Here is a 144179-nt window from a genome sequence, read left to right as displayed (position 1 = left end):
TTCAATGGAATTGTAACGAAGGCTCATTTATTCTTTGATTTTCAAAAACTGGTATTACAGGACCTATAGTTACTGGTACAGTTACAGCTTCTATATTTTTAGTGAGTTCTTGATTTTTTTCAGCTAATTTATTTGTTGATCGCATTAATTCAGAAGTACTAGGATCTTCAACTGGTTTTAACTCTTGTTTCTCTGAACTACTTCTTACTTCAGAATATGGTTTTGGTGTTCCTGTCAATCTAGTCTCCATTGGTGGTGCATTTGGTGTCACTAATGCAGAAATTGACTGACACGGAGGTGGTCTTCTATTTAGAATCTCCTCCAGCACCTCATCTTCGGTGTCACTGATCCCACTACTTCTTTTCTCTATTTCTCTATTTCTTTTTTTTCGGTACATTTCCTCCCTTCTGTCTCATCAACTGTTCTCATCGGATACATTCCATCCCACCTATCTGCATTTCTTCATCTTCTCATTCTACTCTCATGAGTCGTTTCCCATAAACCTCTCATGAGTCGTTTCCCATAAACCTTTCAGACTACATCGCTTTTCCTTTGCATTATCAAATCTCTCTCTTTCCAATTCATGCATCTCATCTTCCCATTCCGTCAAAGCTTCAAATTGTGTCGGCCTAGGTCTTGGTTCAAGTCTCGTCATCTTTTCTCCTAAATTTCGTAATACTGCTAGTCTAAATGAACCTAATTCTGGAAACGCCAATACTCCATCGTTTTTTTGTATACTTTACCCAATTCTCTAGCCAAATACAAGTATGATAGCCATATTTCGTCATCATATATGATGCAGGCGTTTTCGGTGGAGGAAGTATTTTTCCCTCTCTAGTGACTATTTCCTTATCTTTTACAACAGGTTTTTAAGTTTCTTAAACCACGAAGGTTTCTCTCTATCTTGTTCTTAATAATAATCAATTTTTCCACAGATTTCCTTCCTTCAAAACAACCGTACTCCCTGTTTCAAACTGCTCCGATATGCTGACCTATCCCAGCGCGATTCACACTAACGCACCAATCAGAATAGAACACGTCACAATCACTTCGACCTATGCTTGCGCAGTTCTTGCTAAAGCACCAATCAGCACTCAAAACATCTTAGCCACGTGGACCTATCCCAGTCCGACTCTTGCTGATGTCAGCTCTGCTCCAGCTTCTGCTGACCCCTCCTTTACAAAATTTATTGGCACAATATTTTACACAACTTAAATCAGTTAGTAACAACACTAAACATTTCCATTGCCTGTTTCACTAAAACCAAAGTGATAGTTTATTCAAACTTGCAAGAATTCTGTATTTCCAGTAGACAGCGCTTACCTCTTCTCTACCACAGAATTTAGTTTCACCGATAAAGCAGCACTTCCCTCTACTTTACCCTTCTAACAAGCTTAGGTAACAAATTCACCTGTCTCCCAGGACTAAGTTTTAGTCAGAGAACATTTGACTCCTGTTCTTAGAGCCGAGATTTTACAGGTGTCCTTTTCTATACTTTACCACTTTCGCACAGAAAATGTCCTTAATTGATAACACATGACAATGTTACCACTTTGAAATCAGACAACATAATCTGCGACTTCACTTGCCACACGTTCCTCTGCCTTCAAACAGAGTGACCAACTTCCTACTTCCCAGAAGCTTTAAAATTCCAACTACACATGACGTAATGCAAACTCAACATAAAGTGTTAGTCATAAAGCTTGAATATACATTTTATATACACCTAACTGGTCAAACTATACATTACTAATCCAAACTAACCTATAGCAAACAGACCTCTGCTACCAAGAAATCTGATCCAGCGCGGCTCTCAAACGACCCTCCCAATTTATCTCACTTAGCCCAAGAGCTGACTTATTTTACTCATCGGTGGGGCCAATAGCACCGTGAGTCACCCATCAACACACCACACTGTTCCTAGGATCAGTGAAAACCAGAAGGCTAGCTGCTGGACAGCGGAGCACCCTATTAACCTAAATCTAAATTTGATACATTATGTACATTTGCATATAGAAACGGTTTTTCTAGAATTTTAGGAAATAACATCAAGGCACCCCGCTGTTTCGGTCGATGGACCAGCTAGTAAAAGTCAGTTAATGGAAATTAAGACCAGCTTAATTGAATTTTCCCATTAATCTTTATTTTTCTACCTTGTCATGACTTTAATTAAACACATAACTCATATTCTTTTATTGAAAACATTTATCTAAGTTTAGTCAAGAAATAAAATAGCATTTTAATTCAAAACTTAAACATTTATTGGTACATTCAAGAAATATAAATGTAAAAAATATATTACCAGTCTGCAACAGACGATGACAGGATTAAAACGAAACAGGTTCCCAAGCTGACTGTCTTTCTAGCCTCCTCGATGCCTACCTCCAATCAGGACTCCGCATTCAGTTGTTTGCCCAATCAAAATTTAAAGTCCCAAAATAATTCAAAGTCTTTCCGCACCAAAAATTGTTCTGCCCGACAGCATGTTGTGGTGCGTCATAAATTCAGGAACCAAAAACAACCCTTCTTGCGTACAGGCTCTTTTATACCCTTTTCCCCTAACTATCTTAATCAAATTTGAAACTTTAGGGTCCATTCTCAATTTTCATTGGTCCATAAGAGGGGTGGTGAAATCACCTCTTGTCCTCTAAGTCCAAACTGGTTTGCTTTTTCGCTATGTCATCCTTGCATATTCCCACACAGTCAAATTTGTCCATTTTGCAATCTGTAATCCTGTCCTTGTATCTTTTATACATCATGTAGTTACAGCATGCAAGTTTCTCAGGCACTCAAATTCAAGCATCCTTTGGCACAACTCTGGTGTCCTAGGCCACGCTGACCTTGACATCTCTAATCTGAACACAGGCAGTCAAAGCATCTCTGGCACAGTCGCGCAGAGCCATACTTCTCGGAGTCTCGCATAAACAGCCATTTTCGAAATATGTAGCACGGGCGTCAACGGAAACTAATATGAAAATAAACACAACAAACGTTAGATTTTAGAATTTTAGCCCTTCTGTTTAGCTCCCACCATTCTAATTTTTCCCTGTTAGAGGTTATCTAGCCAAATGCGACACATATGCATCATTTACTTACCAAATGTATTTGTTTTGCCATACAAATACTCCTAAAAGCACAAATACAAACCTTCTTTATTTATTAAAAAATATTATGGCACTATATTAGTATGACATCTTCACAGTATTAGTACATTAATTTTTGCAAATAAGCAAGTTCGTTTTTCCCACGTGTAACTTAATTCTGTGTTTGCTTTTGGTTGATTAGTTATCATGCTCCACACGATTAATACATATTATTGTTATGAGGTTTCAACTTTGCAAGGGGAACACAAACCTTTTGTCTTCTTCCCTGCTCCATGTTGCTAAGTGGAAGGGTGCCAGTCAATCAGTGGGAAGTAAAGTGAACATCTCCACCCTTGTCCCAGCCAGGATACGCTGGTAAAGTGTGAGCCTCGTCTGTGATTACGTAGTCCATTTTTACATTTCCTGAGTACAGAAATAATGCCATTACACATTGCTGCTGATTTTTGCATGTGGCTGCATTTTTTTATGATTCACTTACTGTAACGGGAATAAGCATCTGCCTGCTTGATAAAAGCATCGCTGCAATTTGTAAAAGTGTACAACACGGTTCAATGAATGCAACTCCGTTGGGAATATTCGTTTATTCGATAAAATGCATCATGTTTCCTTGGCTTAAACAAAGCTGGAGCCCTGCCAGAGCTTGCCAATCTACAGTGTCTCTTCAGGTAGTTTTGAGACTAACTTTATTTTATACAGTGGCGTAATGGAAATATATACCCCTCCCCCTTGCAAAGTGTGATGAGGGGACCCTGAATCTTCCATATGCCAAGAAGGAGGTAAGTGAGAAGAAGAGGGATGGAGAAAGTTTTTTTATAGTAGAGGGGAACATTATATGTCCCCTGTCAAAAAGTAGGGAATCAGGTATGGCTGTTGTTGCAAAAAGCCTCATGCCATTATTCCGGCCATCATTACCATATGAAAAATGTATTGGAATTTACTCTGAATCAGACAGAGTAAATTCCAAACAGTAATTTCACACCACCTGAATCAGAATTGGTTCCTAAGTAATAGTTCCTAGTAATAGTAAGACTTGTTATTTACACCATTTAAAATTGCCAGAAGTACTGTATAATCAACAACAAAAATTGCTAGTGTGGCATGTCCCATTTCCTTCATCTGACACAAATTGTGTTGGTATTCATTGCATCATTGGTGAGGTTCATGCATTTTGACACAAATTGTTGTACTATGAGTGAGGCAGTGCGGCTCACTCCTTTCGAGTTCTCTGTCGCTTGAAATTATTCCTACTTAAGACAAAGGGCAGTGAGTATCATGGATCTGCTGTGACAGGTTCTGAACAAGGCAACTCCTTGGCAAGGAACTCAAAATTATTCAGATTTGATATCCCAGAGGCCTCTGTATCTCTCCACCATTATAGTCCTTCTACCTGTGAGATTAACTTACCGTATAGACTCACTATAACTGTGCCATTGAATAGAAATCCCAGCCTGCAATTTATGCAAGAATTTGAGACATGTTTTTTCTACATACAGAAGATGTGAACGTATCGTCCTCGACATTCAGCAAAAAAAATCCTTTGGTGCAAGCTGAAAGATTTTCTTTTTAAACAATAATGGAACGTGAGAGAAGAGCTTCCCTCGCCTCCAATTATTTTGTATCTGTCAGTGTGATCCGCAATGCACACCGTGCCCTGATGTCATACTGATTTAAAGTGAAGCCAGTCTTGTTTCACTTTGATCAGTGCTGTGGAGAAGTGTGGCTCAATGGTTAGAGCGGCAGACCCTGATGCAGAGGTGTGGCCCGGGACCAGGGTTCAATGGGTCTTGGGCTCAATTTCCTCGGACCTGACAATTCTTGCCTCGTGCCTATTCTAATCATGGGTCCCACTCTGCAACTCTGGGCAATAGCTTGCTTAATCTCCACAACGGCCCCAACAGCGCTGGGTGCCTGGCTTCACCTTGGGGGTGCCCAGGAGGGGGCATTTCACAGGGAAAAGCCAGGAAGGGTTCGACAGCGGTATGCGCACAGCGCCAAGATGCCTCAGGGTATAAGTGTGCTATACAAGTACGAATTCATATCTCAGTCCCTCATGAACCCGATCCAAGCTGAACCTCTCCTTAGTGGATCCTTTCTTGGGAATTGCAGCGGGACTGCGATTGCCATCTATGGATCCTCCAAGTAGTGATCACAGAGACCAGCAATTTGCTGAAAGCCATCAAGTACCTCAACAGCTACACTGACACCCTGGATCCCCTCAAGCCAACAGCCCAGCCCAGGCCAGCTGGTACACAGAGAAACTCAGGCTGACAAAACACCACTGTAAGCAACTAGAGTGCAAATGGAGAACAAGTCAAGACACCACAGATAAAGACATCTTCAAATCAGCCCTAACATGCTACCAATAGCAGATACAGAACACCAAGTGCTCAGCCCTTGGAGATTGTATTGTATTGTAATTGCATTTATATAGCGCTTACTACCCCTGACGAGGCGAAGTGCTTTTTCGGTGAGTAGAACACTACTCCGGAACCCATAAAGGATTAGTGTTGAGTTAGTATAGTGAAATATGAAAGTAATTTGAATGGTGGATAGGTTAGTCAGTTATTTGGATTGCATCAACACCAGCACTAACAGATCATCAAAGATTTCGCAGTGCCTCCTGCCACCTCCAGCAACATCCCTCCCTCATCACACCTTGGCAACAAGCTCTCAGAATTCTTCAGTAATAAAATCACCTCCAGATATATAGCAACTTTGACCCTCAAGCCGACCCCGTCACAACTCAACTACCCATCATGACTGAGGAACAAACACAGACCTAATATCCCACCCTCACCACTGTCAAAATAACAGCTACCATGAAGGCCATCCACTCAAGGGCCCTGTCTGACTCTTGCGCCCATCACCCCTTCACCAGTGGACTCCTACCTATCGGTTAAGGACTAATACACATCCTAAATACCTCCAATGAATCGGCCACATTCCAAGACTCCTTTAAACACGCCACCAACCCGCCCCTGCTCAAGAAAGCATTTGCTGACCCAGCCACATTTTCCAAATTAAGAGCCATCTTTTTCCTACCATGCTTGGCAAAAGTCTTAGAGAAACTGACCAACCGACGGCTCACCACCTCAGTAACTGCTAGCTCCTCAATGCCATGCGATCCGGATTCAGGCCCAACTACAGGAACAGCATTCATCTTCAATGCAGACCGCATCCACAAGATTCTTGACAGAGGAGACCTGACAGCACTCTTTCTCTCTGACCTCTCTACAGCATTTTACACAGTCTCACACCAATCCCAACTAGGCGTCTCCATGAGATTGGCAACCATGGACCCGCTTTCTGTAGGATCTGAGGCTTCTTAACAGATAGAACACAAGTTGTCAGCCTGGCACTTTACTCCTCAAAGTATGCAAACTATTCTGCATACTGCCTCAAGATTCATTGCTCAGCCACACCCTCTTCAACGCATACATGATTACTTTGCCAAACATCATCCGTGCACATGACATTGACATCGTCTCCTACACCAAGAAATTCAACTAATACTCTCTCTCTTAGACAAGACCCTCAACACAAGAAACAAGTTAACCTGCATGATCGAAGTCCCTAACTAGATGGAAGCCAGCTATTTCCAGCTCAAAACCGACAAGACAGAAGTAGTAATCTTCAGCAAGAACGCCTCACCATGAAACTCCAACCAGTGGGCAGCACAGCTTAGACCCTATTAGGAATTGGGCCTCTGGATGGCAGAGGTATGCACTCTGTCCAAGTAGGGACCACAATCCTAGTTAGGGTAAGGGTAAGTCACAACACAATCCTAATTTATCATGTGCTTACCCTCTGGTAGCTTTGCACAGAGCAGGCAGGCGTAACCTAGAGGCCGCTCACAATCTGTCAGCATGGGGCCCTATCGCTCCACCTCGAGGGTACTCACTAAGGGGGTGCCACAGGGCTCATGCCTAAGCCCCACATTATTTAATGTGTATGTGGCCCCCCTTGCAGAGATTGTGAGAAAGTTTGGGTTCACACCAGTGTCATATGCTGATGACACTCAGCTGCTTTTTCCTTTTAACTCCCTTACGCCCGACGTGAAGAACAATTTTGCCGAGGGTATGAGAGCAGTTTCCAACTGGATGGCTACCAACTGCCTCCAGTGTAACGTCGGGAAGACAGAGGTAATGCTCTTTGGGAAAGCGAGCATGCTCTGGTCCCCCGACTGGTGGCCTTTAGATCTTGGCCCCGTCCCATGCCCAAAGCCAACTGTTAAGAACTTGGGGGTGAAATTGGATCAGAACTTGAGCTTAAAGGAGCATGCTAACCATGTCACAGGAGCCTGCTTTAGAACAATTGGCCAGTTAAGGCGAATTTTCCCTATGCTGCCTGACAATCACAGGAAGACTCTTGTACAGGCCCTGGTGATAAGTCGCCTTGACTACTGCAACGGCCTCCTCATTTCAGCCAATGAGGAGGCGTTAAATCGTTTGCAGGTGGTCCAAAACACGGCGGCCAGACTAATTCTAAATGCTCCCGCAAGGACCCCGTCAAAACCCCTGTTAACACACCTTCATTGGCTGCCCATACGACAACGTGTCACGTTTAAAATCTGCTGTCTAGTGCACAAATGCCTTTATGGGCAAGGCCCTAGATATTTGGCACAAAAATTTCAGACATACAAACCTGAACGTCTATTGCGGTCCAGCAACCAATGTTTATTGGAAATCCCCACAATAAAAAAAAACAGACAAGGTGGACGTGCCCTATCATTCATAGGCCCAACCATGTGGAACAAACTTCCATCTGACCTAAGACACAACGACAACCATCTATGTTTTAGGAAGGCCTTAAAAACTTTGCTGTTTCAGGTAGCATAATTTTCCTGTTGTTCCACAGAGTCAACATATTCCAGAACCTTTTGCGAGCAAAGCGCGGAGATACCTCTGAGGTCGATTCTGGCGCGATATAAGCTATTAAATAAATAAATAAAATAAATAAATGTGTAAAGAACTCATGCAAATACTCACACAACTTTTTTTTTAAAGCAACAATGGTCCCATGCAAAATTCAGTTCACAATCAATAAATATAGACGAAATCAAATCTATATTTTAGAATGACATGTCCAGCCGGACAGAGGTCCTTCACGTTTACTAAATAAACACAATTCAAAAATAGAACAAGGATACCATCCACAATGCCCCTGTGAGGTACACAAGCCTGTGCCCAACACTAGCGGGGTGATTACAGTTGAAGAAGATAGGAAAGGTTTTAAGGCAAACAAGCGTTTTTCTGTTTACATATACATTGCACAGAAAATATCAAGTAGCACCATTACATCAGTTTCAACAACCAAATATATATGTATAAGGTGCATGAGCAAGTCGACGGCGTTTCGGTTCCCCTAAAGGGTCATGGGAACCATCATCAGGACAAACAAATAATTGCCTTATTTCACTAAACCTCAAAATGCCTAAGGAAAAATAAGGGAAAATAAGAAAGGAACAAACTTTAAGAACAAGGCATAAAAGTTTAAAATTACAATAGAGAGACTCTTGGTGCAAAGTGCAAAACAAACTCGATATTCCGGGTTAAGATATCGCATTATCCCTGCACGTGAAGAGGTGAGTCTAATTGGGCTAGGATTGTATGTTCAACCATGCTAGACAGTGCCTCTTATCGATATTATTTCAGGGCAGAAGGCAGTAAATACGCGAGCAGGCACACAGATCAATACTCACACAACAACACAGTAAATACAAAAAAAAGACTCCTCAAAAGTTTAGAAAAATAGAGAATATTTGTCAGAGTAAAATAAGACTAAAACAACAGAAATCCACTAGGTAGAAGTTGAGATACAAGCAAGTAGCGCTAAAAAGGTTAGTTTAGGTTGCGCTGGATGCGGGAAAAGTCAAAGTTCGGGCCAACCTCATGGAAGTGCAGACCAGCTACAGCACCCACACAGGCACAGGTGAACAAAGTACCTTTCCTGGTTGTAAACAATAAAATGCATCAATCTTCTCCATGTAGTGAAGGCAATGTGTTGTTCCGATCGACGCATGCGGGTCAATGCATCGCAATTAAGCCTCACGGTCGGAAACTCAGATCAGGGCTGTGTCGTCGAACCTTGCAAACAGGTCAATGTGCTGAACTGGAGCATCCAATGGGGACCTCCGATTGGCGCTGCGTAGTCGTCGAACTTTGCAGCTGCTTTGATGTGCCAAAGTTAAGGCTCACGGTCGGACCTTGGATCAGCGTTGCATCATCTTTGAACCTCTCAATCAGAGCCAATGTCATCGTCAAGCCATGCAGGGCTCGGCACTGTGTCATTTCCGATGGGTGCCGTGCTGACAATTTGTCAATTTTGTAGTAAAACAATTGCAGGCCTCACTTCCAAGACCCAGAATTTGGAGGGGGCACTGCAAGCAAGGATGCGTGTTACAGAAGGGCAGAGTCCAACCGCATCAGCAGGACTGCAGGAAGGATTTTGCGTACCTGAATCTTTAGCAAACAGGAGGCAACCCAACAAACCCTTGGAGATCGCTGAGAAGGAAGGCAGAGTCCAGCTCTCCTTCAGTAGAGTCAGCGAGCAGCTGGCAGCAAGGCAACAAACTGAAAACTGTACTTCCAGAAAAGCAGTCCAGCCCTTTGAGCAGCCCAGCAGTCCTTCTGACAGAGGTTCAGTTCTTAATCCAGAAGTGTCTGATTTGTGTGGGTAGGTGACATCAAAGGCTGGCCTCTGAAGTGTACACAAACCCTTACATCCCAGTCCTGTCTGCCAAGCTAGCTCTGGGGGAGTATACCAGTGCTTTGTGTGTAGACAGGACACTACCTATTGAAATGTCAGCCCCTCTGTAGGAAAGTTTCAGTCAGTCAGTCAAATTAACTTTATTCGATTTAGTTAAAAATCATACAAAGGACATAAAAAACATATTATATACAAGTAAAATGCAATTAAACAATTTCATTTCAATTGAATTAATGTGACAGGGTGTTACAGTAAAAACAGAGTTTAAAAATCAATAAAAGCAGTTTATACAGAGGAAATTACTAAATTCTTGCGTCTTCTTAATCTAGCCGCCGCCACTAGGAAATTTGCCATGCAAAATGTAATGCGAATATTTTCCAATGATTGTGGGTAAAACATGGCTGGTCTCACCTGGGAGAAACCAGCTTCCCTTAAAACAGGTAACAAATGTTTTTTTCTCTGTTCAGAGAAAAAATCGCAAAACATAATAAAGTGCATGGTGTCTTGTACAGAAAAATTATCACAGGTGCAGGGTGATGCTAGCTCTGGTTTTGTCCAAGTATTAAAACTGCCCAAATAAAAATGAATAGGGTTAAACGTAAATTTCGTTAAAAGAAACCTGTGAAATGAATTGGTGACAAAACATAAATAAGGTTCGAGTGCAGGTGAATGAACTAACAAATAATGGCGTCTGACTGTGGGCTTTAACAATTCAGTTTCTTCTCGACCCAATCTTGCCCTTAGCATAAATTGTTTTTTAATAATATCCACATCCTGATTTGTTATGCCAGAGGTGTCAGTAAATAAATCTGGCCGTCCCAGGTCCATAAACGTTTTTTTTAGATAGGCCAGCCATGGGATTGTACTACTGTGCTCCAGACATATGACATCTTTCATGATCAGGTGGTTAAGGGTTAATTCTGTATTTATAAACAAGAAAAAAGAGGGAGATCCCCTATATGCCAATATGGGACAGGGTGGAGTAATATTAAAACACAAAAAAGTCCCTAGTTGTCAGGAAATACCCTCTGTCACAGCCCCTTGTTCCCAAAGGACCTAGCGTGGCTTCAACACAATTGTTGTGTCACACCTAGTCCTGTTATTGTAACAGGACTAGGTGTGACACAACAATTGTGTTGAAGCCACGCTAGGTCCTTTGGGAACAAGGGGCTGTGACAGAGGGTATTTCCTGACAACTAGGGACTTTTTTGTGTTTTAATAATTCTGTATTTAACCATGTCTTGAGCCAGTATGTTAAGGGCGCCAGTTTTAGCCTATCCTGGACATAGTCCATTACTACCTCCGCGTGAATGGAAAAGTCGGTGACGATTGAGGAAGGCACAAAAGAGAACGTAAGAATCTATTTTCTGCCTTCTGGATTTTTTCCAAACATACGTAACCCCATAAAGGCGCGCCATATAGTGCCACAGGGAAGCATTTACTGTTATACACCTTTAAGATGGCTTCCATCGGTCTGTGGCCCAACCTTTTGGCAAAACCCAAGATGGCCGTTGATGTCCTTATCACCGCTAGGCTTTTGGCCCTTACCTGTGGTCCCCAGGTACCCTTATTGTCAAAAAGCATGCCAAGGTAGGGGAAGACGGGAACTCTGGAGACTACCTCTCCTTTACACCAAAATGTTTTCACCATGGCCCTTTTCTTTTTCGGTCCAACGACCATAGTGTGAGATTTAGTAGAATTAACCTTCAAGTCAAGCCGGTCCATAAAGGAACCAAAAGCATCCAAAAGCTGTTGGAGACAGACTCCAGTACGGGCTATAAGTACTGTGTCGTCCACGTATAGGAGAGCAGGGATCTTAACTTCTCCTACACGCGGAACGTCTCTCGCAGCCCCCTCTAAGTGGTTTCATAGGCCGTTGATGTAAATTGTGAATAGCAGGGGTGCTAATATGCAACCCTGCCTGACACCCCGCTTCGAATTAAAGCGGGACGTACATCTGTCTTCTTTTGTGACCCTCACTACAGCAAAAAGCTCTTGGTGGAGTGAGGCCATGAACCTAACCAGGGCCTCATCAATCCCCATCCTCAGAAGGGTTTCCCATAACTTGGACCTGTTGACCAAATCGAAGGCCGAGGAGAGGTCCATGAACGCTAGGTACAGTGACCCCTCCTTGGCCACCATGTACTTAGAGATCAACAGGTGTAAGTTTGAGCACTGTTCAATCGTACCTCTTTTCTCTCTAAAGCCGTACTGGATGTCGGCCAAACCACCACAACCTTCCAGACTATCCCTTAGCCTAGCCAAAAGGACTCTGCCCAAGATCTTTATTGCAGAGTCCAAAAGGGTTATAGGCCGGTAGCACCCCGGGTCGTCCCTTTGCCCCTTTTTAAATATGGGGACTATTGTGGAGGTCACCCATGTGGTTGGGGGAGGGGTGCTGTTTGCCGCTATAAATACATTCGCCAGAATACCAGCCCATAATTCCGGTGAATGTATGTAAAAGTCAGCCGGTACCCCATACGGGCCAGGGGCTTTAATCCTGGTGGTGGCGCGGATTGCTTTCTCAACCTCGGCCCTGTTAAAGTGCAAAGGAGTAGCCCCAAGGAGGGACATGTTAAGTGGATGGGTGGTGGTACCACTAACTCCATAAACGGAACTAAAATGTGCCAACCACTTGTCATCTGGGATGACACAGTCCGTGTCTAAATTGGGTGACTCAGAGAAGTAAGGGTGGTTAATTACAGCCCAGAATTGCCTACTATCCCGCAAGATGTCAGTAGAGATTAAATTTTCCCAAGCCTCGTGTTTGATATTATCCTGTCTGATCTTAATGGCTTTCCTATAATCTTTTCTTTGAGTTGCAATCAATGCCCTGTCCCTAGGGTTTGCTTTAAGAGCCAATTTTAGGGATTTGAGGGCTTTAGAACAGGGGGCATCAACCATCGGCAGTGTTTAATTTCTCCCTTCCTCAGTTGGACCGTGAGGTTAGAAGAAACTTTACAGCATATCAACTGAAAGGCATCCATGATGTCATGACCTTGCGAGGATGGGTTTTGGCAAATCGTGATCTGGTCGTTTATCTGCGGACCAATGTCAGCATAAAAATCACCAGGGACCACGTTCGCCCACTTCAGCCGTCTACCCTGGTCAATTAAGCGTAAAGCAGGTCCAGGGCTGACCTGTCCCAGCTTAGGGCCCATAGAATCTCCCCATGCCGCCACCAAGAGGACAGGGTTATGATCACTAAAGGGAGAACGGACTGTGCAATAGGAAATAGTTCGATTAAGGATGACAGGGGTCACAAAAATATAATCAATAATTGTTCCAGGCATTGTCCCCTTGAACGTGGGTATTCTAGATTCCCCCTCCCTCATCCCTAATTCAAAGAGGTTGAAATTGGCCAAGAGTTCTTCCAATTCCTCCCCTGCTTTAGTGTGCTCAAAGTGAGGTCCCTCCAATCCCATTGTATCCGTACGATCGATTGGGCCACAACCAAAAATCACAGGGATGAATATTAAAATCACCCATTAACACATATTCATAGTTAGTATGAGTGTTTTGACTGACTGAGTTTAAAAACAAGTCCAATCTGGCAATATTGTCCCCACCATAGTCCTTATTTCCGGAATTATAAAAATTAATGAACCGGGTGCTCTTAGAAGGACTAATTTCCCTTTCTACGATTAAACAATTCGGGGAGTCATATTTAATCTGTTTCAGTGACCCTTTAAGATCAAGTGAAAAAAGAGTCAGAAGGCCCCCCTCGCTCTGCCTACGTTACTAGGACTTGCAGCCACAGCAAACCCTACAAAACCGTCCAACCAGAAGCGGGACGTAGTGTCCCAGGTTTCCTGCAGAGCAATGACATTAAAATCTGAAATAAAGCTAACCCAAGCAGTGTCGCTCATTTTAGAACTAATACCTGCGACATTCCAGCTAAGAATTTTACATTCTACTACTCCAATTGTCTTGCTTTCGTCAGTAATCGATGTTGACTCTGCATTTGGTAGTCAGTCTGTATCGTCCATGCCAGACAGAGGGGCGTAATGGTTACTCAAGCTCAGCCCGCCCTCCTCTATTAAATCCTGGGGGTCCTGTTGGCGCGTTATCAAAGGGGCATTGGGGGCTATTGCTTATTGTATCTTTGGGCCAACATTAGCATTTCTGCATGCCACCACTGCCCTCATACCCTGCCATCTGGCTTGGTATTTAATTTTGGGTATAGAGTGGACTGAGGGTTGATAAAAAAAGCCTAGGGGAACGGGTCTCAAGTGGTCCCTAGTCGAAATCGCCGATCCGTCCCAGAACAGCCTGTCAGCCACATTAGCCCTACAAAAATTTATAACCACGCAATCACCATGTATAGTTTTCGGTTGTTTGCCAATCCAGCCCACCCTCCTTGCATGGATGATCGTATCTGCAATGTTCTCCCCACAGCATTTCTCAGCACACCATGTTTTCACTTTGGCCATAAGGTCCCTGGTTGATTCCCTCTCCCCTTCCATAAGAGGGTCTACCCCAATAAACACTGCTACCAGAGGAAACGCCTCTGGGGGGAGGTTACGTTTATATGAACTTGGAGTGGCCCTCCTCTGGGGGGGTAGGAACTTCTGGGCCGATGGCTGGGCTCCCAAAATGGGAGCGTTGACCAACGCCTGGGGAGGAACTGGTATTAAGACCGGGGGCCTGGCGTCTTTATGTATGGTGCTACTAGTGGGGAGTATATTTAACATGTTGCCTGTTGGTTCCAAGACCCCACCTGCTTCCCCAGGTAAACCTTTGCTTATTAGAGCGATGTTAGAAGGTAGCGAGTTTACAATTCTATCAATAAGGGAACATTTCTTTAACCCCTTCCAGGCTCATGATGAGCTGGGCTCGTCATGAAGTAGCCTGCTGCTACACTGATGACGAGCCCAGCTCGTCATAAAGAATGGCATTTACGATTTCTCAGCACAGCAGGGGAATATCATGAGCAGCCATGGGGTTAAGAGGCCTTCCAGGACGTATTTAGAGTGTCCACAATGTCTTTGGCAATGCCCAGCAGAAGGGGTTCAATCCTAGCCACAAAAAGTTCCTCAAGTTTGTCCTCCAAACTGTCCGCTATATCAACAATAGGTGGCGTTGTGTTGACTTTTTTCCCTTTTTTGCGTTTGTTTGTTTGAGGGACCAGTGGGGGGGGACGCGCTTGGGGGTATAACAGATGAGGTAGGCACGGTGTCATTGCTCGTTTGGGCCAGAGGGGGGATTTACAATGGTAACAAGAGGTTCCAGGGGGAGACAGGATGTGTTAGTAGAATCGGGTGCAACAACCTCCGTTGATTGAGATGGTACTGTTATTCGGGGGGAGGTCGGAGCGATGCCCAGTTCTTGCTCAGCATTGGCAATCTCCTTTGTTAGTGCCCCCACAGCAGAGGAAAGGTATGACATGATAGAATTAGAATGCCTAGGTACCTTAGCGTTTTTACCCCCCTCCTCCATAGTGAAAATTTTCTTCCTCTTACCCATTTGCAGTGGAAGATGTTAACGGGGTGGCCCAGCCCAGCCTCCTTCGGCCCCTGACGGCCACAGACGGCCCGCCCTTTGCCCGGGCTTAGCCCGGCACCGCCCGCGTGCATCCCGCGGGGCGGTAGAGAGTTCTTCCTTAATAGGAAGTGACGATATGGGAGCGGAGCCTCCGCAGCGGTGTTGGCCCTGCGGTCTCCTGGGCCTCAATGCTCAGCCTGGGTGATCTTGTCTGCCCCACCAGCGTTGCGCCCTTCCTCACGGGCGATGCGACTCCCGCGAAGCGGGAGGCGCGAGCAGTTTAAATGTCCCTGGTGAAAAGGGGGCGGAGCCTCCGCAGCGGTGTTGGCCCTGCGGTCTCCTGGGCCTCAATGCTCAGCCTGGGTGATCTTGTCTGCCCCACCAGCGTTGCGCCCTTCCTCACTGGCGATGCGTCTCCCACGAAGCGGGAGGCGCGAGCAGTTTAAATGTCCCCGGTGAAAAGGGGGCGGAGCCTCCACAGCGGTGTTGGCCCTGCGGTCTCCTGGGCCTCAATGCTCAGCCTGGGTGATCTTGTCTGCCCCACCAGCGTTGCGCCCTTCCTCACGGGCGATGCGTCTCCCGCGAAGCGGGAGTCGCGAGCAGTTTAAATGTCCCCGGTGAAAAGGGGGCGTAGCCTCCGCAGCTGTGTTGGCCCTGCGGTCTCCTGGGCCTCAATGCTCAGCCTGGGTGATCTTGTCTGCCCCACCAGCGTTGCGCCCTTCCTCACGGGTGATGCGTCTCCCGCGAAGCGGGAGGCGCAAGCAGTTTAAATGTCCCCGGTGAAAAGGGGGCGGAGCCTCCACAGCGGTGTTGGCCCTGCGGTCTCCTGGGCCTCAATGCTCAGCCTGGGTGATCTTGTCTGCCCCACCAGCGTTGCGCCCTTCCTCACGGGCGATGCGTCTCCCGCGAAGCGGGAGGTGCGAGCAGTTTAAATGTCCCCGGTGAAAAGGGGGCGGAGACTCCGCAGCGGTGTTGGCCCTGCAGTCTCCTGGGCCTCAATGCTCAGCCTGGGTGATCTTGTCTGCCCCACCAGCGTTGCGCCCTTCCTTACGGGCGATGCGTCTCTGAAGTGTACACAAACCCTTACATCCCAGTCCTGTCTGCCAAGCTAGCTCTGGGGGGGTATATCAGTGCTTTGTGTGTAGACAGGACACTACCTATTGAAATGTCAGCCCCTCTGTAGGAAAGTGTCCATTTGGCATGGTTATCCTCAACTTTTTGCCTGGTATTTCATGCAATTTTGACTGAAAGTGTACTGTGTTCCTGTTCCTCTTAACCATGTCCCCAGTACCAGGGTTCTTTATCTAAACTGTACGATTGTTCCACAAGTGGCACCCCTTTAGGATCCTTGTAAGTGCATAGTAGGTGGTACCCCTGGTACATAGGACCTTGGAACTAAAGAGAGCCCCTAATCGCTGCAGCACAAATAGTGCCATCCTAAGGGACTCCTCACCAAGCTCATGCAAACTGCCATTGCAACCTGCGTGCATGTGTTGGTGCAGAGAAAATCAAAGAGTCGACATTGCACACATCCCTGTGTGCCATGCCTGGCGGCACTACATGATGCATAGGTAAGCGACCCTTATGGCAAGCCTCACAGCCCAAAGGCAGAGTGCACTAAACCCAGGTGTGGGCATATCTGCCTGAGCAGATGTGTCCCTGTGGCATTTAAGTTCAACAAGTACATTGGCTGGATACTCGTGATAAACGAGTACCCCAGCTACATGATGGCTTCACTGAACCCCAAGGTGTTTTGTACAAAACATCTCATCTTAATAAACCCACACTGATGCCAGTGCTGGATCTATTAATAAAATCCCCCTGAGGGACCCTTAGAGGTACTTCCTCAAACCTAACGACTACTAGTGTGTTGACTGACCGGTATCGCCAAGCTGGCCACCATAGACAGGTTTCGGACCTGCTGAGATGATCTCTTTCACTCTCTGAGGCCAAGAACAAAGCCTGATCTGGGCAGAGATGTTCACACCTCCTCAGCGCAGGAAATGCATCCCACGGCGGGAAGCTTCAAAGCCCCTGCCACCTTTGCTATGCAACCACACCCCTCTTCAGATAATGGGAATGACAATGCACCTGTCCTGACCCCACTTTTTGGCAACAGGTGGGAAAATATTAAGATTAGGAGGTGTGCCACATTCAGCCAGCACCACCCCTAGGGTGGGCCAGCTGATGCGGACCACACCTTCCAAATTTCTCCAGCTTGTTTTGGAATGAATTAACATTCTATGGTTAATGCTATGCCAACTTCCCATAGGACATAGTCATATAGAGGGTGTAGAGACCCTAAATGTAGGTAGGCCTTTGGCTACTACCTGTCACTCCCCTTAATGATCCGAAATTGTGTATTTAGATGACACTCATGAACCCAAGAACTCAGATTTGATGGATCAAGAGAAGAAGGACACAGAAGAGTCACTTCCTGGTGAGACCTGTAGCTGACCTGTGGACTTTGGCACGAAACCCTGCCCATCCCCAGCCCTCTCACAGTGATCACGACAGAGTGACTCATCCTGTGAGCTGCAGAACTACCAATGCCTTGGTAGCGTGCCAGCACTTCATAAATCGCCTACAGTCTCCCTTAGAGTAGAGGTGCTACTCCCATGCAGGAACTGACAAGCAGAGTCCCGTCCACTGCCTTACATCTACTCAGCCGGGCCGATGCTGCAGATGACCAAGAGAAGGAACTTGTGCACTGCAAGGTCAGATTTTTCTGCCCGCTGAGTCTGAAGACACAAGGATCAACCAGAACCATGAAGCACCAACCCCTCGGGTACCGGACGCCCTGCACCAAACACAGTGAGTGTCAAGTCCAGATTCTCACAGCACCAGAACACCAGGACCAAGCAGCCGTAAAAGGATGTCAGGATCACTGAGACCAATTTAGAGAGTGGCCCAGCTGCCTTGATTTCTCCTCTGCCAGGTTGTCCCCGACAGTGAGGTGCATCTTTGCACCCCGCCCAGCTGACCTAACCACTCTGTACTGGATCGGTCTGGCACAGCACCCAAGGAACTTGCTGTGCACCCCCCACTCTGAGACCCCATGCGACCCAAGCCCCCATTTGGGAGCTGTTGGACTTGCCCACAATTCCCCCTGTGCAGCCTATTTTTGGGTGGCCCCTCTTCACCATAGTGCAACAACTACCAGTCTCACCAGAACCCTGCTCCCAATCGAACTTGGGTTTAAAACATCTATAAAAAGAAGATTTATTTATCTAATTTGATCTCGAATTTATTCTTTGAGTGTGTGTCTCTTTATTGCCTCTGTGAGTACAACAAATGCTTAGCACTACTCTTCGATAAGCCTAACTGCTCACCCACACTACTACAAAAGAGAGCATTAGTATTATCTACTTTTGCCTCTGTCAATCAATTGGGGATCCACTGGACTCTCTGAACAGTGTACTTCGTTTTAGTGCACTATATAGAGAGCCAGCTTCCTACATTGGTGGGTCAGCAGTGGGGTCTACAGCTTTGCGTTTGCTGATACAACTTGGTCAATAACTGACTACACAAGTAAATCCAAAAATTGCCTTTAGTTAAAATTGCATTTTTTCTTGGTTGGTTTTTTTTTTTCTAAATTCTTAATATTAACTTTTAGGGCCTTGGTCGCTGAAGTTAAAAACTGTTTAGAATTTAAACACTTACTTTAGGTAGGTCTGAAAAACATGTGTTAGGATTATTCCTAGCTCCAAAAAGGTCTCAACTGTAGTGTGATAATGAGTAACCCAGAGAAAGTAGCTAATAAGCTTGACCATACCCCTTTCCTGAAGCTGAAATATGCTCAGTTAAGGACCCTCTGTAAAGAGGACAAAATAAAAACTTTATCGCACCCTACAACTGCAGTGCTTCAGAAGCTGTTGGTAGAGTATGAGCTGGCCTTTCCTTCAGATGAGGACGACAACCCTGAGAACCAGGGTGGAATGAGTGAGGAGGAAGACCTAGATATGCCCCCACTTTCAGGAGAGGTTTCAGCACCTCTACCTCATGACCAACCACAGAACCAAGAGCCTCTGCCTCCAGTGAGGATGGTTCAGGTCGCTCAAGGTACACTGAAGAACCCTCAGAGGAGGAGGTTCTTCTGGAAAAATTGTCCCACAGAATAGCCCTGAAGGACTGGATACTGGCCATAGAAAGGAAAAGGGCAGACATAGGTTTATAACCCATGAATGGTGACAGCAACATAATACTTAGGGACAGAGAGGAAGCCTTCAACCCTAAAATCCCCAAAGGGATTGTTCCAAAAATGTGGATGTGATTACATTACAAAATGGTTTGCAGCTTTCAACAGAGCTTGTAGCATGAGGAAGGTCAGCCAGAAACATCTGGGCTCTCTTCTTTGGGAACTGTTCTCCGGTAAGTGCAGGAAGACACTCCTGACTCTAAACGAGGCAGAGTCTGAGTCTTATGGTCACATGATGGGTACCGCTGATTGAGGGCTTTGGACTCACCACTGAAGAATATAGGATTGAGCTCAGGGTGACTAAGAAAACCTTTAAAAAGCCTGGGATGATTTCGTGGATTTTTCAGTAAAGACACTAAGTGGTTGGTTACAAGGAAGCCAGGTGCATGACTGTGATGGGCTGTATAATTTGATTATAAAATAACATCTTTTAAGTAACTTTGCTTCTGAAAAGTTGCACCAATACTTCAGAGACCTAGGTCCAACTCCTCCCCAAGAATTGGGAAAGAAGAAAGCCCAATGGGTCAAGACTAGGTAGACCAAAACAGCCACTGTTGAGGTGACCAAAAGAAAGGGGTTGCAAAACCTCCCTAGGGGAAAGATTGTCAACACCCTAAGGATAAAAGTAAAGAGTCTTCTAAAGGCCCCCAAGAATCTGCTAAGGAGGATGGGCCCCAATACTCTTCACAACCAAAAACTGGGTACCAAGGTAAAAATTGGGATCCCAAAAAGGCATGGTGTCACAACTCTCAAAAGATTGGAACCAAATTGGAGACCCTGCCTGTCCCAAAAAGTCTCCAAGTGGGATCCCTTGTGTGCCCCGAACAAATCAGAGTGCACACAGAAGCTACACTAGTCTGTGAGAGTGGGGTGGACTTTGCAGCCTTAGCTGTTTGGTCTACTAATATGGAAAAATACAAACAGCAGCCCTTGATGAATGGAATTAGGATAGAAGCTCTGAGAGAGACCGGGGCCAGTGTCACCATGGAAACAGAAAAAATGGTTTCTTCAGGACAGTACCTAACTGGACAGACTCATCCAGTCACCAACGCTGATAATGTCACTAAGGTGCATCCTATGGCAATGGTGACCTTAGAATGGGGAGGGGCTACTGGTCTGAAACAGGTGGTAGTGTCTTCTGCAATCCCGGTTGAATGTCTGCTAGGGAAAAATCTGGAGTCCTCAGCTTAGGTCACATGCAACAATGCTGGGAATTCATGAATGGGTGTGCATAAAAACACAAGCACAGAGCAAGGCCCAGGATGAACAAGAGATGTTGGAGCCTGAAATGATGGACCAACCCTTCAAGAGAAAATGTAAGAAGACTTGAAAACCGGCTTCTGAACAAGCTCAGGTCCCCTCTCCCCAGGGAGAAGACCTGTCAGCCCCCGAGGGAACAGAGCCCCAGCAACTTGAGCCTTATATGGCAGAGCTCCTAGGCCCAGGGGGACCCTCTAGGCAAGAGCTGTGACACGGGCAGAGGTCCTGTCATATTCTTAAAAGTCTGAGACAGCAAGCTGCTGCACAGGAACAGGGAGATGTCAGTGGCTCCCATAGGACCTATTGGGAGGAAGGGTTCCTGTTCACTGAGACCAGAGACCTCAAGCTGGTGCCACCAGGAGAATGGTGGTACCTCAGCATTTCAGAGAGTTTCCCCCACATTGGCAGATGCCATCCCCCTAGCTGGGAATCTTTGCCAGAGTAAACCTTGGAGCAGGCTTGTCGGCCACTTCTACTGGCCAAACATGTCCCAGAAGGTGAAGGAGTTTTGCAACTACTGTGCCAGCTGCCAAGCCAGTGGTGAATCAGGTACCCACCCAAAGGCCACTTGAATTTCACTTCCGGTGGTTGGGGTGCCCTTTGAAAGGGTAGGGATTGACATTGGCAGTCCCTTTTACCCTCCAACTGCATCAGGAAACCGATTCATGCTGGTAGTGGTGGATCACACTACCAGATATCCTGAGGCAATTCCTATTAGGACTACCACTGCTCCTGCAGTGGCTAGGACCTTCATTGGTGTGTACACCACAGTGGATTTTCCATGGAGGTTATGTCAGACAGAGGGGCAAACTTCGTTTTTTACTACCTAAACACATGTGGACTGAATGTGGAGTAACTTACAAGTTCACTACCTGATATTACACACAAAGTAATGGCCTGGTTGAGTGATTCAACAAGACCATTAAAGGCATGATCATGTGACTTCCTGAAAAACTCAGAAAGAGATGGGACATCCTTTTGCCATGTCTGCTTTTTGCTTACAGAGAAGTGCCACAGAAGGGAGTGGGATTTTCCCCCTTTGAGATTCTGTTTGGCCATCCTGTGAGAGGACCACTTTGTCTTGTTAAGGAAGGCTGAGAGAGACCTTGCAAAGAGCCTAAGCAAGCTATTGGGGACTATTTACTAGGCCTGCGTTCCAGGAAGACAGAGTACATGGATAAAGCAAACAAAAACCTCGAGGCCAGCCAAGATCTTCAAAAACTCTGGTATGACCAAGGGGCTGTAATGGTAGCTTTCCAACCAAGGCACAAGGCATGGGTGTTGGAGCTTGTGGTTCCTAGGTCCCTCCAGGACAAATGGAGTGGTCCCTACCCTATTCTTAAAAAGAAAGGTTAGGTCACCTATTTGGTTGGCCTTGGCACTAGCAGTAGCCCAATAGGGTCATCCTTGTTAACGCCTTAAACTTTCCTGTGATAGGGCTGAAGTGACTATGCTTATTGTCACTGATGAGGATCAGGAAGCAGAGAGTGAACCTCACCCTGGCCTCCTCTCCAGCAGGCCAAAAGATGGGTAAGGAGATGGCATGGCCTATTCAGACACCCTCTATGCGCAACATTAAGCTAACTGCAGGCAAATCCTGGAGCAGTATGCTGGGCTCTTCTCATTAACCCCTGAACAGACACACTTGTGTCTCCATTATGTGGACACTGGAGACAGCTTGCCTGTCAAAAACAAGATCTATAGACAGTTTGACCATGTTAAGGAGGCTGAAGTCACCAAGATGTTGGTATTAGAGGTCATTGAACCCTCAGACAGCCCCTGGGCTAGCCCAGTGGTCTTAGTCCCCAAGTCTCACTCCAAGGGTGAGAAGCCTGAAATGAGGTTTTATGTGGACATCAGAGGTCTCAATGCTGTCACTAAGACAGATTCTCATCACATACCCAAAGCTGATGAGTTGATAGACACATTTGAAGCAGCCACATTTTGCAGCACCTTTGATCTGACATCAGGCTACTGGCAGATTGGCATGGCTCCAGAAGCAAAAGAAAAGACAGAATTCTATACTCCAGATTGGATTCATCAGTTTAAAGTTATGTCCTTTGGCTTAAGGAATACCATTGCCAGCTTCCAACGGTTGGCGAACCAAGTCCTTGCTGGGCTGAACAGTGGAACACAGACCTGGGACTGACCAACTGGGGATCCACTGGACTCCTTGCACAGTTTGTTTTAGTTTTGTTTTCGTGCCCTACATAGATTCCTACACCATAACGTTCCTCCCTGCCCAGGAAGACCCATCAAAATGCAGATGAATGCAGATGAGTGCTCAGAATGCAGATGAGCCTCACCTTCCTGTGTTTGTGGCTGTCTAGAAGGAATGCACAAAGTGTAGCTGTCACCCAACCCAGACGTGTTTTGGAAATAGGCTGTAAGGCATAAAAGGGAGAAGAGCAGAGGGTTGAGCGAGAACAGTAGGGCGAACTATCCCAGCAACTGGTAACAATCACTTTGCTTCTCTACTCTGGTGTCAGGGTAACCCCCTCCACTGAACCATCGTATTCCTGTGCAGAAATGAGGTCAGGGAGAGGTTCCCTCTCCTCTTCCACTCCTTCATCTGTCACTAGGAGCAAGCTCACTTCACACATCTCAAAGTGAGGTTTTAACCTTTTCACATGGAGTGCCCTTAGGGGGTTCTGATGTGTCTGGGGTCCACCAGGTAGGTGGTCTCCCTCTTCCACTCCTTGACCTCAGGTGGGCCAGTTCGGCAGTACTGGAGAGCTCTGGCTCTACTGGTTCCATGACCCATACCTTTTGGTTTGGCCAGGCTGAAACTCTACCAGTGTGGCCTTCTGGCCATACCAGAGTTTTATCACCTCTTGGCTGGCCTCTAGGTTTCTTTGAGCCTTCTTCCAGTAGCGGTGCCTCTGGTTCAGCAGGGTCAGCATATGCCTGACAACATCCTGCGGGGATTCCTGCAAACTTGCTCCCACCCCTCCTTGACAAGGCTTAGAGGTCCCCTAACAGGGTATCTATAGAGGAATTCAAAGGGGTTGAACCATACTCCTTTCTATGGCATCTCCCTGTAGACAAAGAGAATCCATGACAAGAGGATGTCCCACCAAGGACCTCCAAGGGTCAGGAAGGCCCATAATCATGCCCTTCAAGGTCTTTTTGAATCTTACAATCAGACCATTGGTTTGGGGGTGAAAGGGTATGTGAACTTGTACGTTACACCACACTCATCGCACATGGACTTCGTGTACACTGATATGAAGTTAGTGCCTCCTCCTGACACTACCTCCTTGGGGAAAGCAGCTCAGGTAAAGATCCCTATCAGATCTCTTGAAACCACAGGTGCAGTCACTATACCCAGAGCTATGACCTCTGTGTAGTGGGTGGCATGGTCCACCAGGATAAACTTGTTTCTTAGTCTCTCTTAGGGCCCAAAGGTCCAATGAGGTTGATACCCAAACTTTCAAAGCTTGTGCTTTTTCCCTGATATCTCACTGGCCCGGCAGGTGGGACAGGTCCTGCAGAATGTATCTGAGGCTATCTTCATTCAGGCCAATAAAAGTGAAAGACAAGCCTGGCAAATACCTTGTCTTGCCGCAAATGTCCTGCCATGGGGATGTCATGAGCCAAGCCCAGTAGGAAGTAATGGTAATACTGAGGGACCACCAGCAGATGGGCTGCCTCAGCACCAGGAATTTGAATCTTCCAGCTGGCAAGCTCAGGTTGTTCCTAGGGTGGCAGTGTGATCCCTGGTTAGCTCGAGGGCCTTCTCCTACAAGACCCAGTGAACCTCCACTGCGAGAACTTCAGGGATCCCTTTCCTGCATCCCTTGTCCCTCTATTTGGCAGCTGTCTGGGCCATTGTTCCAGGCTCCAAACTCCCTTTATTCTCTTTCCGGGTAGCCTTGGCTAGTATGGTCACCCGGAACCACTCGGACAGTCAAATCATCTCCAAGTGAGTTCTGAGCTCTAGCTCCCTCCAGTCAGGATCCTCCAGGCCATTGCCTAGCAGACAATCTACAGACATGGCAGGGCTTACAGCAACTTTCAGAGAACCTGAGACCCTCCCCCTTTCTCAAAAGGAACCATGGCCATCGGTAGCTGGCTCCCACGATTGTCGTCGACTATGACTTCATTGAATGTGTTCAGTAAGACCTGCTCTGCTGACACCAATTGACACTTGACGGTTGTCATGCTTGCTCCTGTGTCACGCAGAGCCTCCACCTGTTGGCCATTAATCTTGACCTTCTGCCTAAACTTGAAGATATTGGAAGACATGTGGTTTTTATGGCACAGTTTCTACTGTCATCTCTGTCTGTCCCCCCAAAATGAATGGGAATATCTCCTCCCCAAGCGCTACACTCGCCAACCCTGGTGTCAGCCCACGAATGGGGGGCTGTTCCCTCTTGGGACACTAAGAGTCACCCTTTATGTGCCCATACTTGTAGCACTCTGTACATTGGGGTACTAACATCCCTGTCTTATGGAGTACGAGCCCCTTCTTTTTAGAATCAGACTGAGGCTGATTAGGACTATTCCCTTGAGAATTATTTTTGGGGCCTTTTGAGAATTCCTTGTTTTTACGTTTTCATCCCCTCATTCTTTGTTGGGAGCTCTGGCCACTTTTGTGGGTGTTCCCCCAGATACCTTTTTGGACACTTTGGTGCTAGCCAACAGGACCCCTTCCTCTGCAACCTTTCTGGGATCAGTCAGCTTAATGTCAACCAAGTGCTGGTACAACTATATAAAACAGATACTGAGCATGTGCTCTCTCATTAATAAATGATGCAACCCATTATAATCACTAACTTTGCTGCTCTTCACCTAGACATTCAGTGCCTTACTGGAGTAAACAATCAAATCTACCTGGCAATGGGAGATTCTGGCTGTCCCAGGCTATTTTTTAATACTTTTCATGAGTCATCCCAAATTTACCAATCAAAATAGCCTTCATATGAGTGTACAAATAGCCTTCATAGGAGTGTACTTGGTTTATTCCCCAACGCCTAATGCCAGAAGTGTGTCCCTTTCAAATGTAGGCAAGTGTTTCCACAGACCATCCCTCCAGTGTTCCTCAGGAACCTTGTGTACCTCGAGTGCAACCTCATAAGCGGGAAAACTATTTACCAACGTCATCCCCCACCTCGTGATTGGGCACAAGATCCTGGGGTATACAGCCCCTTTTTCTCAATCAGGTACTGCATGTATGCTGCCACTATCACTGCTGGACTCAAACTGCCTGGCCTTGATCTCCTGCTCTTTCAGACTCAGTTCATAAGCCAACAAATGTGTCTTCTCTGCTAAGGCTCCATCAGCCTCAGCCTTTCTCTCCTCAACTTCCATCTTTAATTTTAACATCTACAGCTTGAATTATCTCTCCTCCCTCCTCTCAGCCATCTCCTCTGGAGATAGGCCATGGGACCCTGCTTCTTGCTTTCCCAGGAGGCTAAAGTTCAGGGGTTTCCCCCTCAACTGATGTAGGTAGCATCTCAGAAGAGCCCATCTCAGCCTCTTCCAATCCATCATTCTCATACAAGTGGGATTCTGCCCAGGCCCTCAACGCCATTTGAAACAACACCTTGTTGATGACTCCTCATTCAGGTACCCCCATCTTCTTGCAGAAGCTTTTCAACTAGTTTACTGTATAATACTCCAGCTTGGCCATTTCAAACTCAATGGCTCCACTTGCAAATCAGCCAGAGACATGACTTATAGGTTGGATCAAAGATGCAAAAAGAAGGAAAAATGAAGAAACATTCGAAGTGCTCTTAGATATCGATTTGTAGTGTACATATAGCTATTGTATGACACTGCACAAACACAAGTCCTATCCTTACTGCTGATCACCAATGTTAGAAATTGGATCTCTAGTTGGCAGAAATATGTACCCTGTCTACGAAGAGACCACAATCCTAGCCAGGGTAAGTCACAACACAATCCAAAATTATCTCGTGCTCACCCTCTAGTAGCTTGACACAGAGCAGGCAGGCTTAACTTAGAAGACAATGTGTAAAGCGTTTGTGCAATCACAACAACAAAGAAAATACACCACAAAAAGACCTCACAACAGTTTAGAAAAATAGATAATATTTATCTGAGTAAAATAAGACCAAAATGACAAACATCCAATGGATAGAAGTTTAGATATTGAATTTTGAAGAAATAAATTCAGTAAAGCAAATAGAAGCAAGTATCTCTAAAGCATTACGTTAGATTTCGCTGGACAAGGGCAAAGTCAAAGTTCGGGCTGACCTCATGGAAGGGCAGGACGGCTACAGGACCCATTAAGGCCCCAATGAACAACGACCATTCCTGGTCGCAAGCAACGAAATGCATTGATCTTTACCATGCAGTGAGGGCAGTGCACCTTGTTTCGATCCACACGGGGGGGTGATGCATCACAGTCAAGCCTCATGGTCAGGACCTTGGATCGGCGCTGCTTCATCATCGAACCTTGCAATCATATCCCACATTGTTGCTGCAGGGCTGTCTACCGATCGGCACTGACTCAGCATCAAAAAGCACTGAATTAGTTTCCGATCAGCGCAGTGGTGACGGTGTATCGATTTTGGAGTAAAACAGCTGAAGAACCCACATCTGAGGCCCAGAACTTGGAGAGGGCACCTCAGGCAAGGGTAGGACACACAGAAGGTAGAGTCAAGCTGCACCAGAAGGATTTGTTTTGTGTCCCTAAGACTTCAGAAAACAGGAAGCAAGCCAGCAAGCCCTTGGAGATCACTTGGACAGAAGGCAGCGTCCAGCTCTCCTTCCTCGGAGTCAGCGAGCAGCTGGCAGCAGGGCAACAAGCAGATAAACATTCCTTCCAGAAAAGCAGTCCAGTTGAGTCCTTTAAGCAGCACAACAGTACTTCTAACAGAGGTTCAGTTTAAGATCCAGAAGTGTCTGATTTGTGAGTGTCAAAGACCCAGTGCTTATACCCAAAAGTGCCTTTGAAGTGGAGGTAACATCAAAGACTGGTCTCTGAAGTGCACACAATTCCTGTCAACCCAGTCCTGTTGCCCAGGCTAACTCTGAGGGGTAAGTCAGTACTTTGTGTGTGGACAGGACACTACCAATTGAAGTGTCAGCCCCTCCCCTTCCTCCCTGCCCTGGAAGACCCATTGGAATGCAGATTAATGCAAATGAGTGCTCAGAATGCTGATGAGCCTCACTTTCCTTTGTTTGTGGCTGTCTAGATGGAATACACAAAGGGTAGCTCATGCAACCCAGATGTGTATCGGAGACAGGCTTTAACGCACAAAAGAGCTAAGAGCAGAGAAATGTCCACTCTCTAAAAGTGGCATTTCTAAAACAGTAATGTTAAATCCAACTTCACCAGTAAAGAGGATTTATCAAGACCATTCCAAACATATGAAACATGAAAACGCTGCTCCTCTCTGATCAGGAATTACAGCTTAATAGTGTATTAAGAAATTGCCAATGTCAGCCTATGAGAGTAGAAGGCCTCACAATACTGAAAACAAAATAGGCTGTTTGTCATCACCAGGACACATAAAACATAAACGTGCATGTCTTACCTTTAATTTATATAATACTGTGCCCTTTGGGTTATCAACGGCCTTCATTAGGGGTGTCTTTAATGTAATGAAAGGGGAGTATAAAGCTTGGCAAGTACTTTTAAATGCCAAGTCGAAATGGCAGTAAACTGTACACATAGGCCCTGCAATGGTAGGCCTGAGACAGTTTTGAAAGATTACTTGTGTGGGTGGCACAATCAGTGTTGCAGGCCCACTAGTATGATTTAATTTACGGGCTTTGGGTAAATTAAATATCCCAGGTATAACAAGTGGTTTTTCCCCTGTGTTCTTGCCTTTGCCTCCTGTGTTGTTCCTCTGTGCTGGATTTGTTTTTGCTGGTCTAGATGCTTCGGGCACTTTACCACTGCTGATCAGTGCCAAAGTGCAAGTGCTCCCTCTGTAAATGATTCTTATGGATTGATGTTTCTATGATTGGCTTATTTGACTAACTGCTAAGTCCCTGGTACAGTGCACTGTGTGTGCCCTTGACCTGTAAGTCAAATGCTGCTAGTGGCCCTACAGCACTAATTGTGTCACCCACACATGCAGCTTTTCAAAAGGGGCCTCAGACCTGCGACCGCTGTGTCTGTGTGCAGTTTTTACTGCCATGTTGACTTTGCACGGGCACCCACTTGCCAGGCCCTAACCTTCCCTTTTCTTATACTTGAGTCGCCCCTAAGGTTGGCCCAAGGTACCCCTGTGGGCAGGGTGCAGTGTATGTGAAAGGTAGGACATGTCCTCATATGCGTAACATGTCCTGATGGTGAACTACAGTGAATTTCGTTTTTCACTATTGAAAGGCTATCTGCCCCATAGGATAGAATGGGAGATTATTTATAAAATCTTATAAATATAACTTCCATTGGGACAAGATGGGAAGGTAAAGTTTAGTGTGCCTGGCCTCAGAATATAAAGATGCATCTTTTAGTAAGGATGATTTTTACATTCTGTGTTTGAAAATACCAGTTTTAGAAAGTAGTTGTTTTCTTGCTTAGCCATCTGCTGGTTTGTGTATTGACTGTCAGGCTTTGGAATGACAGGGGATGGGATGCACATTCACTGTAGACAGCAACTGGGCATGGCGGTTGAGGTGTGTCCTGCCTTTCCAGGATGAGTCAGGGCTGGGCTGAATAGACCTGGGCTGAATTTAGATTAGGAGGAGGATTTCCTTTCACCTGAATAGACTTGGTCTACCTTACACAATGCTGTCTCCACCTCCTGCCGGGAAGCATCACCAGAGAGGATAGAACTGGTTTGGACTGAGCACAGAGCCTTTCTGACATCAGCGAAAAAAGCGAAATGGACTATAAATGTTGGGGACCAGAACCTTAGATCACTTCTGGAATTCAAGAGGAACCTTTGCAAGGAGAAGAGTTGGAGAAACTGACGGATAGTACTGCCCCTATGCTGTGTGCTAATTGGGGTTGGCCTGCAGTGACTGTTTCTACCAAGGAGAGGATAAAGACTTTGCTGTGTGCACTGTCTCCTGCTTGAGGAAGATCTCCAAGTGCTTGAAGTAGAGCTTGTCTCCTGCTTTGAAGTCTCAGGGATACAAAGACTTCCCTACCAGCTCCCCTGAACTTCCTTACTGGGAGTTCGGCCCTGCTAGGAGGTGCCGGTTGCTGAATTGGGCCTCTGGAGGTTGTTCCTGCTGTTGGGAGCTGAAAAAGAGACGCAACTCCATGAAGTGCGACGCATCTGCCCCTGTTTCTGACGCATCGCTGAAGAAACCGATGCAGCGCCTGCCCACAACTGGGGAAATTGCCCTGCGCTGCATCGAGTGCACGATCTGCAAAGTCCGAGATCACCGCACCAATTCCGTTGTAGGCCGTGCTGTGCGGCTGCAAAAACTAACGCATCGTGGGACCGTGGGTGGAGAGACCAACCCAGTGCTGTTGCCGCTCCCTCATCGAGAACCGACGCATTCCCAATCACCACGCATCACACCGGGATGCCAAATCTACAAGGACACTAGGACCGCAGTAAGAAACGGATGCATCACCTCCCCGCACAGTAAGAAACCAATGTATCACCTCCTCTTCAGTAAGGAACCAACGCATTATATCCCCTGCATGGCAGTAAGGAACCAACACATCATCTCCCCTGGAGTAAGGAACAAACTCATCATCTTCCCTGCGTACAAGGAACCGACGCATCGCGTTCCCTGCGACAGTTTATGGTTATGATTTTGACCCATCCAAAGTACTTTGTGTTGAAAGTGTTGCATCTATAGTTTGCTGTGGACAGACCTGTTTTTGCCTTCCAAGAAATACATTTGGATTACTGTACTGTGGATTTTTGTCGTTTTGGTCTTGTTTGGTTTAGATGAAGATTTGTTTTTTAAATTGATGTGGTGTCCATTTATAGTGTTTTCACTGTATTACAGTATGTGAACACAAATGCACTACCTCTGAGATAAGCCTGTCTGTTCGTGCCAAGCTAGCAAGGGAGTGAGCAGGGGTTATTTTAGAAGTGTATCCCCCTTACCCTGACTAGGATGAAGGGTCCTTACTTGTACAAAGGTGCAAACCATTGTCAACTAGTCACCCTCATTTTAACAGTCTGCAACAGGACATTTCCCAGCCCTAAAGCCCAAACAGTCTTTCTGCCCACTTGCCCTAAGGGGAAGACTGGAGGACTTACACCCAATCTGTCACAATGAGCAGATAAACATTAGATTCTAGAAATATTTTTCCAGCCTGTTCTGACATCAGGTCTCATCCCCACACCTATAGCCCAACAGTCTTTCCTGCCCCCCCGCCCCTCCCCGGGCCTAAGGCATCTCTACTCTGGCAGGCGAGAGGAAATTCTGATTCTTTTGAGTGCAGTTTGGCATATTGACCGACAGAGAGGGGGTAAATCCTAATTTTGGCTCACTCACCATGGCAAATGGCCATACTAATTGGGACTCTGAGTCAGCAGGAAACCTGGCGAAACTTATATACCATGGCATTTAATGAATCCCCCACTAGAGTCCCAGGCAAATCCAGGGTGGTGTGGCATGAGTGGCTACCACTACGTTGTCTTACCAAGAATGCTCTGCAAATGTCAAACTTTGACTACAATCACACATTTCCCTTAGATTTCTGTAAGGAAAACTACCCCTAACAGACACAACATCTGTGGCTTCGATCTGGGAGAAGCATCTCCAGTCTGTTCAAACCCAAATTAAAGAATCCATAAAAAACATGCTTCTGCAACAGGTGTTAGTGAGCAATTGGTCATTGTCTTTACAATTAGCTGTCATATGTTGAGTCAGAGTGTTTTTGGGCTGTTTCAAAATGTCCCAAATATTGTTTTCTGTAATTGACCTTTTAATGGATGAGTTTGAGAGGGAGATTGACTCTGTGATCAGTTGATGCGTAGAGTGCTGTCAGTTCACAGAAGTGAGTGCCTGGTCCAGTTGATCTGCCCCGTTCTGACATCTTGGGGATTTTGGGGTGTCTGCTTTGGAGTTGATTGTGGTAAGGACTGTCCAGATTTTGGTTGTTGGTAGTGGAGGGATACTAGTCTGTTATTTTACAAAATCACAGGCAATCACCAACTAATAGCCAAAGCCAAGGTTCTGATATGCAAATTAAACATTTTAAAGGCAATATCTAGCATAACCTCATGTGCATGCACAGATATGACTTGTGTTGAGTCTCACCAGGCGCACTAGCAAGCCTAGGAGGCGTTCATGTTTGGCGATGCCCCTCTGATGAACATATTTTGTAAGTTAAAATGAATGTATGTATTATGTGTGTGCCATTGATATTGGAAAGCCTGCCTTGGGGATGGATCAGATTCTGAATGTAAGGGTGTGAAGCCACGCCGAGTCGCTAGGGAGAAGCTGCCATAATATTATGGTGTGACACTTGGTGGAGGGTGTGCGAGGGCAGATGAGACATTGTCAGTAAAAATTCTAGGTAGGGCATGCACAGCTGGGGAACACCTATCGGGATGAATCAGCCCAGCCTGTACACTCATTGATGCGTTAATGACTTCATAGTTATCGACTGAGCGTGGGCTAGAAATGCCCTCCATTCAAGATTCTGATCAGGAAAATAGAACTGCTCTTGGAGGCTGCACCTCCGGGTCTGTGCGAGCGCTGCTTGAGAGTATTTATGTGCATTCGGAAAATTAATTAAGTGATGCTTATCTTGACGCTGATGAGCTCTAATTAGCAAGAGTGGCCGATTTCTCGGATGTTTATGTCCCTGTTTGCATGTATGTGCGAAGATGTCTGCCAGAACTCGCACATCTGGCTGTCAGGAATAAAAGGGAAAGGAAGGCAGGTGAAGGAGTTCTGTGGCGATATGTTCCTGTACCGACTCGTGGCCATTGCTGTGAGTGGCAGGCCTAGGAAGGAAGCTTCCCTTGCGCGTGATTGGACACCCGCGCCCACCACTGCACCCACTGGCATTGCGTGATTTCACTCCGCAGTGAGGTCGGGCCAAGGCTTCAGGGCAGGGTTGCTATAATACGATCCTGTTCTCCCGCCACTATGGGGCAGAAAACTAACACTCGGGTTCTTGGCTTGCATCCATACTGTTGGTTCACCCTTCAGGCGCCTCCCTGAAGTACAGTATGGTGGGGTATTTTATGACACTTAACGGCAATCAGACAAAAGTTAAGTGTTTGCCACTTCTCGTTTTGATACTCTTCTTTCGGATATTTCTACGGTATATCGAGTTTGAAATATCGTCTTACAAAAAGACTGCTCTTTGGGGGTCCACCCACTGTGGCCTGGGGTAAGGTGTCCCCTCCTCCCTTATGTGTCCTTTTACGTTTTTTGTTCAGGACAGGGAAAGTTTTGAATTTCTGGATCTAATCCTAAATGGCCCATGTGTACAAAAGTGGTAACCCTATAAAGCCCACTGCAACATTTTAAAATTCTTATATCTCTAAAATTACTGAATGGATTTACACCAAACCAAGAAATGCACACTTTCTGCGTAAAGTCCTACTTTTATGCAATGTTTCGTGTAAATCTGTTCAAAATTTTGGCCTATGGTCCCAATCAAATATTTCTAGGGGATCTAAAATGGTAAGAACCTTATGTTTTTCACCCCTTCTTCACTTTTTTACCCTTTCAGGATCCGTATAAAAATGAGCATGCCTGACCAAAGCTGACTACGCCAAGTGATTGCCAAATTCATCCTCGATGTCAAAATCTATGGGCAAATCACGAAAATGCCTTTTCAGTGAAAAGTACAGCTGAACCATAACTAGAAAGTTGTTGTGCCAACTCTTACAGGCAGTGCCATCTTTGGCCAATAATTGTATGAGCGTGTGTCTAAGGATTCCAAATTAGCAATGTGCTGTACCCAACTGAAGAAGTTGGGGCATGCAGGGGAAGCATTCTACACTGCAGTGACTAAAGAATCTAAGCTTCACAAACACAAAACCACCAAATTCACAGAATTAAATTAGGCGACCACAATAAAGTGGCCATGTTGGCTGGTGATGGAACATCATCAACCTCAGCATGATACATGTCTTAAACCCGCCTTGAAACACAGAATTACATACATGTACAGTACATATATCAGCGAGTGCCATTGGAAGACAAAGTCTATAAGTCATTTCTAAAAACAAGAAAGTTACAAGGGCAGTGCTACACACCTCAGTGAACACATATTGCAATGAACCTTTCATAGTCCACCCCCAATTTTCTTTTGAACTTGGAGGCAAGGGTAGCTAACACACACCCCGTGTCTGATACCTCACCCACCCTTGGTCCTGCTAAAGGTTTGAGAGAGCGCAATTTGAGAAAAATGTATAAGTGCACCATATTTACAAGTTAGATGCACAAATTTAGTTAAAGCATTTAGAAGTGTCGAAAATATATAGAAATACATATACTCATGAGTGTTTATTCAATATAGAAGGCATATTTTAGAGTGTGAAACTAATGTAGTAGTGTTTAGAAATGTTAGAGTGCTATTAGATTCGATGTTATATAGCCGCTGCAGAAGGAGATGTGATGCTGTTAAACGTAGAAATGTGCAGGCCTCATGGCAATGTATGAAGAACGAAAACGTGCCTTTGCAGATCACATAAGGTGGATTATTTGCTACTGATATTATATAGAATATTATTGATTTTGCGTTAGAAATCATGTTTGTAGAAGAGTTACATATAATCAGAGTGTATTAAGAAGAACCTGTTTTAGTTTTAAGAAATAAAGGTTCACAGAGTGCAGGCCTCTTGCAAAGTAATTTAGTAGGCCTGGAAAGATAAAGTTGCTTCTTTGTTCTGCACGTGTTAGTTAAAATTGAGTCTCGTTAGGCATAAATTGTCGTCTATGTTCGAAGTTTTACGACCTGAATAGATAACTGGAGGTCGGAATTTGGGGCCCAATTCATGGGTGTCTGTTTGCAGGTGCGAGGGGGTTCCAATCAAGAGAGTGATGAATAGAGCTCTGTCCGGGGAGACAGGCACAGGCCTGGAGGAGGTTCCAGGAATTTAATGGGGGGTACCGGCGAGCGGAGAAGAAGCCTGGGAAGCAAGGTCAACGCTAACAAAAGGCCCAGAGGAGTATCAGTATGGAAAAAGCCAGAACCGAAACCACGTGAGATGTGTACGTGAGGGGCGTCTCTGAGGGGCGTTTCAACTGTACTTGTGGTTTTGTATTAGGGACAGCACCCTGGGGTGGAGTTAGAGCAGATGGCCTGAGGACCCTTAGAGAGTGGAAGGGTAGGCAGAGAGGGCACGACTGCAATGCACAGATTTACATCAGAGACTAAGGGAAAGTGAGTGAACTTCTTTGGAAGTCACCACGGCTGACACCTTTTTAGCTTAAGATTCTGTTAAGTAGGGATGTCACTTAGTCTAGTGTAGGGACAGTCTAACCTGATTCCTTTCTTTCTTTGTAAATGACGCTTAAATTACAACTTGTGTCTATTCTTGTAAACCTGTTGATTTTCGAGCTGGTTTTAGTGATATTTTTCTGTCGCCTAAGATCATTCAGAGAATTTATGTTTGTTTTGGTGCCAGTATACCTGATGAACCTTTTATTGAGATGCTTGTATCTCCAGTTAACTTTTGCTTTATAATAAAACTTTAAAACTGATTCGTGGTAAGTGGTTCTTCAGAGTCGTGCCAATTATTGGTTTGCTTAACCTAGTAGTGGATTGCTTTTTACTCTATGACAGGCAACAAAGATTCAGTCGACCTAAGTGGGGATTTAGATCTAGAGTAATCAAATGCAAGATCAAAAATCCCGCCTTCCCAGTTGGTAGCAGAGGATGGTTGCCTTCTAGAGGAAGGTGATCTAGACTAGGTTAAGATGACCCCGAGGTCCCTAGAGATCGAGAGATGACCAGCAGAAGAATCACCTGCCGAAGAAGGTGTTGATGGTGCGAGAGAAAAGCAGCAGAGTCGGTCGAGAGTGAGTATAATAAAGGTCATGCGTTGTCAGATTGCGGTGTTTTGTGTTGTATTTGTGTTGTAATGTCATGCGGAGTTGAATGCCTGTAGTGTGATTGAGGCAGGGTTGTGAGCGAACGCAACCTGGTGAAAATCTTAAGTTCAGCGAAGAGCTTAAGTGGTTCGGGTGTATCGGACATCCAGAGTAATTGTCCCGCAGGACTGTGATAGGGGGAATGAAAGAGTGAGTGTATGAGTAACGGACGCTGGTCGGAAGTTACTGTGTGTAAGTAACCTATCAGTTAAGGCGATTGTCTGGACGTTTACGGAAAGACATTTAGTCAGTTGAGGTGACAATTACAGTTAGACTGTGGGCGTACAGTCAAGAAAAGTGATCGCTTGGTCGGAAGTAATCATTTTTCAGAGTATGAATGGGACGCATGCATGACCGGGATATGAGCTGAGAAAGGAGGGGAACTGCTGCGAAGGGGAGACGAGTGACGTCAGAAAGAGCCGCGCTGTGATAGGCCGGTTGGTGTAAGACCGCGCTGGGATAGGTCGGTTGTCAAGAGCCGCGCTGTGAAGGGCCAGTTAGCAAGAACCGCGCTAGGATTGGTGGATTGTCATCGGGAAGTAAACAAACGCAGCGAATTAGGAAAAAAATTGTAGATTTGATCATGAAGTGTTTTAAGCGCTTGAGAGCGATCTTTAAGAGAGAAAAGAGAGAATCGGTTGACGGGGAAGAGGCCCCGCCAGAGGGTACACCAGCTCATTATATGGCTACGAATGTTGGGGTTGCACACTATACTGTGGATTTCTGAGTGGAGTAAGATTACAGAGGGGAACGAGGAACTGACGTTTCCGAAATACGGAACTTTTAGATTGGAAGCATTGCACCAATTAAAAGCAGTTATGACCTCAACGAGACCTCTGCCTAGACCAACACAGTTTGAAGCCCTTAATGCGTGGATTAGGGCGGCGCACGACAGGAACCAGAACAGGCGTCAAGAAAGAGTGAGACGATTGGTAAGAGCAGTGCAGGATGCCAAATGGGATGAGGAAGCTAAAAAGTGGAGAGTGCAGACTATTGAAGTAGATAAACTGTACCCAGTGATAGAAGTGGCAGGAGACAAGAGACCACCAGAGGAGGATGATGAGAGCGAGACAGAGGACAGTCTGATAAATAGGTTGTTGATAGACAGACCGCCTCCGTACAATAGAGGGATGGAAGGTGCCGAGCTCCAAAGGGGGGATGGGGCTGGTACAGGGGAGTATAGACCACCTCCTATAGCAGATAGAGAATACGCCAAAGGTGAGGAAACATCTCAGCCTAGTCCAGTACAGAGGGTAGTCGGAAGGTTCGTGGTACAAAAGGTGCCAGAAATGGAGCGTGCTAAGTCCTACCAATTGCCAGACGCTCTCCAAGTACCTGTTACTATAGGGCCTATAGTATTGATTTATGACCCAGAGAAAGCACGAGAAGAGGAACAGGTACGGCTAGACAGGGAGAGAGCAGAAATGGAAAACAGGAACAATATGATTAATTCTCAAAGGCAGTTGTCAGGACCAAGAGATTGGAGCACCCCATTAAATCAAGCATGGGATCCCATAATAGATCAGGGGGGTCCGAGAGGACCAATGGATCTGAGGGGACCACGGCCGAAGTCCTTTAAGGAATTGAGGGCTGACTTGAGAGAGTGGGATGCTGTAGGAAGGGGGAGGCTCTAGTTGGCGCAGTGCAACACTAGCGACAAGCAGGGACTCTCTCTTCCTCGTCAGGGCTGGGGGTTACCTTCCAGACAACCTCTGCTTACCCTCTAGGTAGTGTGGCTTAAGCAGTCGTAGGCTAATCTTTGGGGCACATAGGGTTAAACACTTGCAACAGTACACCTTCACAACCAACCCACCACACAACGAGACCAGACTGTATTCTTGTAAAAATATATATCTTTATATAGATTTTAAGCAGGCTTGGGAATACAGTCAATAACTTTATGAAAACGGTTGCAGGTTACTCAATTCGGGTTACCACAGTTCTTATGCAGTTCTCTTGAGGCCCGTAGGCCGGTGTTACTCAAAGTTCTTGTGGAGCCGGCGGCTTCCAAGGGATCTGTCCCACGTCGCGTTGCCTTCCCGGAGTCGCTGATCGTTGCGGCTCTTCAGCCGTGCAGGTCACTGGTCATCCGGGGCAGCGGGGTTCTGTGGCGGCAGGGTCCTTTCCTCGTCGTCCGCTCCGGCCCTGGAGGCGGCGGCTGTGCGGTGGTGACAAGTGGCAGTACGGTCCCCAAGTGCAGGACGTACCCAGCCAAATGTCGGTGCAGCTGTGGCTCACAGCTGGGCTGTCGGGCAGGCTACCGACCTTGCGGATTCTCGTAGGGCAACTGTCCGTCTTTGCAGGTGAGTGGCTGCTCGTTATGCAGTCACTTCGAGAGCTCGGACCGGACGGGTCCTCCTTTGCTTTGCTCTCGGGCTCCCGGTGCAGTTGCGGTCACGGTGTTCGGGCCAGCGGCGGCTGGTCCTTACTTTGCTTCCGCTGTTGCTTTGGGCCCCGGTCACGGTGGTCGGGAGGTCGTTGCCTTGGGGGAGATTCCTCCGTCGGTGCTGCGGCGATGGTCAGCACCCGCAGTCGCTTTCTTCCAAGGGGGTAGCGTCCACTGGTCCTGGGACGCTGGTCAGGGGGCAAGTTCAGTTGCAAGCCCTTGGAGATCTCTTTAGCAGAATGTGGCACAAGTAGCACAAAAGTCTTTTCGTAGTCTTTTTGTCTTCCTCTCCTTCAGCAGCAAGGCACCAGACACAGGCAAGAGTCAGCACCCTTCCTTGTCTCTCACGGTCCTTCTCGTAGGGCAGAGTCTTTCTGTGGCCCAAACCGGATCTAATTTTCAAGGAGCAGGGCTCCATCTTTTATAGGCCAATTCTTTTGTTCTCGCAGGCCAGGGGGGCCTTTGCATAGCCACTCTCAGTTCTGGAGTACCCCGGCGGGTGTACTCCGGCTTCTGCTTTCAGTGTGAGGGGCAGGCGCATCAGACGCCCCACAGGAGGTGGAGCCAGCATTGTCCGGACAGGGGTGGCCAGAGTACCTTGTTGATGGGGGCTTCGCCCTTCCTGGGCCAGGTGCCGGCAGAGTCATCCGCCGCTCCCCAGGAGGGTGGAGCCAGCATTGTGGTGGCCGAGCACAGTGACAGTTCGAGTCAAGAGGCACTCCTACCTCCCACTAAGGTGTAATCTGCGCATTCACCATCTGTCATCCCTCCAGCCCTGTCACTCACACGTCCCAGACAGTCAGATACACATACCAGCAGAGGCGGGCTGAAATGGTTAAGCAAGCAAATGCTAACTTTCTAAAAGTAGCATTTGCAAACCCAGGATATTAAAATAAACTTGACTACAAGACATGTCTTATCATCCTGAGTTCAGGCATACTAAACATGACTCGCTACCATGCTCCTTGAGCCTGCGGGGATTACAGGGTGTAATAATCCTCGCAGCTCAGTCTGGCCTAATGGAGCAGGTAGCCTTCAATAGTGAAATACGGTCTTCGTTGTAAGTCACTACTAGGACATGCCACGCATCTCAGGGCTTGTCCTACCTTGCACCTACAACGCACCCTGCCCGCAGGCCTACCATAGGGGTGACTAATATGTAGTCAAGGGAAGGGTCGGTGCTGGCAAGTGGGGACACTTGCCCAGCTAGCGTGACAGTACGAGACCGCACGCGGGTTCTGCGGTCGCAGTTCCCAGACACATCTTTACGGCTGCTTCGGTGGGTGGCGCAACCAGCGCTGCAGGCCCACCAGCAGTATTGGCATCTACAAGCCCTGGCACTCTCTCGTGCACTTTACTAGGGGCTAACAGTAAATCCAATGCACCAATCATGGATACCAATCGTATGTACAATTTACAGTAGGGAGCACTTGCACTGCGGCACGGATCAGCCGTGGCGCAGTGCCCTGAGTATCGGAAAACCAGCAAAACATCGGAGGCACATCAGCAAAAAGTGGAAGGGAGACTCACGCCAAGGTGCCAGGTCTAACAGATGCTAACACGGGAACCCAGAGTAATGGGTCAGGAGCGGAAGCCGAATGGGGAAGTCGAGGTGATGGAACATTGTCTCACTGCGGGGCTAGCGAAAGCGGCCAGGAGTGCGACGGCAAAAGTCAGGAGAATTGGGGAGCTACACATCATTTCCTTAATGGAAATGGACAGGAGCAAGAGGATAGAAGTGCAGATTGTGGAAGGGTGTCTCGTCTCATTCACAGCGAGGGAGACCGAAGGACACAAGAGTACAGAGATAGTTTTAAGTGCACTCACCATGCACCTGGCGATAGTAGACAACACTGGGATCACGGGAACATGGGGAGTTGCGAAGGGTCTTACCATGTGTTGAGTGATACTAGACAGCAAGGGAACTGCAAAAGCAGGGGGAACAATGGAGGGTCTCATCATGCATTTAGGGAGACCGAACAGAATAGACAGAGTGAGACTGTGGGAAATAGAGTATCATTTCATCATATGCCAAGAGGGGACGGAACAGCATGGGACCTCGAAAGATGGGAACACGGGAGGACTCCCCATAACTTGCCTGAGCCCAGGCGTAGGGCTCGGAGCTGGGATGGGAGAGATGTCAATGGACCCTCTAAAAATCACTCATTGACAGCCGAGATAAAAGCCAGAAGGCTGGATGTGACCAGTTTAAAATCTGACTTGGATGAGATAATAAATGGTACGTTACCTTTAGAGAGGATTGACATGTACGAGCAAGATGAGGTACTGTTCATAGCAAAGGATATCACTCGGAAAGCGAGAGCAGTACATGAGAAATTATCTGAATTAGCAGACAAGTACATGGTAGACTTGTCGAGAACAAAGACATTACAGGGTAACCATAGGTTGCATTATTCAGATCAGGATCTCGAAGAGAGGAGAACAATTGGATTGAAAACACACATAAGAGAACTGATCACAGGAATAAGGACATGGAGAGACCTTGACAAGTGGGAAGAAAGGTGGTCCAAGAAAGGGACTGTCAGGCGGAGCACAATTGTGATGTCCCCAGAGGGAGGGCTACAGAGAATGGAAGCATACCCTTTGCGGGAAATAGCGAATGGGAGCTATGTGCATGTGCCATGGAGTAGAGGAGATTTAGCTGCATTTACCAATTCCTTTCCTAAATTGAGAGAGAACACCGTGGAGTGGCACAAACAGGTAGAGAGGTTTGTAAAAATCTCTAAAGTACTGTGGATTGATTTGAACACCCTATTTGATATCGTAGTTCCAGGAGACTTATGGACTGCATGCAAGGTTAGTGTAGAATGGCCCACATCTGAACCAGAGAGAGATGCTCAGACCAATGGACCGTCTGAAAGAGTCATGGAGAAATACGAAAGGGTAATGACATGGCTGAAAGATAAGGTGCCACCACAGGACATAGATTGGGTGAAAATAGATCGAACTAGGCAGGAACCCAAGGAGACAGTCCATGAATATTATGACAGACTATTGAAAACATTCAAACAGTACAGTGGACTGGATGTAATGGATCCCAAAGACATAGGGCAGTTTGTGTCAAAATTTGTCTTGGGATTGAGACCTGATTGTGAGAAGGTGGCCTGATATGCAGTGCTCACTATTCTAGTGAACACTATGTATCAGTCCAGCAACCCTTATTGATGATTGGTTGTAAGTCAACCTTATAGACCAGCTATCCTAGTGAGGTTCCGTGACGATTTGAACCTGTGTTTTCAATATTGTCGGAAATACATAATATCGGTATCAGCGAACCGCAAATGATCCATTTAGTATATCCTGGTGTTTTCGCTACGCTACGATCAAGAGCACTCCTTTTATAAACACATTTCTTATCTACCCACGGCATCCATCTTAGATCATGGCCGCCATTTTGTGTTTCTTGCCCTCACATACGCAATAACCTCTGATCACTTCATTTCGATTAAGGACATGTAGCCTTAGCCGGAGATTCACCTCTTTCATGACACGTGCACCTTAAACCAGATCACGCTGTAGCTGCATGACTCGACAAAGACTGCCTCCTCTGCCCGAGGCCAGTCCTGCTAAACTGGTCTTCGTGTCCATTGTCCTGATCACGATTAGGCGGCCGAAGCCGGTAGCCTTGCCCATTTACAACCCACAAACATCCCTTATCCTGCTTTTCTATCTTCTGCACCTGGCTCTGCTCCTTTCCTTCTGGGCCTTTATTAGGGGGAGGTAACGAAATTTACGATGAGGCGGTCCGGGTCTTGAATGAAAAGTTGACATGGGATTATGATGGATAAGTGGGAACCCCTCGTTCGTAATGTTTTGACATCAGATATTGTCGACGATTCCTGTGTACGCCAAATATTTATTGTTTATGACACAAAGGTTTGGGAATGTACTAACATGTGAAGAATTCGCCTAAAGGCCAAAATTTAGTATATAAGGAGCAACCCTCTTTGTACAATTCGAACAGGCTCCTAGTTACTGCCCATGCGTAGTTTCTGTGACTTCTGTGTCCCTGCAGTAATAAACCTTTGGTCTTTGACGCCACCATCGAGAAGCCCGTGTTTCTGTTCATTTGTGCACCAAGGCAGGTGAAACTCCGGGGTCTTTGGGTGTTGTTCCCTGACACCTCTGGACGGAACCAAAAAGTCCAGAACTCCAATTGGCGCCCAACGTGGGGCGACGTCATTCGGTACCGGTCCAAAAGCCTGAAGAGTTCGAGAAGCTTCGTGTGAAGATTCCTGAGGGAGGCGCCCCACTTCATCGATCCCGGCATATCGCAAAAGTGGCCCGACGTTCTCTTCCACGAGGGTTCCCGTTCAGGACGGCTGCAGTGGGCCGTTGCCTTGACCGTCGCCCTGTCTTGGACCCGAGGTGCAGTCCTTAGTACAGCGAAACGTGACGGGTTTCTCCGTGGTGACGTCTTCAGTGCCTCAGTTAAGTATTTAGTGATAGCTAGCTGGTTACTTTGTGAGGGTTGTTGAAATCCTTTTTGGTTCTTGGTTTGGTTTGGTCTCGTAAGATTATCACTGGTTGTTCTAGTTACGATAATCTATTTGGTTTAGTTTGGGTATCGATACATCAGTTCGTTTTGGTAGGCCTAAGTTCTTGGTTCGAGTGCACATATCTGTTTCGTGTTTTGTTTGTTTTGTGTTCCGGACTGAAAATGGTAAGTCGGAAAAACTGTATGTTGTCTTGTTTTGGTTGCAACAGCGACTCACGATTGGAGGACTCATGTCTGGTTCCTCCGATTGGAACTCCCCTATATGACTTGTATTATAAATATGGTGTGGGTCCTATATCTTATAATGAGGTGTGGGTCCGTTACACTGAGAAGGATGGTGTCCTTAGTTGGCCACTGCATGGTAGTTTTGAACCCGAAATTCTCGACAATTTAGAAGCGAAATTGTTTAGGAAGAAAGCCCGGCCGGCAATGTTTGATTCTTTCCGTTACTGGCGAAAAGAATCCAAACAGAGAGAAATGAAAAGGTTAAAGAAAGAACAAAAAGAGCCAGAAGAGTTGACTCTGGAGCAAGCGGCTAAGCAGCTGCAAGTTAACGAGTGTGAGAAAGCCATAGAGGTGGCCATTAGAGAGCACAATTTAGCGATTGACAAGTGCTATCCTGCCTTGCCATCGAAAACAGCTAAGATACTGGAGGATTCCGAAAACGATCCTCTGCTATCTTATTTGTTACGGTCACCTCCACCGTGTGCACAAGGTGCTACGGCTCCACCTTTACCGAATGTACAATTGCCGGTTGCTGGACAACTTGGTGTTCCTGCTCCTGTCCCTCAGAATCAGGTTCCTGTACCTCCTGTGGTCAATGTAAATGTTCCTACGGCTCCTCCTCCTCCTCCTGGATTGCCGACTTCTATACCTGTATCTGTCTCGCTTACACCTACTGTTCCACAAACCATCTTCCTCGATACTTCTACTGTTCCGTTATCTGTTCCTACCTCTACTGTGTTCTCTGCATCTGCGAGTGTGTTGACTCCACTTTCTGTTCGTCGGAGAATCACTGATTCTGTGTCTAACATGCTGTCTCCTTTCTATAAAACTTTAATTAAGACTCCTACTTCCGACTCTGTTCAGAGACGTAGTCAGCTTCCGAGTACTGAGGAACGGGGAATTTTAGATTCCACGGCTCTCAGATGGATTTCGAAGAGTAGGAGATATAGTACGAGAGATGTGCTAGATACGTTTATGCAGTGGAAAGAACCAACGCAACGGTATGTCTTTGACGAGATGTGCTCGTTGTTACGTGACGAGATAGAAGAAGACGATGTTGAATCAAATTTAGAAGACTTAATTAAGGTTCAGAAAGAGTTTGCTGCAGGAATGATAGTGGGTGATAATATAGAAGAAGCGATGGAACTGATTTTAAGTTATAGGAATGATCCATCACTTCGTTCACCGAGAGATTTAGAGAAAAGCAAGACGAAATTAAGTCGCCAATATCCAATGAGGGAGGTTCCTCCAATTTGGCGCGAAGCTGTGCAAGCTGATCATAATAATGGTATTGTAGCCGCTCCGGCGCAATTCCAAAGAGTGTGGATACACATTCCGTGGAAGCGAGCTGAAGTGTTAGCAGTGAAGCAGGCCTTGCCAGATCCACGTAAGAATCCTGCTGGATACTATAAGGAATTAACACAGACAGTTGAGGCTTGTATAATGAACTTAGCAGACATCGATATGTTATTTGGCAACGTAGTTCCACAACCAGTGTGGGCTAAAATTCGTAGAGAGGATCATCAAGTTGCCTTAGGAGGTGACTGGGCAGCTATCACTGCAGCGGATGGTCAGCAAGTAGGTGGTGCAAAACCCGAACCCCTAATTGCTAACCTTCCAGGTAGAATAATTGATCTAATGAAGACTCTGATGCCCGCATTGCGTGTTAATTGGGACAAGTTATCAGCATGCAGGCAGAAGAAAGACGAAAGTGTCTCCGACTTCTTCACGAGGTTCGAAGAGACTTTTGTAGATCATAGTGGTCAGGACATGAGCACAGAAGGAGGGCAAAGACTGTTTGTCGATAAATTTGTGCATAATTTGTTACCTGAATTATGCAATAAATTAAAGGATTCAGAGAGTGCGTGGGCTGTATCCACAACTGCACAAATACTTGCGACTGCACAGTACTACGAAAACAGGGATAAAGAGGAAAAGGAGAAATCAGATAAGAAAACGAAGGATTTAAAGACTAAAGTTCTTTTGCAGCAGGCGTATCCGCCTCGCACGAATCAGACTAATATGCAACAGGGTCCGTATCAAAGAACAGATTATAGTACATCGAGACCTCAATATCAGTGGAACCAATGTGCGTACTGTAAGAAAGAGGGTCACTACAAAAATGAATGTCCGATCTTAGCGCAAAATAATGCAGCAGCAGCTCAGAGAGGTCGTGGTGGTTTTGTGCAAAATTCTAGAGGTCGAGGGCGAGGTGCTATGCCTCCACAAACGAATGATCGTCCTTCAAATCACTTTGATCAACGAAATGGACAGTCTACTCAGCAAAATAGATCTCAACAATATCTTGTTGAAGATTATTGTGAAGTGGATGAGGGATTTCAGCAAAATGGGTACTAGGACAGCCATGGACAGAGAGAGGGAGTAGTATCAGTTCCAGTGGATCAGAGTGGGCCTTATGTCGCAGTAGCAACATCAGGTGTAGTCGAACCGTTTCTGTTGGATACTGGTGCCGCAAAAAGTTCTATCATTCATGCGAAACTCCCTGGCGCACCTTTGTCCGGCTTAACAAATGTTTCTGTAGGTTTTTCAGGCGCCCCTGTTTACAACCCGATATCTGGTCCTTTGTCTATTTCTGTTGGACCGTGTCACTTGAAAGCACCTCTGATTTTGACGACAGGTTGTAATGAAAATCTGCTTGGTTTAGATTTGTTAAAACGACTATATGCGACATTGTACTGTTCTCCGGAAGGAGTACAGCTTACGTTGGGTAAAAATATCACTTCTCCGATGTACTTGTCAATGGATGCACTCCCGCCAGAGCTACGCTCACTCCCTGATTCTCTTTGGGCGACTGGTCCTAACGATGTAGGCCTTTTAGAAATACCACCATATGTAGTAACTTTAAAAGCAAATGTAAAATTTCCAAGAATTCCTCAATATAAAATATCTAGTGAAGGTGAGCGTGCACTTTTATTGATTGTGCAAGATTTGATTAAGAAAGGTGTGGTTGAAGAAACGAGAGGAAATGTTTGTAACAGTCCTGTACTACCGATTTTGAAACGAACTGATCCTACAAAGCCTCCAGTTTATAGGTTTGTTATCGACCTTAGAGAAGTTAATAAGATTGTAGTCCCGCAGTTTCCTGTAGTCCCAGACATTACTGCCTTGTTAACACTGATTCCTGCTACAGCCACTTGGTTCTCAGTCATCGACTTAAAAAATGCCTTTTTCAGCATTCCGATAGCCGAGGAAAGCAGAGATATTTTCGGCTTCTGTCTAGGAGGTCGAAGTTTCAGATTTAAACGCGCTCCACAAGGCTATTGTGAAAGCCCATCTATTTACAGTCAAGCATTAAAAAGCCAGTTAGATTCCTTTGTCCTTCCTCCAGGTTCTGCTCTAGTACAGTATGTAGACGATCTTCTAGTGGCTGCCGATGACAAGGAAACTTGCAAAGCAGCTACAATTTCGTTATTGCATCATTTGTCTAATTTGAATCACAAGGTGTCACCTTCGAAAATGCAATATTGCTGCCAAGAAGTGACCTACCTAGGTCATCTCTTGTCAAAGGAGGGAAGGAAGTTGACCCCAGAGAGAATAAAAGCAATTACGCAGATGAGTGTTCCACGCACACAGAGAGAAGTACGTGCCTTCCTAGGTATTACCTCTTACTGTAGGCAGTGGATCCCAAATTTTTCTCTTTTAGCAAAACCGTTGGTAGCTTTGACTGGGAAAAATGTTCCGAGTCCGGTGCCATGGTCTGATGAATGTCAAGAAAGTTTTTCTGAATTACGAAAAGCATTGTGTTCAGCTCCTGTATTGGGTACACCTGATTACAGTAAGCCATTCACGCTCTATGTGCATGAGAGAGAAGGTTGCGCGTTGAGTGTTCTGACACAGAAGTTTGGTGATAAACAACGCCCTTGTGCGTATTTTTCATCAACATTAGATCCGGTAGCTAGAGCGTTGCCTAGTTGTTTGAGAGCTACAGCGGCAGCTGCGGCTTCCATTCGACAATCTGCTGGTTTGGTGATGAACAACATGCTAGTGGTCATGGTTCCTCATGCGGTGGATACACTCATGAATCGAACGAAGACACAACACCTTACCAGTGCGAGACTATCTGGTTACGAGCTGACATTACTAGCGAGTCATATTCAGATCAAAAGATGTAATGTATTGAATCCAGCACCGCTGTTGCCGACTGATCAAGAGTCGAGTGATTCCGAGCCACATGATTGTTGTTTTAAAACGGAGGAAGAGACAAAAGGACGCATTGACTTAAAGGATACTCCGTTATCCGATCCAGATGGTACGCTGTATGTGGACGGGTCATGTTTTAAATTGGAGAATGGTGATGTGACTGCTGCTTACGCAGTAACGACTTTGAAGCCGATTGTGGAGACTGCAAGAGTGAGTCAGAATTCTGCCCAAGCTGCAGAATTAATAGCTCTAACAAGAGCGTGTGTTTTAGCTAAGGGAAAGAGAGTGAATGTCTTTACAGATAGTCAGTACGCATTTGGCGTGGCCCATAGTTTTGGCCGTTTGTGGAGAGAAAGAGGTTTCATTACGTCCCATGGGACCAAGATCCAACATGGTCAGCTAGTTAACGACTTGTTAGAATCTCTAACCTTGCCGACTGAAGTTGCGATTGTAAAGTGCAGTGCTCATAAAGCAATCACGGATGATGTTGGTCGTGGGAATGCTTTTGCTGATGAAATTGCTAAACAGACAGCTAGAGACACGATGAGCAGAATGTATGTTGCTACATCTGCAAGATGGATTGCTGACTCTGGAATGTGTGAGGATACTATGGAAAGTGTGAAAGAGATTCAGAAAGAAGCAACTGAGGAAGAAAAACGTGTATGGAGAGAAAGTACGGGCAAGTTGGATTCGAATGGGTGTTGGATTGATTTGACAGAACAGCAGCGCTGGATGTTGCCTGATGCGTATGTGCTTGCAGTGGTGACAATGGCGCATGGAGTAGCGCATATAAGTTCTAAAGGAATCTGTAAGATGTTGGCTCCGGTCTGGAAGAATGATGGGATCAGTAAGTGTGCAGAGAGAGTGGTGAAAAATTGTATGGTATGCCTGATGCATAATCCTGGCAAGGGAACTCCAACTCCAGCTGGTCATTTCGCCCCTCCTTCCTGCCCCTTTGAAGTGATTCAGTTAGACTTCATTCACATGGATCGCTGTAATAATTTGTAATATGTCCTGGTGGTAGTTTGTGCTTTTTCCAGGTGGATGGAAGCATATCCACTAAAGGACAATACTGCCCTATCAACCGCCAAGATTCTTCTCAAAGAATATTTCCCTAGGTATGGAATGCCACGGATTGTATGGTCAGATAACGGAAGTGAGTTTATAGGGAAAGTTATGCAGAGTGTGTGTGCCGGTCTAGGTCTGAAACAAAAGTTCCACAGTGCGAACCATCCCCAGTCTGCTGGTTTAGTGGAGGGTTACAATGGCACCCTTAAGCTGAAACTAGCTAAAATACAAGCATCCACAGGTTTAGCCTGGCCAGACGCACTTCCTTTGGCTTTGTTATCAACGAGAGCAACTGTACATTCTAGAGTGGGGCTTAGCCCCTACGAAATAGTTTTTGGCCGCCCGGCAAATATTTGGGGTGTGCCGAGGCCTAAAAAGTTTTGTTCTCTAGAATATCCTATGTTGATAGACTACCTTTACGACTTGACTGCTAAATTGAGTCTTATTCACCAACAGGTTTTCGATGCTTTGCCAAAGCCTCCGGAGAGTCCAGGGCATCAGCTGAAACCAGGCGAGTTTGTGGTTATCAGAAATTTCGCGAGGACGAAGAACCTTCAGCCGAGATTTGTCGGCCCCTTCCAAGTCCTACTTGCAACGAGAACAGCGGTTCGTGTGGCTGGACGCAAACATTGGGTGCATGCATCCCATGTAAAGCGTGTACCTTTGCCACTTCCTTACGACGACTGGGTGAAGAAGGGAATTGGTTCCTCCGAATTTGAAAGCACGCCAAAATTCATCCCTTTCAGCGATGCCGAATTGATCACTGACACTTCAAGCTCTGACTCTCCTCCAGAAAAGACTCTTTTGAACACTGAACATTTGTCCCCTGCATCAGAAAGAACTTTGTCATCTGCGAACTTGAACACTGCAACAGCTACCAGTGAAACGCTATTTGCCGATCAGACAGTACCTGCGAAGCAAAGATATAATTTACGAAACCGTAAAATGGACAAATAAAGCAGGCAACTGCCTATTGTGATATTTTGAAATTTTGAACTTTTGCCTTCAGCCAGGAAGTTTGCTATTGTTTTATTGTTTTTAAAATTGCCTTGCCGTCTGGGTAGCCGTAGGGTCGTGGCTGTGTGCCTAGTTGAATTTGCAGGGGTCTGACACAAGGTCGATCTTTCTGTTGGTTTTGGGAACTCCCAGGGCCGATAGAGGCATTTTCATCTACGTACACATCATCAGTGGTCGCGAGCGGATTGTAGAAGATGGAGCTTCCTGCGCTGCAACGAGAGAATGTGATTTATGTTCGCAGAAACAGACTTTATAGAATTCTTCACAGCAAATGCTTTTTGATGCAATGTGCCATTACATTCTTGATTGTTTTGATAACGTTGGTGGGTGGAATCGTCTTCAGTATAAATTTGATTTTTGTGCCAGTTACTACAGTACCTCCCCTTGATCTTGTTACTTCTACTGTTTCTTCTATACACTCTTTTCATTCGTTTCCCGAACATGAGCAAGCCCGACGCTCAGAGTTCATTAATAACACTTTTGTACAGCTCTTGCATCAACACCAACTGGTAGTTAACACTACAGACTGCTGGGTGTGTGGCTTGATACCCCACACTATGGATAAAGGTATTCCCTATCTGGTTTTGCCTTTCAGCTACAATGGATCATTTCAGGCCCTTCAAACCATCTTTGCTTATGCCCTTGAAACCTATCCTCCACGTCCACCACGTTCCACTAAATATAACTCTGCCAACAAAGCTTTAGTCCAGGGAATTATTGACATGATCAAGGACGTCAATAATACTCCATCATACCCTAGAGACGAATTGCGAGTGTATTTAAGTTGGAATACTTCAGAGTATCGCCTTAATTTAGGAGAAAGCAAGCGTAAAAGCTCAACTCCAATCTGGGTCGTACCTCACCGAGGTCAGGTCTGTTTGCAAGGGAATGGGAGAAATCCGAGAGCTCAGCTAGGGAGGAGTGAGTGCGTAGAGACTTATGTGTTTCCGGCTAACTCTTCCCCTGCCTTTCTTACTGCTAGGGGTACCTACTTCATCTGTCGAGATAGAGCTTATACATGGTTGCCTGCCGACTTTTCAGGATCATGCTATATTGCTCGATTGTTGCCTCCGACATACACTGCTTCATCTGATTACCACAGAACCAGAGTAGCGAGAGGTGTCTTCAGCAAGGAAGATACTGCTGGTCAGGAAGCTGGAGACTTCTTCAAAGGCTTCCTTCCGTTCTGGGGGCCTATGGCCAATAGTAGAAACATACGTCAGCTAACACGGGTAGTTGAATCTACTATTACCGAAACTGCTGGTGCCCTTAGCAATTTGACAGCTGAGCTTCAGGCGGATAGACTCATGACGTTGCAGAACCGTATGGTTCTAGACGTTATCCTTGCAGATCGAGGTGGGGTATGCAGAATGATCCAATCGAGCTGCTGTGTCTTTATTCCTAATAATGCTCCAACAGTCTATGAGGCGATCTCTAAGCTACACAAGATTTCCGACTCTATTCACGTAGACAAGGGAAACTGGTCCTTTATGGAGTGGTTTTGGACTCTGATCTCAGCATGGGGATGGAAGGTTCTAATGGTCATTGGTGTCATCTTAGTATTCCTATTCTCATGTTGCCTGATTATCCAGTGTGGTCCTGCTCTGTGTAGTCTTTGTGCTGCAACTTGTTTTAGGAAACCACCTGCGTTTGAAGAAAAGGCACGAGAAAGGATGATGATACAACAGCATGTCACTGACCTGATGAGCATAGAATTAGACTCTGACGTAGACTGAGTAATTGCCTATGTAAGGGCAAAAGGAGGGTCTGAGGTTCCGTGACGATTTGAACCCGTGTTTTCAATATTGTCGGAAATACATAATATCGGTATCAGCGAACCGCAAATGATCCATTTAGTATATCCTGGTGTTTTCGCTACGCTACGAGCAAGAGCACTCCTTTTATAAACACATTTCTGATCTACCCACGGCATCCATCTTAGATCATGGCCGCCATTTTGTGTTTCTTGCCCTCACATACGCAATAACCTCTGATCACTTCATTTCGATTAAGGACATGTAGCCTTAGCCGGAGATTCACCTCTTTCATGACACGTGCACCTTAAACCAGATCACGCTGTAGCTGCATGACTCGACAAAGACTGCCTCCTCTGCCCGAGGCCAGTCCTGCTAAACTGGTCTTCGTGTCCATTGTCCTGATCACGATTAGGCGGCCGAAGCCGGTAGCCTTGCCCATTTACAACCCACAAACATCCCTTATCCTGCTTTTCTATCTTCTGCACCTGGCTCTGCTCCTTTCCTTCTGGGCCTTTATTAGGGGGAGGTAACGAAATTTACGATGAGGCGGTCCGGGTCTTGAATGAAAAGTTGACATGGGATTATGATGGAAAAGTGGGAACCCCTCGTTCGTAATGTTTTGACATCAGATATTGTCGACGATTCCTGTGTACGCCAAATATTTATTGTTTATGACACAAAGGTTTGGGAATGTACTAACATGTGAAGAATTCGCCTAAAGGCCAAAATTTAGTATATAAGGAGCAACCCTCTTTGTACAATTCGAACAGGCTCCTAGTTACTGCCCATGCGTAGTTTCTGTGACTTCTGTGTCCCTGCAGTAATAAACCTTTGGTCTTTGACGCCACCATCGAGAAGCCCGTGTTTCTGTTCATTTGTGCACCAAGGCAGGTGGAACTCCGGGGTCTTTGGGTGTTGTTCCCTGACACCTCTGGACGGAACCAAAAAGTCCAGAACTCCACTAGTAGCGTGGATACGAGCAGTCTAAGGCTAAAAATTCGAGAGGGCGTGTTAAGCCAGCTGTTATACCACACATATACCCCTTGAATACCAAGTGAAAGGACACCACACAAGTGTTATGAAAATAAACAAGATATTTATTAAGAATCACAACAGCCCTGTACTCTTTATGAGGACAGGGTACTAAGCACAAAACAAAACTCTTACGAAAATACTTAAGTTAGCACAGTATATACAAATGCCCGAGGGGCACGGAAAACCATATACTCTGAAAGTGGAATGCGAAATTACTAGCAGGTAAGTACAGTACTAATAGGCTTTGGAATCGCTAGGTCTTGACTATAGAATCTTCAGATTACTTCTAGGAGGCCTAGGGGACTCGGGTGCAGAGTGTGCACTCTCACGCGGGATGCGGGACAAAGTCTATGGTAGCTAGATTTCACAGAGTTAGTGTTCTCGGGCGAACCCGACCCGGTAGGAGGAAAACGAAAGTGGATTCTGACCCTTGGATAGTGAGGCTATGCTGGGGCACCGAAATGCCGAAGTTACCTAGCCCAGGGGCTGCAGCTGCATAGGTCTCAAAAGACGTCGGGAATCCTCGTAGACGGACCAGGAGCCTGGAAGAAAGAAGTTGCTGGCAGGCGACCAGTGAAGAAAGTTCGATGGATCCAAGCCTGGATCGAAGAGAGAGGACACCTGAAAGCAGAGGGGACCAAGTTCGAGACTACTAGCCAGTAGTCAGGTGGCACCAGGAGGGCACCGGATGGTAGTCACCTCGACTAGGTGAGTGGGTGACGCTGTGCTCTGCAGATCTCATGGACCAGGAGGCGTTGTCGGTGACCAGGATGGAGGAGCGAGCTGTCCCACGATGGATGAAGCTGTCGGCGTCGCTGGACCCAGGATTGGGCAACAAAGCCTTGGCAAATTCAAGCCCACGCGGTGGACTCAAAATGGCGTCTGGAGTGGACCAGGAGGGTCCGGGGTGCTTCTCTGTTGCAAGGAAGCAAGGGCCAGTCTGGAGCAACCAGACCAGCAGCAGTGATGTCGTCGGGCGTCGTGAAGAAGGCCACAAGCCAGCCGGCTAGTAGCCACACAGCGCGGTGAGCAGGCAAGAGCAGAAGGGCCCCACGCAGATCGTGGAGATGCTGGAGGGCTGATCTTCTGTGCTGGAGCTGCTCAGGGTGGGGGCTTCTCGGACCCCAAAGCACTCACCAGTGGAGCACACGGTGGGCTTGTTGCAAAGAAGTCGTGCAGTCTTGGCGATCGTCGGTCCCTCGAGGTCTCGTCGCACTCACAGTTCTCAGCTTGGCTGTAGAGGTGAGTAGAGGTCAGAGGTGCCAGGGAAGCCGGGTCTCGTCGAACTGGGCAGTCGGATTCCGGAGGAAGGACTTGCAGCAGACCGCAGTGTTCTTAGGATGGTGCCCGCTTGATGCAGGGTGACTACTCCTTAGCCACAAGGGAGAATCTTGAAGAAGAAATCTTGATGTCCTTTCGCAGAAAGTCGTGTCTTGATTCCAAAGATGATCTAATTTTAACAGGGGGCCCGCTCCTATCTTTATACTAAAAAAGGGGCTGACCCGGTGACTAGGTCCTGACTATGGGTGGGACTAGGAGGGGGGTGGTTACACCCCTCTCCCATGCCGGACTTTCCCCAGGCCAGGGGCTGGTGTGCCCCTGGAACTGGTTCTGACTGGCCTATGCGTAGTGAGCACCGGGGTGCCACTCAGCAGTCACCTTCCTGTAAAGCCCTGCCTACCCAGGATACACAAAACCCTGTCTGGGACGGTGCTAGCACCGCCCTCAACAGGAAACCCTTTGTCCAGGCTCCCCTCGCTGGAAGGACTCCCAGCTGCAGGGGGTCAGACTCGTGTCTGTGGTGGCAGCATCCATTTTGTGGAGCTGAGGCTTCGTTTAACTTTAACCGGGGTTCACAGTTACATACATGTCGTGTCCCTCTAGAAGGGTGGAATGCTAACCCCGTCGCCAGAATTGGCGAGGGGTTAGTATTCCAATTCGTATGACACCTTACTCGACGTGTTTTGATAAAGCAATACCAAAGATAGCATTTAACCGCGAGGATTATAATGCACTTAAGAGTATATGGTATGCGATATCATGGAACAGCTATTAGGACTTGATTCCGCAAGCTGCAGACAGGCTCAGCTCATGCCAGAGCACCATCTCACACGATCCCAAGCACTCTGCCTTCAGGATTGTTAAGGCCTGCCATAGGAGTGACTGATAGGAATCTGTGTGTCCATTTTAGGGTTAGATATAGGTATACTATATCTACAGCAAAGGGTGATTACACGACTTTGCCCCAGCTGTCATGCAGCCAGTTGTGTCAAATTTAGGAGGCCAGCCAGGGGTGGCATAATACATGCTGCAGCCCCTGGCAGCCCTGGGTACACCCATGCCCTGAGTTACAGGGTCTGATAGGGTGGCCCAGTACCAATTGGAAATGCACCTAGGGTACATGGAATCCATTTTACAGAGAGAGCAGTAGGCCTGGGGTCCTGATTGGCAGGGCCCCAGGCCAACTATGTCAAAAACCAGCTAAAACACAGGGCAAAAAGTTGGGGGCAACCATAGTCAGGAGGTACCTTCCTACACAACCCCCCCCAAACGAAAGGAGATAAGGCTATCCTTGTCCAGGTAAGCCTCTATTACCTAAGTGGCCATATAAGGAAGGACCAGCTCTGGCTTGGTTTCCCCCTGTGTCATGGTCCACTAGGCAACCCCTCACCCTAAGGGTATCTGAGGGTCTCCACCATAGGGAATCTCTGTCTCTGGTGTGTCTTGGGAAAGTAAAAGGCTGATGCTGGGATGGAGTACTGAAGTGAGGCTCCTCTACCTTTGGGCTCAACTTCTTCCAATCACCATTCATCATGTGTGCCTTTCTTTCTTTAGCTGAGATGCACTGAGCTCTCAGGGTCAGCCTCTGGCTACCTAAAGCTGGAGGCTGAGTCCCTCTGTTTGGCTTACTGGAGGGACAGGTCAGGTCTGGGGTTTTTAGGCCCCATGTTTGGCTGTGCCCAACAGTGTCCAGCTGTGGGAGGTCCCTAACTACTTTTAAGGGGGATCCCTCAGGAGTCTGATTTATTCTCACTTGGCTAGGTTTACCAGCTTCAGTGATCCTAATCTGTTGATTAAGGAGTTCTGTTGGACAGGGGGTCCCTTGGGGTCCACCACTGGCCTCCCTGACCTCTTCAGCCCTGGGCTGACTGAGGCAGGGTAGAGAGGTGCAGGTTACCTGCTCCAGACTCGGTCCCACCTGGGAAGGGTCCACTGCCATCAGGGGATCTGCCAGGCTAGGCCTGACTACCTCTGGGGCAGTTCCTTCAACAGGGGTAGAGTCAGTTCCCTGAGGAGGCTGGCTCTCACCTAGTGTCTGGGAGGGGGAAGACTCTTCTTCCTCCTCAATGCTCTCTGTTTGAGTGGAGTGATCCATTGTTTCAGGCTTCACAACACTACCTGTTTGAGTGGAGGCTGAGACCATTACAGCCTTGCCAACCTTTTCAGGAGGGCACTCAGTTTGTGTTTGGGCTGTGACTGTCACAGCCCTCCTATCCTGTTCTGGAAAGTCTGTCTGAGCCTGGGCAGTGGCTACCACTGCCCTTCCAACCTTTTCAGGGAGGAATGGTGCTTGGACTGGGGCTGTAGCTATTACTGCCCCACTAACCTTTCTGGGTAGGCCTATCATTCTGGAGTGAGTTTCTTGCTCCACCTCAGCCCATGCTGAGATTTCCAGGTCATTCCCCAGTAAGCAATCTACAGGTAGGTTGTCTGTCACTGCCACTCTCATGGGCCCTGTGACATTACCCCAACTGAGCTCGACTACTGCCATGTGATGCCTTCTCTTCACTCCATGAACGTCTGTCACCTGGTAAAGGAAACCAGGGGTCAGTTGAGCGGAGGGGACCAGATGGTCAATCACCATGGTGATACTGGCCCCTGTGTCTCTGTATGCCTCAACTTTCTGACCATTGATCAAGGGCTCTTGTCTATACTTTCCCAAAATGTGGGAACCAGTAGTGAAGTTGGCAAACCCCAAGCCAGTCTCACAGACAAGAGTGTTGTTAGGGGACCTGGCTAGGCCATAGTCCTCCTGGTTTCCCAAAGTAATGCCCACCACATTCTTGGGGGCACTCCCACCACCTGGGGGATTACCACTAGTGGTAACAGGAGGTCTGGGAGTGTTACTTGGGGGTATGTTTTCCTTATTGCTATTTTTAGGGCACTTGGCATCACTTTTGTAATGGCCCACCTGTTTACAGGTATGGCAATAAGGTTTCTTCTGTTCTGAAGGAGTGTTCTGGGACCCACCACCCTTGCTGGAGTTTTGGGGCCCTTGGGAAGTCTTCTCTGTGGATTTATCCCCACCCTTCTCTTGAGGCTTGGTTGATTCCTTCTTTTGGTCACCACCTGGTTCTTAGGCCTGACCCTGGTTCTGACCCATTTGTCTGCCCTCTTACCCAATTCCTGTGGAGAGGTCACATCAGAGTCTACCAGGTGCTGGTGTAATAACTGGTTCTGACAATTACTTAAGATTTGCTCCCTCATAATTAGATTGTACAATCCTTTAAAATCAGTAACCTTACTACCCAGTAGCCAGCCTTCAAAAGCCTTAGTGGCACAATCAACAAAGTCAGTCCAATCCTGAGACTGAGTTTTCTGGGTGTCTCTGAACAGCATCCTGTACTGTTCAGTGGTTAAACCAAACCCATCAACCAGTGTATTCTTCAGGACTTGGTAATTGTTAGCATCCTCAACTCTAGTAGTGAGGAGCTTATCTCTACCTTTACCTTCAAAGGAGAGCCACAAGATAGCTGCCCACTGACTTTGGGGAACACCCTGCACAGTGCAGGCCCTCTCCAAAGCAGTTATCCATTTGTGGATGTCATCCCCTTGTTTAAAGGGGGGCACTATCTTATTCAGGTGCTTTGTATCAAAACTCCTTTCCCTATTGCTAGGTATATTGCTGCCACCAGTGGGGACTACCCCACTTAACTGTTGCTCTCTAGCAAAGGCAAGCCTCTCTTTGGCCAGGGCAAGTTCTTCCCTTTCAATCCTCAGTTTGACTGCCCTTTCTTCAGCTTCATACACTCTCCTCTGAGGGGATGTCACCCCTCTGTGAAAAGTGTTGTGAGAGCCATTGGTTCGAAGGGATCTGTTAGAGCCTCTTGATAGAGACCTAACTCGTCCATTCCCAATGTTAAGCTGGCCTGAGAGAGGTCCCAGGGGTCCCCTAGTACCATTCTCATGCCTGCTTAAGTTGGACCTGGTTAGTCTGCTGACTTCTACCTGTCCCTTGTCTGCCTCATCCCCTGATAACTCATCCTCATCCTCAGCCTCAGCATCATCTGCCTCCTGGAGGGGATGGTCATGGTCATCAAAGGGACCCTGTAAGGAGGGCATACTCCCATCTGGATTAGAAGGGTCTGGGTTACCAGCCCTCCTGGCATCATAAGTCTCTAAGAGACCAATCAGAAAGGAAGTTGTGGGGTTAGACCCCTGTTTTATCTTCCTGGAGGTACACACTTGTCTCATCTCCTGGAAGCTAAGAGCAGCATATCTGGAAGTGGGGACCTGTTGAGGGTCCACTGACACAAGGGGAGACTCAGAGTTTCCTCCTTTGTCTGACATGCTGATTCTAGTGTGGTGTAAGTGATGCACCTACCTACACTATGTGTTTGCCTACTGATCCCTTGCTAAGAGTTGCAGCCAATGTGTGCTAAGCCTTGAGGAGCTACAACAGCTGGTTCAGTAGAACTCAGAGTATTCTAAGCTAAGTTGTATGTACCTGAAGTACTTATGTGATCTTTCAACAAGATATTCTTAGGATACGTGTGGTAAAACAACAGCAAGCTCAAATCCCAACCGCTGCTCACCAATGTGAGAAGGTGGCCTGATATGCAGTGCTCACTATTCTAGTGAACACTATGTATCAGTCCAGCAACCCTTATTGATGATTGGTTGTAAGTCAACCTTATAGACCAGCTATCCTAGTAGCGTGGATACGAGCAGTCTAAGGCTAAAGACTCGAGAGGGCGTGTTAAGCCAGCTGTTATACCACACATATACCCCTTGAATACCAAGTGAAAGGACACCACACAAGTGTTATGAAAATAAACAAGATATTTATTAAGAATCACAACAGCCCTGTACTCTTTATGAGGACAGGGTACTAAGCACAAAACAAAACTCTTACGAAAATACTTAAGTTAGCACAGTATATACAAATGCCCGAGGGGCACGGAAAACCATATACTCTGAAAGTGGAATGCGAAATTACTAGCAGGTAAGTACAGTACTAATAGGCTTTGGAATCGCTAGGTCTTGACTATAGAATCTTCAGATTACTTCTAGGAGGCCTAGGGGACTCGGGTGCAGAGTGTGCACTCTCACGCGGGATGCGGGACAAAGTCTATGGTAGCTAGATTTCACAGAGTTAGTGTTCTCGGGCGAACCCGACCTGGTAGGAGGAAAACGAAAGTGGATTCTGACCCTTGGATAGTGAGGCTATGCTGGGGCACCGAAATGCCGAAGTTACCTAGCCCAGGGGCTGCAGCTGCATAGGTCTCAAAAGACGTCGGGAATCCTCGTAGACGGACCAGGAGCCTGGAAGAAAGAAGTTGCTGGCAGGCGACCAGTGAAGAAAGTTCGATGGATCCAAGCCTGGATCGAAGAGAGATGACACCTGAAAGCAGAGGGGACCAAGTTCGAGACTACTAGCCAGTAGTCAGGTGGCACCAGGAGGGCACCGGATGGTAGTCACCTCGACTAGGTGAGTGGGTGACGCTGTGCTCTGCAGATCTCACGGACCAGGAGGCGTTGTCGGCGACCAGGATGGAGGAGCGAGCTGTCCCACGATGGATGAAGCTGTCGGCGTCGCTGGACCCAGGATTGGGCAACTAAGCCTTGGCAAATTCAAGCCCACGCGGTGGACTCAAAATGGCGTCTGGAGTGGACCAGGAGGGTCCGGGGTGCTTCTCTGTTGCAAGGAAGCAAGGGCCAGTCTGGAGCAACCAGACCAGCAGCAGTGATGTCGTCGGGCGTCGTGAAGAAGGCCACAAGCCAGCCGGCTAGTAGCCACACAGCGCGGTGAGCAGGCAAGAGCAGAAGGGCCCCACGCAGATCGTGGAGATGCTGGAGGGCTGATCTTCGGTGCTGGAGCTGCTCAGGGTGGGGGCTTCTCGGACCCCAAAGCACTCACCAGTGGAGCACACGGTGGGCTTGTTGCAAAGAAGTCGTGCAGTCTTGGCGATCGTCGGTCCCTCAAGGTCTCGTCGCACTCACAGTTCTCAGCTTGGCTGTAGAGGTGAGTAGAGGTCAGAGGTGCCAGGGAAGCCGGGTCTCATCGAGCTGGACAGTCGGATTCCGGAGGAAGGACTTGCAGCAGACCGCAGTGTTCTTAGGATGGTGCCCGCTTGATGCAGGGTGACTACTCCTTAGCCACAAGGGAGAATCTTGAAGAAGAAATCTTGATGTCCTTTCGCAGAAAGTCGTGTCTTTATTCCAAAGATGATCTAATTTTAACAGGGGGCCCGCTCCTATCTTTATACTAGAAAAGGGGCTGACCCGGTGACTAGGTCCTGACTATGGGTGGGACTAGGAGGGGGGTGGTTACACCCCTCTCCCATGCCGGACTTTCCCCAGGCCAGGGGCTGGTGTGCCCCTGGAACTGGTTCTGACTGGCCTATGCGTAGTGAGCACCGGGGTGCCACTCAGCAGTCACCTTCCTGTAAAGCCCTGCCTACCCAGGATGCACAAAACCCTGTCTGGTACGGTGCTAGCACCGCCCTCGACAGGAAACCCTTTGTCCAGGCTCCCCTCGCTGGAAGGACTCCCAGCTGCAGGGGGTCAGACTCGTGTCTGTGGTGGCAGCATCCATTTTGTGGAGCTGAGGCTTCGTTTAACTTTAACCGGGGTTCACAGTTACATACATATCGTGTCCCTCTAGAAGGGTGGAATGCTAACCCCGTCGCCAGAATTGGCGAGGGGTTAGTATTCCAATTCGTATGACACCTTACTCGACATGTTTTGATAAAGCAATACCAAAGATAGCATTTAACCGCAAGGATTATAATGCACTTAAGAGTATATGGTATGCGATATCATGGAACAGCTATTAGGACTTGGTTCCGCAAGCTGCAGACAGGCTCAGCTCATGCCAGAGCACCATCTCACACGATCCCAAGCACTCTGCCTTCAGGATTGTTAAGGCCTGCCATAGGAGTGACTGATAGGAATCTGTGTGTCCATTTTAGGGTTAGATATAGGTATACTATATCTACAGCAAAGGGTGATTACACGACTTTGCCCCAGCTGTCATGCAGCCAGTTGTGTCAAATTTAGGAGGCCAGCCAGGGGTGGCATAATACATGCTGCAGCCCCTGGCAGCCCTGGGTACACCCATGCCCTGAGTTACAGGGTCTGATAGGGTGGCCCAGTACCAATTGGAAATGCACCTAGGGTACATGGAATCCATTTTACAGAGAGAGCAGTAGGCCTGGGGTCCTGATTGGCAGGGCCCCAGGCCGACTATGTCAAAAACCAGCTAAAACACAGGGCAAAAAGTTGGGGGCAACCATAGTCAGGAGTACCCTCCTACACTGATATTTGCTTGATGATACAGCAACATTTAATTTGTTGGCAAAATAAACCGTTGGATGAAATTTTGAGATATGCAAGGTATTGTAGTGACAAAATTGATTCTAAAGCAAAAAAACTTAAGGAAAAGCTGATGTTGGTTCAGATGCAGTCGGCTGGAAAGGGTGGACAGCAGCCAAAGGGAACAGGGACCATGAGAAGGAGGTCGAATAATCAGAGCAGGGACAATGAGGAAAATCCTAGACCTAGAGTAGACCTGGCTACCTTGAAAAAGACGACAAAGTGTCACCAGTGTCACCAGGTGGGACATTGGAAACGCGAGTGTCCCTATAACCCTGAAAATGGAGAATTAGAACTAGAGGACGAGGAAGCTCAGAGTAGCACAGTGAAAGGGACAACAATACCCAAGGGAAAGGTGGTCAAAGGGGGGACGTCAGCTCCCCGAGCCCAGTTCCCTCAACCACCCAGAATAGCGAAAGGGGGAAAGACCTATAGACAGATGCCACTGTTTGTTGGAGGAGAAGAGTGCTACTATGTTGATCCATTAATTGGACAGCGCGTGAGTAGAATGGAGGACTGTACCCTCGGGGCAGTCCTAGAGGTGGACCAAAGGGGACCATATGTAGAGGCAGAAGTAGCAGGGTGTCCTACGACCTTCTTGGTGGACACGGGGGCCACTCGATCCACTCTGAGATCAGCAGTGGTTCCGGGCCTGCCAATGTCAGGGGAAACCATTCAAGTGGTAGGAGTCGCAAATCGAAGAATGACTAGTCCTTTGACGGAGCCAGTACTAGTGCGAATAGGAAAATACAGTGATGAACATCGGTTTGTAGTATGCGAATCTAGCCCTGTGTGTCTGTTAGACTTGCTCTGTAAATTAAATTGCACAATATACTGCACGCCTAGGGAGTGGAAGTACAGACTAACGACGATGATGCCACCTTTAAGGTTGCAAATTCAAAGGTATGCATAGAGATGTATCCTACCTTAACGGTGGAAGAGCTCCCTTGGGACTTAAGAGATACGGTGTCATCTGAAGTGTGGGATTTCACTGGGGAAGAGATAGGACTGATCAAAGGAGTGGATCCAGTGAAAATCATGATAAAACCAAATGTTGAATATCCAAGAACTCCTCAATATAAATTGACCCCGGAGACGATTGCAGGAATAAAGCCCGTGATTGACTCCATGATTAGACAGGGAATATTGAAAGAAATCGTGGGTAGTCCATGTAACTCCCCGATTATGGGTTTGCAGAAACCTAGTGGGAAATTCAGAATAGTGCAGGACCTCCGAAAGATCAATAACATAGTTGTTTCATGTTGTCCAGTGGTACCGAATCCATCAGTGATATTGTTTCAGATACCATTCCTAGCTGAGTGGTTCACAGTGATAGACCTCTGCGAGGCCTTCTTTTCGATCCCATTAGATGAAGAGAGCCAATTTCTTTTCGCATTTAAGCTGGAAAATCGCGTATTAACATGGTGTCGTATCCCACAGGGGTATACAGAAAGCCCATCGATTTTTAACCAGCTGCTGAAGAAAAATCTTGAAAGTCTAGTACTGCCACAGAACTCGGTTCTAGTCCAGTACATCGACGACCTACTTGTTGCGTCAGAAACCGAGGAAGCTTGTAAAATAGACACCATCACCTTGCTGAATCACTTAGCTGAGAACGGACACAAGGTGTCACCGAGCAAGTTACAGTACTGTCTGACGGAAGTACAGTACTTGGGTCACAGAATTGAAAAAGGGAAACGGAAGGTGTCACCAGACAGGATAGAGGCGATCATGAAAATGAATTCGCCAACGACACAAAGAGAGGTCAGGATGTTTCTAGGAATGGTTGGGTATTGCCGACAGTGGATAGCTAACTTTTCCCTGAAAGCAAAACCCTTACAAAAACTGACGCACAAGGAGGTGAGTGATCCGGTACCATGGGACAAGGACTGTTTGATGACATTCTTGCAGTTGAGAGAGGACTTGTGTCGTGCTCCTGCTCTGGGAATGCCGGATTACGAAAAACCGTTCTTACTTTACTGCTGTGAAAGAGAAGGTTGTGCTTTGTCGGTTCTAGCCCAAATCCATGGAAATGCCCATAGACCAGTTGCATACTTCTCGGCTACTTTAGATCCAGTAGCCGCAGCGTTGCCCGGATGTCTCAAATCCGTTGCTGCAACGGGTAACAGCATTGAAAGGTGTGAGAGTATAGTCATGGGACACCAGTTAGTGGTGTATGTACCTCATTCTGTGGAACTGTTAATGACCAGGACCAAGACACAGCATCTGACAAATAACAGGCTCACACGCTACGAGCAAGTCATTCTTGCTGCGGAGAACGTGACCCTTAAGAGATGCTCTGTTTTGAATCCTGCCACCTTGATGCCACTTCCAAATGATATAGAAGATGAAGAATGTGAAGATCACGATTGCCTTGATGTGACTGAACTATGCACCAAACCAAGACCAGATATTGTAGATGAGCCGTTGACCAACCCTGATGAAATTTTCTTTGTTGATGGCTCATGTGTAAGAGACAATATCGGTCAGTTGAGAGCAGCTTATGCTGTTTGCACCATTACTGGAGTTGTGGAAGCCGCTTGCCTGGAAGGAGTACACTCCGCTCAGGTAGCTGAAATCATTGCATTGACCCACGCCTGTATAGCAGGCAGCAAAATTCGAGTCACCATTTACACCGACAGCCAATATGGTTTCGGGGTAGTTCATGACTATGGGCAATTGTGGTCTCAAAGAGGTTACATGACTTCTTCAGGATCACCTATTCGAAATGGGGAATTTGTACGACTATTGTTAGAAGCATTGCAAGGTCCGGCAGCTGTTGCCGTTGTTAAATGTGCAGCTCATACCAAAGGTGCTGATTTTGTGTCCCAGGGAAACAGATACGCAGATGAGGTAGCACGTTATTGTGCAGAGCAAGGATACTCTTTTACAGAGGTAGAAGTAGGAGGGACACAGGAAAAGACAGAGTTAACTATGATGTTGGAAACTGTAGACACCTAGGACGATTTAAAGGGCATACAAGAGAATGCAACAGATTTTGAGAAAAAGACATGGGAAACTGCAGGTTGTGTAAAAAGTGAAATGGACTTTTGGGGTTCAGCAGATGGAAGGGCAGTGTTACCAAATGAGTTAGTGAGTCCCATGGCAAGACAGATACATGGCCCGGTACATCTAGGCAGAGATGCTATGCTTCGGGTATTTAGACAGACATGGTATAATCCCAAGTTTAGAGTAGCCGCAGAAGCAGTGTGTCAGCGATGTGTGACCTGCCAACAGCTGAATGTGGGAAAGAGAACACCAGTCACATTGAGTCACATAGGGAGGTCTGGGGGTCCGTTCAATCGGATGCAACTAGACTTCATTGAAATGCCAAAATGTAACCGCCTTCAATACGTTCTGGTGGTTGTCTGTATATTTTCCAGATGGGTCGAGGCTTACCCTACACGCAGGTGTGACACACTCACAGTAGCAAAATTATTGCTTAGGGAGTTAATACCGCGGTTCGGGTGCCGGCCTCTTTAGAATCAGATAGGGGAACACATTTCAACAGCGAAATTGTGAAGATGCTCTGCTTAGCATTGAATATTGATCAGAAGCTGCACTGTAGCTATCGACCAGAAGCTTCAGGAATTGTGGAGGAGATCAATGGGACGATAAAGTCCCGAATTGCCAAAGTGTGTTCATCGACATCTCTAAACTGGCCTGATGCACTGCCATTAGTACTTATGAGCATACGTAGCACACCAGACAGGAGAACAGGCCTTTCTCCACATGAAGTTTTAATGGGGAGGGCTATGAGACTGCCATCAGTTCCAACTGCAGCTTTATTGAATATCACAGATGATCTGATCCTGGATTATTGCAAGGGACTTTCTGATGCCATTCATTCTGTGTCTCTTCAGGTGCAGGCTGCTGAAATCCCATCGTCCCAAGACCTGTGCCACGACCTGTGCCCTGGTGATTGGGTCGTGGTGACGAAGCACGTCAGAAAGAATTGCTTAGACGTGCGTTGGCGAGGACCCTACCAGATAATTTTAACATCGAATACTGCTGTTAAGGTCGGAGGGCTGCCCAATTGGATACACGCCTCCCATACGCGGAGAGTTCCAGCACCCCTGGAAGAGACAGCTCCTCTCTCGGATGAAAATCCAGCTGTGGACGAAGAATCGATAGAGGGGACCAGCCAAGCTGTGGGGGTGTCGGAAGAAGCTGGGAACGTGTCAGATCCAGTGGAAGAAGGACAGGACGACAGTGAAACTGACGTTGCCACAGAAAGAGAAAGTAGCTGTGAGTACGAAACAGACACTGATCAAGCTGCAAGTGATCAAGAGTCGGGTGTGAGGACAAGAAGCAGGAGAACAAGGCTTGGAGAGACCAGTTGGCTTGAAAGAAGAAGGAGGCCGAGCCTAAAGTCAACTCCAGAGAGAACCCTTGCTCCTATATCCGAAGACTCAGACCTGGACGAAGGTGCACAGACTCCAGAAGCGGAGGGTCCAAGGAGATCAAGGAGGGTGCGTGTGCCCTGCAGAAGATACGCCACCCCTGAGTGGACCTACCTAGCAGCAGATGTCGTGTGCACAGAGATCCGGGAGGGTGAGGGAAGTGACAGTGATCAGCACTGATCCCATCATAAAGCTAGAAGTGGCGTTGTTGGTGCCTGGAGTTGAAGCTGAAGGGTTACCAACACTCACTATTCCCAATCCTCCTTACCTGAGCCGAATAAGAGAACTGGTTTTAAACAGAGTTGAATTTCCGACTTTTGGTACAACAGTATCAGCACTCGAGGAGACCATTCTTCGCTTAGAAATATTAGAATACGCTATTAGAGCCGCTGAAACACGCACAATCGTAGACACCTAAAGACTTTGTAAATAAACAAGATTGAGAAGATAACCTAGCGCCAAGTGGAAGAAGAGAAAATTTAGGGACTTTTCCATTTAGTTGACGGAGAAGGGCTAGGGTTGTCTGTTGTTACGGTTCAAAAGACTGATTTCAAAAAGAGATTGCCAGCTTCCCGAGGTGTAATTCAAGAAAGACTGAATGAACAAAAAGAGACTGTTGAAGAGATAAAAAGAAAGGACTTTGCATTGGAAAAGAGACTAAAAGCTACACTGTCTGGAGAACATGGAGGCCGGCAACTCGAACCGCAAGGCGAAATGTATAATAGGTACACTTTTAGCGGGAGTAATTTTTCTTATAGTTTTAGTAGTTACTGTATCATATATAGTGGGACATGAAAACGAAACGAAAGCTACAGAAGCAAAGGTTGTGGTAACATCAAAACCTACTACTGCTGGTAAAAAGGAGGACAATGCAATACAGGAGAAGGCTTTACTAGCAGCAGAAGCTCGTAGGTTACATGTAGATGAGTCGCAGGGAACCTTTAAGTCAAACGCTTATGCCAAACTGTTGTATGAATACATTGACGTTATGGAGGTGAAAGACTGCTACGTCTGTATGCAGTTACCTGCTTCCATAGATGAAGGTATTAGGTATCATCATCTCCCATTGACTTATGGGATTACATGTAGTTTATTGCTTAGTATATTTTATGGACGAGATAGCTTTGAATATTATTTTTCAAATTTTGATGCAGTATTACCAGAAGTCCCAGCTTACAAGCACATGAATAAATGGGACTATTATAAGAGTGAGGATCGATTAGGGAAATTTTTCATTCCTTGGAGAACTTTAGATACTTCACATGCCCGAAGAAATAATTTGACCTGCAAGGTATCAGAAATTGAGAAAAAGTTTATAGGGCAGGTGGATGATCGATACAGGAGGCAGAAGATTCTAAAGGCTTCGGGCCAATGGAAAACAGATTGGACGGAGGAGGAAAAGTCACACAAAAGGAAGGGTAGTAACGGTCCAATAGCGTTAGATCGGACACAAAAAGGGAAGTTATGTATACATAGGGGCAAGACCTACTATGAAAATGTATTCGTGGGAGAAGTAAGTTGTGAACATGCCTTCCAATTAGAATACTACACGAAGGATTTCTTAAAGGGGATGCAAGTGATCCCAAATGTGTATTTTGTCTGTGGAAGAAATGCCTATGTGAAACTGCCAGACAATTGGTACGGTTCATGTTATTTGGCAATTGTCTTCCCCAAAATATATCATGCTAAGGATTTGGAGATCATTGAGGGAAAAACTCAAGCCAGAGGGAGAAGGGATGTAGGCGATGCTGAGGTAGTTGGAGATGTATTCGGCGCTATGTTCCCTCTTCTGGGGTTGATACTGAATGATGTCAAGATCAGGAGATTGGCAACAGTTGTAGATAGATTATCTGCCAGTACTGCTAGATCTTTAATGCTGGTGGAAGGAGAGATGCAATCGATAAGGGCAATGGTTCTTCAAAACCGACTTCCTCTAGACGTTCTGTTAGCCAAAGAGGGCGGGGTCTGTAAGGCTTTGAAGGTCCAGGAATGCTGCACTTACATTCCAGACAATTCAAAACCTCTTGAGAAATACATATGAAATATTACTGAGATACACCATGAAATAGAAGATCTGACAAGAGTAAATGTGTGGGAAAAAGTGGGTCATGGAATGGGTAAAGTTGGAGGTTGGTTCGCCAACCTAGGGAAAAGCTTTATATGGTACATTTTAAAGCCTATCATCATAATAGTGATCTGTGTAATCATATTGTGGGGGTTAGTGAGGCTGTACCAATGGTATAGAGCAAATAGGTTGCAAAGATCCATGAGAGAACAGGAGCAGAGACTAGCTGCAATGCAGGACAACCAGTACAGGAGTCTGAGGGCTCTAGAAATGATAAAACGAGGGAGCATTGCAACAAGTTCTGTCTGATTCAATTCAATGATGGTGTTGTGATGATGATGATCCCTAAAGGTCATCAAAGGGGGGAACTGAGAGAGCGCAATTTGAGAAAAATGTATAAGTGCACCATATTTACAAGTTAGATGCACGAATTTAGTTAAAGCATTTAGAAGTGTCGAAAATATATAGAAATACATATACTCATGAGTGTTTAATCAATATAGAAGGCATATTTTAGAGTGTGAAACTAATGTAGTAGTGTTTAGAAATGTTAGAGTGCTATTAGATTCTATGTTATGTAGCCGCTGCAGAAGGAGATGTGATGCTGTTAAACGTAGAAATGTGCAGGCCTCATGGCAATGTATGAAGAACGAAAACGTGCCTTTGCAGATCACATAAGGTGGATTATTTGCTACTGATATTATATAGAATATTATTGATTTTGCGTTAGAAATCATGTTTGTAGAAGAGTTACATATAATCAGAGTGTATTAGGAAGAACTTGTTTTAGTTTTAAGAAATAAAGGTTCACAGAGTGCAAGCCTCTTGCAAAGTAATTTATTAGGCCTGGAAAGATAAAGTTGCTTCTTTGATCTGCACGTGTTAGTTAAAATTGAGTCTCGTTAGGCATAAATTGTCGTCTATCTTCGAAGTTTTACGACCTGAATAGATAACTGGAGGTCGGAATTTGGGGCCCAATTCATGGGTGTCTGTTTGCAGATGCGAGGGGGTACCAATCAAGAGAGTGATGAATAGAGCTCTGTCCGGGGAGACAGGCACAGGCCTGGAGGAGGTTCCAGGAATTTAATGGGGGGGTACCGGCGAGCGGAGAAGAAGCCTGGGAAGCAAGGTCAACGCTAACAAAAGGCCCAGAGGAGTATCAGTATGGAAAAAGCCAGAACCGAAACCACGTGAGATGTGTACGTGAGGGGCGTCTCTGAGGGGCGTTTCAACTGTACTTGTGGTTTTGTATTAGGGACAGCACCCTGGGGTGGAGTTAGAGCAGATGGCCTGAGGACCCTTAGAGAGCGGAAGGGTAGGCAGAGAGGGCACGACTGCAATGCACAGATTTACATCAGAGACTAAGGGAAAGTGAGTGAACTTCTTTGGAAGTCACCACGGCTGACACCTTTTTAGCTTAAGATTCTGTTAAGTAGGGATGTCACTTAGTCTAGTGTAGGGACAGTCTAACCTGATTCTTTTCTCTCTTTGTAAATGACGCTTAAATTACAACTTGTGTCTATTCTTGTAAACCTGTTGATTTTCGAGCTGGTTTTAGTGATATTTTTCTGTCGCCTAAGATCATTCAGAGAATTTATGTTTGTTTTGGTGCCAGTATACCTGATGAACCTTTTATTGAGATGCTTGTATCTCCAGTTAACTTTGGCTTCATAATAAAACTTTAAAACTGATTCGTGGTAAGTGGTTCTTCAGAGTCGTGCCAATTATTGGTTTGCTTAACCTAGTAGTGGATTGCTTTTTACTCTATGACATGCAACAAAGATTCAGTCGACCTAAGTGGGGATTTAGATCTAGAGTAATCAAATGCAAGGTCAAAAATCCCGCCTTCCCGGGTTAATATCTTGCCGACTGCACACCTTACAAGACTGTTGTGTAGGAAGCACTGCGTCTATGAATCTGGCTCTTACCTGCCTGCTACTGGCAGCCTTTTGTAGTGTGTGGAGTGAATACATGGAAAGACCCAGCCTAGAACAATGGGCCAGTGCATTTCTGTTGCTGGTAGAGCCCCTGTCTAATGTCTCATGTGTTATATGTTAGAAATGTATAAGAAGCAAACAAATGAGAGTGCCAAAAAAGCCAACCAATGGTAAGCAATGGGCAGCTTCTAAGCCCTCTGTGAGATAACATGAGTTCGCACAAGAGGCAGCGCATATAATGGTTTACGTGAGATCTAAAAACTACAAGGCCCAGGAAGCAAAGTGTTATAGGTTGAAATGTCAAGAGTATCTGAAGACCTTGCAGATGGTATGAAGTCACTTTGCAGATCTGCTATTGTGTAAAATTATTTTTGATTGCATAAAATGAATACCCTATGCATGACTTAAATAAGTTAGAGTCATGTGCAATGTAATGTGCGTCAAACTGCCAATAAAGAAATATGCCCCCCAAAAAAGTAAGAGACAAGGTAATGTAATATTTTAACAATTACTTTTTCTTGTAGCAAATGTTTCTGTAGCTATACTTCATACAGTCTGTTCAGAAACTGGTTCTAAAAATACCTGTTGCTTAAACTGGCAGTAAGTGCCTCAACTGGGGCCTATATATTGTATTGCATTGTAATTGCATTTATATAGTGCTTACTGACAAGTTGTCGAAGCACTTTTTCGGCGAGTAGCACACTACTCCGGGACCCATAAAGGATTAGTGTTGAATTAGTGTAGTGAAATATGAAAGTAATTAAAGTGGTGGATAGGTTAGTCAGTTATTTGGATTTGGAAGGATAGCGAAAGGATAGAAGAGAAAAAAAGGTTTGTATTTATGTTGCTCTTGTTACCCTTGATGGGCAGTAGCATGCTACTCCAGAACCCCATAAAGGATTACTGTTGAATTAGTATGGTGAAATATGAAAGTAATTTGAGTGATGGATATTAGTCAGTTATTTGGAGTGAGAAGGATAGCAGAGGGATAGAAGGGGGAGAAAGGTTTGCATTCCTACAGTGCTTGTTACCCCTGAAGGGGCGTTGAAGCACTTTTCTGGTGAGTAGCATGCTACTCCAGAACCCATAAAACGAAGGAAAATGTTGAAAATTAGTATAGCGAAATATGAAGTAATTTGAGTGGTGGACATGTAATTCAGTTATTTGGATAGAGAAGGGTAGGGTCAGGATAGAAGAGGGTAAGAGGTTTGTATTTATATAGTGCTTGCTACCCCTGATGGATTTTGAAGCACTTGTTTTTTTTTGTGAGTAGCATGCTACTCTGGAACCCATAAGAATTATTAATATATATTATAATTAGAAATATGAAAGTAATTTGATTGGTGGGTATGTTAGTCAGGTATTTGGATTGAGAAGGGTTGGGAAGGCATAGAAAGGGAAAAGGTTTGCCTCTATATAAGGCTTGTAACCCTGAAGGGTTGTTGAAGCGTTTTATTGGTGAGTAGCACGCTACTACGGAACCCATAAAGGATTAGTGTTGAAAATTAGCATAGTGAAATATGAAAGTAGTTTGAGTGGTGGATGTGTTAGTCAGTTGGATAGAGAAAGGTAGCGGAGGGATAGAAGAGGGAAAAAGGTTTGCATTTATATAATGCTTGTTTACCTCTGATAAGGTGTTGAAGCTCTTTTTTGGCAAGTAGCACGCTACTCTGGGACCCATACAGGATTAGTGGTGAATTAGTATAGTGGAATATGAAAATTGAGAAGTGAACATGTTAGTCTGTTATTTTGATTGAAAATGTTAGTGGAGGGATAGGAGAGTGAAAGATTTTTTTGGAGGTCATAGCAGAAGGAGGAGGCTTTTGGATGAGTAAAAAGGGGTTGTGGAGGGGAAGAGTCAGAGGGGAGAGTCTAGAAAGGGTTATTCTGGGGATCACAGTAGTAGTATGGGGTTTGGGATAAATGAGAGAGTGGGTATAGAGGATATATTGATAGACGTATAGGGTCAGAAATAGGGTAGTGCATTGGAAAGAGTAATAGAAAGAAGTTTGAGATGAGTCAGAAAGTTGGGTTGGAAGATATATTGAGAGAAGTATAGGGTGAGAAATAGGGTAGTGCATTGGATATGCTGAATTAGAAGAAAGTGATAAATATATAGATCCATAAGTACATTGAACGTATATAGATGTATAAAGGGGATAGGTATATGTAGATTTAAGATATTGATAGAGGTATAGGATAAGAAATCAGGTAGTGTATTAGATATGCTTTTCACGAGGAAAGTGACAAACACACAGATCCAAGTACATGGAAGGTACATAGATGCACAATGGAAGAAGTATATGTAGACCAAAGATGCACCAGATAAACTTCGGTTTTCGTGTTTTATTGTACTTTAATTTTTTTATCTCTTTTAACATAATTATTCTACATGTTTATACAAAGCAATACACAAAGATAGGTACATATTTATAGTACAAATAAATGATTATATACAGAGGGATATGCTGTAATTTTCTGTTTGCGTATGGTGCTTATGTGGGGGAAGAGCCAATTCTTGAGCAGTTTTCTGAAGATAAGGTGGCTGTCCATGGATCTTTTGTTGGGGGGTAAAGAGTTCCATAGTGTGGCTGCTTGAACAGAGAAGGATGTGCCACTCATGTTTTTTTTCTTGTATCTTGGGATTTTGAGGCGAAGTGCCATTTTATTTATTATTATTGGACATTTATAAAGCGCCTGGTTACGCGCACCGGCGTGTCCCCGCGCTATGATAAGTGGAAGCAGCCGCCCAACCCACCCTTAGAGACGTCTACCTACTGTATAAATAGGTTTTGAGTTTTTTCCTGAACGTGGTCTCAGATGGTTCCAGGCGCAATTCCAGAGGCAAAGCATTCCAACACCTGGGAGCCAGGTATCTGAAAGACCTCCCTCCCATACGGGCCTTCCTTACTCTTGGAACCTTCAGTAGCCCAGTACGGGAGGAGCGAAGATTGCACGTAGGCTCGTACCAGGTCACCAGACTCTGAAGCGGAACCGGAGCTTTGCCGCTCAAAATGCGGTGACATGTGGAAAGAGCTTTAAACTCCACCCTTTTCCCTTCAGGGAGCCAATGCAGTGCCTGAAGCGCTGCTTTAGAGGGAGATCTCTTAGGTAGCCTTAGAACTAAATGCGCCGCTGGGTTTTGCAGCACTTGGAGGCGGCCCACGACCTTGCCCGTGGCCCCCAGATACAACAAATTCCCATAATCTAAGCGCGATGTGACAAGGGCGTGTACCAGCGTCCTGCGAGCCGCAATAGGGAGGAGATCTAATACCTTCCTTAATGTTCTCAGAACGCTGAAGCACACCCCTGCCACCCGGCCAATCTGGGGGCCAAAGGCCAGATCCGCATCCAGCCACATTCCAAGGTTCCTTGCCTCCTGACAAGGGACTGGAACTTCTCCCAGGCAGGGGGGCCACCATGCCGACGACCAAGCAGACGGACCTCCCCCCACCATGAGCACCTCGGTCTTGCTACCGTTCAACTTCAAACAGTTTGCGGACATCCAGGTTGCCAGTTCTTGCATGCAATCCCTGAAGATGTCCGCCGCAAGACCGGGTGCACGCAAGAGGGAGATGACCAGCTGTGTGTCGTCGGCATAGGACACCAAGCGCAGACCGTATCGTCCTACAATTGTCGCTAAAGGTGAAACATAGAGATTGAATAGGGTCGGGCTCAGGGACGAGCCCTGAGGCACGCCCTGGCCCAGCCCAATCTCCTTCGAATAGCAGTCACCCAAGCAAACCTGAAAACACCTGTCTGACAGGAAGGATCGAATCCAGCCAAGCGCTGCTCCTGATACCCCTCCTTCATTCAGACACTATAACAGGGTAGAATGTGCTACAGTGTCGAATGCTGCGCTTAGGTCTAGTAGGATCAAGGCCATAGTTTGGCCTTCATCCACACCCTGTCGTAAGGCTTCTACCGCCATAAGAAGTGCTGACTCCGTCGAATGACGGGGGCGGAAGCCAAACTGAGAGTCATGGAGCAGGGAGGCCTCCTCCACAAACTTCATTAGTTGTAAGTTCGCTATTTTTTCCGCAACCTTAGCCATATGTTATGTTATGTTATGTTAACTATTTTTTATATAGCGCACGGATGCCGCAGCCAAGAGGCGTCCCGGCGCTTTGGAGATCTGAAAAACACAACACGATTAAAATAGCTGGACAAGAAGCGGACTAAACTGTGGAGAAAAGGAAGGTCTTCAAGGTCTTCCTAAAAAGAAGCAGATCTGAGATTGAGCGGAGAGGAGCTGGAAGAGAATTCCAAAGAGCAGCCGCCAGCACTGAAAACGAGCGACCACCCACTCTAGCCCTTTTAAAACGAGGCACTATGGCAAGGTTAAGACTAGCAGAGCGAAGAGCTCTGGTAGGAGCATAGTGCAGAATAGTCTGCGCAAGGATCGGGGGAGAGGCTAGGTTAAGGACTTTAAAAGTTAAGCAGAGGGCTTTAAACTTAACTCTTTGCTCAATCGGGAGCCAATGAAGATTGTGGATGGTTTGGCGAGCTGAGACAAATTTCGGGAGGCCGACAAGCATCCTGGCCGCCGCGTTCTGAACCCTCTGGAGACGGGACAGTTCGGCCTGGTTTAAGCCCAAAAACAGAGAGTTGGCATAGTCCAGTCTGGTAAGAACCAGAGCCTGGACCATGATCTGTCTTGTCTCAGCATCGAAAAATTTAAAAATGGGTCTCAGACCATGCAAAGTACCAAAACATACGCCAGCCACGCGTTTGGTATGGGAAATAAACGAAAGCTTGTCGTCAAACCACACCCCAAGGTTTCTGACTTCACTCACAGGGGTAGGCACAGGGCCAAGATCAGTAGGCCACCATTGATCTCCCCATAGACCACTTTCCTTACCGAAAATAATGACCTCGGTCTTAGAGGCATTTAGTTGTAGTCGGTTGTCCGCCATCCAGCCAGCAACCGCTTTTAACGCTGACTGGAAGGTGGGGGCGTCCATGCTGGAGTCTCCATTCAGTGCCACCGCCAGCTGCGTGTCATCGGCGTATGACACTAAGGAAAGACCAAAACTATGGGCAACCTCCGCCAAAGGCTGAACATACAAATTAAATAAAGTGGGACTAAGAGCCGAACCTTGGGGAACACCCTGAAGAATAGAACGTGACGCGGAAACAAAAGGGGGGGTGGACACTTTAAAACCTCGATCCTTAAGAAAAGAGCGAAACCACTCAAGTGCCGTCTCTCCGACTCCAGCCTCCATCAGACGATGTAATAAAATCTGATGGGACACCGTGTCGAAAGCGGCACTGAGGTCTAAAAGAATCAGCGCCGCCGTCTGACCCTGATCCAGCATCTTCCTTATGTGTTCCACCACAGCCAAGAGAGCTGTTTCAGTGCTATGACCTGCACGGAATCCATTCTGGGAATTATCCAGTAGATTCGTTTCATGCAGGTGAGCAGATAAAATGCGGTTAGCATGAGCTTCCGCTAACTTGGCTGGCCAAGGAAGAAGGGAAATGGGCCGGTAGTGTTCTGATTTGGTCGGATCGAGGGTAGGTTTCTTAAGGATCGGAATGACCGTGGCCTGTTTCCAGGCCTTGGGAACACTGCCGGAGCTGAAAGATATGTTGATAAGATCATGAAGAGCAGGATAGCAACATTCAGCAAGTTCCCGAAATTGAGCGGGTCGCAAAGGATCATCCGGAGAGCCGGATTTAACTTTTGTTGTCAGAGCTAAAAACTCTTCCCTGGTCGGACTAGGGATGGTTAGCAATGATTTAGGGGCCGTAGAAGTGGGCATTTCCTCCCTGATGGGAAGCTGAGAAAATGACCTATAGATGGCCTCCACCTTTTCAACAAAAAACGAGGCTAGATCCTCGCAATGTGCCAAGGAGGGCTCAATAGTAACAGTGTCCGTCCTCTTGCTGGTAAGGTCCTTACATACCCTGAAGATGACCTTGGAGGGGTTAGTACTATTTTTTATCTCCTGAGCGTAAAAAGCAGCCCTAGCAGTGCAAATGGCCCGATGATACACTCTAGTGCAAGCCCTATAGGCCGCCTTGAGGTCAGTATCATACGCTTTACGCCAAGCGCGTTCTGCTTTTTTACAGGAGACTTTAAGAGCTTTCAATGATTCATCATACCAAGGGCTTGAAGGGCTCGATTTGGTCTTACACCACTTGGCCGGAATGAGTTTATCTAAAGATTGATTGAGCCATTCACAGAAAGTGTCATAGCCCTGGGAGACTTCAGTAGGAGGTGAAGGATGGTGTTTCATCAGTAGCTGATGGAAGTGCTCCAGATTCAAATTTCTCCAGGGACGTCTGAAACAGGCTGGAATCTTCTTTACCGGGAAAGAAGAAGTAGTGGCAATAAGGATCTCAATCAAATGGTGATCAGTCCATGCCATTGGTCTAGGAGGCTGCACTGAAATATTGGTAACCAGGTTCGTTATAACGGGATCTAGTATGTGGCCACCCGTATGGGTCGGTAGTTGGACCAGTTGAGTCATTTGGAGCGCTTCCAGATCCTCCAATAGGGTATGTACCGAGTTGGAGAGTGGAGCGTCCATATGGAGGTTAAGGTCACCTAGGATTGTAAAATTCGCCGATTTCAGAGCTAGGGAGGAGATCACCTCCGGGAGGCTTTGGCGAAAGGCACCATCGGGACCAGGGGGCCGATATATCAGAAGTCCCGTAAACGTAAAGTGGGGATTAACTGAGATGTTACAAAGGGCACTCTCACATCCTGGCACTGAGATGGGTTTCCAAATGCAGGGGTAGCATGATTTCACCGCAACTGCTATACCTCCGCCTCTGGCGTTACGGGGAAGGGAGTGCATAGTGTATCCCACAGGCAAGGCTAGGTTCATAACCGCCATAGACTGGTCATGCAGCCAAGTTTCCGTAAAAAAAAAGATATCCGGAGCCTCGTCCGTTATCAAGGTAAAAACTTCAAGGGCGTGGCAAGATAATGATCTGACGTTTAGCTGAAAGACTTTGAGAGAAAATGGAGTTGACGGAACTACAGCAGTGTCCAGTTTACTAACAGTTGCCGGCCTAACTTGCAGACTCTTAATAGGCAGCGGTAGAGGTAGTTTAAAAAGACAAGAGGGGCACTGATAAGGCCCACTAAGAGGATCCAGTGTGCCATGAGGGCAGGGAATTACCTGACTCCGCAGTAGGCGGATAGTCTCAGCGGAAATCATCGTGAACGGGCCAGAGTCCCCTGCCCTAGCCCTGCCTTAGCGCTGACGGGCGCAGACGGGCAGGACTCTGGCTTGACTCCGGCGAGAGTCCGGCGCTCCCGCTGCGCGTCACCGCTGCGCGCAGGAGGCGAGCTTTAAGTAGGGCTCACCTGAGATGTAAATGAGCGCTAGAGCGCTCCCACAAGTGGCACACTCGCTCCACACCACACCCAAGATGGCGCCCGGCGCCAAAAACGAAGGCTGAGAAGAAAGTGAAATAGCTCCGCTAAAAGCGCGGTGGGGGGCACAATTTAGGGTGCAAGTGAGAGGGCACACAAAGGTCGTCCTAATAACGAGGTCAGTACAATTTAAAACGCTAAATGCAGAAAGCGGAATTTTTTAAAATTTACAGCAGCGCTGTGATGGCAAATTCAACAGAATAGCGCGCGTGCGTGCTACTCCCTACCTCCAGGTCGAGCTACCACCTAGCTCGCCTTAAGTAGGGCTCACCTGAGATGTAAATGAGCGCTAGAGCGCTCCCACAAGTGGCACACTCGCTCCACACCACACCCAAGATGGCGCCCGGCGCCAAAAACGAAGGCTGAGAAGAAAGTGAAATAGCTCCGCTAAAAGCGCGGTGGGGGGCACAATTTAGGGTGCAAGTGAGAGGGCACACAAAGGTCGTCCTAATAACGAGGTCAGTACAATTTAAAACGCTAAATGCAGAAAGCGGAATTTTTTAAAATTTACAGCAGCGCTGTGATGGCAAATTCAACAGAATAGCGCGCGTGCGTGCTACTCCCTACCTCCAGGCAGGAGAGAAATGGGGCGGAGATTTTCTAGTTTTTCAAAGCTGACATTAGCTTTTTTCTGCAGAGGGAGTACGATTGCTTGTTTCCAAGCAATAGGAACAGTCTGAGTCTCAAAAGAGGTATCTAATAGATGGCGGAAATAGGGTTCCAGTACTTGCAAACTACCCATCAGCCGTCTAGGAGTAGTAGGGTCCCTCGGGGAACCAGATTTTATGGACCCGCAAATGCGGATAAGTTCCTCAGTTGGCGGGGTAGAAAAAATGGTCAACCGCTGTTTCCCTCTTACCTTGGTGGTTTCCATGAGCTTAGGACTGTTACCAGCCTGCTGGGAGAAGGCGGTGTATATCATCGCCACCTTGTTTGCAAAGAACTCTGCTATGCGGTCACAGCCCTCCGCCGAGCAAAGCTCCTTGGGCACCACTGCAGGCTTCCCTACCGAGAGTGATTTGTAGATTGAAAATAATTCTTTTGTGGAATGTTCTGCTCCTTCAATCCTATTGCCAAAGTACACCGTTTTGGCCTTCCTGATCAATATGTGGTAGATACGCCTGTTAGCTATGTACCCTGCTTTAGCATGGGCAGTGAGGGCTATCCTCCATTGCCTCTCTGCACGTTTGCATGCTACTTTGGCCGCTCGCACCTCCTCATTGTACCATGGTGCCGTTCTCTGAACACAGCCCCCCACCCTTGTCACACCAAGTGGGGCCACCAGGTCCAGAGCTTCCGTGATTCGCTGGGCCAGGTTTGTGTTAATTTCCTCCACTCCCACTCGCCCAGGGTTGCCCTTCACAGTGAGCGCCTGATTGAATTTAGTTTGAGAGAAGGCCGCCCATCTCCGCCTGGGGTGTTTATCAGCAGATGGTTCTACCGGCCGTGCTCCCTGCAAACGGATAATAAAGGGTATGAGATGGTGATCCGACCAAGGGATGGGTACCGGCTTCTGAGCTTCCACTTGTACCCAATTCGCAAAAATAGGGTCCAAAAGGTTGCCCAGTTGGTGAGTGGGGCTCTTAACTTTTTTGCTCAAACTGAAGTCCTGCCATCACTTGACAGAAATCCCTAGCCACCTTTTCAGTTGGGTCATCTAAATGTAGGTTGAGGTCACCCAATACTAAATATTTATCGGCTCGTAATGCAGCCTCAGTGATGCCTTCAACTAGGCTCTCACTAAATCTCGCTGCCGTGCCAGGTGGTCGATAAATCAGAAGGCCATTCAGAGTATAATTTCCATTGACCGGGATAGAAAATGTGCCAGCTTCGCTGCCCTCAATACAAGTTGCAAATCACAAATACGCCGGTAGCGAGTCTGTTAAAAGCGGTAGGGACACTGCCACTGCCCACTTACCACGAGGAGATCCAGGATCCAATGCCTTATATCCCCCCCAGCGTCCCAACAACTAGAGCGCTGCAGGTAGCTGCCGGAAGTATCTGGCTCGGACCCTCCACGCCCTCTGCTCGAACGGTGCTAATCACCGGCGTCAGAACGAGGCGGGAGAGAGGGACGAGTCCAGCACTTCTTTGATATGTTGCTGCAACTGCCTGTCTGCTTCCAATGGACTCAGCAGAACAGAATGCAGATTTCCCAGGTAAAAAGACTCACCAGCTGCGCGAGTACAAACAATGCACAAGTAGCGTGCACGCTCTGGCTCACAACAGTGCCCAAGTGATTTCAAATAATTAAAAGAGCTCACGCGCTATTACAGCATACAAGTTGCAAATCACAAATACGCCGGTAGCGCGTCTGCTAAAAGCGGTAGGGACACTGCCACTGCCCACTTACCACGAGGAGATCCAGGATCCAATGCCTTATATCCCCCCCCCAGCGTCCCAACAACTAGAGCGCTGCAGGCAGCTGCCGGAAGTATCTGGCTCGGACCCTCCACGCCCGCTGCTCGAACGGTGCTAATCACCGGCGTCAGAATGAGGCGGGAGGGAGGGACGAGTCCAGCACTTCTTTGATACGTTGCTGCAACTGCCTGTCTGCTTCCAATGGACTCGGCAGAACAGAATGCAGATTTCCCAGGTAAAAAGACTCACCAGCTGCGCGAGTACAAACAATGCACAAGTAGCGTGCACGCTCTGGCTCACAACAGTGCCCAAGTGATTTAAAATATTAAAAGAGCTCACGCGCTATTACAGCATACAAGTTGCAAATCACAAATACGCCGGTAGCGCGTCTGTTAAAAGCGGTAGGGACACTGCCACTGCCCACTTTAGAGTGGAGGTTCCTTTGTTGAATGTGTTTGGTGTTTTTATTTCTGATGAAGAGTAATCCGATTCCATGCATTGCTTAGTGTGTGATACAAAGCAACTTGAATGTTGATCTTTTGGCAACCGGTAACCAATCCAGGGCTTTCAAGGCAGGTGAGATGTGGTCTTGCTGTTTGATTTGCAAGAGTAGTCTGGCAGCCGAGTTCTCAATCAATTGTAGTCTTTTCATGGTTGTTAAAGGTGATCTGTTGTAGAGGCTATTGGCATAATTGTGTTTGGACAGAACAAGGGAGATGGTAGCTTGGACCTTATGTGGAAATCCCAAATGAGGGAAAATTCGTCGCAGTGTTTTTATAGTGACAAAGCTTGATCTTGCTAGTTTGTCCACTTGGGCATTGATCGACAGCTTGGAGTCCATGGTCATTCTGAGGTTTCTTACTTCCTTCGATACTTTAGGTGGTGATCCCAGTTCATCCGGCCAGGAGGCAAGCAGGTCATATTATTTCCAATCACCACACATGAGTATTTCCATTTTGGAAGCATTCAATTTGAGGTGGCTCCAAGTCATCCACTGATCCACGGCTTTGAGACAACTGGAAATTGGGGAGTTTGCAATATCTTTGGGGCATTCCAGTTGAAGGAGTAGTTAGATGTCATCTGCATAGTTATAGCACGTTAGGTGACACTGATTGATCAGTACCGGTAATTACTTCATGCAGATGTTGAAAAGCATGGGCGAGATGATAGAGCCTTGAAGGGCCCCTGCTTTTGTGGAGTACGGTTTGGATGAGAAATGTGGGGTATGGATGACATTAGTTCTGTTTTGAACGTAGGACTCGATCCCGTTTAGAGGAGTCCCCTCTATGCCAGCTTCATAGAGTCTTTGTTTCAGAGTGTCATGGTCATCCATGTCAAAGGCAGCCGACAGGTCCAAGAGGAGAAGCGCAGCAACCCCGTTGTGATCTACTGTGTTCTTCAGGTCATCCCAGCGGCAAGGAGGGCAGATTCTGTGCCTCTTCCCTGGCGGTAACCTGTTTGGAAGTCTGAAAGTATGTCATTCTCTTCAATGAATTGTGACATCTGGGTGAACCCTGCTCTTTCTATCAGTTTGCCCAGGAAAGGTCCATTTGTAATGGGTCTGTAGTTGTCAGGGTTCAGCGGGTCCAAGTTTGTTTTCTTCAGTAAAGGGCGAATGTATGACTTTCTGAGTTCTTCTGGAAATATTCCGGTAGTTAAGGAATCGTTGATGATTCTTCTTACTGGAGTGGCAGCAGAGGTTGTTAAAAGAATTGTCTTGAAAGTTTGTGGTGGAAATGGGTCAGAAGGGCTGCCGGCAGGCCTGCTTGCTTTGACCGGGGCCATAAATTCATTGTGTGAGATGTGTTTGAAGGAACGGCGAGGTTGGGTTAGAGTATTCTTGGATTGTTTTTTTGGCACAGGGTTAGTGCTTGTGCTTTGTCTCTGTTTTAAATACAAGTCCAACGTGTCTGCTTTGTCAGTGTAATGATTTGCCAGTTTGTCTGTGAAATCTTGAGTAACAGGATAAGTTCCTTCTAGGCAATTTGGTTTGCGAAATTCATTGAGTATTTGATAGAATTCTTTATTTGCAAATTTAGCATTTTGAATTCTGTCTGAATAGTACCTTTTCTTAGCTTTTTGATAGCTGACTCGTATAATCTGTAAATTTTCTCTAGGTGAAGTTTGTCTTCTTTGGCGTTTCTGAAATGCAGTTCTAAGGTACCACAATTGCATAGGTTGGTGAATGTGAAAAAGAGATGGAGAACAGCAACTTTTTTTCATATGTGGATTAAGCAGCTTAAGTAAATTAAATATTCACCTCTGACCAGTCAAGTCCTTCCTGGTGAGCTGCGGCCCTATCTGAGCCTTTGTCGTGGAGACAGAACTCTTCATTCGGTCCTAGGAACACCGATTATTTACAATACTTCACAACGAGGTGCAACACATTATATTATAAAAATTGTGTTTCCAAGTCCTTAATGTATTGGGTATTTCTCTACTGAAGGGTCCACTATTGCCCTGCATTGTAGCGTGACAAACAACTCCTTGCAATATTTGAAAGCTGCCATAACACCAGAAACATGCACTATTTGAGGAGTCACTTATGATTGCTAACTTTGTTTCTCTATGGCCACCATACACCACTGCATAAATGACTGGGTGTGACTCTGTTGATACTGGTGTGACAAGTCGGGTCAATGTAGCCTGCCAGCATGCAATTTTAAATCAGACCACCCTCCACCCCTCTGGCATACCATGCTGGCCCCATATAAAACCCCCTGTGTGCCCGATGGTGGTAAGGAAATCTGGGGCCTTGTGCTGTAGAGAGTCATGTACAATTTAGGGGCCGATTACAATGCCATTGGGAAAGGCTCTGACCCTTGTTTGGAGCCATTCCAACAGCACCATAATTTCCTGTTCGGACTTAGCCAGGCGAATACTAACATTGTAGTGTTTCCTGGCTACACCAATCGTAGCTCTATCCCTACTTCTAATTGCTCTACCTAGTTCTAATCTAGCTGCCCTACACTGTTTATTAAACCATCTAGCCAGTTTAGGTGGAGCTTTCCTATTTGCCTTAAACGATCTCATGAAATGTGGTTTTATAAGGGAGAAAAACTTGTCATGTATGGCTGTTGTTACACTGGACCCAGGAATTACGGGGCTTGCAATCTCCATGGCGGCGATTGCTGTATCCACCTCTGCACTTATATAGTCCATAGATACTACATTCGCCAGCACATTTGGCCATTTGACTCTGCGCATGTCATTGGCCATAACAGGTAATACTCCACCACGAGGTTGCGAACATCCTGGCATGGCCGTCCACCAACCTGTTCGGACTAATTTCCAACCAACCCATTTCGATTGAGTCAGTCAGAAATTCATCCAAACAGGAATTTCGAATTGCTTACGAAGGACTCAGATAGCCTGTCTGCCATTTGGAAAGGGGCCTGTAATTCTGAGGGCGGCTCTTTCCAACCAAGGGATTACGATGGCAAATTCTCACAGCCTTTCTGTGCCGGCCTTTCTGACACAGACAGGCTGTGGGAATTCGACTTTGCCCGCCCCCAGGAGGGCCCCCAAGGGTGCAATGCCTCCAGATGGTGGCATAGGGGGCACCTTTGGTGCCCCCTGTTGATTTCTGCACCCGGTGGCAGGCCCCTTGAGGTGCCTGCACCCGGTGCAGGGATAAATTGCACCTCAGCTCTTTACAATTAGAGCATGGATTCCATTCGGAATGCATGCTCCCATTGTAAAGTATATAATTGCGCCCAGTCCCGTCCTAATTGCTGATTTGGGACTGCCGACAGGAGGCTGGTCCCACTTCCAGATCGATGTCGGAAAGACTCAGGTCCATCCGACATCGTAGTTGGCCCCTTAGTGTTGGTCTTGAATGCCACAAGGTGCACGCGCTGCAACAATATGCAGACCTGATTTGGAGTCTTTCCTCTGAAGCCCCACACATAACACTGTGCACGACTCTTCTGCTGTTTGTCTTGTGCATCAACGGTGTCAACCCACCGGTGTGCAAGTTAAGTCAAACAAGCACTGCTGTTGCCCTTTTAGAGAGTTGCACACAGCCTGCTGTCATTGCCAGCACTGTCGGTCACTTTCCTGCAGAATACTACAAGGTGGTAATGTGACTATAACACACAATCAAGAGGGCCACACAAGGTAGTGGTGGTTAAACTGTTGCACTTCAATGAAAGGTTGTCAGACACTGGTATATTTGGAGGATATGTCACATAGGTGTACATAAAAGTCTAATAGGTGCCAATCAGGGTAAGAACCCCACTACCCAGAATTTCACTAGACACAAGACACAACAGTGACTTGGTCAAAGCATACAAACAATGAGAAACCGCGGCATTCTAACCATTCATAAGTACAATTTTTATGTATACAATTTTTTAAAGCAAGAGAACACCATACTGTTGAGAGAAGTTTTCAGTCCCAGGAATCATATGGGAGAACAGATTTGATCCATTTGTTGCAATCATTTATTTGCTAATAAATAACAAAAGAGTGATTCTTGGCTCAATAATGCTACAACCAATGTCATATCATTCACAAAGGATGGATTCTGTGATGTACTTAAAATCCCAGTTCTTTGTCATATGGAATGAAAACAGCCAACGCTCGTTTCGTTACCACCGTGACTTCCTCAAGGCTTAAATTTTGTTGACAATGAGCCCATCAACGAACTTTGTGCTGGTGCTTCAAATGCGCCAGCGCAATCGGTATTATAGAAGGGGACGCTCTCTTCTACAATACCAAAGTGCCCCGGGGAGGGCGCAAAGCAGTTTCAAACACCTGTTGCGCTCCTGGGACACCGTCTGTAATACCGCCCCTGATAGGTAAATATATTAGGAAGCTGTTGCACCTAAAATATCCCCAGAAAATGCACTTCTGTGTGTATTCATGCCAACATTTTGATGTGGAAAATACTAGTTCAACGGTTCTTGAGTAGAAATGCTATTCACCACATTTTTGGGCTCAAAATAGATTTTAGCATTATACATATTACCATAGTGTCTTACTAAGGGTGAAGCTGTTTGGATTAGCGGGGTAGGGGCATGAAGAGCATAGACTCAGGGTCAGTCTAAGCCTCAGCAGGTTTTCAGTTTTAGCTCCGTTCATGCAGAGGTAATACCTGTTTTACCCAATATGGTAACGTGGTCCAGGCCCGCAGTGATATTAGTTTATTGTTTACGCTGTTTTCCAGTCTGAAGTATATTTTGGTGTAATCGAAAATGATACATTTTGATATTCACATTATATAGCTCACGTTACTGTCAGTGATTCAGGGCTGAAAGTGGGATGAAAAAAGTGTTCGGGGGGGGGGGTCTCAAAGGGGCGTGGTCTGTATAATTAAGGACGTGGCTAAAACACATAAGCTAAAAATCTGTGCTTAGCATAGTGTGCCACCCGACTGGCATTTTGCTGTTTAAGTCATTGCATCCAGATATATAATACAGCAAGTGACATTATATCTACAAGCTAGGACTATTGGCATTCTCAGTGGTTGTTCGCTGCATAAGATAATTAGGCAACAACAATGGCTTTGTTATATAGAACTTTTAAAAGGCTTCAGTTTGGAAATCATGAGACTGTGAAAGAACTATAAAGATTCTCTTTGAAGTTACCTCAAAAGCAGTGAAGAGTGGTACTGCTCCAGAGTTAAGATTTGTATTTCTTCGCAAGGGTGAGGGCAAAAATGGAGAGCCCGGCAGGACCCGGCCCACTTAAAGTCCTGCAGTGCTTAAATAATACTAACACAATGCGTGCCAGTGCCCAAACCACTGCTCGCAAGATGGCGGCTGATACTACAAAATGTCCTCGTGCCCAATACATAGGCAGTAGTTCTGAATCCACCTCATGCCTCTTAAATCCACAGCAAGACACCCCCTGCCCTTTATCCCACTATTGTATTCTCCAGCTTTCTCCTTTGTTGGTGGTTTTTACCCCTTCTCTTTATTCTTCTTTCCCGTTTTTGTGTTTTCGCCTCTCTTGCCCTCTGCGAAATTCTGGTAAGAAAAACTAAGTGCCGATGGGCCCCACCAGCAACCTCCAGCTCAAATTAAGCGCTGGTACTGTGGCAGAATGTCCATTCCCATTTTGGGGTGTGGGGAGCAGGTGGTGACATATGGCTGTTTTCATAGTTCTGCTAATATACTAAGTCAGGTGGTTACTATGTCAACTATGGAGCTTGCGTTTCTTAAGCAGTCTGCGACAGATGAAAGGAAAACAGTTATTTGGAGATTAGAATCACACCAATTAGTAATAAATCACACGAATACTTGTTATCCAACAAAAAATAGGAAATGTATTATTGGCATCAATGTTCCTTTACTGATTGGACACCCACATTACAAGGTGATTCTGCCGCCCTGACGTACATTTCCAGTGACTCGTTCTAATTGCGTACTTCTCTCAAAAAAGGAAACTAAACGGCAGCCTAATGTTTGTAACAGAACAAATTGGCAAGCCTGTCGATAAAAAAGATGGTTCAAATTGCTAAGCAACCAAAATAAGACAGGTTGTCAAAGTCAAAGTCAAAAAGCTTTATTTCGATAAAATTTCATTATCATAAAAGCAAGTTTACAAAAATTGTTAGTCTAAAAATAGATATCACATATATCCAGTTGATAACAACAAGCATAACATTTGTTAAAAGAATTTTTTTTTTTTTTAAAAAAGATTAAACAGTGTTATTAAGCTTTCTGGCTCGAATAGCCCAGGCCCAGAAAAGAAATTTTGCTAAGGCACAGGCATAGGGTACATAGCAGTCTGAAACAAGTATCCTGATTGCCTCATCATGGCTCCTGGTACCCAGTTGTCGGCACAAGTTCTTCAGCCAGGCCCTTCTTGGCTTGGCATATTCGTCACAAACAAACAGGAAATGGGCCAATGTCTCTGGGTAGCCTAAACACGAAGGGCATAATTCAGTTTTATGTAGACAGGAGTTCCATTTCTTGGTGAAAGTATTCAAAGGCAAAGTACCCGTTCTAAATTTAAAATATAAGGATCGAGCAAATGGTTTCCCAATTATATCAAGATAGGGTTCACGCCTAGGAGTGTCTTTGAACTTCAAGAAGTCCTCGGAAAGCCTTCCAATAGAAACCCCGGAGTGCCTTTGGGAGCAAATCCAGTCACGAAATAATTTTTTGAGTACTTGTTTTGGGGGAGAGGATTTGCTGAGCCAATAGTCCAGCAGGCCCAAATTCGACAGTGTGGATTTCATATCAGTTAGCCACTTAATTCTTGCCCAATGTGGTGACTCCATTATTTCTTTCAGTCCTCTGGCATAAGCGCTCAGTTCTTCTACTCGCCAAATACGAGCCCATAGCAGCAAAGGGCGAAAATTCGCAATTTCACTAATCTGCGTACAGCCAAAGTCCAAAAATAAAGGTAAAAGTGGGGTGCTTTGGGGAAGTAACATTAATTGTCTGCAGAAGTTGTTCTCGGATTTTTGGAGAGCTTTTGTAGATGCGAAGCCCCAGAGTTCAGCTCCATAGAGTGCAGAGCTGACCCCCTTGGCGGCATAGATCTCAAGGATTGTTCCTATTGGTTTGAATGAACTGGAACGTTGCTCCCTCAATAGGGCACCTGTGATCCTTTTATGATTCAACAGCATCTTATCCAAATGAGGAGACCAGTCCATTTTGTCAGAGATGCGTATCCCTAAGTAATCAAATACTTTCACCCTTTCCAGGGGCTCGGTGTTTAAAATAGGTGGACGCACATGCTGTTTGGGGGGGTTGAGAACAAGATATTTAGTTTTGTTGGTATTTATAATCAAACCCCGATCAGTACAAAAGGACTGGAAATTATCCAAGAGTTGCTGCAGACCCATAGGCGTTTTGGAAATTAAGAGCGTGTCATCCGCGAAGAGGAGGGTCGGTACCCGTACCCCCGCCAGCGATGGTTCATCAGATGGAGTTTTAAGTAAGTGCTCAACCACCCCGTTAATATACAAAGAAAAAAGGGTGGGAGCCAGCACACACCCCTGGCGGACCCCTCTCTCCACGGGAATGCGAGCCGTTTTCTCCCCGCCAGGACCCCACCTAATTTGGGCAAAACTATCCTGGTGGAGCCTAACCAATAAGGAGAGCAAATACAATGGGAGCCCCATATTGGCCAGGACCTTCCACAAAAGGTCCCGAGGGACAAGGTCAAAGGCAGTCTTTAAGTCGATGAATGCGAGATAAAGACTGCCCTTGCCTATCACTACCACCTTCCAGTAAATCATCATAAGCCTAAATGCCTGCTCTATTGTTCCAGTGCCTTCTCTGAAGCCGGCCTGGAAATCGGTAAGTATTTTATTTTCATCCACCCAGTTAAGAATCCTGAGTAGAATAACTTTACCGATAACTTTTTGGGTTATATCTAGCAGGCTAATTGGCCTATAGTTGGACGGATCATCCCTTGGGCCTTTCTTGTAAATGGGAACCACCTCTGCCCCCTTCCATGAGGCGGGGATGGGGGCTCCCTTGCAGATGGCAAGAAGAAGGGAGTGGATTATCTTTCCCCATGTAGCCCCATCAGATTTCAACAGGTCCCCAGGGATGCCGTCTGGTCCTGGAGCTTTTAGTGGTGTGATAGAGTTAATAGCATATTCTACCTCCTTATGAGTAAACACGGGGTCAGTGGATAGAAAAATATAATTAGCGAGCAGAGAAGATTGGACAGGACCTCTCGCATTCAAATCATTATGGCAAGAATAAAGTTTAGCAAAATGGTCCTCCCATACCTGCCCCGGAATGTTGCAGGTTACAAGGTCGCTGTCTGGTTTATTCCGTACCCTTATTGCATCCCAGAAAGATTTAGCGTCTTTCTTCATACTGGCTTCCTTAAGGGTTAGCCAAAAAGTATCCTCCCACTCCCTCTTAGCTACCTGTAGGACCCTTTTATAGTCTTTTCTAGCAGATTGGATTACTAAGGGGGACTTTCCTTTGACAGCCTCTATCAGGCGAGTTTTGGCCTTCCTGCACGTTGCCGAGTACCAATCATGTTTGCCTTTTGTTTTTAGTAGGGATTTTTGTTTACCTACAGGCAATTGGACCCAGAAAAGATCACCTATGGTTTTGACGGCAGCTTCGAATATAACAGTAGCCTTATCTGCTGCAATAGATAAATCAATTGAGCCGATTTCAGCTTGCATATTCTTAGTCACTTCATCCATTGCCGTTAGTTTATCAGTATTTAACATTATCTTGCTCCACTTTAGGCGTCTGCCGCAAGTGGCGACAGTGATCCCCTGTTGGCGACTTGGAGAGACTGGGGATTTGTCAGCGGGCCAGGGGTCTTTTAGAGACAAGGAGAGTGGATTGTGGTCGCTCTCTGTAGTGTTTAAGATAACCATGTCGAGGACATGGCTCCAGAGTCCCCTATCCAGCAGAATATAGTCGATTCGTGTGCTTTGACCAACTCTGTTGAATGTGGGAGCACCATGGGAATCCGACCGCGTGCGGCCATTTACAGCTCTTAGGCCGAACTCCAGGGTAAGTGCATTTAGGTGGATTGCACTACGAGTCCAGCGTTTGATGGGTGGAATGGAAAGAGTGGGGATACCCCATCTATTGTCCTCTTCTGCTAGATCCAAATCTCCTTCTATGGGGAGGGGTTCATAAGTACAATTAAAATCCCCTGCTACTAGAATATGCCCAGGTCCGTGCCCGTGCCGCTCTCCTAGCTGAGCCTCAAGCTCTTCCGTTGTGGGTGAGATACCCCCATTTTTTGTTCCTCTAATATATACATTAAAGAGGTCAATATTCATACTGCCCTGTAGGCCTAATAGAGAAACACTAAGAATGTCAGGAGTTCTTGACTTCTTGGTGATTATCCTGCAATTAAGGAGTGCACTTATCCATATAATAAGCCCTCCTGATGGACGGCCCTTCCCTGTTTTAGGTTTAGCAGCTGGTGAAAAAAAGGTAATATACCCCACCCGGTGTAGTGGTTCGGTAGCCCAGGTTTCTTGAAATATACAAATTGTATGGTCATCGACCAGGGCATTCCATTCGGGAAGTCCTAATTTCCTTGATATCCCAGCAAGGTTCCAGCTGAGGATTTTAAAGTTGCCATTTGCTAGGATTCCATCTGGAGACACAGGGCATTGGTGATTACAAGCTTCGGCACTGTCCCTAGTCAGAGAGGGTAATACCATCTCTGAAATAGTAGGGAGAGATGCACCAAGCACTGGGTCATGTGTGCTGTTATTATCACTATGGAGGTCAGTATCTAAACCTCCATTTTGAGGAAGTCAATCAACCTCATCCAAAACACAGTACCTGTTTGGGTGGGCAAACTGTGCGTAGGAAGGGTTGAAAGATGAAGGTAGAGATGGATCCTGCCATGGCTGCTGCCATTGCTGCTGCCATTGCTGGTTACTGGGTGGAGGCTGAGGTGGTCGTTGCCACTGCTGGGTGGGTTGGAAGAAAGGGGGGGGTAGGGGGGGAAGAGGTTGCTGCCACTGTAGCCCAGCATGAGGCGGGACTAAAGATGGAAAGTTAAACGGTTGCTGCCAATGGATAGGGGCATAATGGGGGGGACGTACAGGCCCTTGGTTACCTGGGCGATGGGAATTGGGTCTAGTTGGAATGGGGAGGAAATAAGATAAAGGGAGTGGTTTGATCTGGGTGGCAGGACCGCTGTTGGATGCATTACAAATAAAGGTCGCAGCTCCCACATCTCTGAAATTAACCGTAATTACATCCCCAGATATATTTTTCTTGCTTCTTCCCACCCAATCCCCTCTTCGGACAGTAAGGATTTCCCCACACATCCCACTAGGTAACGGTCTATGCACTTGAAGCCACTGGGCACATTTATTCCTTAGCTCTACATGGGTTTCTCTGACTCCTTCCTTCAGTGGAGGAACAGCAGTCAGTACCACCACGAAGGGAGAAACTTCTGGCGGCAGACTAATAGACTTAAAGCGGGTCTGTCTAGGTTTGGAGACTACAGGGTTTTTGGTCGAATCAAGGCCTGAAGCATTCGTGGGATTCCCTTTGGGGTCCGCGACTTGGGGAGTTAAGGATTTCGGGCCAGCCGCTAGCTGCTGGATCGATGAGATATTTTTCCCTGCTTTTGGTGATAAATGCGGAGGGTTATTCCCTGAGTGAGAAGGATGTGACCTAGTTTGCTCTTTAGGGGGCTGAGGGGTTTTTACCTTGCCAGAAGTGGATTTAGTAGCCTTTGCTAGTGGATGGGGGTTGGATAGTGGTTCACTGTGCCCTTGTTTCTGAACATGCCCAGACTCATTGGACCTATTGGGCAATTTGATATTAATAAGGGATATTAGTTTGTCTAATTTGGAAATCAAGGGTTTGATTTGTGTCACTATCGTTGTTTCAAGGTCGTGCTTAAGGTCCGTGACCATGTTATCAACCCAACATGGGATGCCAGGCATTGAGTGGGGAATGGGTGCCACCAAGTTATGATTACTAGCTTTATTCTTCGACTTCTCTTTGGGGTTAAGCTCCTTGGCTTTGAGCTTGGCTTCTGCTTTTGTAGGGGTGCAGATAGTCTTTCCCCTAGAGTCACTTGATACATAAGGGGTCGACTTGGCAGATAAACCATCCAGGCCCGTCTCCGTTTCTCCGGTTATTTGGCAAGCTTCTAGATCTGGAGTTGCCTCCAGATCCTCGAAGGACGGGTCAGACTCTGAACAGGTGACTGACAAGTCGACAGCACTTGGTACTGTAACAGTGGCTGTAGGGGGCAAGGGCAAGGAACAATTGGTCAAAACTTGCTGGGAGGGTGAATTAACATTTGCAAGGGCCCCCAATGTGGAGCGTTTGGCATGCATAAGATCCAGAGAGACTCTTTTCTCTAGGAGTACGATACTTTTATCAATTGTCTCAGTAACTCGTGAGATGAAGAGGTCAATGGGACCAGTCACTTGAGCTACCTCTGCGGCCTTTTTGGTATGACTCCTTGTTTTATGCCGCATGGTTCTTTTCACAGTGAGCAGCAAACAGGCTTAACCAGGTATTTAAGTATATTGTGCTTCTTGAGGAATTGAGTGTCTTCCTACCTGGTAAATATGATCTGGGCGTTGAAGCAGGGGTTCTGGGCCTGGGCCGTCCTCTGCCGTCCTTGAACGGCCTTAAACGGCCCGCTCTTAGCCCGGTCTTCGCCCCGGTAATCGCCCCGCGCGCGTCCCGCGTGCGCGTTACCCACGTCGACAATAAGGACTAGGCAGGAGGAGGGGGCGGGAAGAGGACCAGCTGCGGCCGATCTCCGCCGCTCGGAACGCTGGTCCTCGCAGTCCCGCCTCTACCCTTTCAGCTGGTAGTCCACAAGGCGCGTTGGTGCACAGAGCACAAGCAGGGGCAGCAAAGGGATATTTCCCCACAGATGACACTCGCCTACGAGCGGCACCCGCGGAGCGGGGGCCGCGAGGCGTGAAGGTCGGAATCAGGAAACAGGCAGCAACTGAGGACAAGGCTTCTTTCGGCACAAGCTCCCAGGGCACAACTCGCTCCCCAAAGATTTTAAAGAGAGGAGGAGGGGGCGGGAAGAGGACCAGCTGCGGCCGATCTCCGCCGCTCGGAACGCTGGTCCTCGCAGTCCCGCCTCTACCCTTTCAGCTGGTAGTCCACAAGGCGCGTTGGTGCACAGAGCACAAGCAGGGGCAGCAAAGGGATATTTCCCCACAGATGACACTCGCCTACGAGCGGCACCCGCGGAGCGGGGGCCGCGAGGCGTGAAGGTCGGAATCAGGAAACAGGCAGCAACTGAGGACAAGGCTTCTTTCGGCACAAGCTCCCAGGGCACAACTCGCTCCCCAAAGATTTTAAAGAGAGGAGGAGGGGGCGGGAAGAGGACCAGCTGCGGCCGATCTCCGCCGCTCGGAACGCTGGTCCTCGCAGTCCCGCCTCTACCCTTTCAGCTGGTAGTCCACAAGGCGCGTTGGTGCACAGAGCACAAGCAGGGGCAGCAAAGGGATATTTCCCCACAGATGACACTCGCCTACGAGCGGCACCCGCGGAGCGGGGGCCGCGAGGCGTGAAGGTCGGAATCAGGAAACAGGCAGCAACTGAGGACAAGGCTTCTTTCGGCACAAGCACAAGGTTGTCAATATGATCAGGAAGCTGCAGTCTGGCAGTGTTTTAGTCTGAGAACACTCAAACTCATAAATGCATACATTTGACCTTCACTATAGCAGTATGCCCGACTACAGTTTGCACCTGTGCAACTGTTGATGTAAGCATTTATCAGACGCATTACATATTTAAAATACATTTACTAATAACCCATAGAATTTCAAACAAACAGTTTCAAGTTATCAGCATTCAGGTTTAGCATAACTTTCATACTTGATAGGGGACCATGTTAGCTGATCCCACCCAAACTCCTCTTGTGTCCTTCCTAAAATACATTTTACACCTACCTCCTCCTTTACCCGTCCAATTCTCATTCATTTTCATTAGGATAAACAGGTCTATCACGCACTGCCACCAAGTAGTCCAAAGATGCCTTTTCCGCATTATTACTAGTTCTTCCACCCTCTGGCAATGTGGTGGTCTATGTCAATGGAGGCCAGGTGTTGGGCAGCACTCCCTATCCCTTCCCTCTACATCTTTTCTTTCTCATGCCCTGTAGGACGTTCTTTCACCTCCAAGGATGAACCTCTCTTTTCCCAGTCAGTTCTCCTCAAGTTGTTCCAAATGCGAGATTTCCCTCATGCTCTGGTTCTCTGGTTGTGCCTGGTCTGCTCTCTTCTCCCTACTATTTGTGAAGAAGGAGTTGGTGTTCTTAACGCCTCAAACTTAGATTAGGCACTGCTACACTGTGCATTGTGTGGTGAACAAGAATTGTAGGAGGTCACTGGACGGATCACCTCCCTTGATGTCGGAGCCCTGGTGCTGTGGGTGCAGTATGGATGTTGAAAAGCGGGTTGCCCTGGAAAGAACATAGTGGCTGATTGCTATTGGTAGTCAGTGGTGAAAGGTGATGGGGAAATGGTCCTAAAGAGAGCTAAGGTGACTGATGGTGGTTGTAGTTGTTCTCAGCTGTGCCCTATCCCGGCGCTATGGAGGGTTCCTTGATATTTGACTGGCAGAATAGTTGTGGGTGATGGGGTTGAAAGATGATCATGGGAATCAAGGGTAATAAAGGGACCACAAGAGTTTCCACAAATTGTTGTGAAGTAGTAGCAGAGGCTTTGTGATTATGGTGCACTCTTGTTTTGGCGGTACCAGGGTTTACTTGGTTGACTCTGCAGATTGACGCGGAAAGACAGTTAGGACCATTTTAATCGGGAGTGAATGCCACCAGGAGGCATGATTTGTGCAAATGGTCATGTTTTACTCTACGGTTCAGTGATGAGTATTTTTTGTGTGCCTCTCCTATTTTCAACCTTCCCAGGCCTTGCTCAGTAGGCCTTGTTGATGATGTTCACAGGGTCATGGCACTGAGTGGAGCCACCTAGATCTCTCCCCTGTGTTATGTTATGTTATGTTGTGTTGTGTTGTGTTGTGTTGTGTTGTGTTGTGCTGTTTTCTATTGTGTAATGTCATGGTGATTTGCATAGCCCACTAATCAATCAAGAGAGTATTCATGCGCTATATGTTGGTTTGTGTGTTGTAATCAGGGTAAAAAGTCAGTGGGAAAAACCAGTGCTGGGGAAAGTTGGGAATAGTGGGAGCAAAGGAAGCATAGCCTTGTTGTGGGGTTATTCCATTAGAAGTTTGCAGAAAACGTATGGTAGGGAAGGCAATTCACTTGGTCCTGGGTTGGGTAAGGATTGCTGGTCTTTGCCTTTTCTGCAGGGTTATCCCCAAACTTTTTGCCCTCACCCTCCTGTTTTCTGAACTCGTTTTTGTTGACTTTTAGGACTCTGTACACTTTACCACTGCTAATCAGTGCTACAGTGCTTATGCTCTCTCCTTTAAAAATGGTACACGCAATTGGCACATTTAATTTACTGGTATGTTCCTAGTAAAGCAGTACTACATGTACCCAGGGCCTGCAAATTACATGCTACTGGTGGGCCTGCAGCACTTATTGTGTCACCCACTTAAGTAGCTCTTTAAAACATGCCTCAGGCCTTCCATTGCAGCCAGTGTGTGTAGTTTAAACTGCTGTTTCCACCTGGCGAAATAAACCTTTTGCCATGCCTAAATCTTCCTTTTTTTAGAACATTTAAGTCACAACTAGGGTAGGCCCTAAAAAGCCCACGGAGCAGGGTGCAGTCCATTTAAAACACTGGACATGTACTATTAAGTTTTACATGTCCTAGTAGTGAAAAATGCTTACATTTGTTTTTCGCTACTGCAAGGCCTACCTATCCCATGGGATAACATTGGGTTAATTTATTATATTTAATAAGGGATTACTTTCAATTGGGAGCAGGTAGGAATGTCATGATTGGTGTCTAAAGAATTGTAATCTAAACCCCTCTTTAATAGTAAAGTCGGATTTTAAGTCACAATTCTGAGAATGGCACATTTAGAAAGTTTACATTTTCTTGTCTCAACCATTTGGTGCCTGCAGTCTGTATTCTGGGTCACATGACTAAGTATGACTGGCAGTTGGTCTTTGTGTATTGCTCTAAGACAGTTAGACAAAGGGGGAATATATGTTGGCAGGATAGGAGAACTCTGACTTGATAGGGGGTGGAGCTGTCAACTACCACTTTTGCACATTACAACTGCCTGAGCACACTCACAAAGTGTTTGACACTAGTATTTTGTGCCCTCAGACAAGCTGGGGCAGGGCAGGGAAGCAGGAAATTCCAAACTCCTCTGGAGGTGGAAGCCTCTAAAGAATTCTCCTACTTCAAAGCGGGCACCAGGTAAATAATGGACCCTCAGACCCAACTGTCCAGTTCACCTCTAGACCCGTGGAAGATTCAGAAAGACTACTGGGCTGCATGGAAGAAGGACTGCTACTCTGCTGTCTGAGTGAGAAGGACCAGACCTATATCTTGAACTGAGGACCACCAGAGGGACTGCAGGGGCTAGTTGGCTGGCCACCTAATCAGAGCCTCATGGACAGAAATACCCCAACCACCTTGAAGCCAGCACCTGGACTCCTCCTGCTGGGAGTTTTGTCCCCCAAGTGGTGCCAACCCAATCCTGAACCCTTGAAAGTGGGACTGAAGGTGCTCTGCCAGCTCAGCTGCGGTTTCTTGGGAAGAACCGAACCAGCACCATGCATCTCCTTACAGCACCGCACTGAACCGCCACTGCACAATCCATCACTGATGCAGCACACAGTTTCTCAGAAATGCTGCTGCGCATCCCCACACAGCAATTTGCATCACATGCCTTTGCCGATTGCATCCTCGATGACGGCCCATGATTTTGCATCGCAAGCCTAGTTGATGGCCTCATCAGAACTGCATGATGCATCTCAGAAGAAGGACTTTGCATCGCTCCCTACAGCTTTTCTGAACCACCACTGTGCGACACATCCTCAGTGCGGGAATTCGCAAACCTTCTCAAGCAAGATTTAAGGTACATTGTTCAGGGGGCTTATTTGGTCCCTGTATCCGTCCCGCACCTCATTATGGGCGTGACCGTCCGGCGTGACCAGATGACCACAGTTGGCACTTTGTGCTTTTGAGCACTGTTTTCACTTAAATCTTTAAAACTGCATATCTCCGGTTCTACTGATTGTTTTTTTGTCAATTTGGTCGCAAAAATGTTATAAATGTTGCTATATTTTTTTAATTGGTGTGGGATTTCTCTTGTGTTGTGTTTTCACTTTCTGTTGGAAGTGCAGTATAACTACTTTACACATTGCTTGTGAGTTAAGCCTGATTGCTTTTGTGCCAAGCGACCAAAGGGTTGAGTACAGGTTACTTTGGGGTGTGCTTGTATTTTACCCTGACAAGAGTTGTGGTTGCTGCTTGAGTAGGGTTTCACACCCCTCAACCAGTAATCCAATGTCCTACAAGGATGGGTTGGGGCTACTGGTATAGGGTATGGAGGTTTGGGAGGAGGTGCAATGGTCAGCAGGGGTCGTGTGGTGTGGCCAAGCTTTTGGGTATTTGTATGCTCAATCAGAGACATTAGTTACCGTGAAGGGAAAAAGAGAGCCCCAGTGGCTAGATGTGAAGGATCATCGAGGTATTGATGGTAGGTGGCCCTCCACACACTTAGGGGCATATTCTCAAGGACTTATCGCCAAGTTATTGGCACTTTATTGCAGCAAAAAAGGCAATAAATGTATCGCCCTATTCACAAGCTTGTGCTGACTGCCGATATCAAAGTTTTCCTGCGATAGCAGCCGCAAAAACATTGCCACAGACGACCCCGGCAACTAACGCTAATTATATGCAGAGTAGTCGTTCCTGTGCAAAAAGCAGCAACAATACCATTCCGCAACATTCTCAACGACCAGCCAGATTGGTGATAATATCCCAAAGCAGGCGATAAGGCGGGTTAGCAGCAGGGATTTAACACCTGCTGTTACTTGGTGTTAAAAGGGAAAACAACCTGCCCCATAAAAGGGAGCCCAGCCCAGAGCCACACCTGAAGAACAACAGATGCCATGGAGCTACTGATCATGCAGCTCGGAGCCCCAAGAGCTCCACAACACCCACTGCCACCACCCCCCGGACACGCCACACTCCCGTCCCCCCGTTCCCAGACTACCACAAAGGCAGTGCAGACAAAGACAGCGGACCTTCTAAAAACAAGTTTCTAAAGCAACAATAACATCATCATATAATATTTCATAAGATAGAATGGTAAAGTTGCATGTACAATATACCTAGTTAAATTGATAAATACATTCCTTATTTGGCTGGAGATAATAAATATTCCTACTAGCATTTTTATCAATTCTAATTCCAAATTAGGTCAGAAGACTCACAGGACAATACAAGGTAACTAACCTTGGTCAACCCATTTAACTCCTGTTTTCTTTACTGACTACCGTATTAGAGATCATAAATCAAAGTTACCAATATTACTTTCCTCATAATTTAGCACACACTTTTACCCACCATGGCGGTGCAGTATGGGTATTTTGTTTCTTTCACTACATGTATAAACCCAAGTGTGCATTGTCTCTCAAGCTCAGCAGAAACACTACATTTTGCATGGTGAATATGGTGGGACCTTTTTGCATGTATACTGGTGTTACCTATCTCAATTATATTTTTACTTAATTGGGAGACTTTAATTGTGCGGTCTGCCCACTTTCTGAGTTAGGTTTGTGCGGCCTTGCAGATCGTGATGAGGACTGTCCTTTTCATTTCTCACACACTAAGCTGGGGTCTCTCCTTAACAGTATTATGTTCACTTTTGACCTCATTTTTGTTAATCAGGCATGTTCTCCTCCGGTTCCCTTTGCCCCAACATACAATGGAAGAGGTTGTGAAACCACAATAGACTTTGCACTGATATCCCCCATTTCGCCCAACTTTATAACTTCTTGGGAGATAGGGGATGATCCAATGAGCGACCATTACCCGATCATTTTTGGGGTTAGACTTCCAGTGGAGAAATCAAAGGAATTTAGTGGCCGATTGTATCCATTGGAGGTAACCTTAACAAAGATAAATGGTTACGTGCTTAAGTGGGAGAAGTTGAACCCCACAATCTTCTTCCATAATTTAATATCATCCTGTTCTGCAGATATTTCTGTCTGCTTGGAAGAAGATGTGGAACCTAAGGTGATCATGGCAGCTTTCACTAAAATACAGGAGTACATAAAAAGTGTTTTTAGGTATTCATGGGGGCGCACCAGAATGAGAGTCCAAAAAGAATAAGTAGAGAAATGTTCTTTATTTATCTTTGTTCAGTAGAAAAGGCACATTAATAAAATATATAGTGAGATCAGCCAACGCGTTTCACTCCCTACCAAGGAGTTTCTTCAGGGCGCTATGGATATTTTCGGTAAGTTGTCCTTTGTAGGATCCCTCTGTGATCGCACTGTATTTTCTCGGTCGTTATTCCAGCCTATTTCTTTAAAAAACTTTTTGGAGTATCTATCTTCCCTTCTCTTTTCTTGTTGTAGTGGACTTTGTAGATCTTGTCCAAAAAGGTAGTTCTGGTACTTCAAAAAGAAACCCGTCCCTGGTTATGTTTGTTCTAGGTGGGTGAAGTGCTGTAATGACCGTCGTCAGTTTCGGCGTCTCGGCATGGCTGGTTCCAAAAAGTTTTTTAAAGAAATAGGCTGGAATAACGACCGAGAAAATACAGTGCGATCACAGAGGGATCCTACAAAGGACAACTTACCGAAAATATCCATAGCGCCCTGAAGAAACTCCTTGGTAGGGAGTGAAACGCGTTGGCTGATCTCACTATATATTTTATTAATGTGCCTTTTCTACTGAACAAAGATAAATAAAGAACATTTCTCTACTTATTCTTTTTGGACTCTCATTCTGGTGCGCCCCCATGAATACCTAAAAACTATTTAACTGATCTGGAGAGCACAGCGACGCCAAACAGCAGCTGGTGTCGGGGCTGGCAGCACAATATCAAACTGACTTGATCTTAGACTTATTGGCACTGGAGGTTATGTGCGGCATTCTTTAAGGTCCGCTGCTGCTTTTTCGTACAAGTACATAAAAAGTGTTCTAACTAAGATCCACAAAAAGAAGGGGAAATGTGCTTCTGGGTGGTTTGACTCTGGGTGCACAGCTGCCTTAAAGAAACTGAAGAAAGTCTCAAACGTCATACCGAAAAATAGGGCCCAGATCTCTGAGGCTAGACGAGAGTACAAGAGACAAATTAACCGTAGGAAACTAATGATGAAAAAGGAAGCCTGGGAAGCACTGGGAGAAGCTGCCAGGAATAAGGACACTAACCTCTTCTGGAAAGTGATCAGATCAGTATATAATGAAAAACACACTGATAACTGCATAGATGTGGCAATTACAGCAGACCTTTGGGTGGAACACTACGGGAAACTCTATAGTAACCTACAGGGAAACAATACGAACCAACAAAAGGCACTTTTACCCTCGAATAATTCTACTCGAGAAAAGCAGCCAAGTGATCCCCCAGTCTTGCCGTATCCAATTGATCTGGTCTTTACCACCCTAGAAGTTGAACATGCAATCAGGGAAAGTCCTTCAGGGAAAGCTCCTGGTCCTGATTATACACCAGTGGATGCCTATAAAACAAATTTGGAATTTTGGGTACCCCTTTTAACGAACGTCCTGAATATGGGAAACAAATGCGGCCTAATTAATACCTGGTCAGATGCCATTGTAGTCCCCATCTTTAAAAAGGGAAACAGGGACGACCCGGCTTGCTACCGTCCCATATCCTTACTAGACGGTCTTATGAAAATTGCAGGAAGGATCGTCCTAAAGAGGATTCAGTACTGGGAGACGGAAAACAAGGTCATTTCGGAATTCCAATATGGATTCCGAAAGGGATTGGGAACCCAGGAGCAATGTCTAAACCTGTCCTTATTAATGTCAAAATACATTGAGGCTAAAAAAGGGGATTTGTATGTTACATTTGTTGACCTCAGCTCAGCATTTGATTGTGTGGATCATTTGCAGCTTTGGTCAACATTGGAGGATATTGGGGTGGATCCCACTATTGTGATATTTATCAAGGAACTTTATAGAGATGCTGGTGCCAGGGTGAGGTTCGGGACCCAGGGGCAATGTACACAGAAATTTTCCATAAACAGAGGGGTTAGACAAGGTTGTATACTTGCGCCCCTTCTATTTAGCTTCTATATAAATTCTGTGGTAGACCATTTGATAAAGCTCCAGATTGACTATCCAGCTGTCAATGGTAGGCCTGTACCCATCCTATTATACGCCGACGATGCGGCTATTATGTCGAGGACTAGGTTAGGGTTGCAGAGAGCGGTAAGAGAATTCACGTCCTATATGGGGCAAAGACACTTGAAAGTAAACATCTCAAAAACTTTCTCTATGCCGTGCACCAGAAAGAGCAAAAGGCCACAATGCTCGATATACCTTGACGGACAAAGAATTGAGACCACAGACACCTTTTGTTATCTGGGGGTTGTCTTTGACAGAAAAGGAGCCTGGAAACATGCAGTATCGGCTAGGAGGCTTGCTTTCACTCGTGCTATTGGTGCCCTGAGATCTTTTGCAACGAAAGTTGGGGGCAAACCGACCGCTGAAATGATACAGATTTACCAAGCAAAGTGTGTAGCGACAGTTACCTATGGAGCAGGCTTATGGGGCTTTGAAGACGTGACCTCACTCCAGATTTGTGAGAATCTTTTTATTCGTTACTTATTGGGGGTGAGTAAATCTACTTCAACTTTTATCACTCACATTGAGACTGGCCTCAAATACCTCAGTGATTCCATAAAGCTGTCACCGTGTTTACTTTGGCATAAAATTTGGACTACCAGGGAATGCCAACTTAACAGAGAACTCATCACGGACTGCATGAACTTGGACGCTGTATCAAAAATAAAATGGTTGCGTCATGTACGATGGATGTTCGCCAAGATTGGCTGTCCTGAATATTATGATGACCCAGAGTCTTTAGAAAACCTGTCTAGGTCGTCCCTCAAAAAACTTCTAATTACCCACCTGGAGGGCGTTAGATGGGATGCAGAGAAACTCAAAAATACCACCTTGAGTTATCAAAGAATTACTCCCACTGAAGGTCTGCAATTGTATCTCAGGACCGAAACGTCACCCTATTGTCGTATGCTTCTTACCAGGCTGCGTCTAGGCACCTTCTTTCGTATGGTCACTTTCCCAAAACAAAATGAATGGACTGTCCCGAACCTAATTTGCCCATGTGATGACCACTCATCACAAAGTAATATCCATATTATGTTCTTTTGTGCCTTTTATTCTGCCCCAAGAAAACTGTACTTATTACCACTCTTAAAACACTGGGACATAAGAACATGTAAAAATGCCTATGAAAAATTACTATTGTTAGATGAGGTATATGTCACTTTCGTTGTTTCCCGTTTTTTAATGTCAGTGATGAGACATAGAAATTCTATGATGTAACCCTTACATGTTTTTAACTTTTCCATACGTTTTTACATGAGGTCTACTATCGTAATTTCACCATTGATTTTTATTACTTGTAAAATTGCTTTATTGAGTCCTATGAATTCGTTGGGGATAAATTTTTAAATTTGATGTGAAAATGTATTTGTATGCTTTTATGATTTTATCAAAAAATCGAATAAAGCTATATTTGAATTTGAATTTGACTTAATTAACTTATCAACAGCCATGAGAAAGCCCCAAGACAAATTAGCTGGATGGGGCGAAACATGTGTTGACTGTTCCCTGAAATCTGAAATTCTGAAATCTGTGAACAAGACCAAAAGCAGAACTGTACAAGCAAGAAGAATAAAGAAACGTTCACCCAAAGAAAGCTGTTTCCATTCATTAGACCATTAGAAATATCCTGTTTTATGCCAATTAATGTACAGACATAGACTTTTTATTACACTGCATTTGATCATTGACTATGCTATAAATGTGGTGACCTTTTCCTACCCATACTTTACTAAACTACTTTCTCCACAACAGCTAGTAATAGTACTGGCTCCAAGCAAAAGCATAAAAAAATGAGCCCAATGAAACATGAAATGCTCTGCACCAGAATGTGATCAGCCTTTCTGCAGTAGCAAATTAGGCAAACAGAAGAGGACAACCAAGAAACGGTTTCTTAACAATAGAGTCATAGAATCACCGCTCAGAAAGTACTAATCAGCAATCACCCGCTAAATGTCTTCTTAGAATTATAAAGGGTAGCCCTTTCTCCATTCTCTCACACTTCATTGTGTGGGGCTCCTCCCTTCAGCTCCAGGAATGTAGGAAATACTCTTCCACTGCCTATGGGAGCTGTATTGCATCCTCCATCATGTGCCATGTGCCAAAATGGAACCCACTGGTCCCAGCAATCAAACTGTTACAACAAGACAAAGCTTTGCTACCATTCAAACCTCACATACACTTGACACACACAAGCCAGTTTTCCATGCAAGGACCTGGGTGTCACATCTAAGTGGAACTTTACACAAATGGGACCGTTAGGCCACTGTCCACCCGAAGCAGAGAAAATGCTCTAATAAGTATTATAAATCCACACAATTTAGTATCCTGTCGTTACCGCTTCATGCCAACTACTCATTACACAGACAGTAATTTGCTGTTAATAGATGGCACACTTGTTTAGGTCCTCTAGGTCACAGGACTGGTTCTGGGTCTTAAAATCGTCATGGGAGAGGGAGGAGCCAAGATGGCCGCCTGAGTGAATGCATCTACTCATCATTCCTACAGTGCCTAGACCCCCCATAGGTCCTTCATTGATCATAGATGTGGCACCGGAGAGCTTGTGGAGAGGATGCCCCCAACGGCGATTGTGGTAAGGACTCTGGAGTTGCTCTGAGCAGCGCTGCAACCAGACACACTTTAGAGGCTGCAAAGTACAGGCGACTTCCCCCTGGAGTTCATTGGAGGCCATCCTGTGAGGAGCAGCAGAGTTAAGGGGCCGCACTCACTGCAGAGACTGCTGAATTGGAGACGCAAATGCTGCATGAGGACAGGAGGGTGGTGTAGCCCAATGGGCACCATGAGGCAATGGTCCTTACTGAACCTGGCAACACTGACGATATGAGCTCCCCACCGATGGGTGGTAGAGCAAGTGAGGTGGTCCTGCACTGTGCACCAACAGCCTGTACAGACTTGGAATGCGGTGGGGGCACATCAGCTTACATAGATTAGCGGTGAGGTCCCATAGGGACCATTGAAGTGCTGAAAGTGAGGCTGCAGAGAGGGGATCCCCCATCTTGCATTGATGAACTGCTGATCATACAGAGACTTGGGCAATGCAGAATTTTGACTTCAGTCAGAATTCAGAATTCAAAGAACTTTATTCGGTTAAAAACAAGCAACCATAAAAGTAACAGACATAAAAACAGATTACATTGATTACAGCTCATAATATAAGTTCACCAAGGGAGATCATTAGAGAATTATTCAGTAAAAGACATTTTAACCCGTTTCAGTTACCATTTGTTTCCGTAATTTAAGAACATTCTTTAAAAAAATTAAAACCACAGTTACAGTAAAAACCATATCCATTCTCTGGACTTCTAAAAAAGCTGGGCGGCATCTGGTTAAATTCATTTCTTTTAAAAAAGGGACGATAATTTTTCAACGAGAGGCACTATAAAGTCTGCAAAAGAAAAGGATATGAATATCCGATTGATGTCACATGCCATCACACGGGCAAGGGGGCAATATACGCAGCCATGAGTTCATAATAGGAAAAGACACCATTCTAAAAAATATACAAAATCTAAAACGAGTTAAAAGAAAGCGATCAAAGTTTGTCATGGGCAGGGAAAGGTATGGCTGTACAGACTTAGACTCACATAGAGTGAGGAGGTGGGTATGTACAGAATGTTTCAGAGTTTCAGCTCTCCTCCTCTTATCCTCAAGGTGGTCCAGGCAGAGGATTTTCAATTTACTCCTTGAGATGCTATCCATAGAAGATGGATCCGAGTAATAAGAATGGCGCCCAATCTCAGTCAGGAAACACTTCACATATCCCAGCCATTCTGATCTATCCACATGATCCAGGCTGAGGGTATCCTGTAATAAAGCCCGATTCATAACACATTCATTTGTGGTCCATACCCTATGCCACAAAAGGATAGGCTGAATTTTAATAATGTCTGTTATGTAGGGTTGAGCAAGTTCAGCGTGACAGTTAAAAGTGGCAACACACTGTGGAACTGCAAGGACTTCCCGCATAAATTTGTTTTCCACCACCTGGATTGAATCAACATTTGCGTACCCCCACAAGCCTGAGCCATACATAGCCACGGATAAGCATGTTGCTTTATATATAGTTAACATTTCTTTTATCGGTTGTCCTGCCCAGTTTTCTAACAAAATTCTTTAGAGCCATGATCGTTTTCATAAATAAAAGAGTTCTGGCCTTAATTGCACTTGTCCAAGAACCTGACTCATGGAATAAAATGCCCAAATAAGAAAAAGTTGGGGTGTTGTCTAGTGGAACACTGTTTAAAAACATCCGTTTCATCGGTTTACCAGTTTTAGGACCGCAGTTCATTGTGAAGGTTTTACTACAATTTACCAGTAGGTCTAGATTCAGCATAAAATTCTCAAAGCTTACTACTAGTTTTTGCAGAGCCTGTGGAGTATGTGCCATAAGCACGGCATCATCCGCATACAAGAGCGCAGGGATTGCCCTCCTCCCCACCCTGGGCATATCTCTGCACTCCCGCAGCAGGTGTTGCTCAAGCCCATTAATGTAAAGGAGGAAAAGAAAAGGTGCTAAGACACAACCTTGACGCACTCCACGACCCACACTAAATTGTCTGGAGCATTCTCCCCCCTCTACCGTAACGAACAGAAGCTGTGGCTCCACTATACAGTTCCCTCAGGAAACAGATGATGGTGTTGTCCACTCCCAAACTTTTCATTATTGCCCACAGTTTAGTGTGCGACACGCAATCGAACGCTGATGAAAGGTCCACAAAGGTAAAATACAAGCGTTCTGATTTTATCCTTATGTATTTGTGTTGCAGTAACATTAAGTTTAGGCCTTGCTCGATTGTGCCAATCCCTTTTTGGAAACCAAATTGCAAGTCGCTCATGACTTCATTTTCCTCCGCCCAGCTTTGGAGTCTTGCCAGCACTATTCGTCCCAAGATTTTTATTGAAGAATCGAGAAGGGAGATTGGCCTGTAACAGGTACAGCTGTTTCTATCCCCCTTCTTATAAATTGGGACGATGACAGAAGTAAACCAGGAGTCTTTCAAGCCCCTCGATAAAGCCGCATTAAAAAGTTGTACCAATAATGGGCCCCAGATTTCAGTGTTTGCTTTAAATAGGTCCGCGGGGATCCCATCAGGCCCAGCTGCCTTGCCTCCTTTAGTAGCTCTCAGGGCAAGCAATACCTCATCTAGTGTTACAACCAAGTTAGGACCTGGTTGTAAGTCCAAGCTAATATGAGGACCTCCGCTGCAAGTGACATCCTGTGCCTTGTAGAGATTAGAAAAATGATCCACCCAATTATCCTCATTTATTGCGATCTCAATTCGCGCCGTATGGGTTTCGTATGGGAAAGGGGTGTTAATTGCTTTCCAGAATGCGACGGAATTTTTAGTTTGTGAGGCCTCGCAGAGTGAGTCTATTGCCTCCTTATTTAGCACAGTTTTCCTTACTTTGAGGGCCTGGTTATACGCAGACCTACATGCTCTTATTTCACCAGTATCCCTGGGGCTTCTATGTACTGCTTGTTTTAAATTTTTCAGTGCCCTGGTGCATGCATTATCGAACCAGCTCTTGGACCCCTTCCCTCTACGTTTTGCCTCGACCCTTAAGCTATTTTTTATATTTGTAGCTATTATTCCAAAGTGCTCTATTATTTGATCATTACTAGAATTATCTCCCAAACAGGTCATAAAACTAGTGGAGCACGCCTCCCATAGTTCCTTGAAGAATGTTGCGGGGATTACTTTGCTCCAATTAAGTGTGTACCCATTTTGTCTCCCAAGAACTACATCAACCGCTGCCTCAACAAGAGGCGCGGCCGTCGATGGGTCTGGGAACAAATCTGCTACCTTTAGACATTGGGGGAGATGGTCACTTATGGGCAATTGGATGTTTGTAACCCCCACCACTCTATGATTCAGATTACTGGAGGAGATAATAAAGTCAATAGTTGACGCCAGACCTCTACCAACAAAGGTCGGGGCGAAGGGTGTGGGTTTTAGAGCTGTTTCATTTGCAAACCCCAAGTCAAACATGAATATTAATTCATTCAGCAAGTGCCCCATCAAAGTATGATCAAAGTGGGTCAGGTACGTATCTCTCTCTGTCATTAGGCCACACAGGCCCTGGCTCCCTTTAGTACAGAGTGAGCAATTAAAATCCCCCCCCCATAAAATCACTAGTTCTCTGTCATTTTTATCTACCTCTAATTGAACTGCATCCTTGAGCTGCTTCATCGTAACCACAATTTCGTCCCTCGGGACATTATTGTAGAAGTTAATAATAATCACCTTCGCTCCTTTAAAATCTCTTAGAATTATGAGCTGAAAGTAATTAGAATGTAAGTGACAATGAGCCTGCTTACTTTTGAGTTGATTTGAAACAAACGTAGTCAAACCACCCTTTGCCCTTTCAAAATGACCTCCAACTGCTGAGGTAAAGAAGGTTCTATATCCATTTACATGAATTGGGTCCTGAGTCCATGTTTCTTGCAGGGCCACTATATCCTGGCCACTTATTACAGACTCCCAGACTGGGTTACTAATTTTTTGCTTCAACCCTGCTACATTCCAGAAAAGCAGTGCACAAAGATCACTCTTCACCTGTATCGGACCATTTCCTATCTTTTCCCTGCTCCCATTGTTATCGCCTACGATGGGTGGCGTCTGCTTCAGGCTAACTTTGTCACACGATGTCAACCTATCGGGAGTGAGGATCTTATTTTGTGTGGTCGATTCTTGAGATGACTCAATGGGGGCCTCAATGTTGTTAGAAAGAACCCCACCCCTAGTAGGAACCTGAGAAACTATGGGGGAGGGATTTTTCCCGGACACAGTTTCTCTAGGAGTCTGGGCTTGCTGTCAGTCTACCCCATCCAGACCAGAGAAAATCTGGAAGCGATTTTGAATTGGTAGGTTATACATGTGTGAAGGCAATCCTCTATTGTTCCATGGTCTACCTTGAGTGAGGTTGGGTCCCAAGTACGGTGGATATTGATTACTAAGAGGGGGGTGTAGAGGCTGATTTCTGGGATAAAAGTCCTCCAGCCTCTGAGTGTAAAGAAAGGGGTCTTGGCCATTTGGATAAACAGAACTACTCAGCGCAGGTGGTACCCCCCCGGGTCCAACCCTATCCCATGATCTTGCATTTCCAGACCCCCGATGTTGGTAGACTGGCTTCTTAATAAGCTGCCTGTCCCTGCCCCAGCTATTAAAGCTTTTTGGCAGTGCATAGGGGTAGAAATAGGATAGAAGATGTGTGGAGATGGAATCGCTGCTTCTAGCATCAAACCAATCCCCAATATGCCTCACTGCCCTGTGGTCCTTAAAATTGATAATTATAACATCGCCATTTCTATCCTTTGGCCTGGCTCCCACCCAGTTGGCACGCCTTACACTTAAAATTTCACCATTTATTGAAGCAGGTAACGGTCTATTATCACGGAGCCAAAAGGTCACCTTGTTCCGTAATGCTCCATGATCTTCCCATTTACCTGCTGGCAGTTCTGGGACCCCTGCCATTACAATAACATAAGGAGCAGAATCAGGGGTTAAATCTATGATATGACTTGGTTTTTCGGGAGCGATGGCCAGAACATTCCCTTTACTTGACTTAGTCGTCAATAGTTCCTTGCTACCACCTTGATTCTGAATTCTCCCTGGTTTAGATGTTTGCTCCTTAGTGGCTGGAGCCACAAGTTGAGGTGTGGCCGATTGTGGGGTTGGAGTTAATAACGTAATCACCGGACTACCCGATCTTACCCCTTCTTGCACAGGTTTCTGTTTTTGCACAGGTGCCGATGTTATAGGTGCTGGTGTTATAGGAGCTCGTATTGGAGGGGGAACTATTACTTTGGGTTTTACAGGTGGGTTGGCTCTTAATGAAGAATTCGTCTTAGCTTTATCTAGCCCCTTTACCAGGTCAGATAGGAGGAGGGAATTCTGTTCAACCTTCTTCTCTATTTGATCTAGGTGTGTGCATATCAAGGTAGTCTTGTCCAGGAGTGGTTGCGTCACACCCCTGATGAGTTCTATAATTTTGGCTATCATGGCCACCTCGCATACTAGGGTTTGGTCAGTTAGTGTCTGAGGAGAGTGAACCGCCCCTTTCCTTATTTTATGTGCTTGATTAACCAGTGGCTCACCCCCCCTTTTTTTACTTTTTCTCGTAATTAAGGGAGATGTAGGAGGCGTGGGCGACAGCTCAATAGGGAGTTTTGGGGAGCCCGATAGCCTAACACTATCATTCTCAATAGGTAAGTCCAATAGGGATGGACTAGCAAGTGTACTAGACAAGAGATGTTTGCTTATCAAGGTGGGGTCAACAGAAGAGCGATCAATATTATCTGTGACCCCTGAGTGTGATAAATCGATAAGCAGCAAGGAATCTCTAAGACGTTTGGGCGAGATTACATCCCCTATGTCTCCTAAGTTAGATGATCTTGTTTCTGTGAGTAGTGGTAAAGTTCCAAACTCACCCCCCCCTCCTTGTGTAACTGTGTGGCTGGTTTTCCTTTGCTTCCCCCTGCGTCTCACATGAGCTTTCCTGAATCTTCTAGGCGATTCTTTTGCTGCAGGCTCACGTATTTCAAGAGAACCTGTGCCTGTCCCTATAAGGGCTTGAGCGTGGGGACCCTCGTCATGCTGCTCCGCGTGGACCATAGCAACAACAGTAGTTAGTTTGCCTGGTGGGGCAGAAGGCACCTCGGTCATAGGTGTGTCTGTGACAGTCAATGGAGGCTCCGGTGTAACTGTAGGAGAATGCTCCAAACCCAGGGATGCCCTTCTGTTGCTGTTGATTTGCGCAACCTTTTTAATTAGGTAATTATCCATAGTGACCAGATTGGAGGGCATGATGGAGAGTCACAATTTGGGAGGACGTGGAGAGCTTAGGCTGAGGCGCAGGGAGTGAGCACAGCACCCTGGATGCCGCCCAAGCGGTGGAGTGTGCTGGGGGCTACCTCAAAACAATGCCACATGATTAAGGAAGGGATAGCAAAGATAGCACAGAGCATGGTACAGACTTATGGGTCCCCAGCCAGGGGCACCGAGCCAACCGCACACTAGAACTAAAGCAACTAATTTTGGAGGCCAACAGAGCAATCATTGAAAATATAGATGAGGGGGTTGCCACGTTGGCACTACTGCACCAAAACATGGACAAAATGAGGGATCGTATGAAGGAGCTAGACACCGGAGCCGATGACACTGAGGAAGTTGGGGGGTACAATATCCATGAACTAGCGCTTGCAGTGGCAGGAAAATAAATTGCAGGAACTGGAAGACAGGTCAAGGCAAAATAATGTGTGCATACTAAGTTTGCCAGATGGAACTGATACCTTGTCCATGGAATAATACCAAGAGAACTGGTTGCCTACCGTATTAGCACAAATGGAGGGATAGGAGGGTATGCAAGTGGATAGAGCCTACAGGACACCAGGAACCGAGGATGATTATGCACAGAATGTTGAGGTACGAAGACCAGCTGAGAATTCTGCCAGTGGCCCACCAGCAAGATACAGTGGAGTACAATGGCAATCAAATCTCCTTTTATCCTGACTATGGTATTGACCCCCAGAAAAGAAAAAAACCTTTGAGGAAGAGAAGAAAAAATGGAATGACCGTGGTCTAGCCTATACATGGTTGCCTCCAGTGCACCTAAGAATGGACATGCAGGGGAAGTGACACTTCTTTGATTGTGCAGAGGACGCTATGTAGTTTGTGGAAAGCAACTGAACAGATTGCACGATGGGGGTACTCGAATATTTGCTTGAATGTAATGACTCTTTGAGGAAGGTGGTACCAATGATATGATATGGTAACCTGAGGGGGTTGATTACCAGAAGGACTGAGAATGCTTCCAATGTCGGCTTTGGTAAGAGAGACACTGTGTTCAATTATCTTCCTCACCATAGGTGTTAGTGGTAGCGGTCTCTGGGGTGCCCCTTTATGGGAGCCACTCCCCCTGGGATCACAGCTTCTGGACTTTGGGTGCAGCTTTTACTCGCCTCCCGGTTTGTGTCCCTGTCACCCCCCCTCCTCTTGCCATGCCGTGTCTCTAACCCTCCCCTCCTCTTTCCCTCCTCCACTCTGTCTACTTCCCCTGCTCTCACCCCCCACTCCTCGGAATATCTCCCCTTGCCAGCTTTCTCCCCTACCTATATGTTCCTTTTTGTTTGTCTCAACCTTACTTGTAACTAAAATTGCCATGCTCTAATAACTGTGTAACCTTTGTAAAGCTGTAACCTGCAATTTATTGTCTGATACACATGTAAAGCACTCTAGTACCTCCGGTTCTAGCCAGCGCTATATAAAACCTTTAAATAAATAATAAATAAATAATTAACAAGCTTAACATGTTCGGGGAAGGGAAAACACTGATAGTGTCAATTGTCGAGGCCAGGGTGGGGTCGGCCACATGGGTGGGGGTGGGAATGGGGCACACTTGTTACTCTGGGGGGGAGCTCACATGTTCAGCACACTTAGGGGTCAACAACACATGCTAGGCCCTGGTACGCTGTGGTGGTCTCAAATGCACAGCTGGGTGTGATAGCATTATCTTGGAATGTCAAGGGGCTCCAAAGCTCTATCAAACATCAGAGAATATGGTATTAGATCAGAAAACAGCAGGCATGCATCGTGATGTTACAAGAAACACACTTGCTCCATAAAGAGAATGAGAAACTCCGAGCCACATGGTATAATAGTTTCACCTCTTCTACCCGTGGGGTTCTGATTATAGTTGATGCTAATGTTCCCCTCAAAATAGATACAACATTCAGAGATGATGATGGTAGTTATGTAGTGTTTGTAGGGGGCATCAGTGGGAAACCCACAGTACTTCTCAATAATTATGCGGCAAACATAGTTACCCCAGACTTCCATGATGGGATAGTGCGCATGCTAACACCATATGTGTAGTATGACATTCTATGGATGGGTGATTGCAATTGCATTCTTGACTGAACACTAGACAGTTCAAAGGCCTTTACCAGGCCACTGGGTTTGTCTTCATGGACACTGATGGTGGGCTTGTACACACTGAACTTGGTTGAGCTCTGGAGGGCCCGAGATGGCCAGATGAGAGGATACTCTTTTTATTCACCACCACATGCGACAATCTCCAGAATAGATTATGCATTTGTACACCCATAACAGGATGCAGGTAGTCCAATTTTTGAACCTCACCTTATCGGATCATGCCCCACTGGCGGTGGAACTGCTGCAGCATGCATATGTGGCATCGCTCATGCAGCCGCTTTTCCAGACCCGAGCGTTGCTTGACCAGGTGTTTAGTGAAGATATCTGGGAAGCAATCAGGGAATATTTTGCTGATAATATGGGGTCAGTTGCCTCGGCTGGCATAGGTTGGGAAGTGTTCAAAGACAGACCAATAGGTTTCATTAAGTACCAAAAATTATTCAATTCGCTAAATGGCATGCATGATGACTGATCTTTACACATGCTTAAGGACTAATGAGAAAGTGTTTTGATGGTTTTACATCACAAACTGTATTGTGGAAACATTACTGCACAGCAATAACCCAAATAGTTGTTATGTCAAAAAAAGGTATTAAGTATGGGGTGAAAAACGTAAGTTACAGCTTCACCCAAATAATAGAGAGAATTTCTCCTCACTTTTTAAACACACCTTAGCGCCTGTGTGAAGGATGTGTGATATCATTGATACCTCAAAAACATTCGCAGTCAATTTTTAGCTAGCCCTGTCCCAGGCTTCCATTAATAAAATTCTCCTATATAGGAGGGGTTCTCTGGAGATAGTTTTAAATTCACTTCTATTTCAGAAATTCTCACTAAATAAAACATTTAAAGATCCCCCTCTGCTGTAATCAGGCGTCCTAGCACACCTAAGATGCACTCAGCCTCCCTTGTGGGAACCATATGATGAAGCATGCCACCAACTAGGTTGGTGGGTGGGTGAGGGTTCTTTTTAAAAAACCTATTGGCCCGTCTTTTTCATAATGCTGTTTTGTATGTAGTTGATATTTTGAGCCCATTCCAATTGTTGATAAGTGTTCAAAGAGACCTTATGCAAGTGCATGAGTGTGCAGAAATACCTGGGAACTACGATTACTAAATTGAAGAACCGCATAGTGGAGATAGACAGGCCTCACACACAGACAAAATATGGGAAATGCGACAGCATCTCATGGAAGAACTCACTAAGGCGAGGGACATGCTTGAGAAACATTATTACAGAACATACACTGAACTGCTACATGAGCAGGGGGACAAAGCAGGTCACCTCCTAGCCTGGCTCGCTAACACGGAGAAAGGCAGTAACACTGTGGTGAACCATTAAGGATACAAAGGAGAGGTCCTCACGGCACAGGGGGATATTCTGCAGAGATTTGTGGAATTTTACTTGCCGCTATATGCACAACTGGTGGTGGGCATTGTGAGAGTGCTCAATGATGCACATTTGCCCAGGGTTAATGCGGACGTGCGAGTGCTCTTAAATACCCCCAATAGATGAGGCTAATATTTAATAGGTGATTAAGAATATGAGTATAGGGAAGGCACACAGAGAAGACGGACTGCCAGTAGAATTTTACCAGACTTATGTAGACCTTCAGAGCATCCCCTTGCTGGTGGTGTGCAAAGAAGCAGTGGAGATGGGAACTCTGCCAGCCTTACTATGAGAGGCATAATTAGTGTTTTCTCCTGAGCCGGGGTGGGATCCCAAGGATTGCGAGTCATATAGACCATGTCTATAACTAATGTAGGTGCAAAAATCCTGGGGAAGATCTTGGCCCGCTGATTAGCGCTGGGTTCATGGTAAGTCATACAAATTCAACTAACATACGTAAGGCATTCCTCATTTTGGAACGGGCCATGGGTAGGGAGAACATTTCGCCCATGCCAGTCTGCATGCCAAGAAGGTGTTTGATACAGTGATTTGGCTCTTAATGAAAAGTGTACTACAGTGCTATGATCTGGGAATGGACTACCTGAAATGAGTGGAACTCGTAAACACAGGTAGTAAAACTGGAGTGAAGGAGGGTCATAGGGTATCAGATAGTTGGAGGGGGAAAAAGGAGCCCTATCCCTATTGAAATTTTCTCTATTAATTGAGCCACTGGAGCAAGAGATACTCACCAGCCATGGGGATGATGGTTTATTAGTTGGAGTCAGGTGTGAGATCATATCCTTGTATGCCTTGTAACGACTTACTATTGACAATCAGGAACCCAGAGGACATGTGGAAGGCAGTGGAGAGCACGATAAGGGAGCTGGGTTTCCACTCAGGTTTCCTTCTAAATGCAAACAAGTCAGTTATGTACCCTGCCATTGATGAGCTTACGCTAGAGAAGGGACTCTCTAAAATAAGACTTCATATGACCTCAGTCAAGTATTTGGATATATACCTAAGTTTAAAAGTTGTGGACGTGTATGACTTTAGTGTATGTGCGCTCCTGACTGGTCTGGACCATAGTCTCCACAGATGGCTGAGGTTCCTGCTGTCCTTAATGGGGCGAACAGCGATCAGTAAAATGATAACACTACGCAGGGTCCTACATATTTTGCAAAATATGCCAATGCTCATACCAGAGGCATGCTTTTCCAGGCTATATGGTTTGCTTAGACTACTGCACTGGGGCCCCAGGAGGGTTAGGATTGACCTGGATGTCTTGAAGCTCCTGTGGGATGGCTGTGGTCCGCAGGCACCAAGCTTTAGAATATATTAGTGGGCGGCCCAGCTTCAGAGTATAGTCCCATGGTTCGTAGGTAGCGTGGATCTGGTAGTACAGGTCCTGTGCCGATGAAAAGGAGTGCCCTGCCACTGCATATCCAGACGATCATAGATGTTTGGGGGCAAGCACCCAAGAAGGCGGAAAAATATATATATATATATATATATGTATATATATTACCTACTGAAGGTGGCCAGTAGGTAGTTCTAGTTAGGACCTAGTTTCCATAGGAAAACCACAACATTCAACTTTGGCGCAGGTGGACAAATCTTCGTGAATTTCTCCAAGAAAATGGCCTGCTCAGTTCTGCTCCCTCCCTGAGTTTGGGGTTGATTCCTCAAGCAGGGGCAGAGAAAAAAGGGGGGTCCCAAAACGTGTTTTCCCATGCAATTTTCCATAGGGACTTTTAGCCAGGGCTACAGCCTGAACGGCTGAACAGAATTACACAAAAAATGGCAGAGAGGTAGAGTTCGGTTCGTAGATCGTGCTTTTTGGTGTAAATCCGTTCATGTAGTTTCTGAGAAAATTGCAAATAAAATCATAGCGATATCTAGAGACCGAGTTCAGCACGCGTACGGAAATCCGTTCAATTACGAGCGCGAGCTGCATGCTGATTGGCTGTCAACTGTCTGTCAACACTCGAAACCAGGGAGTGTTGGTGGCCATCTTGTGCCTCGGTAGAACCGAGTCACAAGAAAACAGTAAAACAAAGTTGAGAAGTAACTGAAGGGGGCAGGCTAGGAACATTCTGACCCTCTAGGCTTGCTCAGGGGGTAGTACATGGATGTTTAGGCTCTATTTTTTATTTTATTTTTTATTAAAGAAAAATCGCGGCGTTTGCATACGGAAATCTGTACAATTACGAGCATGAGCTGCATGCTGATTGGCTGTCAACTGTCTGTCAGCACTCCAAACCAGGAAGTGTTGGCAGCCATCTTGTTCGTCGCTAGAACCGAGTCACAAGAAAACAGTAAAACAAAGTTGAGAAATAAGGAAAGGGGGCAGGGTAGAAACATCCTGACCTTATAGGCTTGCTCAGGGGTTCGTATATGGATGTTTAGGGTATATATATATATAGTATATAGTAACACACACTGACGAAGGCAGAACGCCGAAACGCGTCTGTGTGCACCCCCTCGCTAAATAAAATCTAGCGTGTTGAAACCTTCCACCTTCGAGTGCTGTTTTGGTTCTTCTACCAATTTGGAAGAAATTGGAGCGTTATATATATATATATATATATATATATATATATATACATACATATATATACTTTTTTATATAAAAAAAAGAAAAACCGCGGCTTACTCGTACGGAAATCCGTACAGTTATGAGCACGAGCTGCATGCTAATTGGTTGTCAACTATCTGTCAGCACTCCAAACCAGGAAGTATTGGCAGCCATCCTTTATTTTGAAGTATGCGGGGGGCTCACGGGTCTCCTACATTCTTCATGGACCGCCACCTTCCTGGGGCAAAAATATTAAAAAAAGAGGGGTCTGTGATGGCACGGATTTCCCAGCTCCGGGGACTTCCACTTTTCGGGACTTTTTAATGTTGGGAGGGGGTCGCGCGGCCTCCTTACTGGAACCCTTGATGGCCCTGGGGACCATCACTTCCCAGGGCCGGCTTTTGCAGTGTCTCGGGGTGCCTATATCCGGGACACTGCTGTTTGCTATGGTAGGGCGGGAGCGCCGCGGCTCCCACTTTAGCACAGGAAACCGGTTTACTAGAGAGAGCAAGTTAATCTGCTGTGTCTTTCAAGTAGGAAAGCAGATTGCTTTTCCAAAGAGAGAGCAGCATGTAAGCTGTTCTCTCTGAGAAAGCATTACCGGCTCTTGAATGATGCGCGGAGCCGGCTGGGACCGTGGGGTCATTGGCGATCTCTCCACGGTCCCCAATGTTATTTTTTTAGTCCCGGGGGATGGGGTCCCTTTGCAGCTCCTTAAACATTTGTTCATATAACTTTTGCAAAATCTTTTTTTGTATTGGGGTATTACTCCAGTGACTTTGTCATCCATGTATATTTTTTGAATTCCGCTTTATTTACAGTATGTTTCTACCTTTCTTCACAATGAGTTCCACGGCGTAGCGTCCGTTGCAGTGTTCTTAGCCTTTTTGTTCTTTTGGTGACTTACCAGTTTGTGTTCAAGATTCGGTGGCCTATTTGTGTTGCTTTCCTTTGTGTATCATTTATGCAGCCTTTTTTTGTGTATGTTCTTTTGTATCTAACTTTATTTATTCAGTGCTTCATCCAGTGTTCTAAATATAGGCGTACATCTGAAGACATGAAGTTTACTCCTTTCCTTTGCCTCCCTCAACCCTAATTGAGAACGTAATGGGGTCAGTCAAACTAAGGCAGTGCTCTCGTCATTGTTTTAAGTTTGAAAAACAGTAGGTAGTATAAATAAAAAAATAAAGCACTTGACACAATGCAGAGTGACACTGTATTTATTGTATTTAATTTTAGAATATTTTGAAAATAATATACACTCATGTACAACATATTGTTGGTTTAATTGTAAGATATTTCATATGAATCACCACATATGCTGATATGCTGATATTACAGTGAAGATAAAATTAAGTGTTTATGTTTTAGTACAAGGAACTACAACATAAGAAATTCAGTATGGAAAATCAACAAAATTTGAAAGACGGTTTCGACATTAGTAACAGTGTCATAAAAGAGCTAAACATAATTTAGTAGGGAGAATGAAGAGGAAGATATAAATGCTGTAGATATCAGCTGTGATTTTCTAAACTAAACTTTAGATGCTGATTTTGTGGAAGCATTACATGACATCGAGTATGATCATATGAATTTGTGTAATCAAGAAATTGAAGTAAATCATCCCAAGCATAGTCAGCAGAGCTTAGCGTAATGAACTATGTTGGAGTTTCTAAGTTCCTTAGCATACATTTTAGTTCTCCATGACGACGGTACCAGTACTCATTACTACAACGCTGACATGCCATGAGATTAATGAGGTGAGATTCCAAAATATTATCTTTCTGCTGTACTTTATGCATAAATTTGTTTGCTGAAACATTTTTCAGCAAACACTTGTACACTTGTTTTCAATATATGATTTTTCTGCATAAGAAGTCCAGACAAATCACTCTCAAACAAAAGATGGAACAAATATGGAATACATTGTTGAAATCTTGGATTTTTTGCATATGATATTGATGTCCGGTATTCAGATGCAGGAATCTGCACAGGTCGGTCATCATATCGTCCTCTTTTTCGTGTGGGAAGGAACTGAGGGAAAGAACAATCTTCCAAGCTTTTTTCGCATACAGTATTGGGACTTCCCTTTGCTTCTTTCATTTGGAATAACTCTATAGTATTCCCCATCACTTCTTTAGAATGAAGTGGATGAATACTGTAATGTTCATAGATTTCTTCAGTTATGGAAACATCCAGTTTTTCAATTTGTCCAGATGGGAAGTCAGTATCTTCTACAGTAATTTATTCTTTTCCCACACATACACATTTTTGTAATATTATTTTTTTTATAGCAGATAGAACAGAACGTTGCCTTTTTCACTTTCCTAATATCCACTAATTCTTGCCATATTTTCTTACTCTAAGTAGGAACGCCATTGACAAGAATAACTAAATGTTCATCCTGTACATTTTCTACACCAATTGTCTGACTTTTAAGTAAATCAAGAGTGTATTGAATGCTTTCTGTAGTGCTAGCGCTCGTGGTATCTAGTTGTGAACTGTACTGAGCGGAGAATTGATTGAAGGCACTTCAAAGCACACATAGTGAAGAGAAATCTACATTGAAAACTGAATTAAAGTTGTGAACCCCGCTGTCTGTAATATAGATTGAAGGTACTAATTGAGGCAAATATTGATGAATGCTATTTTGTACAGTTAACAGAATCTGAGGACAGAGTACAATTGTCTTTATGTTAAGGAAAGCAAGGCTAGATCCAATGTTGTCCTTAATGTAAAAGGAAAACTGAATTGAAGTTGTGAATCACGGTATCCGCAGTGTACATTTAATGGTGGAATGTATGATCTGCAATCATGATTGAAATGAAAGATAGAACATGTATGGAATGCAGTGTCATAATATGTATGTTTCAGGGACATAATAGTTCAAATTGTGACCTGTGTTGTCTGTAGTGTAGACTGTCATTTAGTGTTCTTTTGGACTTGCAAGACGAATTTTGTTATTGTACTGAACCTATAACTGATATAAAAGAAGTTCATGAAATTCAAGAATAATTGATAACCCTAGCCAAGTAAGGTAGCAAGTGTGCAAATTTTTAACTGCGTTTGGGTGGGGAAGTAGCTACATCAAAAAGGCTTGATAAAGGGCCTGAGTGAGCGGAGAATTGATTGAAAGCACTTCTCATGACATATAGTGAAGAGAAATTTACATTGAAAGCTGAATTGAAGTTGTGAACCCAGCTATCTGTAATGTAGATTAAAGGTACTTATTGATACAAATATTGATGAATTCTATTTTGTACAGTTAATAGATTCTGAGGACAGAGTACAATTGTCTCTATGTTAAGGAAAGCAAGGGTAGATCCAATGGTGTCTTTAATGTAGAAGGAAAGGTGAATTGAAGTTGTGAATCCGGCTGTCCGCAGTGTACATTTAATGGTGGAGTGTATCATCTGTAATCACAATTGAAATGAAAGATAGAACATGTATGGAATGCATTGTCAAAATATATATGTTTCAGGGACATAATAGATCAAATTGTGACCTGTGTTGTCTGTAGTGTAGACTGTCATTCAGTGTTCTTTTGGACTTGTAGGACGAATTTTGTTATTGTACTAAACCTATAACTGATATAAAACAAGTTCATGAAAATCAAGAATAATTGACAACCTTAGCCAAGTAAGGTAGCAAGTGTGCAAATTTTTAACTGCGTTTGGGCGGGGTATTAGCTACATCAAAAAGGCTCGATAAAGGGCCTCGAGTTTGAATCAGAATATAAAATTGAAGAAAAATTGATAACCACAGCGAAGAAAGGCAGCAAGTAGGTTTGTGTATGTGTGGATGATATGTTGATTGAGTGGAAGATGAATAAGGTGAAAAATAAGAAATGCTGAAGATGTGCAAGCTACCCATTTCCTTGTACAGGGTGTCAGATTCTGCAGTGGGAGCCTGAGAAATTGGTACCACATATAAGGAGGAAAGTACACACACTGTGCGGTAGAAAGGATGCAAGAAAGGACGCAAGTGTGCAAATGAAGTGTCAATGAAGGGCCTGTAGTTTCAATTTCAATTTCAAGAAGAATAATTGATAACCCTAGCGAAGAAAGGCTGCAAATGTGGAAACTTCTACAACAAAAAGGATTAATAAAGGGCCTTGACTTGGAATCAGAACATAAAATTGAACAATAATTGATAATCCCAGTCAAGAAAGGCAGTGTTCACTTTATGTACAATTAGTAGATAGTGCTCAAAGCTTTATTATTTTTCAACAATAAATGTATTCTATTAACATCTCATAATTTACCAGACATTCCAATGCAACTTCATCAGATATGTCTTTCAGATCAATTTCTTTGTCAGCAGTTTCGGATTTAATTTGTACTAAAATGTCAACATAATTTAAAACTGTGCAGTATCTGTATGAAAAAGGCTTCGGACAGGGTAGTAGCTACAACAAAAAGGCTCGATAAAGGGCCTGCACTTTGAATACGAATATGAAATAGAAGAATAGTTGTTAACCATGACAAGAAAGGCAGCAAGTAGGTGTGTGTACGTGTAGATGAGGATAATGTGCTGATTGAGTGGTAGATGAATAATCATGTAAACAAATATGAAAGTGTCCAAATTACCTACTGCCATTCACGGGTAGTAGTTAGCAAGAAGGTGCAATAAAGGGCCTGTACTTTGAATTACAATAACAAACAGAAGGTTTGATAACCATAGACTATACTGGCTCTTTTTTAATAATGTTAGCCTTTTAAACTTTTGTTCATACATAAACGGCAGGAAGTGCGCAAATTACCCACTGCCATTCATGAGTAATAGTTACCAAGAATGCTCAATAAAGGGCCTGCACTTTGAATTTGTATTATAAGAAGGACAATTGACAACCCAGCCAAGAAAGGCAGCAAGTGTGCAAATTTCTCACTGCTTTCGGTCGGGATAGTAGGTACAACAAAAAGGCTAGATAAAGGGCCTTGACGTTCAATCAGAATATGAAATTGAGGAATAATTGATAATCCCAGCCGAGAAAGGAAGCAAGTGTGCATCTAAAGCAACAAAGTTCTGTGGAGTGTGTGATGATGTGTGGTGCAAGCAGCACGGATTGGTAGCAAAATCTTTAAAATCAAGTTTTCTAATAAATATTGGTTGTCCATTCACAGAATTAAGTTGAAGTATATTTTCAAAAAGTATGATGTATTTTTTTCTAAATAAGTCATCTCATTCAATACGTTGACATGGTGATGATTTGTGGTGCACTGAGTTAGTAATACCTTTGGTGCTGAGCTTGAATGTACCCTGTGATGATGTGTGGTCGGGTGAGGTACAGTAATTGTTCATTGAATTCTGCATCAATTCCACTTAAAAGGGACAGTATGTCTCGCTGTGACATAAAAGTGTTCACTCTTGTTTGTGATTATTTATGGTGCGCTGAGTAAGTAGTATCTTTAGCGGTGAGCTTGTATGTTCCCTGTGTTTTGTGGATTGAAGGCAGTTGTTAACAGACATAGATTAATGTTTTTTGTCACTTATTTAAACAAAATGTGAACCACATATAGTAGAATTTTCTCTGCATTAAATCAATGAAGGCTGAATTTCCTAGTGTTCAAAGTTTAAGAAAATGTGAGGATATTGTGCAATTGTCTGTGTTTTAAGTAAATCAAGATTGTATTGAATGTTTTCTGTAGTGCTGGCGCTCTTGGTATCTAGTTGTGAACTCTACTGAGTGCAGAATTGATTGAAGGCATTTCTCAGCACACATAGTGAAGAGAAATTTACATGGAAAAGTGAATTGAAGTAGTGAACCCTGCTGTCTGATAGTTAACAGAATCTTAGGACAGAGTAGAATTGTATCTGCGTTAAGGAAAGCAATGTTGAATGTAATGCTGTCCTTAATGTAGAAGGAAAGCTACATTGAAGGTCTGAACGCAGCTGTCCGCAGTGTAGATTGAAGGCAGTTGTTGACACAAAGATCGATGAATGCTATTTTGTACAGTTAACAGAATATGAGGACACAGTATAATTGTCTCTGCCTTAAGGAAAGGAAGGCTGAATGCAATGCTGTCCTTTATGTAGAAGGAAAGCTGAATTCAAGTTGTGAACCTAGTAGTCCGTAGTGTACATTGAAGGCAGTTGTTCACACAAAGATTGACAAATGGTATTTAGTTACAGATAACAGAATCTGAGGAGGCAGTATAGTTGTCTCTGCCTTAAGGATAGAAAGGCTGAATGCAATGCGGTCCTTAATGTAGAAGGAAAGCTGAATTGAAGTTGTGAATACAGGTATCCCCAGTGTAGATTGAAGGCAGTTGTTGACACAAAGATCGATGAATGCTATTTTATCCTAGTTAACAGAGTCTGTAGTGAGGACACAGTATAATTGTCTCTGCGTTAAGGAAAGCAAGGCTGAATATAATGCTGTTCTTAATCTAGAAAAAAAGCTGATTTGAAGTTGTGAACCCAGCTGTCTGGAGTGCAGATGGAAAGGGGCGACCACTCGGTCCCCCCGAACGTATGGCGGAGTGCCTCGATCCCCCCGGGAAGCCATTTTTGGGCGGGAGGCGCGTCTCGGCTGGTATGCCCGAAGCGGCGTAGCCGGGGCGCGCTTTTTCCCGCCCTAGAGTGGGCTGGCCTAGACACCGACGTAGCCAGCCACGCCCTCGGGGCAGGCAGGGGCGGGTTTACGCCCGCCCTGAAGACGGATAAAAAGGGACGCAAGACCAGAAGACGTCCTCTTGTTCTTGTGCTCCGAAGCTGCACCTCCTCGCTACACGTGAGCTCGGGACAGAACGAAGAGCCAATTCTGAGCGTTTTGATCTTTTTCTTTGTCTTCTAGATACTTCGTCGGAGAGATGCCCAAGAAAGGCGCAAAGAGAATGACGACCGACCAGATGGTGCGGGCCCTTTTCAAAGAGATGTCCGACATAAAGAAACGGTTGGCGGAGCGAGACGGGGAGGAGGGTTCGGGCCCTGCGCCGGCTGGAGGGAGACCTAAGAGGCCGAGAAGGGTTCCAGCCGGGCGAGACGTCCCGGTTCCCTCTGCCCCGCTCGAGGCGCCGACCCCAGTACCGATGGAGGGGAATCCAATCCCCGTTGTCGTCACCCCGACATCCAATGAAGACATGCCCCCCGAGCTGGCAGCACAGCTAGCAGCATGGTTGGGGGATAGTAGTGAGGGCGCCACGGCTGCCGAGGCACAGGCGCTGATAAAAGGGCTGCGTGAGAAGAGAGATGCAGCTAAAGTGACCGCGCCGTTGGCGGGAATAGACAAGCCGCAAGCGGCAGAAGCAGCGTCCGGTTCAGGTAAGCGGCCATTGCCGATTGCAAGGGACGAGTCAGCACCCTCTCGTAGAGAGAGATTGGGACAACATGTGCCTTTAGCAATAAAGGAAAAGATCTGGGCGGGGGAGTATGTGAATATTTTCTCCTTGCTTGTTGATCATTATGAGGTGGAGCATGTTAAGAGTCAGAAGGACCTAATGCATCCGAGTGTTTGGCGCGCAAAAATGGCCGCCTTTAAGGTAAATGAGAATATTGGCAACTGGGGCAATGCGTGGGGTATTTTTACATCGATTTTGGGGGAACGTAGGCCCGAGTTGCTTCCTGAGTTTCCCATTTATCAGTCACGAATTATGAGTTACTCGACAGCGTATCAGGGTAACCATTGGTTCTGTTATGACAACTTGTTTAGGAAAGAAAAGGAACATAACAAAGGTTTAACGTGGGATTGTTACGATTCTGTGACATGGGACAAAATGAAAGAGTCAGGAATGTTGAAAATGCCGTTAGTAGGGAGCAATGTTGTTGATTACTCCCGCCAAAATGTGGGGACGCCCTTTCGGTCAGGTACGAGCACCGACGATTACCCGAGACCTGCCGGCAACACGGGGAAAAGGGGTTTCTGCTTCAATTTCAACAAGGGAAAATGTACCAGGCCCCCGGGATCGTGTAAATTCAAACACGAATGCAGCAACTGCGGGTCGTCCCATCCTGAGTCCTTGTGTCGAGCCAAAACGAGTGAGAATGGGGGTAAGGGAGGCGCCAAACAAGCCTAATATAGGCCGAGGGGCGCCTTTACCGACCCCGATTGATACTTTGGCGATGACTCCTTGGCTCAGCGAGTACCCAGATCGTATCTCCGCTGGGGTGCTGCGGAACGGTTTTTCATATGGTTTCCGCATCCCGGTGGGGGACTTTCAGGGTACCGGGACGTGCAGAAATCAACTTTCCGTTTTGCATCATACATCTGTAGTACAGGAAAAAATCCAGAAAGAGGTTAGCAAGGGAAGGGTCGCCGGGCCGTTTATTGTACCCCCGGTACCGTATTTTGTCTGTTCTCCGTTGGGGGTGGTCCCCAAGAAGGACCCAGGTGAGTTTCGACTAATCCATAATCTGTCAGCCCCACGGGGTATTTCGGTAAACGATGCAATTGATCCAGAAGTATGTTCGGTGCGGTATGCATCATTCGATGAGGCAGTAGCCATTTTGAATCGCCTGGGGCCCGGGACGCTGATGGCAAAATCAGATATCGAGTCAGCTTTCCGGTTGCTCCCGGTACACCCTGAAGACCAGCGTTTTCTGGGATTCATGTTTCAGGGATCATATTACATGGATAGATGTATGCCAATGGGATGCTCTATATCGTGTGCATATTTTGAAAAGTTTAGCACTTTTTTGCAATGGGTGTTCACTAAGAAAACGGGTTTCCGAAATGTAATGCACTACCTTGATGACTTTCTGTTTCTTGGACCCGCCGGAAATCCCGAATGTGCCCAGGCCTTAGCTGAATTCTGTGTGTTGATGGGTCATTTTGGCGTGCCATTGGCACCAGGTAAAACTATGGGTCCCACGACTTGCCTCGAGTTTTTGGGGATCGAGTTGGACTCTAGTGAGGGTTGTTTCCGTCTACCAGCCAGCAAAGTGTCGAAATTCAGGGCAGCCCTGCAAGTATGTTTAAATGCATCTAAGGTTACACTGCATCAGTTGCAACAATTGGTGGGGAAGTTGAACTTTGCCTTGAGGGTGATCCCAATGGCCCGCCCCTTTTCCCGGTCAATTGCCCAAGCGATGGTTGGCCTAAAGGAGGGTCATCATCGCACGAGGTTATCGGCTGAGGTCCGCCAGGACATGCGTATTTGGTTAGCATTTTTGGCGGACTTCAATGGTCGAGTCGTCTGGAACAAGCCAGCCGTGTCCTCTGAAGAGCTTGGGTTATGGACAGATTCAGCGGGAAGCATAGGCTTTGGCGCCATCTTCGGCACAAAATGGTCGGCACAAAGGTGGCCCCCATGGTGGCATGAGGAGGGGCTGACGAGTAATATTGCTTTCCTTGAACTGTTTCCCATTCTGGTGGCCCTGAGAACCTGGCCCGAAGGGTTCAAAGATCATTCTGTCGTGTTCTGGTCTGACAATATGACCGTTGTAGAATGCATCAATAGTCAGGCAGCCCGTTGTAAACTGATTTTGAGGCTGCTCAAAGAAATTGTCTTACTGTGTATGCAACTGAACGTGATATTCAGAGCAAAACATGTCCCAGGGGTGATGAATCAGGCGGCTGATGCACTGTCTCGTTTTCACATGCAGGCTTTCTCGGGTTTCCTTCCCTCAGCGGACCCAGAGCCGGCACCCTTCCCCGAAGCTCTCTGGTCTCTCGGTGCCCCGAACTTCGTCACCTCGTGGGAGAGAGTCTAGCACCCAGGACGAGGAAGGCATATGAAGGGGCGTTTCGGGCCTATTTAGCCTATTTGGGGACTGAGAGAGGGGGACTTTGGGGTCAGGAGGAGTGGGTAGTACATTTTCTGATGTCCTTACGTAGGGCTGGGAAATCGGTGGCTACGGCCCAAAGGCATCGTGCCGCCATTTCCTTTGTTGCCAGGGCCCATAACATCCAGGACCCGACAGCGTCTTTTGTAGTACAGAAGGCGCTGCGTGGGTGGCAACGCCTGGAGGGTCGCAGAGTAGATGAAAGACGACCGATAGGTCTGGATAGGTTGTCCCAGTTGCTGGCCACACTCCCTAACACATGCTCGTCTCCTTTCGAGACGTGTTTGTTCCGGACTGCATTTACGCTGGCATTTCACGGGGCTATGAGGATAAGTGAGCTGGTTGCAAGGAACAAACAGGATGTGGTGGGGGGGTTGTGCCGGGAACACGTTCAGATCAGGGGTGATGCGATGATTGTCTCCTTTCTCAGGTCCAAGACCGACCAAGATGGGAGGGGGGACTGCACGATCATTCGCAGGATCCCCGGGTCCTCCATGTGTCCGGTACAGTGTTTAGAAGATTACCTAGCACGAAGGGTGGCATCATGGGGGGGGACATTGTTGAGGCATGCAGACGCCACCCCACTGACGAGGTTTCAGTTTCAGCGGGTGCTTGCAATGGCCATTGCCGCAGCGGGCTTGGACCCGGGCGAATTCGGGACCCATTCCTTTTGAATAGGGGCTGCCACTGAAGCTACAGCCAGGGGTCTTAATGTAGAACAAGTGAAACGAGTGGGGCGATGGTCCTCCAATTGTTATAAGGGATATGTGCGATTGCACATGTTGTGAGGCTGTAATGATGTACTCACGCTTCTTGTCTTTTGTTTGTTTTCAGTTACGCAAGCCTACGAGGCAGGGCGGACTATGCAGTCGACCCAACACCAGGCCAGCGGTCAGACATCACCGGCTGAGAGACAGGAGGTGTGGGTCGTGGGCCACTCATACGTGAGACGTGCCGCAGACGTATTCAAAGCAGGTGACATGATTCACGTACCTGGGGAATACGGGTACAGAGTGTCCTTCTACGGAAGGGGCGGTCTCTGTATTGACCAGTTTCAAGCATTTTTTGAGGGTTTGTTAGGGCGGACGAGGTCACCGCCGTCTATAGTCATAGTACATTTAGGGGGCAATGATTTGGTCACCACCGGTAGACGACTTCTCCTAGAGGCAATGCTTTCCACGGTAAGTTGGTTAGCGAGGAAAGTTCCGGGGTGCATAATTGCGTGGTCTCATATGATCCCACGAAAAGTGTGGCGGGGGGCTAACTCGATCCCTGCTTTGAATCATTCTGTTAGAAAACTTAATAACAAAGTGAGTAGGTTGTCCCGTTCCAAGACATTGCATTCGATCTCGCATAGTTGTATTAACGATGACAGTATGTATTTGGGGGATGGTGTGCATTTGTCGAGGGTGGGAAATGAGTTACTCATAGGAGACTTCTTGGCTTGGTTAAAAACGTTAAAACATGACCTTTAGGCAGGAGTTTTGTGGGGGGTCCGGATAGCCGGTCAACTATCCGGACCTGTGGCGGTAAGGTCATGATCGGTGAGCACTAATTAGAAGATCCCTATGAGTGGGCGTCACCCAACACGGATGGGAGCGCTCGGGAGAGGTGGCCATTGGCCCCTCAATGGGGAGGCGGTCCCGTCTAAGGATGGGTCGCCGGAAGTAAAGGAAAGGCGGTCAAGGCCCCTTCCTTTGTAGGAGGGGTTACAGCCCCCTCCTGGTGAATTTCCCGGGGCCAGTGTCATCTGCGACGGCAGATGCTGTAAGTTGTGTGGGGTGGGGGGGAGGTCCACGATACCTTCTAGATACCTCACACGAGTCTTCGAACGACCTTTAAATGGCGTCGAGTCTTAAGTGCCCCCGTCAAGTCAAGGGAAATTGTTAGTAGTTGCACTTGAGGTAAGCCTCTGTGCTGTCGCCCCTCCCAAGTGGGAGGGGTAAGTCTGGTTAGGGATCTTGACACCGGTTATGACCTTGCCGTTGGCCCTTAAACGTTAGGATGTACAATTTCAGTATTTCTAGAGAATGTTTTTGTAGGATGCTAGTTCGGCTAGGAGAACCTCTGTATTAGAGAATATGTTAAGGTTAGCCAAACTTCGCAATGTGATAATGAAATTGTACATAACATGAAACGTTTAATGTTTTAATTTTGTTTTAATAAATACGGCCGGGAGGGTCACTCCCTCCCACTTCCAAAAACTTCAAGAACTGTTTCCGGTTTCCCTCCTTTTGGGGATTGTGTTGAGAGGGGGTGGCGGGTATCTCAGCCATATTGAAGGTAGTTGTTGACAGAAAGATCTGCCAATGCAAGTTGTAAAAGTTAACAGTATCTGTGGATGCAGTATAATTGTGTCTGTCTTAAGGGAAGTAAAGCTCAATACAATGGTGTCCTTAATGTAGAAGGAAAGCTGAATTGAAGTTGTGAACTGAGCTGGCCGTAGTGTAGATTGAAAGCTCTTGTGAGCAGTTATAGATGAATACTATTTGTGAAATTTTTTTACAAAATAGGAAGACATAAAATCCATTAGTCTCTACCTTAAATAAAGCAAGGCTGAATTCAATGTTTTCTGTAGTAGTGGAGCTCTTGCTATGAAATTTTCATTTTTACTGACTGCAGAGTATATTGAAGGTTGTTGTAAGGACAGGTATTGAAGATAATTTTAGTTCTAAAGCTGAGTTGAAGTTGTGAACCCTTCTGTCCGCAGTGTAGATTGAAGGCAGTTGTTGACACAAAGATCGAAGAATACTATTTAGTCACAGATAACAGAATCTAAGGACACAGTATAATTGTCTCTGCCTTAAGGAAAGCAAGCAAGAATACAATGCTGTCCTCAGTGTAGAAGGAAAGCTGAATTGAAGTTGTGAACCCAGCTGTACGCAGTGTAGATTGAAGGTAGTTGTTGACAGAAAGATCGGTCAATGCAAGTAGTGAACGCAGCTGTCCGCAGTGTAGATTGAAGGTAGTTGTTGACAGAAAGATTGGTCAATGCAAGTTGTGAACCCGGCTGTCCGCAGTGTAGATTGAAGGTAGTTGTTGACAGATAGATCGATGAATGCTATTTTGTCACAGTTAACAGAATGTGAGGATACAGTACAATTATCTATGCCTTAAGGAAAGCAAGGCTGAATACAATGCTGTCCTTAATGTAAAAGGAAAGCTGACTTCAAGTTGTTAACCCAGCTGTCCGCAGTGTAGATTGAAGGCAGTTATTGAGACAAAGATCGATGAATGCTATTTAGTCACAGATAACAGAATCTGAGGACACAGTATAATTGTCTCTGCCTTAAGTAAAGCAAGGCTGGATTCAATTATGTCATTAATGTAGAAGGAAAGCTGAAGTGAAGTTGTGAACCCTGATGTCTGCAATGTATATTGAAGGTGCTACTCGACACAAACATTGATGAATGTTATTTTGTACAGTTAACAGAATCTGAGGACATAGTACAATTGTCTGTGCCTTAAATAAATTGAGGTTAATGTGTCATACTCTGTTTTAAGAGTTTGCAGCATTCTTAAATGCACAAAGGTAAGCATTACGTTTGATACCATGCTTATGTCATCAATAATGAGAAGTTTCATTTTCTTCAAGAGTCTTCACAACAAGCTTCTCCAGATATCTGTGGTAATGTAATTTGTTGTTATGCTCCATAGGTAGTATAAGTAAATGATGTAATGTAGCATTGGTAATGTTAACATTTGGTTATATTTTAATATAAGGAAGTTATTACAAATATGCAATAAGGAAATGATGCTGAATATGGAACTATTCTACAAGAAATAAGAATTGGAGAAATGACTGAACATGTCAAAGAAGTTTTACAGAGACGATTAGTTTGAAATTTGTTTCCAAAAGAAAATATTGTTGCTAAGCTTGTAGGTACTTTTAAAATAATTGACAACCCCAGTGAAGAAAAGCAGCAAGTGTGAAAATATCTTACTAGCTACAATAAAAAAGTTTGATAAAGGTCCTTGACTTTGAATCAGAAAATGAAATTGAACAATAATTGATAACCCCTAGCCAAGAAATGCAGTTAGTGTGCAAATTTTCACTGCCTTCGGCCGGAGTCGTAGATACAACAAAAAGCCTCAATAAAGGGCCATGAGTTTGTATCAGAATATTAAATTCACAAACAAATGATAACCCCAGCCAAGAAAGGCAGCAAGTGTGCAATTTTTTTACTGCCTTCGGCTGGGGTACTTGTTACAACCAAAAGGCTCGATAAAAGGCCTGTAGTTTGAATACGAATATGAAATAGAATAGTTGATAACCATAGGCAAGAAAGGCAGCAAGTAGGTTTGTGTATGTGTAGATAATGTGTTGATTGAGTGGAACATGACTAAAGTAAAAACTAAGAAAGGCTGTAAGTGTGCAAATTAGCCACTGCTATTCACGGGTAGCAGTTTGCAAGAAGGCTCAGTAAAGGGCCTGCACTTTGAACTAGAATAGGAAAGAGAAGATTTGATAACCATAGACTATCATGGCTCTTTTTTAATATTGGTAGACTTTTGTTAAGCTTTTTTTCATACATGAACGGCAGGAAGTGTGCAAATTACCCACTGCCATTCACGAGTAATAGTTACCAAGAAGGCTCAATAAAGGGCCTGCACTTTGAATTTGTATTACAAGAAGGACAATTGACAAACCCAGCCAAGAAAGGCAGCAAGTGTGCAAATTTCCCACTGCTTTCGGCCGGGGTAGTAGGTACAACAAAAAGGCTTGATAAAGGGTCACAAGTTTGAATCAGAATGTCAAATTCAAGAATAATTGATAACCCCAGCCAAGAAAGGTAGTGAGTGTCCATATTTACCACTCCCTTTGGCCGGGGTAGGAGGTACAACAAAAAGGCTCAATAAAAGGCCACAAGTTTGAATCAGAATATGAAATTCAGGAGTAATTGATAACCCCATCCAAAAGAGGCTGCAAGTGTGCACATTTTCAACTGCCTTCGGACGGGGTAGTTTTTACAACAAAAAAGCTTGATAAATGTCTAATAACTAATGCTGAGGACAGCGCTGCTCCTGTTTCTTGTTTTTGATGAGGTTGATACAGTGATTGCATAACACAAAAGGTCATCACAATAATTGCATAGAAATGTAAGTTTTCGAAACTCAAGATCAAAATGCGAGTATGGACTGTTTGCTAAAGATGGTGTTGCAGCTGTTGATGTGCTTGGTGCAGCAGCAAGTGGTTGTCCTGCAATCTCTGTGTTGCAGCTCAAGCAAAGTTGTTGGGGTGCAAGTAGTTTATGTGTTTTGTACTATATTTGATGTGCCAAATGAGTATTTTGTGGATTGATCACACCTCAAAAGAGTTGTTTGGTAAATTTTACAGGTTACTAATGGTTGGTGAGTTTCAGTTAGTATGTGTATGGACTTCGCTTGAATCTTTAAGGGACGCATTAGGGATTCCATAATACAGAAATACTTTGTACTTAGTGACATTCAATACTATTTTATGAAGAACGGTTGAATTCTACATCCTCCTCTAGGACTAATGTGAGGGTAGTATTTCAAAGTGTTTGACAGGTTACACTACATTTTTCTAAGTAGCTAAAGAAAAGTCAGCTTGGTTCTGTATGGGCATGCTCTGACACAAAACTAAGCACTCAGCATTCAGGATTGTAAAGGCTTACCATAGGAGTGACTGAGTTTACATATGTCAGTTTACAAAAGAGAAAACAAGTACGATTGTTTTACATTAGAGATATACAGACCTGAAAGACTATGCATGCAAATTCAAGAAATCTTTTTTGAAGGTTTGGAAGAAAGCAGTGAAAGGGTGTTTAGAAGCAATACTGTCCAGCATAAAAAGGGCATAAGTATTTGGACACTCCTGCAGTCTAGTCTTGTGTCCAAATTATCTTAGAAAGTAATGTTGAGACACACTTTAGTTCACCTGTTACGATGTGCACAATGCTTTTAGAGTTGGAGCAGACTTCGTCTAAGATTCCTACTTAATTTTCTTTTTGAAATTGAGTAATTATTTTGTTTATCTGTTGAAATATAAATTCAGATCTTCCTCTTTGAAGGTGAAGAAGCAACACCGCTCCTCTACATATTATTGTTGACTAAAAAGTAGTGGTAATTCCACTATCACCAAGGTAGATATCTGACAATAGAATGAATTATATTTTAATAGCACTATTCCATAGCCTTAATTCAAAAGGTGTGTATAGACTCAACAAAATTAAGAAATTTTTGACATATACCGGCAGTAAAAGGCAAGTATGATTTACATTCGCTTTTGTGAACTGAAGGTGGTCATCTGCTGTATTCGAAACATTGGGTCTGTTGAGAAGAAAGTGAAAAGTATGTTGTAATTAATATTGCATTGTTTAAAGGTGAATAGCTTTTTGAAATAAAAACTTTATATTTATTTACATGGTAAACATAGTTCCAGGGTCAGAATTACCTTTTGAGTCTGTGCAAACCCACTAACTTCCATGTTTTATGCGTTTCTAACAACTCTTCTCTAATCTTTTGTCATAGTGAAGAATGTTGGAAATTTCTTCCCGACAATGGCAGACATCAACCTTCTTCCTGAGTTGGAAAAAAGGTGTTGGAGGAAAAGTGAATTTGAAAACATTCAGATTTTCGCATGAGCAAATCTACACATGCAAATTGGCTCATGTTAAAATGTAAAAAAAACAAAAAACAATTTGATGGACAGAATGTAGATCAATGTCTTACATTCACCCCAGTACAAGGATCTGGGCCTAAATCCATCGTTTTTTGCACTCCACACCACCCTGGGTTAGATAATGGTTTCATACAAATCAGCTCTGACCCTGTGCCCCATGGGAACAGTCCAGTCCGAACTACTCAGCCATATCTTTCCCAGACCGGAATCAAGCATCCGAGGACCGGACCGGTTTCGAGGTAACACCTCTCATCAGCCCGGCTAGCTTGACTCCAGTGGTGTGGAGGCTTTGGGACCCACGTCTGAGCTACCCCAGTACACTCAGGGAGAAAATTACAAAAAACAATTTGATGGACAGAATGTAGATCAATGTCTTACATTCACCCCAGTACAAGGATCTGGGCCTAAATCCATCCTTTTTTGCACTCCACACCACCCTGGGTTAGATAATGGCTTCATGCAAATCAGCTCTGACCCTGTGCCCCATGGGAACAGTCCAGTCCGAACTACACAGCCATATCTTTCCCAGACCGGAATCAAACATCCGAGGACCGGACCGGTTTCGAGGTAACACCTCTCTATGCCCGGCTAGCTTGACTCCAGTGGTGTGGAGGCTCTGGGACCCACGTCTGAGCTACCCCAGTACACTCAGGGAGAAAATTACAAAAAACAATTTGATGGACAGAATGTAGATCAATGTCTTACATTCACCCCAGTACAAGGATCTGGGCCTAAATCCATCGTTTTTTGCACTCCACACCACCCTGGGTTAGATAATGGCTTCATGCAAATCAGCTCTGACCCTGTGCCCCATGGGAACAGTCCAGTCCGAACTACACAGCCATATCTTTCCCAGACCGGAATCAAGCATCCGAGGACCGGACCGGTTTCGAGGTAACACCACTCATCAGCCCGGCTAACTTGACTCCAGTGGTGTGGAGGCTCTGGGACCCACGTCTGAGCTACCCCAGTACACTCAGGGAGAAAATTACAAAAAACAATTTGATGGACAGAATGTAGATCAATGTCTTACATTCACCCCAGTACAAGGATCTGGGCCTAAATACATCGTTTTTTGCACTCCACACCACCCTGGGTTAGACAATGGCTTCATGCAAATCAGCTCTGACCCTGTGCCCCATGGGAACAGTCCAGTCCGAACTACACAGCCATATCTTTCCCAGACCGGAATCAAGCATCCGAGGACCGGACCGGTCTCGAGGTAACACCACTCATCAGCCCGGCTAACTTGACTCCAGTGGTGTGGAGGCTCTGGGACCCACGTCTGAGCTACCCCAGTACACTCAGGGAGAAAATTACAAAAAACTATTTGATGGACAGAATGTAGATCAATGTCTTACATTCACCCCAGTACAAGGATCCGGGCCTAAATCCATCGTTTTTTGCACTCCACACCACCCTGGGTTAGATAATGGCTTCATGCAAATCAGCTCTGACCCTGTGCCCCATGGGAACAGTCCAGTCCGAACTACACAGCCATATCTTTCCCAGACCGGAATCAAGCATCCGAGGACCGGACCGGTTTCGAGGTAACACCACTCATCAGCCCGGCTAACTTGACTCCAGTGGTGTGGAGGCTCTGGGACCCACGTCTGAGCTACCCCAGTACACTCAGGGAGAAAATTACAAAAAACAATTTGATGGACAGAATGTAGATCAATGTCTCACATTCACCCCAGTACAAGGATCTGGGCCTAAATCCATCGTTTTTTGCACTCCACATCACCCTGGGTTAGATAATGGCTTCATGCAAATCAGCTCTGACCCTGTGCCCCATGGGAACAGTCCAGTCCGAACTACACAGCCATATCTTTCCCAAACCGGAATCAAGCATCCGAGGACCGGACCGGTTTTGAGGTAACACCTCTCATCAGCCCGGCTAGCTTGACTCCAGTGGTGTGGAGGCTCTGGGACCCACGTCTGAGCTACCCCAGTACACTCAGGGAGAAAATTACAAAAAACTATTTGATGGACAGAATGTAGATCAATGTCTTACATTCACCCCAGTACAAGGATCTGGGCCTAAATCCATCTTTTTTTGCACTCCACACCACCCTGGGTTAGATAATGGCTTCATGCAAATCAGCTCTGACCCTGTGTCCCATGGGAACAGTCCAGTCCGAACTACACAGCCATATCTTTCCCAGACCGGAATCAAGCATCCGAGGATCGGACCGGTTTCGAGGTAACACCTCTCATCAGCCCGGCTAGCTTGACTCCAGTGTTGTGGAGGCTCTGGGACCCACGTCTGAGCTACCCCAGTACACTCAGGGAGAAAATTACAAAAAACAATTTGATGGACAGAATGTAGATCAATGTCTTACATTCACCCCAGTACAAGGATCTGGGCCTAAATCCATCGTTTTCTGCACTCCACACCACTCTGGGTTAGATAATGGCTTCATGCAAATCAGCTCTGACCCTGTGCCCCATGGGAACAGTCCTGTCCGAACTACACAGCCATATCTTTCCCAGACCACCGGAGTCAAGCTAGCCGGGCTGATGAGAGGTGTTACCTCGAAACCGGTCCGGTCCTCGGATGCTTGATTCCGTTCTGGGAAGGACATGGCTTTTGTAGTTCGGACTGGACTGGACTGTTCCCATGGGGCACAGGGTCAGAGCTGATTTGCATATTGCCATTGTCTAACCCAGGGTGGTGTGGAGTGCAAAAAAACGATGGATTTGGGCCCAGATCTTTGGACTGGGGTGAATGTGTGACATTGATCCACATTCTGTCCATCACCTGTTTTGTTTGCAATTACCGCCATAAGTGCGCTGGGGATGCTCAGACGTGGGTCCCAGGCACCCCACACCACTGGAGTCAAGCTAGCCAGGCTGATGAGAGGTGTTACCTCTAAACCGGTCCGGTCCTCGGATGCTTGATTCCGTTCTAGGAAGGACATGGCTTTTGTAGTTCGGACTGGACTGTTCCCATGGGGCACATGTTCAGAGCTGATTGGCATATCGCCATTGTCTAACCCAGGGTGGTGTGGAGTGCAAAAAACGATGGATTTGGGCCCAGATCTTTGGACTGGGGTGAATGTGTGACATTGATCCACATTCTGTCCATCACCTGTTTTGTTTGCAATCACCGCCATAGTGCACTGGGGATGCTCAGACGTGGGTCCCAGGCACTCCACACCACTGGAGTCAAGCTAGCCAGGCTGATGAGAGGTGTTACCTCGAAACCGGTCCGGTCCTCGGATGCTTGATTCCGTTCTGGGAAGGACATGGCTTTTGTAGTTCGGACTGGACTGTTCCCATGGGGCACAGGGTCAGAGCTGATTTGCATATCGCCATTGTCTAACCCAGGGTGGTGTGGAGTGCAAAAAACAATGGATTTGGGCCCAGATCTTTGGACTGGCGTGAATGTGTGACATTGATCCACATTCTGTCCATCACCTGTTTTGTTTGCAATTACCGCCATAAGTGCGCTGGGGATGCTCAGACGTGGGTCCCAGGCACTCCACACCACTGGAGTCAAGCTAGCCGGGCTGATGAGAGGTGTTACCTCGAAACCGGTCCGGTCCTCGGATGCTTGATTCCGTTCTGGGAAGGACATGGCTTTTGTAGTTCGGACTGGACTGTTCCCATGGGGCACAGGGTCAGAGCTGATTTGCATATCGCCATTGTCTAACCCAGGGTGGTGTGGAGTGCAAAAAAACGATGGATTTGGGCCCAGATCTTAGGACTGGGGTGAATGTGTGACATTGATCCACATTCTGTCCATCACCTGTTTTGTTTGCAATTACCGCCATAAGTGCGCTGGGGATGCTCAGACGTGGATCCCAGGCACTCCACACCACTGGAGTCAAGCTAGCCGGGCTAATGAGAGGTGTTACCTCGAAACCGGTCCGGTCCTCGAATGCTTGATTCCAATCTGGGAAGGACATGGCTTTTGTAGTTCGGACTGGACTGTTCCCATGGGGCACAGGGTCAGAGCTGATTTGCATATCACCATTGTCTAACCCAGGGTGGTGTGGAGTGCAAAAAAACGATGGATTTGGGCCCAGATCTTTGGACTGGGGTGAATGTGTGGCATTGATCCACATTCTGTCCATCACCTGTTTTGTTTGCATGTTAAAATGTAGTTCACAAATATTTTCTAGGAGTACTATTTCTTGTCCTACTTGTGTACATTTTTGGGAATTCACAAAAGCTGTATAGCTGCACTTAATTCTAGGACATATTCCATGGGTGCACTTTTGAGACTTTCTTGAATAATTGGGCCCCTAATTTGGTCTGGCATTAACCGTGACCTTTTGCGTTTATTACATCTCTCTCTCTCCCTCTCTCTCTCTCTCTCTCTCTCTCTGTTCCCTCCACTCTCATCCACTCTGCTCTCTCTCCTGTCTCTCTCTCTCTGTCTTTGTATTGGATGGCTTGACTATGAGTCACAGCATTATGCTGTTTCACAAGGAGCATATCAGCACACAAAGTACTTTTGTTCAGTGCCAGTAACTACTGTGGAATTTTGTGCTTTTTAAAACCCAAAATATTTTGTTGCTTTTGCCAAAGTTTGTTGTAACAGTGAGGGCGCAGCAGCTTACATGTCAATAACGTTTTACAAACACGATGCCAAAACGAATCACACAATGACAAAAGTAAAAAGGTGACCATCAATTTCAGAACTACTATGTTTGCCAATGCTTGTTGAATTTTGTTACCCATAATCTTATTGAAAGTAGTTACAGAGATTTTCTATAATGAATATTTTTGGGAAATACTAGCATGGATTAACACGTTATTAAATGATGCTGCAAACAAATGGTAACAGAAATGTTATAGTAGTTTAGCAACATGTTTTTTCCTGCTTTCTCTTTTTTATGAACATTTTATTTTGAAAGCAAAGTATTATCAAAGTTGCTTTTAAGCTTATGCAATTATTTGCATCATATCGCAGAGCATTCTGGGAGCAGTATACATAGCCTCATAGTGCTAAACTTTGGAAGTGTGTTCACTTTTTTACTACAGAAACTGTCAGTAGTGCAGTCTGAGTTTACAACATTTATTTGGAAGAGTCACTCTAACTAATAATAATGACTGCATCAATGTTGTACAAGTTGGAAGGTCTTTAACATATGGACACTAATATTAACTCGGCAGCAGACATTTCTGATAAGCATAAGTGGGTCAGGTGTGTTTCAGAGCTGCACACTTTTGTATACCGGAGCCACTGACAGTTGTGCACTCAGAGGTTACAACAGTGCGCGCCCCAGTGATAAATGCATTCAATTAATGAACCATAATTACAGGTTTGAACAGCATTAACATATGGGCAAACATATTACATTAACTACAGACAGTGCCCTTCTCTGACCCATTATGTGGTACTGCTAACTGTAAGCCATAGGGTTTGTGCTGGTGGGAGTTGGGCCTACTTGTGCCAAGGACACAATACACATGAAAGCTTGTTGCCCTTGACCTCAAACAATATGTGCTGTGCGTCGGGCTATAGGAATTACACATCCTTGATGGTGCATAGTCAGCTTTCAAATATAGTGCACGCAACTCAGGAAAGATTCTTACCATAAAGTTTTCTGTATAAGTTGCTGAAGCTTTTTGGTTGCAGACACCACAATACTTTTCAATAGACTGTAAATGTAAAAAAGATGTATATTAGGGAATCATAATAGCAATGCTAACCATTGAAAAGGTAGTTTGCAAAATAAATGTTATCCTTGAAAACCCTCTTTGGTATTTACGAGTATTTTAAAGAAGTTGCCTCCGGCAAAACAACGGTCGCAAACGGGCAGATTCTCAGAATCTTTCCATTGTGACCGGTATTTTTGCATTTGGGATGCATCATCCCAAATGCAAAAATTGCAATTAAGGAATCTCTAAATTGAGATTCCTTAAATTGTGATTGCATTTAAGCAACCACGATTCGTACAGGGCGTTACGCCGGGCGGTGATGTCAGGCAGAGGAGGGGCAGGGTGGGGGCTGTAAAATGCAAGATATGGACGATGTCAGTCAAGTACTGAAAAAAATGAATAAAACAAATTTCGTTACCCGCGCTGCATCGCCAAATGTGATGCAGCGTGGGCAACTAAATTCTTTTTTTTTCGGTACCATATCCCGCATTTTACAACCCCCTACTCTGCCCCTCCTCAGCCTGACTTCACCGCCCGGCGTAACGCTCTGCACTAGCCGTGGCTGCGAATTACATTCGTTTAGACTTACAAGTATTCAAAAACGAATACAGGCTTGGGAGTGTCTCGTGACGCAGTAATAATTATTAAAACTAATGGGAGAATTAGGAGGGAGAAAATACGATGAACCAGAAAGCATATATTCCAGAAAAATAAAGCAAAACAGAGCTGGGATGGCCATGTGATGGATTAAAAAAAAATAGTATTATGAACGCACAATGTATAGGAATACAGGCTAAAGCATGTGACAGTTAAAAAAATACGAAACCAAAATTTATGAACGCAGAATTTATAAAAATACAGGTCTGAAGGACTTTATGACACAGAAAGAAACATTTATATTATGTACATACAAAATCATTGAGGGCTAGTAGGGGCACGTGATGCAGAAAAGAATACCATCATGAACATACAATAAAAAGAACACATTGTAAAGCACGTGACACACTTCAGAAATAGGATACTGAAATTCATGGAAGTTCAATTTATAAAACAAAGGCGTGGGAGTGCTCCGTAAGACAGAAGAATATATTTGGATCAACAAAGGAAGATCAGGGGGAGGAGCCAAGACGGCGGCCAACATGGCCACATAGACGCCCAGCTCCGCCGCTCGCCCTCGCCTCCCGCAACATCCTGTTCACGATCCTGCATCCCGGCCGTGGCCCCGTGCAGATGAACGGAGGTGGAGCCCGACCATGTGACTCCGGTCCACGCACCGCCCCGGACGACCGAGAATCGTCGTCCTAAAGTTTCCGGCCTTCCCTCCGGGCGAGCCGGGACCTCGGGTGGCGTTGCAGCCGCCTCGCAAGTGATAAACAACGGCCCCGCTCGGCCATGACGGTCCGGTGCCCCGTGTTGGAAACTGAAACCGCATATTGCCGCGGCCAACAAGCGAGTCGCGGCACCGGACCCTCGAACTCCGTTGCACAGGTTTCCGGCTGGTACCTGTGACTTTGAGAACAATACGCCGCGAGGCAGAGTTAATTGCCCGGACCGGACTTTGGCCGAAGTGCGGTAAGAGGCGCGTGACACTGTGCTTATGTGTGGGCTTGAGTGTGCCTCTTCGTATCCCCTTCACAAACTGCACGTTGTTTATCGGAGCCAGACCGCTGTTGAGACGGATCTTCCTTTGTTCCTTGAGACACGAGGTTCCGAGTATACTGGAAGAGGGGGGATGGCGCTTACGGTGAGAGATGTCTGGCTGGCCATCAACGACTTGCACATAGCCCTGAAAGGTCGGTGGATAGATATGCATGCCTCGCAGTCGGCCACCTCTCCTGCCATGGAACTTTTGGATGCAGACGGATGCAAAGAGGAATATATGCCCGACCTATCCCTGGTTGTTGAAGCTGAGGGCTCCCAGGAGTGTGTGGTGTTGGATTGCGGGACTAGTGAGCACAATGACCGGGACTGTGTATCTCCTACCCTTACTACTACCCTACCGGCTGATCTGTTTCCTGACCATCAGCGCCCTGTCTTATCGCAGACGATCAGTATACCTCGGAGGATTGATTCTGAGTCATTGCAGTGGTGTTTGCCATGGGCCTGGGTGGCCACTTCTGGTACTGTCGGTCTATTGCGATTATTTACACACGCTTTGGGAGGATTGCTGACATCCGCTCGGACTGGCCAGGGCTGAACGCTGCCTGTTCACGACACTTCTTATGTGACCCCGGTGCCGAAACGGAACATGGCTTGTGTTGGAGATCTTGGGGGGCTGGGATGAACGTAAATTAATGCTCACTTTCCACCTTAGTGGGCTTATGCTTTTTGGGGGGTGGGGGGGAGGGGGGTGTGCTTGGGGCTGGAGCTAGGGCCCTCCTCCGTTTTTTCCCACTTTCGGGGTTCTTATTGGGGCGACAGGCATGCCTATGGGGGGGGTGGGCCATGGCCTTCCGCTGGTATGCAGGGTGGGGGGTTGGGGGATGGGATGTGTTTTTATGTTAATTCTTCGTTTCTATGGCCCTATTTTTTCTTTCTCTTCTTCCTACTATATCTCTTTCCTTTTTTTATATACTTCTTTATTTAATCGGGTATCGGGGTCCAGTATACATGGGAAGTCTTTTGTAATGTGTATTCATGTGACTTAGCTGCGGCTCTTTGCTTCCCGTGAGTAGGACACTGTGGTTCGGTACATGATTGCTGTCCAGTATGCTTCCCAATTTGTGCTCCACTATTGAAGACAATTCTCCTGCTCTGAGGTTTGCTCAGTTTTTGATTTTGCAATATTGCAAGCTATAAGATCCTCATACCCTTATCATAAAATGGAATCCTCTCATCTCCTGGAACATTGTGGACACATTACTCCATTGATCCTGATTACAGGGCTACGTCGATCTTTACGGTGTTGTCTCCCCTCGCTGAGCGAGGCTTTAAATCCTTTTATGTTGTTGTTCGGTGATTATTGGTCTGTGCTTGCAATTTCCTGTAATGGTACAACTGAGGTTTTCCAAATAAAAATTATTTAAAAAAATATATATAAAAAAACAAAAAACAAAACAAAGGAAGATCAATAAGAATGGAGACCTGGGACCAGGGCCGGACTGGGAACCAAAACAAAACCGGCCCTGGCAAAGTGCTCGGCCACCCCCACACCCCCTCCCCCGGGAGGGTGGGAGTAGGGGGTGCGACGAGCTCTTTGCCGAGCCGGTTTTCGGCCAATTTTGTTGCAGGGCCGATTTTGCAGCTATGCTGCAAAAACGGCCCAGTAGCAAAATCGGGCCCCAGGGGCCCAAAACCGGCCCCCACCCTTGCGACGCTCTGGGGGATTGCCTGTGCCTGCAACGGCCAGTTCGGGCCTGCCTGGGACGGCCTCGTGACGCAGAAAAAAATATATCATCATGGACGCACAATTAATAACAATAAAGGCCTAAGCACGTGGCGTAGTACAGAAATACGACACAGAAATTTATGGACGCATAATTTATAAAATTAGAGGTGTAAAGGACCTTGTGACGCAGATAGAAACTTTTATACTATGTGCATACAATTTAAAACCATTAAGGGGTAGGAGAGCCATATGATGGAGATAAAAATAGTATCATGCATATACAATTTACAGTGGAGTCTGATGTTGTGACGGCTTCTCTTACCTTTGCTTCTGTCATCTTTTGTCGTGTCTTCAAAGGCTGTAGTTTCGCTGGGTCTGGGGTGTTTTGGGTGCGGGCGCCGCCGCCTCAGCGCCTATGGTATTGTGGCTGGGCGGCAGCAGTAGTGATACCACGTCGAGTGTCAGGAGTCCTCCTCCGCTCGAGCTGTGAGTTTGTAGTAAAATCGATGACAACACTCTGTCTGTCACCACAGCACAAGCAGGCAAAAGAGAGTGTGCTCACGTCAGTGTTCGGATTATATGGGAACCGCGGGGGCTGAGCAAACCAAGCCCAGGAGCATCATTGGTAGCGTTTTCACGGTCTATAAGAATGATGGCCTTGGGGGAAATCACATTGGCTAATGTATTGTATTCCAGGCTTAGTGATAGCAAGCATGCGAGGTGGTGGCATGTGGGGAGTGTGTGCACCAACAATTAACAACAGAGAGAGATTGGGGCGGTGTTATCGTGTGCGCAGAGGCAGGCCCAGAATCGGATCTCCAATGAGTGACCACTTCTAATCATTCTCGTTAGCGCGCCCTGTGCTCTGATTTGTCACTGAGAGGGTGATCGCACCATACATGTACTGCTAATCATACTCAGCGTGTACCTGCGCATACAGTACGAATATGGTTTGATGTTACGCATCACATCAAAGCTTACGTGTGATGTCATGAACGGCGCCCTGTACGCGAAAGGCGCCAATGTTTCTACATGGTTAAAAACATATATTTATGTATTTAATGTACATACTAAGGGAAGATATTATTTGGGATATTTATGAACATTTTTTTTTACAGTTTTAATAATCATATATTGCTTTTAAAAAAAATTACACAAATCGCTGTAGAACATTATGCGTACTGGTATCGAAACAGCTGCGTAAGCGCATCATAAGCGTATGTAAAGTCATGTGACTTTAAAAGGAGAGATTTAATTGGTTCATAACTTTTTCTATTGCAACTGTTGAAAGTTCTGTCCCATTATAATCATTCAACTTTGACTTTCTAAGAAGAAGCATTTCTTCTGAGACTTTTTTCAAATAGAAGGAATATCTTTATAAGAGCAATGGACTCATCTTCCAGCAGTTCTTCAGAGGGAGGTTTCATTCCTGAAGAACCTCCAAAGAAGAGGAAAGAAGTTCTAATTTGGCAGTTTTTTACTTTTCCAGAAGGGCAAAAAAGGTTAATGCTCCAAAAGTAATCTGTAAAATTTGCAAAACAAATCTTTCAAGGGGAGATCCATCTAAAAAATTACTCCTTTGGCACAGCAAATATGGTGCGACATGTGAAGAACTTGCACCCCAATAACTTTGCTCGAGCTGCAAGACGGAGGTTGCAGGAGAACCCACCTGCTTCTGCACCAAGCACATCAACAACTGCAGCAGAATTTTCAGCAAGCAGTCCACATCCACAAATTGATCCTGATTTTGCTGATGTTAAAATTGTATGCATTCATTGCTATAGACTTTTGTGTTATAGGGAACAGTCTATTGATCTGATGAAATGCAGGATGCAGGAGCATCGCTGTCCTCGACATTAGTTTTTGTTTTTTTTTTCATTCTTTTGTTCCTGTTTGATACTGTTTGGGTTCTAGTTCAATTTTTTTGGTTTAAAAAAAAAACTTGTTGACAAAACACAAAAAAAATTGAAAAGTAAAAACTGAAAAAAAACAGTTATTTTTAGAACTACCTTCACTGGTCAAAGAAAGAACTATATTTCTATGTTAGTGTGTATAAGTTTGTCAGAATTAATGTGTAGTTTATAAATGAATGAATGAATATATGATTAGTGTATGGAGAATGTGAAAGTGCAGAACTCTAAGGAAGTGCTACCGCATAAATCTATAAGGTCTTTACCTATAGTATACTGTAGTATGTCCGAAGCACTTGAATGTAACATATGTACATGAATATGTTACACGTCTGGGCTTCAATTTGCGCTGCTGGTGAAACTGTCTGGGTGAATTTCTATGTGTGAGGGGCAGATTTACAATTCCCTTGTGCCTCTTTTACACAGCCGTTGCATCACTTTTGTGACACAGCGGTGGTGCAAAAGATGTGCCATGGTGTGTTGTATTAAGAATGTGATGCATCTGGAGGGTGCATTACATTGTAAAGCCCTGTGCCAGAAGGAGGCTTTCCTGTACAGGAGGGGGTGCAGCAACGCCTCCTAAAAGTGACTGAGTGAAATGTATAACATTTCATTCAGTCACTTTTGAGCTTATGCTGTGTCAAAACCTTGCATATGCTTGAAGCAGGTATAAGAATTGATACAGCATTGTGAGCATACGGCCCGAGAGCATTGCTGGAGTTGTGTTATGCTTGCAACCGAAGTTAAGCAATAATTACCCAAAAAATATTTAGCAATTTAATAAATATAAATATTTATATTACAAATATAAGAAATTAGTATAAAAAGAAAGACATAATAATTAATACATTTATAAATTATTATTTACAAAACCTTAGAAATTCACTGAAAAAACCATAGGTTTCAGCCATGTTATAGTTAGGAATTAGCATTTAAATAACCTTAAAAATTCACTGAAAAAACCAGAGGTTTCATCCATGTTATAGTTAGCTGGACATTTCTCTCATACAAAACCATTGAAATTCCTCCGTTATAGTTAGTTCAGCTAACTATAACTCACGCGCCCGCAATGCACTGCTGATGACCTCACATATTACATCACTCATGACATGGTCAGTGACATCACTCATGACATCACTGATGACATCTCAATTGACATCACTGATGACATCATCCAGTGAATGTGTGTCTTTCTGAAAAAGAAATATGTTTTATATATGTATATCTAAAGGATATTTCTTTTGTAAAATTGATTGTATAACTGATGTGGGTGGTCCCATTATTCGATAGGATGGCAGGCGGACTAAGTCTGCCCGCCATCCTAATGACCCCCTAAATATTTATCAACCTCCTGTTAAATCAAAAGTGGTGGAATCTAACGAACCTTCTTTGGCTTTATTACTTGATGAGATTCAAGCAATTCGTTCTATTGCGCCAGAGAGTAAAAAGTTTTCGAAAAGACATGGCTAGTCTGTCAATGAAAATATCTGACAATACAGTTAAAATTCAGGACAATAAAGTTAAAAATCATAATTTCTCACCGCTTGTAGCAAAGATATCTCGTATGTCTAACCTTGTTCTTGAGTTGGAAAATCGTAATAGGCACTATAACTTGCGTATTTTTAACTTACCAGAAGATGTAGAAGGTAATGATTGAAGGTTATACTTAGAGAATGTATTGCCTGGTCTCTCACGTCTAAAATTTCCTGAGAAATTTGAAATTGATAAGGTTCACAGGATTCCCTCTCATTGTATCCCAAACCAATATAAACCACGACAAATGGTCTTTAAAGTTTTACGTCATCATCATCATTTAGTGTTTATACGAAAAGCGGCATGAGAAATTCTTTCTGAATGGTTAATGGCAATAAAAAGTTTACTCGCCAAAACTTTGCTAAAGAAACTGTTAAAACTTGCAAAGGCTTCACTGACCTTCGACCACGTTGCGAAGACGTGGATTTAAATATGGTCTTTTTTATCGTTCGACTATGCAAATCTGGAAAGATGGTTTTTCAAAGTCCTTTCAGCGCCCTAAAGACCTTTGGCTATTTTTTAATCAACTTTCACAGATCTCCATGAATACACATGAGACTGCTACTTGAATACTAATTTCATTATTTTTTCTGGTAATCTAATTGTTCTAAACATGTTTCGAGCATTCCCCAAGCTCTTCATCAGGACTACACAGGGACCAGCCCTATGTTCGCCACTCCCAGTTGTTCTCAAATGAGGTGAAAAAATATATTAAATAAATACATACGCTGCAACAGTAAAGCATGCGTTAGTACATATGTCTGTGTAATGTCACGTAGTATATTTAAGAGGTCCTAACTTTGCCTCATGGTCTCGGAGAGTTGTTGGTATCTTGTGAATTTTGGCAAAGATACACATAGGCAGAAGCACCTAAACAGGAACTTCTGGACCGCATATGGGACTGGGAGTGGCGAACACAGGGCTGGTCCCTGTTTAGTCAGGATGAAGAGCTTGGGGAATGCTCGAAACATGTTGACTAAAAAATGCTAGGTACACCTAACCCATAGTAATAAGGACATCTAGCGTTCTACCCCATTTTTAGACCATACCAACTAGGAGTAAGAATAAAACTATGTCGCCCATTAGCTTGGTATTTTTAACTCACCTCTAGCCCACTCCACCCCACTACACTGTCTGCACTACACATAGTCCATCATTTTAGTGCTCCTACGTAATTCCGCAAGTCGTAGCAAGCCTCAGCCCGTAGAGG

This window comes from Lissotriton vulgaris, chromosome 1_1, assembly GCF_964263255.1.
Source record: "Lissotriton vulgaris chromosome 1_1, aLisVul1.2, whole genome shotgun sequence".
Classification (NCBI taxonomy): domain Eukaryota; kingdom Metazoa; phylum Chordata; class Amphibia; order Caudata; family Salamandridae; genus Lissotriton; species Lissotriton vulgaris.
Note: the sequence above shows the minus strand (reverse complement) of the source record.